The 121,992-nt window shown below is 43.8% G+C and overlaps 2 protein-coding genes across 3 annotated transcripts; one reads left to right on the top strand and one right to left on the bottom strand.

Annotated features, from left to right (window-relative positions):
* Positions 1 to 42,154: 42,154 nt before the first annotated feature.
* On the bottom strand, positions 42,155 to 46,537 carry NDUFC1 (NADH:ubiquinone oxidoreductase subunit C1). The gene is made up of 4 exons (XM_084244795.1): positions 46,470 to 46,537; positions 45,972 to 46,075; positions 43,491 to 43,570; positions 42,155 to 42,248 (listed from the first exon to the last, which is right to left on the bottom strand). Exons 1-3 carry the CDS (start codon positions 46,534 to 46,536, stop codon positions 43,511 to 43,513), a joined length of 231 nt encoding a protein of 76 aa, XP_084100921.1. The 5' UTR covers position 46,537; the 3' UTR covers positions 42,155 to 42,248; positions 43,491 to 43,510.
* Positions 46,538 to 51,419: 4,882 nt separating this feature from the next.
* On the top strand, positions 51,420 to 116,509 carry NAA15 (N-alpha-acetyltransferase 15, NatA auxiliary subunit; the record flags this gene model as incomplete). 2 transcript variants are annotated; one of them, XM_084245315.1, is made up of 20 exons in its annotated part: positions 51,420 to 51,473; positions 76,980 to 77,064; positions 79,001 to 79,105; positions 83,093 to 83,250; positions 84,326 to 84,460; positions 85,733 to 85,886; positions 89,386 to 89,505; positions 90,990 to 91,085; positions 91,486 to 91,592; positions 93,041 to 93,113; positions 95,591 to 95,760; positions 97,884 to 98,036; positions 98,583 to 98,711; positions 99,590 to 99,803; positions 105,723 to 105,916; positions 111,543 to 111,651; positions 112,449 to 112,547; positions 113,735 to 113,878; positions 115,076 to 115,173; positions 116,309 to 116,509. In XM_084245315.1, 20 exons carry the CDS (start codon positions 51,420 to 51,422, stop codon positions 116,507 to 116,509), a joined length of 2,598 nt encoding a protein of 865 aa, XP_084101441.1. The 2 variants fall into 2 exon arrangements, with proteins under 2 accessions (XP_084101441.1, XP_084101440.1); XM_084245314.1 differs by having other exon boundaries at positions 113,732 to 113,878.
* Positions 116,510 to 121,992: the final 5,483 nt, after the last annotated feature.

Genomic DNA, 121,992 nt, shown 5'->3' with positions numbered 1-121,992 from the left:
GGAGAGGTGAGAAGATTCACCAGAGACAGAGCAGGAAACAGAACAGGCAGACTGACTGAAGTACACTGCTGAGGGGAGCAGCAGGCAAGACAGGAGAAGTCTGCCTCGACATTTGGGTTGCTCCCTGGTCGGCCGGGGGATCGAACTCGTGCTGCAGAGGCTTCAGACTGCTTCATAGGTTGCATCTTAATCCCTTGTGCCACCAGGGAGGTCCTGAAGTTTTCGGATTTCTTTTTTTTTTTTTTTTTTAAGATTTATTTATTTTTACATACATACAAGCACTGGGTACAGTCAGAAGCAAGGGAGGGTGAGAGAATTCACCAGAGCCAGAGAGGGGAACAGAACAGGCAGATTGACGAAACACACTGCTGAGGGGAGCAGCGGGCGCGGGCCGGGGATCCAACCAGCGCTGCAGAGGCTGCGGGCAGCTTCACAGCCCAGCAGTCAACCGCTGCACCACCAGGGGAGGCCCTAAAGTTTTCAGATTTCTAACAGGACTTTTCATACAAAAAAAAGAGAATGTAGAAAAATTAAGCATATTTAAAGAGGAATGAATATACATTTGTAATAAATCATTCCATTTAGTATTATAGCCTGTAGTAGTGTGACTACTGGTAGTACACAGATATATAAATTAAAAATGAAGAATTTCCATAAACGTGTACAATAAAAAGAAAAACCTCACCTAAATACTATTAATACCCTTGCAGTTTTAACAACAGAAAATGGGGTAGGAAGTATTTTAAGAATAAAAATTAGGAAAAACCCACAATGGCATCACACTAAAGCTCATTAGCATCATATAATGTATTTTCAAATTTTGTTTTCTAAACAAAGCTAATGATAACAGAAATGATTTTTACTTACAATTTGAATGTTAAGTACTCTAAGCATCCTTCATTATTTTCACAAGTTGGCAAGAGCTAAAGTATAAACCAGCAGTTCTCTGGAACTACTAGTGGGGAGGCGGCGGGAGGGAAGAAAGTATTAATATAATTCTACTGAAAAAGCATTTTGCCCAAAATAGGTGTGACTCACTATGTTCTCTTTTTTTTAATATTTATTTATTTATGCATACAAGAACTGGGGCACAGGCCAGAGGTGTGGAGGGCGAGAGGATTCACCAGAGACAGAGTGGGGAACAGAGCAGGCCGACTGACTGAAATACTCTGCTGAGGGGAGCAGCGGGTGAGACAGGAGAGGTCTGCTGCACTACGCGGGTTCTCCCGGGCCGGGGATGGAACTCAGGCTGCAGAGGCTGCGGACAGCTTCACAGGCTGCATCTTAACCCCTTGCACCACCAGGGAGGCCCAGACTCAGTATGTTCTTATTATGACAAAAAACTACCTCCAAAGCCTGACACACCCTATGTAGTAAATGTAAGAAATTATGTCTAGGCTATTGAGTAATCCAAAAGTTTTTCTCAAACTTAACATTTTAAGTCACCTAAAAATGAACAATGATGTAAATAAAAAATAAAAATATATATAAAATAAAATGTAATCTGAACATATAAAAAGAAAAAAAAATTTTAACTAACACTTACTGAATAATGGCAGACCCATGATTCACAAGCTCTGCCCCATATTGTGAGGTGTACTTCAATCAACCAACAGGTTTTTAGTAAGTAGCTGACCCCCAGGAGTATAAAATCTAGTCAAAAAACACCCGCAAAACCCACTATGAAACAAAGTTCTCCCACTCTGTCTCCGGTGAATCCTCTCACCCCCCACACCTCTGGCCTACAACCCAGCTCTTGTATGCATAAATAAATAAATCTTTATAAAAAGTAGTAAAACAATGTTAATGATACACTTCTGCCGATTACCAACTTAGCACCCACACACATCCAAACGTCTCAAGTCTCCTCAAATATCCTCCACCGTTGGGAGGCTCAGCTACTGACTACACGTGAGATCTTATCAGGCCTCGCTCAATTATTCTCTTTTTCCTTGGTTTTCTCTTAACATTGGCTTCTTTCCCTCAACACCGACACAGCTACGAGACTATCCTCTCACACTGGAGGAGTCCTCCTCCACCATCACTGCAGCCACTACAGTTCCCTCCTTTCTCAGATAAGGTTCTAGGGGAAAAAACCTGTACTGTCTCCACTTCATCTCTCAGGTATGCCTTCTTTGATAGTTTGATCCATCACCACTCAGCTGTTTTACTAAATTCTGGGTGTCAAATCCAATGGACATTCTGTCTCCACAGGACTTAATGTCGATGAAGCATTAGACAATGTTGATCATTTCCTTCCTTGAAACGATCTCAAATCTATCTTTCCTCTCTAGTTACTCCTTTTCTACTCCTTCTTGCAGGCCCATTCCTAATTTTCAAGGGACCTAGGGAAGCCATACACCAAAGGTCTAAATGAAGTTATAAATCACACTAACAGGATATTAAAATTATTACTCTACTCTCCTATCTTGACTTACACACACTTTTAAAACAATCTTAGGGCCTCCCCGGTGGCGCAGCGGTTGAGCGCTGGGTTGTGAAGCTGCCCACAGCCTCTGCAGCGCCAGTTCGATCCCCGGCTGCTCCCCGGCCACCGGAGGAAGGTCCCACATGGCGCGCAGACCTCTCCTGCCGCCCGCTGCTCCCCTCAGCAGTGTGCTTCGGTCCTTCTCCCTGCTCTGCTCCCCGCTCTGGCTCTGGTGAATTCTCTCACCCTCGAGCTTCTGACTGTACCCAGAGCTTGTATAAATAAATCTTAAAAAAAAAAAAAAAAAACAAAAAAAAAACCTTAAAGGCTAAGTTCTAACTTGGAATCTTCCAATATCCTCAAGTTCTATAGGCTACAGGAGGACAACTCCCTTCCCCTGGCCTTAATTAAGCCTGTCCCTTTTTCTCTTTCCACCTTTGGCTACACTTCATATTACAAGGAGTCTCATGTATATACTGTCAACACCCCAACCCACATGTCCAGGTCCTGGCTGCAGGCCTGCAAACAGCTACCGTTGGCCATCCCTATGTGAATTAAACTAAAATATATTTGACTTTTTAAAGGGGATGGGCATTGTTGACAATTAGAATTTTAATATAGGAGGCGATTCTAATTCAAAACTGACACTATTATAATACTAAGAACTGTGGCTGGTAATCTGTACTCAGATACAGTTTGGTTTCTTTCTATAAGACCAGCTATTTTGTTGGCAAAATTAAGCCTTTTAATATGGAACTCAATTCCTGAAGTACTTCTGTTTTTTATTTTCATTGTTCCTGTTTATTTTTCTGAAATTACCTACCTAGTTTGACAGGATCTATAGTTTGTAGGTAGTTTATAATGCTAATATAATGACAGACTCAATAGTAAGTCTCAACCATGTATTTTTCTAGTTACTGAGCCAGGCATTTTTATGCACTTTTCTTCCCTTACAAAAGTCCTGTGAAACAAGTGTAATTATCCCACTTATCACATGAAGACTATTCTGACACTATGTAAGAGCTAGTATGATTTAACAGTTAAAAGCCTGCTGGCCATTGTATTCTCAGAACACAGTAGATGCTCAATAAGCATTTGTTGAATTTTGGCTTTACATATAATTTACTTATAATAAGTGTAATGTTATAAATATATTAAGAACTTATGTAACTCTAAGTAAGCTTAAGCACTTATCTCTTTAAAAGTCAGCATTAGGGTTCTCCCTGGTGGCTTACAGGTTAAGTCAGTCTCAGCTCTATCACTGCTATGGCCTGAATTCCATTACAGGACAGGCACAGCAGACCTCTCCAGGCTCGCCCGCTGCAGTGTATTTCAGTGGATACACCTGTTCTGCTCCCCACTCTGTCTCTGGCAAATACACACACACACACACACCCGCACCTCTGGCCTACACCCCAGTTCTTGTATGCATAAATAAAATCTAAAAAAAAAAAAGTATATTAAAATTCCTTATATACTGCCCTGCCAGTTATCCAACTAAGATCAAGTTCTATGTTCTTAATCTTATACACATGTTCTTAATGTGACAAAAAATAATCATTACATCCATAGGACACATAGGTAAGAAGTAAACTTTAATAATTCAGATGATTTATGACATCACTAAATTCTGTTTAAGATACTTTGATTCTCTCACTGCCAGGAGTGTCTTGGTTGATTTCTTTATCAATCAAAGAAAAATGCCCGGGTTCCTGGGTATAACCTAATCAATGCGGATTTGTACAATCTATTTTGTGATGGTAAAATTGTAAAAAGGATCTAAAAACACTGAATAATCAAATTTTACAGTGACTTAAAGAATTGATGAGCACAGAGACAGCAAGACAAAAATCAACCTGAAGCAAAAGCTGCTAATGCCTCTTAGCTGTGCTCTTTTTGTATTTTTAACCCTACTGATCTCTGCCACCATTTCACCTATGTTCAAGTTCTGGGGCAACAACAATAACAGTCAAAGTAAATGATTACATTAAAGTGATCACATTAAACATGTCTCAGAACCCAAGCACCTTGGGGTGGAACACAAGGATCACAGGCCTGACTATTGATCGATGACCCTATACTTTATGATACTCATCCATAAACTTACTCCATGACTTTTTATAAGAAATATTAAGCTGTGGAAATAATGTAGTTAGTTCTATGTATATTCGTGAATAAGCAAGCATATTTCCAATCAAGTAAGAACCTCCCTTGTACTGGGAGGCCTGGTCAAGAAAAAGTAACTGTTGGGTCCTCCCTGGTGGCGCAAGGGGTTAAAACACAGCACGATAAAGCTATCCACATGCAGCCACTGCAGCAGGAGTTCATCCCTGGCCAGGGAGCTGACCCACATGGTGCAGCAGACCTCTCCTGCCTCACCCGCTGCTCCCCTCAGCAGTGTATTTCAGTAGATCCACCTGTTCTGCTCCCCACTCTGTCTCTGGTGAAACCTCTCACCTCTGCACCTCTAGCCTGTACCCCAGCTCTTGTATGTATAAATAAATCTTTAAAAAAAAAAAAAAAGTAACTATCAAAAGTCAAGGCTGATACCCTGACCATAGCTCAGATGTTTGGAAAGTGGCAAGTTTGGTTACAGTAACCTCTTACACATCTAAAAAGAAACAAAAAAGGGCCTTCCCGGTGGCACAGCAGGTGAGCGCTGGGTTGCGAAGCTGCCCACAGCCTCTGCAATGCTGGTTCGATCCCCGGCTGCTCTCCCCGGCCACCACTGGAGAAGGGTCCCACATGGCGGCGCCGCAGACCTCTCCTGCCGCCCGCTGCTCCCCTCAGCAGTGTCCTTCGGTCCTTCTGCCTGCTCTGCTCCCCGCTCTGGCTCTGGTGAATTCTCTCACCCTCCCGCGCTTCTGACTGTACCCAGTGCTTGTATAAATAAATAAATAAATAAATAAACAAACAAACAAACAAACAAATAAATAAATAAATAAATAAATAAATAAATAAATAAATAAATACAAAAAAGATTTTATTAAGGCAGTGAAGCTGAGAGAGAGGCATTCAAGACTTATGCCATGCCCAGCCATTAAGAAAACCTAGAATCTAGTTAGGTTCTGGTTCAACAAAGCAAATTGGGAGAATTTGTCTTTTACAAGCAAGGATAATTTGCCGGTGCGTCACCTGGTGTCCTAGAGACCCTAGTGCAGATAATTCTAAAACCTCATCCAGTGTCTTCACTTTCACGATTTAAAAATAAAAAGGAAGAAGGGGCCTTCTTACCCTTTAAGAACTGCCTGTTTGTGACTATACAAATACCCCCTTTTCTCCTTTTCTCGTTCCTTAATAAACCTGCCCTTTCAAAATGCAAAAAATAAATAAATAAATAAAAAAGTAAAGAATTGCATTTTACAAGAATGTTTTTAATATTCTGGCTTGATAGGAGATGATTAGGAGTTCATTAAAATGAACTTCTGGAAACGATAAAGGGATAGTAACAGCTAATACTTATAGAGCATCTGTTCCACGCCAGGCAATGTTGTAAACCCATGTATGTATTAATTCATTTAATCCACACAGCCTACAAACACAAAACAGGTATGCCAGCATTCTCAGTCCACATGTGAGGAAAGTGAACATGGAGAAGCTCTAGTCGAACGACAGGCAAGTGACAGAATGTTAACCTCAGGCGTCTGTCACATGTCTCTTCTCTTCAACTGAAAGTGTTTTGCCTTCACAACTGCAAGTTTTTAAAATTGAAGCTGTGGGGGCCTCCCTGGGGGTGCAGGGGTCAAGTCTCGGCGCTGTGAAGCTGTGGCCATCACTGCAGCGTGAGTTCGATCCCCAGCCGGGGAGCTACCCCGGGGCGCAGCCCTCCCCTGCCGCCGCGCTCCCCGGGCAGGGCGCCGGGCCGTCTGTCCGCTCTGCTCCCCGCTGCTCTGCTCCCCGCTGTCCGCTGTCCGCGGCGACTGTCCTCGCGCCCACACCCCTGCCCCACACCTCGGCTCTTCCGCGCATAGGGAAATTAAAAAGTAAATCTGAAATCAGCAAGGGGCAGTCTCCCACCTATCGGGGAGGCTTTTTCCAACCCGCCTCCTCCTTGGCTGTGACCTCCGCGGCCAGAAGCGTGAGTGCTCGTGGAGGGGCATCTCCTGCCTCGTATCTAAAGAGCTGTCCCCCTTCCAAAACCAGGGCGGCCGGGCGGGGGCAGAGGGCGCGAGTGTCCTGCGCACCGCCTGGGGAAGAGCCCGCCGGGCCCCGGGCCGGGCGCTCACCCACAGCTCAAAGACGCCTCCGCGGGCGGGGAGGGCAGGGCGCCGGGGAGGGGCTCCCGGCCCGCGGTGGGGGTGTGGGGGGGGCGTGGGGGCGCCGGAGCTTCTCTCTCGGGACGCGGCCCCGCGCACACGGGCCCTCCCCGGCGGCGGGGGGGGGGGGGGCGCAGACGCGTGGGGTGCAGCCGCCCGGCCGTGGTGGGGGGCCGGCCATCGTGGGGGCTCCGCGCAGCTCGACCCGCCCCAGGCGCAGCGCGCGCCCACCCGCAGGCACGCGACCCCGGGCGGCCCCTCGGCCACCCCGGCAACACGTGCACCCCAAGCCCGGACCCCAGAGAAAAGGAGAAGCGCAACTCCCGGCACCCCGCTCGCCGAGCAGCCCCCGCCGCGGGGACGGGGACCCCAGGGCCGGCCGCCGCTGCTCCCCACGACACCCCAGCACGAGCGGCGCTCCGGGCGGCGGGCAGGCAGAGCAGGCCCGGCCCGGCCCGGGCCGGCGCTTCCAGAATGGGCGCCCAGGACCGGCCGGATCCCCCCCCCACACACACACACACAAAGCTTCCGCCCAGCCCGCAGGCACTCTCAGGAGCCGAACCCCAGAAGGCTCCGGAAGGACGGGGCACCCGGCCGGCGGGAGGCTGCGCGCCCCGCCAGCGCCCGGCCCGGGCTCAGCAGGTGATGAAGCAACGCACGCCCTGAGCGGGGCTCTGGGGGCTCCTCCCCATCAGCGCCCTGGAGAGCACGCTGGGGAGCAAGCCCATCACCCACGCTTTTTTATACTTTCCAGGCTCCCTGGCGACGCCAGGAGTTGCCTCTGCACTGTGAAGCGATCCGCAGCCTCTGCAACGACGAAAGTTCAATGCCCAGCCAGGGAGCTACCCACATGGCGCAGCAGACCTCTCCTGTCTCCCGGCTGCCCCCTCAGCAGTGTGTTTCAGTTAATTCCACCTGTTCTCCCCACTCCGACTCTGGCTCTGGTGAATCCTCTCTCTCCGGCACCCACCCACCCACCCACACACACACACAGAGCCCACCTCTGGCCTACACCCCAGTTCTTGTATGCATAAATAAATAAAATCCTTAAAATAAACTACCCACAGAAAGGTTATAAATAAAATTAGTAAAAATGGGGTTCACTTAAGAAAATATTATAACCCCGACATTTAGTGTAAGAGCCTAACTATTCTGAGTTTTAATTCTGCGATCACTAGGTTACTTGCCTGTGATCCTCCCAATGCATGAATTGGTTTTCCTGCATCGTTTCTGAAGCCCAGCCCTATATTCTATCCCAATTGCCCCTCTAGGTTTCTTCATTTTCATTGATTTTGGACGAGTAGAGGCCTATGGACCATATAAACTACCAGATTAGAGAGGATTTTGGTTTTATTCTTTGGTCAACTTTATAATCCAAAAATGCAAATGAACATGCAAGTTTGGGAACCAAAACAAATTACCTTCACCCCATTTTAAATGAATCATGTCAAGGATACTAAAGATGTCAACAGATTATTTTTAACTGTCTGCAATTTATCCTGCCCCAAATCAGCTTTTCTGTCATTTCTTTGTGAGGTTTTATTTACATGCTTATTGCAAATCCTTCTTTCTAGCCACATCCACCACTGTCTAGAAACCCAAGTCCCACTCAGGCTGGGCAACAGCTTTTAGAATCTGCGCTGCACAGTCATCCCCCAGAACAGACTGCACGAAACAGGCAACAACAACGATCTCAGCCCCTGGCTCAACCTTTTTTTGTTCCTGGTTTCCTTCTTCTACTTTAATGTCTCTAAAATATTTGTATCCTTTGTCAAGCCACTTTAAATTTTGTGGAAAATGTAAGCGCCTTTTAACCAACAATACAATACTGAACATAGCATTGGCTATGTTAGTGTTCACTGAATATAGTCAACGTTATGTCCTTGCTAGCACAAATGGAACATTCTTCAGACTACAGTACATATGAGGCCATAAAAACATCTCAATATATGTGAAATAAGAAAAATCATATGAATTTTGTTATCCTAGTAAAGAGGCATTAAAGTAGAAATCAACAACAGCATGAAATTTAGGGATTCCCAAATGACTGGAAATTTAACAACCCATTTTTTTTAAGATTAATTTACACATAGAAAAACTGGGGTGTAGGCCAGAGGTGCGGAGATAGGGGAGGTGAGAGGAGTCACCAGAGACAGAGTGGGGAGCAGAACAGACGGATCTACTGAAACACACTGCTAAGGGCAGCTGAGGGCCAGAGAGCTCCCTGGCCAGAGTTCAAACTCAGACCTCAGCAATAATAGCATGACAGTGCAGAGATTTAACCCCTAAGCCACCAACAAGGCCCTTAAACTACCCATTTCTAAATAATCTTTGGGTCAAAGAAGAAATAATCAAGGAAATTAGGAATTATTCTGAACTGAATGAAAAAATTTTTTAATTTTTTTTAAGATTTATTTATACAAGAACTAGGGTACAGGTCAGAGGTGCATGAAGGTGAAGAGGATTCACCAGAGACAGAGCGGGGAACAGAACAGGCAGATGGACCGAAGACACTGCTGACGGGAGCAGCGGGCGAGACAGGAAAGGTCTGCTATGCCCTGTGGGTAGCTCCCTGGCAGGGATCAAACCGGGCGCTGCAGAGGCTGCAACTTCATAGCACAGGGCTCAACCCACTGCGCCACAGGGGAGGCCCATGAAAATTTTTTAAAAGACATGTAAAAACGTATGAGATGCAGTTAATGGCACGTAAGTAAATTTCTCACTTTAAAATGCCAGTATCAGATGGGGCCTCCCTGGTGCCTAGAGGCTAAATCTCAGCACAATGAAACTATCTGCAGCCACTGCAGCACCAGTTGGATCCCCAGCCACAGAGGTGACCCACATGGCTCAGCAGACCTCTCCTGTCTCACCCGCTGCTCCCCTCAGCAGTGTACTTCGGTCCTTCTGCCTGTTCTGCTCCCCACTCTGGCTCTGGTGAATCCTCTCCCCCCTCCACACACACACACTCCTCTGGCCTACACCCCAGCCCTTGTACACATAAATAAATCTTTTAAAAAAAAAATAAAATAAAATGCTAATACCAGAAAAGAACAAAGATCTCAAATCAATAACCCAAGCTCCTACCTTAAGAAAACTAGGACAGTTGAGGTCTATTGGGATGGGGCTTTGCTATAGATGCACATCAATGCAAACACCTTGGAGAGTAAAATCATGATTTGCTTTACTCACAGAGCTTAGTTGTTAGAACTGAGGGAAAGAACTACAAGACCGCTGATTCAAAAGAAGAAACTAGAAAAGGAAATATGCACACTGAGCCCAAAGCAAGCAGAAGGAAGGGAATTTTGAAGATTCAACAGAAATCAATGAAACAGAAAACAGAAATTGGGGGAAAATTTTTTAAACAAAACCATTTCCTTGAGAAGAGCAACGGAAGGTGACTAGCCATTAGCTACAATGACCAAGTGAAAAAGAAAACAAGCACAAGCTACCAAAATTAGAAATGACAAGAGACAAATCACGGCTATGCTAGCGAAACTAAAAGCACATATAGAAGTAAGATGAACTGCTTGCCAAAAATATTAAATAGCCTCAACGAAACTGACAGGTCCCTAGAAACACAATTACTGAAGCTAACCCAGAAACCAGCAGAAAAACAGAATAGACATAACAAGAAATTGAATTAGCAATGTAAATTTTTCCCAAAGAGAAACATCCAGAGCTAGATGCTTTCACTAATGAATCCTATCAAATATACTCAAGTTCATAATAATACTAATCCATCATTAACATTTACAGAACATAGAAGAGAGAACATTTCTCAGTTTCTTCTAGGAGGCTAGTATTAGTATGACACAAAAGCCAAAGACATCAGAAGAAAACAACCAGTAGTGCCGAGACAGACACAAAAATACTCACCTTAGCTGAGCAAACCAAACCCAGCAATACATAATAAGAATTATATACCACAATCACATGGGGTTTACCCCAAGAACATAAAGCTGGTCCTCTCTGGTGGTGCATGGGGTTAAGATACAGCACTATGAAGCTATATGCAGCCACCGCCACACGAGTTCGATCCCAGGCCAGGGAGGTGATCGACATGGTGCAGCAGACCTCTCCTGTCTCCCTGGTGCTCCCCTCAGCAGTGGATTTCAGTAGATCTCCCTGTTCTGCTCCTCACACGGTCTCTGGGGAACCCTCTCACCACCCCCACATCTCTGGCCTGCACCCCAGCTCTTGTATGCATAAATAAATATTTATATATATATATAAAGCTGCTTTAATATTTGAAAATCATTAAATGCAATAATCTAAATTAATGGAATAAAAGACAAACCACCAGGGCCTCCCCGGTGGCGCAGCAGTTGAGCGCTGGGTTGCGAAGCTGCCCGCAGCCTCTGCGGCGCTGGTTCGATCCCCGGCTGCTCCCCGGCCACCGGAGGAGGGTCCCACATGGCGCGCAGACCTCTCCTGCCGCCCGCTGCTCCCCTCAGCAGTGTACTTCGGTCCTTCTGCCTGCTCTGCTCCCTGCTCTGGCTCTGGTGAATTCTCTCACCCTCCCGCGCTTCTGACTGTACCCAGTGCATGTAAAAACAAACAAATAAATAAATAAAAACATGCCTCTATATTTAAAAATAAATAAATAAATAAAAAATAAAAGACAAACCACCAGATCATCCCACACACTGGATGAGATAGCTTGCCAGGACTGACGGGTTTCCCCAGAGGCAAGACTTTCAGTACTAAAACCAGGACAGTCTCGGACAAACTGTGACAGTTGGTCATGCTAACAGACACAAAAAAAGCATTTGACAGAAATACAATACCCCATCATGATAAAAACTGAACTATACTCTTCCAAATATGCAATACCTATTAAAATATATACATATACACACACACATACATGCAGCATTATTATACTTAATGGTGAAAAGCTGAATTCATCCCCCTCGTAATACAAAGATGTGTGCTCTGGCTATTCCTAATCAACAACGTACTGCCAGTTCTGGCCAAAGAAGGAAGGAAGGGAAGGAAGCAAGCAGAGAAGGAGAAATAAATACATTCTTGTTAGAAAGGGAAAAGTAAGACCTGCTTTATTCAGACAACTCATTATTGTAAGGAGAAAATATTGTGAAATTCACAAAAATAACGTAAGAACTAATAAATGATTTTAGTAAGATTAAAGGCTGTAAGAGCAGGATGTAAAAATCAATTATTTGTATACATTAGCAACAAAAATTCAGTATGGAATTGTAAAGAAACTTCGTTCACAAGTTTCTTCTAGCATCAAAAAAGAACAAAATACTTAGAAATAAACCAAACATTAAGTATAAATTTTATGTGTAAACATAAAATGATACTTAGCCTTAAAAAGGAGATCCTGCACTACATTACCACACAGATGAACTTCGAGGACATATACTAAGTGAAATAAATCAGTCATAGAAGAACAAATATTGCAAAGTCCCACTTATATGCGGTATCAACAGTGCTCAAACTCAGAGAATGAGAGTGGAATGACAGCGCAGGAGCTGGTGAGGAGGGAAAATGGACTGCTGCTAATCTGGGCAAAAATTCCAAGGTTTCAGTTGTGCAAGATGATCAGGTTCTAGATACATGCTACACAACAGTGTGCCTATGGTTAACAATACTGTGTGTGTACACTGAAAAAGTCGAAAAGGGGGTAGAATCAAAATTTCAAGATGTTAACAAGTCAATTCTAAAATTTGTATATAGAACCCAGAATAACCACAATTTTTAAAAAGAAAAACAAAACAGGAAGGCTTACATTACCCAGTTTCTTAACATACCAAAAGCACAGCAGTCAAGACAGGGTGCAACTGGCATAAGGACAGACAGAGAATAAAACACACTGAGAGCCCAAAAATAAATATTTACATTACAGCCAATGGAGAAATGGATAGTCTCATCAACAAATGTTCGCAAATACATATGCAACAAATGAGTTTAGACCCTTATTTCACACAATACATAAAAATTAAGTCAAAATATGTAAGTTTAAGAACAAAAACAATAAAATACCTAGGAGAAGGTAGGGAGTTTTTACATGTGAGAACAGAAACATTATCTACAAATGATGAAAAGAAAAAAAAAAACCTGGAGAAATTCATCAAAATAAAAACTTTTGTGCTCCAAAAAAAAAAAAGAGACTAGACAAATCACAGACTAGGTGAAATTATTTGCCAATCAATGATCTAATAAAAGACCTGCAATCAGGGGCCTCCCTGGTGGCACAAGGGGTTAAGTCTCAGCACTAGGAAGCTCTGCAGCCTGAGTTCAATCCCAGGCTGGGCCTGGCCTGGCCAGGGAGGTGGCCCACATGGCACAGCAGACCTCTCCTGTCTCTGGTAAATCCTCTCACCACCACCAACAACAACCCCCCCACCCCATACACACACACACCTCTGGCCTACACCCCAGCTCTTGTATGCACAAATAAAAAAAAAAAAAAAAAGCAGCAGCCAGATGATAGGGACTACATACTGGATGATTCCACTTACAGGAACTACCCAGGAAAGCACTCCAGTCAGTGGTTGCCTGGGACTCGCACTGAAAACCAGGATTAACTGCAAATCAGCTAAAAGTAATTTTTGGAGGTGAAAGAAATGTTTAAAAACTAGCTTGTGGGGGCTTCCCTGCTGGCACAGGGGTTAAAGACAGCACAGTCAAGCTACTGCCAGCCACTACAGGAGTTCAATCCCTGGCAGGCCAGGGAGCAACCTACACGGTAAAGCAGACCTCTCCTGTCTTGCCTGCTGCTCCCTTCTGCAGTGTATTTCAGTACATCTGCCTGTTCTGTTCCCCGGCTCTCTCTGGTGAATCCTCTCACCTCCCACACCTCTGGCTTACACCACAGTTCTTGCGTGCATAAATAAAGAAAGCTTAAAAAAAAAAAAAAAAACAACTACCTGTGGTGACAGTTTAACAAGTCTACATTATATATTAAAAATTATTGAGGGGCTTCCCTGGTGGCACAAGGGGTTAAGACGCAGCACTATGATGCTAACTGCAGCCACTGCAGCACAAGTTCGATCCCCCTTCAGGGAGGTGGCCCACACTGCTCCCCTCAGCGTTGTATTTCGGTCAATCTGCCTGTGCTGTTCCCCACTCTGTCTCTGGTGACGTCTCACCCCCCACACCTCTGGCCTGTGCGCCAGTTCTTGTATGCATAAATAAATCTTTAAAAAATAATAAATAAAAAGTAAATAAAAATCACTGAATTGTGCACTCAAAATGGATGAGATGATGCTCTTAAGCAACCCCAAAAGATAATTTTTACAAGTGCACAGAGAAATGAAAATAGACCACACAAAAACTTCTAACAAATGTTCATAGCAACATATTCATAATAGCTAAAAAGTGGAAACTCAAATGTCCATCAACTAATTAATAAACAAATAATGTGATACAGTTCTATAATGGAATATCACTTGGCAATAAAAAGAAACACATAAGCTACAACATGAACTTTGAAAATGATGCTGAGAGAAACCAGTCACAGATCACATACTGCATGACTCCATGTTCAAAACAGGCAAATCTAGAGCCAGAAAGCAGGGTTAGGGGTGTTGGGGGAAATGTGGGGTGACTACTAATGGGTATAGGGTTCCTTTTGCAGAGTAATGGAAATGTTCCAAAATCTATTAGGGTAATAATTGCACAACTCTGTGAAGATATTAAAAACCACTAAACTTGAAGCTGATGAATGAACAGCATGTGAATTTTAGCTCAATAAAGTTGTTGTATAACAAAACTTGGTGTACAACCTGTGAGCCTATAAGGCCATCAACTCTTGCTGGCCCTATTTCCTTAGGGTAGAAAAAGCTCAATGTTACAAATTCTTTCCAACCACGCTTTGCTTCTCGTGTGAATGAGTACACACGTCTGAAATGAACAGCAGTGATCAGTCAATGAGCGGGGACCGTGCTTAAACACTAGGCTGGGGGCCTCCCTGGTGGCGCAGGGGTTAAAAGACACAGCGCTACCAAGCTACTGGCAGCCTCAGCCCCATCCCCGGCGGGCCAGCAGGGAGCTGACACGCGGGGCGCAGCAGCCCCTCCCGGCTCCCCGCTGCTCCCCTCAGCAGTGGATTTCAGTAGATCTGCCTGTTCTGCTCCCCCGCCTCTGGTGACTCCTCACCCCCCCCCCAGCTCTTGTGTGCATAAACAAATCTTTAAAAAATAAAAATTAGGTTGACAGTAAACAGTCAAAATTCAAAAGTCCAAGATCGTCCCATGTTCTACTTGTCGCGTGTAACGGCCAGGGGATAACCGCATTCATGGGAACGCGCCGCGCAAACGGCGCCGCACCGGAGAGAAACTCCAACGACTCCCAAGTTACTTTAAATGCAACTCAAATGGTTTCCAGGCTCGTCCGAGAGCGTTCCAGCTCCCGAAGGGCCCAACCCGGGCCTACCCCACGCGGCGAGCGCTCCCCGACGCCCGCCCGGGCGGCGCGCCCTCACCTGCGGGGCCTCACCTGCGGGGCCTCACCTGCGGGGCCTCACCTGCGGGGCCTCACCTGCGGCCGCGCGCGGTCCTCGCCTCGCCGGGGGCACCGCCAGCCCGCGCCCGCGCCCGCGCCCGGCCCCCGAGGCGGAGACGCCCGCTCTTCCCGCGAGGCGCCCCGTTTCCTCACGGGAGGGGGTGCCAAGAACGCGGAGAAAGGCCCCTCGAGCGGAGCGCCCGGGCGGCCCCGGGAGCCCCAGAAACCCGACGAGCCGGGGGGCCCGGCGCCGGGGCCGGTTCCCCGCCCTCCGCGGGCCGGGGCGAGCGCGCCCCCCGGTCCGGGCGCGCGGGGCCGCCGAGGCGGGCGGGCGGGCGGGCGGCTCCGGGGCGCGCGAGCGGCTGAGCCCGTTTTTGTTTCGTTTGAAAAAGGCAGAGCCGGCGGCGCGGGGCGCCCCCCGGGCGGGGGAGTGAGGGACCCGCAACCTGCCGCCGCCGGGGAGGCCCCGGGCCCGACGGGCAGGAAGCCGCCGCCGCGCCGCGCCCGGGACGCGCTTCCTCCGCCGCCGCCGCCCGCCGCGGCCCCCGCGGAGCAGCGCCCGCCGCCCGGCCGAGGCGCCGCCGCCGCGTAAACAGCCGCGCGCCCCTCCCCCGGCCCCGCGCCCGGCCCGCGCCCCGGCCCCGGCCCCGGCCCCGGCCCGCGCCGGCCGTTGCCCGGAGCCGCCGGCCGGCCCCGCCGCCGCCGCCCCCGGGAGCGCCGGGCCCGCGGCCCGCGCGGGGCGGGCGCCGGGCGGCGGCGGCGGCTCTCGGGACGGCCCCGGTCCCGCCGCCGCGCTCTTACCTGCTCGCCGCGCCGCCGGCCTCGCCCCCGGCCCCGCGCCGCCGCCGCCGAGGGCCGGGCGTCCGGGGGGAGCGGGCCCGCCGCCGCCGCCGCCCCGCGCGAGGAGGAGACAACGCGGCGCCCGCCGCCCGCCGCCCGCCCGCCCGCCCGCCCGCGCCCCCAACCGCCGCGGCGACGGCGGCGACGCTGAGCCCGGCGCGGGGAGCAATGGGGGCCCCCGCCCTCGGCCCTCGGCCCCCGCCCGCCGGCCGCGCCCGCTCGGCTCCGCCCCCGCCGCCCGCCGCGCCCCGACTCCCCGGCCGCCGCCCCGCCCCGCCCGCGCCGCGAGCGCCCCTCCCGCCGCGCGGGGGGGCCGGGCCTGTCAGCCGCGGGCGGCCCAACTTCCCGCGCCGCCCGGCCGCCGGCGCGCGCCGCTCCCCGCTGCGGGCGCCCCGGCGCGGCGGCCCCGGCCCCGGGGCGGGGGTGGCGGGGCCGCGCGTGCACCTGCAGCGCCCGCCGCCCGCCGCCCGCCCGCGCCCCCCGGCCCGGGCCCGCGCCCGCCCGGACGCCCGCCCGGCTGCCCCGGGGCCGGCGCCGCCCCCGCCAGGGTGACACGCTCGGGGCCCCGGGGCGGGGAAACTCCTGGCCGGGGTCCCCGCCGCGCCCGCCCCTCGGCCCCGCGCGGCCACCCGGCGGGGGGCGCCCGGCCCCGGCCCCGGCCCCGCCCCCGCGACGGCCCCGCCCCGTGACGCGCGCGCCCCGCCCCGCCCGGCCCCGCCCCGTTCCCAGAAGTGACCCCCGCCCAACGGCCGGGCGGCGCGGCGGTTGGCGCCCGCGGTGGCGGCGCGGCGCGGCGGGGCCCAGCGCGCAGCTGCGGCGCGAGGGCGCCCGGCCCGCGCCTTTGTCGCGCCCCCGACCGCCGCGGGAAGTAACTCCGCGCCCGCGGCCCGCGGACTCGAGCGCGGGCAGCCGCCCGGCCGCGCGCCGCCCCCCCCCCCCCGCCGCACAAAGGGGGCCCGGGCCGGGCCCGCTCCGCGCCCTCGAGCGCACAAAGGCCGGCGGCGCGGCGGGCGGCGCGCCCCGCGGGGCTCCCTCCGCGCGGACCCTCGGGCGGCCCCGGCCGCGCGGCTGACGAAGGGCCCCGCCCCGGGGCGCCCCGCTGCCCGCTGGGGTCGGGGCCCCGCCGGCCCCCGGCGCCGCCCCGCGACCGGCGAGGAGCGAAGGAGAAACCCCGAGGAACGGGAGCGGGAGCCGAGCTCGAAAGTAACGTGGGAGCCAAGAAAATGCCTCCAGAGTAGGGCCGAGGTGAGGGAAGCCCAGGGGGGCCCGCGGGAGGCCCCGAAGACGCGCCCCCTCTTTCTAAAGCGATGAGTGTCCGTTGGGGAGAGGCGGGCGTCGCCTCCCGCCTTGCCGAGGAACTGTGGGAACCCCGCGCTCAGGAAAGTGTGCTTCTCCATCGAGGGGAACCGGGCCCCGACAGGGTCGGGTCAGGGTCCCGGCAGCTCCGCTGAAGTTTTAGGGGCTCCGGACCGAATCCCGGCGACGCTGCACCCGCTACAGCTGCAGCCTCACGCCGTGCAGACCGGTAGCTGCTCTTTCCAAGGCCGTATTTTAAATCCCCTTTGTCGGCAAAATAATCTGCCAAGTAGGCGAATCCTTGTCCGCCCTGATCTTTGCAAGGAATTAAGGGGTGCGAGGAGACACCGCACCCCCTTGACAATAACCCCGCCGCCGAAGGGGCTTGCGCGGACAAAGCCTGGTTCCCGGCGTGAGGCACAGGTCTCTCCTGCTCCAAATCACTCCTGCTGTCGTGTCAGCCACCCGGAGAAGGGAAGTGTTTCCCCCCGCTGCTAACTGGAAATCGCAGGAAAGTCCCGGGTGCACCTCGGTGGGCGATAAGGAGCCTCGCTCCCACCCCTCTCTCCAGGCGGGCAAACCCCATCGGGGCTGGAATGTTTCTCCACCCCACTTAGGTTGGGGTTAGATCATTACACTTGCTTTTGGCCAAAGGAATATGGGCAGACAGACAGCAAGAGAGGATTCCCAGCCTGACCTGGAGAGGCACTGCTTGTTTCTGCTCCTTCCAGCACTCCTGCCTTCCCCCGGGGAAGCCCTTGCCTGGCGGCTCTGCTGCCCCAAGAACAATGAGAGACTCGGCTTGGAACCCTCTCTACGGCCTCCCTGGTGGTGAAGGGGTTAAACACAGCGCTTACCAAGCTATCACTAGCCACCGAGACACAGTTCAATCACCAGCCAGCCAGGGAGCTACCCACAGGGCATAGCAGACCTCTGCTGTCTCACCCACCGCTCCCCTCAGCAGTGTATTTCCGTAGATCTGCCTGTTCTGTTCCCTACTCTATTTTTTAAAAATGAAAAAAAAAAAAAAAAACAAAACATAAAACCCTCCCCAGCATGGAATAGGGACAGGCAGGGGAAAGGATTGTTGTGGTAAGCACTGTTTTGGGTGATTTGCTACCCAGAAGTAGTGTTGCAATCACTAACTGGTACAGTAGGAGATGGAGCAATCTGCTTCTTGGTATTGTCCTTAAAGATGCCAAACTACATGTCTCTGAGGCAGCTCTTAGATAGTGGGTCTTGGAACAGCATCCCTTGGGTAGACAGCCAAGTAAGAAACCCAGAAACTTTGCAGTGGAGCACCCTAAAGACCTCAGGTTGTTGTACAAGTGATTCACTAATACGTTATCAATTTCCAAATAAAAACTAATTTTAGGGGCCTCCCTGGTGGTGCAAGGGGTTAAGGCAGAGCACTATGAAGCTATCCTCAGCCACTGCAGCGTAAGGTAAATCCCTGGCCAGGGAGCTGACCCACATGGCACAGCAGACCTCTCCTGTCTCCCCACTGCTCCCCTTAGCAGTGTATTTCAGTCAGTCTGCCTGTTCTGCTCCCCACTCTGTCTCTGGTGAGTCCTCTCACCCCCACACTTCTGGCCTAAACCCCAGCTCTTGTGTGCATAAATAAATATTTAATTTTAAAAAGTTTAAATTTTGTGGGAATTTAAATCCTCATGAGTTACACCTGTAATCTTACCATGTAATGTTTCTAATAAACAGTCGTTTCATAATTTGAGTCTTTGATGTATTTCTAGGTCTGCCTTCTTTTGAAAGAGTACCATGGTTGAAAGCATCTTATTACTGCTATCAGCAAATAGGTCACTTTTAAAAACATTGTATTGCTTTACTAAAATATTTGAAGTGTTTAAGATGGATTACACTTTAGTTAGAATTTCTAGTATTTTCAATGATAAAACCCATTTTATAAGCAGATTTTGCTTCCTTACCTTTACTCTTACACTGAAAAGTTCAAATGAAATGTATATGAAGGTCCTCCCTGGTGGCACAAGGGCTTAATCACAGCACTGTGAAGCTATCTGCAGCCTCTGCAGACAAGTTCGATACCAGGACAGGGAGCTGACCCACATGGCACAGCAGACCTCTCCTGACGCCCGCTGCTCCCCTCAGCTATGTACTTCATTCTATCTGCCTGTTCTGTTCCCCACCCTGTCTCTGGTGAATCCTCTCTCCTCCCTGTATCTCTGACCTGTATCCCAGTTCTTGTATGCATAAATAAATAAATATTTTTTTTAAAAGATAAACGTTTAGCATCATCTTAATATTGTCAATTGAATGCGTGCTTTCTTCTCGTCTTTTCTCTCAATCCTTATAACATTCCCCCCAGGATGCTGTTACTATAATTTTCAGATAGTGAAACCTTCAGCGGTAACTAAAGGAATAGGACAGCTTTCCCAAGACCAGTGGCAAGCGAGTAATGCAGCCAGGCCAAGCCTGAAGCAGGAGCACTCCAGACCCCGCTCTGTGTCCTCTGGGCCTTCTCCATGAGGTCCGCTCCGGGGTGGAAGGCCAGTTTCTCCTACAATGCTTCCCTGCTTGGACATCACTTATTGTGTCAGGCAACACCACACCGATAAAGAAACGGGTGTTGTGGAGCAGGCTGCACAATGCAGGATGCTGCGGATTAGCAAGAGCCTGGCCTTTTTTATTGATAGAATAACCATACAGCATCAGTTATGTGGGGTAGGAGGACAAGGAGAAATGGATGGGTGACACTAAAGAATGTCATCGAGGGCTTGGAGGGCATGAGTCTGCTGACCAGATAATTGTTATCAGCTTGACAACCAATGTTGTAATCAAAACCAGACCCCAGAACCCCGGCCATGGTTCTAATCTTATCAACCAGGCATTCTACTGGACAGCTTCTGGGGTCCCTTGCCATACATCGGTCCTCGACCCCCAAGGTGTCGAGGCATAGTCTCGGTCATACCTCCTGAGGCATAGCCTTCCCAGCATGATCAAGCTTTCTGCTCTTGATTGATTTGAGAGGCAACTTGTAAGGTTTGGCCCCCTATGACTGATTGATCGACTGGTTTCTGAAGGGCAGTTCTAACCTTGTATAGGAATGCAGAACTGCAGGTGACAATAACTGTGGCTGAACAGGCCAGGCCACTAAGTCTAGCGAGCCCACACTCCTACCATGCTCTTCTTATGAACAGGCTATACCTTTGACATGCAGCGGAAGGGCATGAAGTAGACCAGGTCACAGCTCAACAAGCCTAAACTTGATTATATTCTTCTCCTGGAGGATATCAAAGTCCATTCACAAAGGTGGCATTTTTATTTGGTTACCTGGGAGGGGAAAGAAAATTAAAATGTTAACAAGGATTAACTATCAGTTCTATTAGTCACCCAGTGTGAATGGGGAGAAAGTCCCTTTGTGATCAGTACAAAGCAGAAAAGCAAGCTTCCAGCACAGGAGAGGCGGAGAAAGGGGGTACATCCTTCCCCACACTCCAGCTTTAGTTAGGATTATTAAATGAAGTCACTTGTTTTTGTCACTAGGGCTAAATGAGTTGGAATTTGTATCCAGGCTTTCTGATTTTTATAAGTCCTCTTTCTGAGGCCATAGCAGTGGAAGCCAGAGAAGTAGGAAGCCAGGCATAGAATGACCAGTACTCAGCTATTGAGGCAGGACTAGAATAAGGAGCTAAGAGGAATCTCAAAAATATATATATTTATATTGCCTTTCAGCTTTTCATCAGGATGTCCTATATGTTCTTATAAGGTGCTTTACATTTATTTTAAGTCAGTTTTGGTGTTTTTCCAAGACTTATATGGTGGGGAAATTGTGTTATTTTTTTTTTTTTTTTAATTTTTTTTTTTCTTTTTTATAGAGGCATGTTTTTTATTTATTTATTTATTTGTTTGTTCGTCTGTTTCGTTTATACATGCACTGGGTACAGTCAGAAGCGCGGGAGGGTGAGAGAATTCACCAGAGCCAGAGCAGGGAGCAGAGCAGGCAGAAGGACCGAAGTACACTGCTGAGGGGAGCAGCGGGCGGCAGGAGAGGTCTGCGCACCATGTGGGACCCTCCTCTGGTGGCCGGGGAGCAGCCGGGAATTGAACCGGCGCTGCAGAGGCTGCGGGCAGCTTCGCAACCCAGCGCTCAACCGCTGCGCCACCGGGGAGGCCCAAATTGTGTTATTTTTATTAATTGCTTTTATATTGTTCTGTTGAATTTTCAGTCTTTTTTTTTTTTAATTATTTATTTATTTATACAAGCACTGGGTACAGTCAGAAGCGCGGGAGGGCGAGAGAATTCACCAGAGCCAGAGCAGGGAGCAGAGCAGGCAGAAGGACCGAAGTACACTGCTGAGGGGAGCAGCGGGCAGCAGGAGAGGTCTGCGCGCCATGTGGGACCCTCGCCCGGCGGCCGGGGATCGAACCGGAGCTGCAGAGTCTGCGGGCAGCTTCGCAGCCCAGCGCTCAACCGCTGCGCCAGCAGAGAGGCCCCTGAATTTTCAGTCTTTAATATTGATTTGCCATTGACCCATAGTTTATTATTGATGTGATACCTATTAAATGGCAGGAACTAGATACCAGCGCAAGGGCACCCCATCTTCTTTCTCATACCTTCAAGTATGTACTGAACTCCCAATGACAGTGGCTCAGAAGAGCCAGGGACAAAGCTGTGCTGAAATCTTTAAATGGCTAAAGTAAAGCTTCCCCCTCCATGGCCTGCCTGCTGCAAAAGGAGATTGGTGACACCAAGCGTGGTGCGTGTGCTTGACTTTGTGGGGCCACTCCCCACAAACACAACTTAGTCGGGCTCCCAGGACCCACTAATAACAAGAAACAAGAACGCAGGGCCTTCATGTACCCTAGGCAATGCCAACTGTTTGCATTCTTTTTTTAAAAAAGACTTATTTTGTCTATACAAGAACCGGGGGTACAGGCCAAATGTGAGAGAGGGTGAGAGGATTCACCAGAGACAGAGTGGGGAACAGAACCGGCAGATGGACTGAAATACACTGCTGAGGGGAGCAGCAGGCGAGTCAGGAGAGGTCTGCTGTGCCATGTGGGCCAGCTGTTGGAGTGGCTGGTGATAACTTGATAGCGCTGAGACTTAACGCCTGTGCCACCAGGAAGGCCCCTAGAGGATGGATCTATAGGTGGGGCCTAACTACTGCAGTCTCCAGGCGGTGATTGTCTAAGCCCAAAATTTGGCAGAGAGTGCTTAGACATTACAGAAGCCAGCGGCATTTAAATTAAATGGCGCAGCAGACCTCTCCTCACTCACCCGCTGCTCCCCTCAACAGTGTATTTCAGTAGATCTGCCTGTTCTGCTCCCCACTGGGTCTCTGGTGAATCCTCTCATGCCCCCCCCCCACCTCTGGCCTGTACCCCAGCTCTTGTTTGCATAAGTAAATAAATCTTTTTTTTTTTTTTTTAAAGAAAAAGACAAAGAATACAGTTTCCAAATCAAACACCCAAAGTTACCCATCACTCACGGGTGGGTAAATGCCCAAACAGGGTAGGCCCAAAGCAGGGCCCCTGAGGCTGGAGAGCCTGCCTCAGGTCTAAGGCACCTCCTGGTGGGAGCCCATAGAAAAGCGGCAGAAGGGGCCCAGCATGTCTGCGACAGAAGGAGCCTAAAGCAATGTCGAGATAAAAGCTGCCATCGCTAACCTCCCCACGGGTCTCACCCGGTCTGAGTCCGCCGGCCCAGGACCAAGCAGCACGCGCCTCTGCTCCAGCCCCCCCACCCCAAGCCTCCTGCCTCCCTCTTGCTTCTTCTCCTCTCCGGCTGCTGCGCCTCCTCCCTGCTCAGCTCCACCCCCCTTGGGTGCGGCAGGGAGTCTGGAACCTCCCCTTTCCTGGGGGACCCCCTGTTACCATAATAACTCCCTTGGCCAGTCTTCAGCTTGGTTATTGCCAGTTTGGGATGCGGCCTTGCTGGTCTTGCACGCCTCGCAGAAAAATGTAAACGCGCATCTCTAACGGCGTTGGGAGTAACAGTGCGTTGCAGATCAGGCCTCCCACCGCTTTGCTTTGTGAAAGACCTCCAGATAAACCAAACTGACACTTCTCTACTGAAATCCCCAAACGCAAGGTCTCTCCCGGGAGGCCGAACTGCACACGGGCCTTGTTGCATTTTGACCACCAGGGGGAGGCGCGGAACAGCAGAACCCTGAGCCGGGGACATCCCTGGTCTTCCTCCGACGCTAGCCGTCCGTAAAGCTTCTTCTATATTTTCTCTTTTCAGGTAAACTCATTAAGCATCCATAAGCATTTTTCTCCAGTTTCCAAAAATAAATGAATGATGAGAAGTGAAAGAACGGAGACTGGAGAGGCCACATGTTCTGCAATTCCACTTGCATGACAAGGCTGCCAAGGCCAAGCTCTGGAGGCAGAGAGTAGTTGGTAGTGGCTGGGGACAGAGGAATGCACTCTAGGGAGGGACTGTCTGAAGAAAACAGCCCCTTTGAAGGCCCTGGACCGCAGGAGGTAGCGGATGACTGGTCCTGGCGTGTGCTCGTGCAACTGCTCTCTTCTCAGGTACTAGGGGATTCCGTGAAAAAAACATCTGCCTGCGACAGTGGGGAAGACTGCACGGAGAAGGCCACTTCTAAGAGGACACTAAGAGCCCCAGGCAGTGGGCAGAGGCCTGTGTCAGTAGTCAGAGGGGGACACTGGGGCTAACAGAAATGTAGCTCAGACTTCAAGACTCTCAGACCCAAGTTCATTGCAGCATTATTCACATGCTCAAATGTGGAAATAGTCAGTGTCCGGGTTTGCACGAGTAGATAAAGAAGCTGTGAGATATATATTTGCTTTAAAATTAAGGAGATCTTGTGTTTTTTTTTTTTTAGATTTATTTATTTATGCATACAAGAAAGTGGTACAGGCCAGAGATGCAGGTGGTGAGAGGATTCACCAGAGACTGAGTGGGGAACAAAACAGGCAATCTACTGAAATACACTGAGTCGAGCAGAGGGCAAGACATGAGAGGTCTGCTGTGCCCTGTGGGTCACTCACTGGCCGGGGGATTGAACCTGTGCTGCAGAGTCTGCGGAGAGCTCCATAGGCTGCATCCCAATCACTTGGGCCACCAGGGAAGCCCCTTAACTATATATGTTTTTAACCACACACTTAATATTAGTCTACAGACTATGGGGGCATGATGAGACACACTCATCCACACGACGCTGCTCCACAGGGTCCGACTTCAGGCCACTGAGAGGCTGATGGGACACGAGAGAGTCTACTTCCAGTTGATGCTGAGTTAGGAGGAACTGGAAATGGACTTTTGGGGAGAAAGAGGAAATATTACTGGAACCAAAACAGCCCACAGGTCAGAAAGTCCTAAGAGGGTACTGGGAACCCTACTTCACCGCCTGTGTCCATGGACATATCATCTGCAGTGAGTTATCGCTGGGCAAAGTCCTCGCAGGCACTTACTGCTCTCCTGCCAACTTTATCATGTTGACTTGATTTCTGAGTGGGTTTTAAGGAATAATAGGAAGATATTGGGCATGTCTGGTCAACTTTTGGCTGAGGACAACTCGGTCACCCTTCTGAAGAGTCATGTCTAGGGCCTCCCCTGGTGGCGCAGCGGTTGAGCACTGGGTTGCGAAGCAGAGCAGGTTTGATCCCCGGCCACCAGCGAGGGTCCCTCATGGCGCGCAGACCTCTCCTGCCACCCGCTGCTCCCCTCAGCAGTGTACTTCAGTCCTTCTGCCTGTTCTTCTCCCCGCTCTGGCTCTGGTGAATTCTCTCGCCCTCCCATGCTTCTGACTGTACCCAGTGCTTGTATAAATAAATAAATAAATAAATAAATAAATCTTTAAAACAAAAACAAAAACAAAAAAAAGTCATGTCTAAACACAGCCAACAGGGAGCTACCCACATGGTGCAGCAGACCTCTCCTGCCCCACCCGCTGCTCCACTCAGCAGTGCATTTCGTCGGTCTGCCTTCTCTGCTCCCCACTCTGGCTCTGGTGAATTCTCTCACCCTCCCGCGCTTCTGACTGCACCCAGTGCTTGTATAAATAAATCTTTAATAAAAAAAAAAGAAAGAATCTCAGAAAATAAACATTTTTATGTTCATTATTAATTGGGGCAAAGATTTCTTAACATCCTATATCCATGTGAAAAACTCAAATATTAATATTTAACTTTCCAAATACCTCTAACATGTCCACTGAAAACTTAACCCCAAAGTTTTAAACAAAATACATATTTTTCTAGAAATTTCTTTAGAGTTGTTTTTAAATGAAGAAACATTATACACTGTGCTTTATTATAATGGGGAGCATTGCTTCTGGTTAACAGATGTTATCTGACAGGCCAAATACTTGGCACAGAAATTACCTGCACACTCAGATACTAATCTTCCCTAAATCCAGCTTCAATTCTCAAAAGCTGGCTTTAGAACACAATGAACTTCATAATAGAAAGTTCACATTTTTAAAAAGTGAGAAAACTATAAAACTTAGTTAAAAGAAAAAAAATAGAGTAGTTATCTCAGCTCCATTGTTCAGGACTGCAGTATATACCCCTCTCAACAATTCAAGGGAAAGTTGAATTGACATTGACATTTTTTTTTTTTTTAGAACTACGAAATGCCAAAATGTGACTGCATACAGAAGGATTTTCTTTGAAAATTTAGTCGTTATTTAAAACAAACTTTTGAAGCAACAGCTACCAAGTCCAGTACCCATGGCATTAGCCATGGGTATGTGGCTGATGTGTTGCATTTTCTAAACTCAATCCTCCTTTATATCCTTGTCTACATCAAAGAAAAATAACTTGCTTGTCTGATACTGCTGCCAATTTTTATCTTTTATAGTGACTTGCACATTCTAGACCTCACATTCCATTTATCCCATTTAGGCTTTTTATATGTAAATTTTTATTATATTAAAATCAGTCAGTAAAAACAAAGCAAACATTGTAAAAAGTAAATTTAAAAATCATATAAATTTAGGGCCTCCCCGTGGCGCAGCGGTTGAGCGCTGGGTTGCAAAGCTGCCCGCAGCCTCTGAAGCGCAGGTTCGATCCCCGGCTGCTCCCCGGCCACCGGAGGAGGGTCCCACATGGCGCACAGACTTCTCTTGCCGCCCGCTGCTCCCCTCAGCAGTGTACTTCGGTCCTTCTGCCTGCTCTGCTCCCCGCTCTGGCTCTGGTGAATTCTCTCACCCTCCCGTGCTTCTGACTGTACCCAGTGCTTGTATAAATAAATAAAAATAAATCTTTAAAAAAAAATCATATAAATTTAAATTTAAAAAATTATATAAATTTTAAAAAATTATATAAAATGGAATGATACTCAGCTATAAAAAAAAAAGATGAAATCTTGCCATTTGTGGCAACAGGGATGGAAATGGAGGGGATGATGCTAAGTGGAAATAAGTCTGGAGGAGAAAGACAAATACAGGATAATTTCACTCATTTGTGGAATATGAATAAACAGTGCAAAGGAACAGACAAAACCAAACCAAAACAAACTTTTGGATCTGACTATAGAATTGTGGCTACCAGAGTAGGATTGGGGAGCATGGGGGGAGGGGCCCAAGAGACTGGTGGAGAAATTTTTTTTTAAGATTTATTTATTTATGCATTCAAGAGTTGGGGTATAGGACAGAGGTGCAGGGGGGTAAGAGGAGTCACCAGAGACAGTGTGGGAAACAGAACAGGCAGAATGACTGAAATACACTGCTGAGGGGAGCAGTGGGCAAGATAGCAGAGGTCTGCTGCACTACGTGTGTAGCTCCCTGGCCAGCCAGGGATCATCGACCTCTGGCTGCAGGGGTTGTGGATAGCTTCATAGTGCTGAGACTTAATCCTTTGCACCACCAAGGAGGCCCCTGTGGTGGAGGATTATGGGTGCTTGGGTGATGGGTATGGGGAGGTGACATACATTTGAAGAAGTGTGAATCTGCATCTCTAAAACATACAATATTGAAACTATTGCCTCGGGCCTCCCCGGTGGTGCAGTGGTTGAGCGCTGGGCTGCGAAGCTGCCCGCGGCCTCTGCGGCGCCGGTTCGATCCCCGGCTGCTCCCCGGCTACCGGAGGAGGGTCCCACATGGCGCGCAGACCTCTCCTGCCGCCCGCTGCTCCCCTCAGCAGTGTACTTCGGTGCTTCTGTCTGCTCTGCTCCCCGCTCTGGCTCTGGTGAATTCTCTCACCCTCCCGCGCTTCTGACTCTACCCAGTGCTTGTATAAATAAATAAATAAATCTTTAAAAAATTTTATTAAAAAAAAAAAGAAACTATTGCCTCAATAAAAAGTAAATAAATACATAAATAAATATAATCACTCAGCGGTCTGATAAAAAACTTTCTGCGTGTGGAATACTGTTCTTATACTTTCATTACATTGTTTTGTTTTTTTTTACAGGGTTTTGTTTTTGTTTTTGTTTTTGTTTTTAAGATTTATTTATTTATACAAGCACTGGGTACAGTCAGAAGCGCGGGAGGGTGAGAGAATTCACCAGAGCCAGAGCGGGGAGCAGAGCAGGCAGAAGGACCGAAGTACACTGCTGAGGGGAGCAGCGGGCGGCAGGAGAGGTCTGCGCGCCATGAGGGACCCTCCTCTGGTGGCCGGGGAGCAGCCGGGGATCGAACCAGCACCACCGGGGAGGCCCCATTACATTGGTTCTTAAAACCAAAAAGTTTAAAAATAGGTACTGGACTTGGTAGCTGTTGCTTCAAAAGTTTGTTTTAAATAACGACTAAATTTTCAAAGGAAATTTTCAAAGAAAATCCTTCTGTATGCAGTCACGTTTTGGCATTTCGTAGTCCTAAAAAAAAAAAAAAAAAATGTCAGGAAATGCAACAATTGGCCGGGAGTTTAAGCCAGACACATTCCGGATCTGCCAAGACAACTCATTCTCTCCTCATACTGTGGAGGAACACGAAGTGCAGCCACACTGAAGCCTCATCTGCACCCAGTTCAAACCTCGGTGCTCTATCCAGGCTGTCTCACCCAGAGGTCTCTGCCCACACAACTGTGTAGGAGACTTAGCACACAACCAAATTATTTGCTCACAATTTTGTGGCTCAGCAGTTTGGTTTGTGTTCAGGTGGAGGGCTTGTTTCTGGTTGCCTGTAGTCACTTGTATGACAACGGTCGTCTGGACAGAGGCTGGAGCTGGTTCTCAGACAGACAGACAGACACACACATACACACCACACAAACCTACTCACAGGTACGTTCTTAGTAAGGTCTTCTCTGGCCACTCCAGTTAAAACACTGCTTTCCCCCAATCAGCACTTACAGTCCCTTTACTTCCGTGGCTTCTTTTTTAAGCATGTATCTAATACATCATGTTGTTTTCTTACTTATCTTGTTGATTATTTGGTTACACTCTAAAACATAAAAATGGGGAAGGCAGGAATTTTTCTTTTTTTTTAATTTCAGCACTTAAAACAAGGCTTGATAATTTACAGGTACTCAGTTAATATTTGTTGAATACATGAATCAATGAAGAATGAGTAAATGAGTTATTCCTGACCCTAAGTATAAATTCTCAATATTGTTTCAACTGAGCTGAATTGAACTGGAAAATAAGGGCACAGTCCCCTACCTACTAATAATATATTGTTATATGCAGAGTTCACCATTATATGCAAAATTCTCCATAGATTATATGTTTTCTGGATAATAATGCAGTATTCATATGATGTTATATGTGTTAGTATATAATATATTATTTAAACATACAAATATTCATGAACAAAAGTAGAAGCAACACTTTAACTTTCCCATTTTATTGAAATGAGATCAAGTCAAAACTCAAGATGTAGATTTACACACATTAAAGGTAAAGGAATAGCAAAATTAACGTGAACACTGGTGGCACAGATAGCTCAATTTGTAGGATGTAAAATTTCAAAGATGAAATTTTCAAGCTCTTCCCTGCTGATTTCAGAGAGTAGAAAACTCTTCAGATGTGAAATCTCAAATCTTAAATCCTGAAGTCTAGCAGTAGATACCAAAGCCCTCAAGGTCCATGAAAGTTTTCTAGAAAAGAAGCCTTTTTGGAAAGCTAAGATTACTAGCAATACGAAAGCACCTAGCAGACTCTCAGCCGGCTGAGGTCAGCCTTCCTCTGAGGAGGCCTCCGCAGCAGTGCCAGCTTCTCCCCGGGCACCCTCCCTGACAGAGGACTCTGTCTGCATGGCACAACACTCTTCCTTTAGCTTAGCTGGTTCACCAGAGCTTTCCTTCTGGGCTGTGCTTTTATCATCATGGATGGCAGCCGCTTCCCCAGGAGCTGCTTCCACAGCCTCTGAGGCGGGGTCAGGCCTGACGTCCTTGGTTTCCCTGGCTGCTGCCTTGGGAGCCTCAGGTCCAGGGAGTGACTCCATCTGCGCAACCTCGACCTGCCCCGGGCAGGCTGCAGTCTCTTCTGGGACAGCGACCGTCACCATCGTAGCCTCTGGAATTTCTCGAGCATCTACCACCTCTGCTTCCAGGAACGAGACCACAGGGGCAGCCAGACTGGCCTTCTCAGCTCCAGCCAGGCTCTCTTTTTCGCCTTTAAGATTTAATCAATTAAGCAAATTATTAATTTTTTTAAAGATTTATTTGTTTATGCATATAATAAAAACTGGGGTGTAAGCCAGAGGTGTGGGAGGTGAGAGGATTCACCAGAGACAGAGTGGGGAACAGAACAGGCAGACTGACTGAAATCCACTGCTGAGGGGAGCAGCGGGCGAGGCAGAAGAGGTCTGCTGCACCACATAGGTTGCTCCCAGGCTGGTTGGGAATTCGAACTCATGCTTCAGTGGCTGGTGATAGCTTGATAGTGCTGTCTTTAACCCCTGCGCCACCAGGGAGTTCCCAAGTTATTAATTTAAAGATCATGGGAATGCAGTGGACAGAGCTGTGTGTACTATTAAGTAGTGGTCTTCGTGGTGGACTGTTAAGTGAGAAGAGCAAGGAAAAGACCAAGTACAGAGTGCACACGGCTGGTGTTAGGACAAAAGGAAAGTAGTAATTGTTACCAATGTGAACTGGAGCAGCTATTCCAGAATGTGATCTGCATTTACCTTAAAAAACTAAAAATAGGGCCTCCCCGGTGGCGCAGCGGTTAAGCGCTGGGTTGCAAAGCTGCCCGAAGCCTCCGAGGCGCCGGTTCGATCCCCGGCTCCTCCCCGGCCACCGGAGGAGGGTCCCACATGGCGCGCAGACCTCTCCTGCCGCCTGCTGCTCCCCTCAGCAGTGTACTTCGGTCCTTCTGCCTGCTCTGCTCCCCGCTCTGGCTCTGGTGGGTTCTCTCACCCTCCCGCGCTGCTGACTGTACCCAGTGCATGTATAAACAAGACAAACAAACAAACAAACAAATAAATAAATAAAACATGCCTCTATTTAAAAAAAAAAAAAAGAGAGGACTGGATCAAGAAGAGTTGGTCTGTCCACACTGTGGAATACTATTCAGCCATGAAGAAAGATAACAAGCAGCCATTTTGAACAAAATGGAGAGTGTCTGAGAGAATTAAGTGTAGTAAAGCACGTCAGAATGATAAAAGCAAATACCGGACATTTACAGAGCAGATGACTAAGTAAAGTGCAAAAATTAGTGTATGTCAGTAAACACTGTGAGGGAGGGTGGGGGGAAAGAGGGTAAGTTATAGACCTGCGTAGTTATATTACAAAAGACTTTCAGAAGAATTGAAAGAAACTGGTGTTATCGGTTGTCTCTGGAGAAGGAAAGTGAGAAATTGGCTTTGAAACTGTTGATTTTTTTAAAAGTCATTTAAGGGACCTTGCTGGTGGCGCAAAGGGTTAAGCACAGAACTGTGATGCTATCCACAGCCTCGCAGCACAAGTTTAATCCCCAGCCAGCCAGGGGGCTACCCACACGGCGCAGTAGACCTCTCCTGTCTCACCTGCTGCTCCCCTCAGCAGTGGATTTCAGTAGATCTGCCTGTTCTGTTCCCCACTCTGTCTCTGGTGAATCCTCCACCCCCCACCCCATACGTCTGGCCTGTACCCCAGTCCTTGTATACATAAATAAGTAAATCTTAAAGAAGCCCAAAGCAAATAATGTTTCTTACTAGACTAAGATGACAAAAATTAGTACCTGGAGGAAAAATAATCAACTCACTTTACCTTGAGGAGGATGTAACTCTGCTCTAGTTTTATCTCTGAAATTGGCCACATGTTCGATGTGTTTGGCTTGGTCTGATGGGACTATTCTCCTGTAAGCCTGAAAGGAAATGTGTACTTGAGTTTATTGCTTGAGCTCCAAAGTTCATCATGCCAAGTTAAAAAGTATAGACAATTCAAAGATAGACCGGTGAGCTCTGTGCATACTTTTGCTTCCCCTTTGGAAGCCTTTGCCATTAGGTAGAACGTTTCAGGAAAGGAAAGAAACAGCTGCTATAAAAGGGATCAAGAAAACTGAAAATATGCCTGATGCGACAAAGACAAAGGGGAAAACTTAAACTGCTAGAATCAAAACATTCTGCCAGGCATTTACAGATACCCTGCAGGATTTACTCCAGAGAGATGGAATTTTGCAGGCTCACAAAAACCTGGACACAATGTGTAAGGTAGCTTTATTTGAACAACCAAAGCTAGAACTGGACTTGATGTCCTATAACAGGTGCATGGTTGGAAAACTGGTTCATTCATAATGTGGACACCACTCAACATGCCTGTCCACAGCATGGAACTCCACTAGACAATCTAAATTAGCTCATGTTGTCACAAAAAATGTGCCAACCTAATACAAGATAGTCCACAGGTGAAAGGGGGCTGAGAAGGACAAGGAACACATGGGAATTCTCTGTACTTGGTTCTGACCTTGTCATTGCTTTGAGTTTTATCACAGGTAATGTGTGAATTCCTAGCCCTGTTTCAAACACTTACATAATATCCACCAGCACTGACTGTGATCCCTACAGCCAGGTAATAAATCACGTTTGATCCTGATGATCTAGGGAATTTGTTAAATGATATCCAACGAAGAGATGCTAGGAAAATAAGTTGAAACAGTTAGTGCCATCACTAAGCAAAACTGCTTTAAATAATTATAGTTTAAAAAAATGCTTTTGGGGCCTCCCCTGGTGGCACAGGCAGTTGAGTGCAGCGCTGTGAAGCTGTCTGCAGCCTCTGCAGTGCAGGTTTGATCCCAGCCGGCCGGCAAGATACCCACATGGCATGGCAGACCTCTCCTGTCTCACCCGCTGCTCCCCTCAGCAGTGCTTTAAGTCTGTCTGCCTGTTCTGCTCCCCACTCTGTCTCTGGTGAATCCTCTTACCCCCGAAACCTCTGGCCTGTACCCTGGTTCTTGTATAAATAAATAAAAAAATCTTAAAAAAAATGTTTTTGCCCTTATTGAACCTAGACTCTATTAACATCAAGTGATTTTAGCTTGATGCAGAATTATAAGGGCAATAATTCAACTTGACAGTCTCCCTATCTAAGGCGATAAGTCTGTAGGAAACCTGTCATCGGATGAAACCTTGAAGACCGTCCTTTCCTTGGAAAGGGTGCACTTGGGGGATGGGGAAATGAAAGGATATGAGGCAATTTGGATAGTCACATGAGACGCAGATCAGGGAAAGAAATCTATTTACTATGCACACTCTACCACGAGATTCAATGGAAAACATGACTTTTTCCCCAAAAGTGGATTAAATATATTTGTACTTAAAATTTATGTTAAATCAGTCACACTTCTATTAATTTATAATACAAAAGTAGGTATAGGTAGACACTTTGATTTTTCTAATATGAAACCTTTAGAGGAGATATAAACTTTATAAAGATAAATATTGCAACAAGTTTATATCTGAAATATAATTGTGTACAAACTAATGGGATTAGCTAAAGGGACTATATTGTTATATCAACTATGTTTACTCTAGTGCTAGAATTTTTATATACCATATAAAATTTTTACAATAGCCTTAAAGCTAGAAGCATCTTAAAGTTCATATAGCTCACATTTTCTATTTTAATTAATTAATTAATTAAAATATTTATTTTATTTATTTATGCATACAAGAACTGAGGTGTAGGTCAGAGGTTTGGGGGGTGAGAGGATTCACCAGAGACAGAGTGGGGAGCGGAACAGTCGGATCTACTGAAATGCACTGCTGAGGGGAGCAGCAGGTGAGACAGGAGGGGTCTGTTGTGCCATGTGGGTAGCTCCCTGGCCGGGGATTGCTGCAGTGACTGGTGACAGCTAACTAGTGCTGAGACTTAACCTCTTGTGCCACCAGGGAGGCTCCCCATTTTCCATTGTCCACTTTAAAGATAAAAAAGCACAGACATTTATTTAATTATTCAACAAATACAGTTGAGCACCAATCTCTGTTTGGCATTGTCAGAAGTACTGAGGACAGAACTCAAACAAGACACAAAAGGTCCCTGGCCTCAAGTAGCTCACAGTCTAAAAGGAGACAGCTGTACAGACAAATATTTGTTGACAAATAATTGCCATGCATTATAATAAATGCTATGTTAGATCTAAGCCAAGTTGCGAGAATAGCATGAAATGCAGTGAAAAAACTCAGCTCTTTGGCTCAACGTAGCTGTCACAATTGAAGAGCTGTGAGCTGAGTTTGGAAGGAAAATAGGAGTTTGTCAGATAAAGAAGGGGTCGTGGAAATGGCACTGGAAACAGGAAACACTCCAGGTGCAAGGGCTCACGCCTGTGTGTCTGGAAAGCCGGGTGGCTGGACATCCAGAGTGTGGGAAGGAACTGGGAAGAGGTTCTGATGCAATGGGCAAGGCTGCAGGCATTTGCAGTGACCACTAATCTCAGCAGGCGTAATATTGGGAAGATTGCATATTTACATTCTTAGTTTGGATGTAAATGCCCATCTCTTAGAAAAAAATTTTTTTTTCATAAAAATGTGCCCAAAGAGGTTATAAGGGTTTAAGGCTGTGTCTTGCAGTGGGAGCATCTATTGGTTTAAAAATACACCCAGGGGCCTCCCTGGTGGTGCAAGGGTTAAGCAAGGCACTATGAGGCTATCCACAGCCTCTGCAGCACAAGTTCTATGCCCACCGGGCCAGGGAGTTACCCAAATGGTGCAGCAGACCTCTCCTGACTCTCCCGCTGCTCCCCTCAGCAGTGGATTTCAGTAGATCTGCCTATTCTTTTCCCCACTCTGTCTCTGGTGAATCCTCTTACCCCCTGCACCTCTGGTCTGTACCCCAGTTATATGTATAAATAAATAAATCTTAAAAAAATACATCCATCGTTAAATAGGGAATCTATAGTTTTTATAGGTCTCAACCAGATGTAAATATCAAAAAGAAGGCAATAAAATAAACATATTTAGTTAAGCAATTACATACAATTATGGCAAAGTTATCTAAAAGAGTGGTGAAATGACAAATATTCAATAATTAAAGAATTTTAGCATGTTCCTAAAATAAATATAATGTGAAACAATTAGACACAATTTTTGTAGAATATTTGCTTATGTGAGAAAATACTCATAATACATTAAGTGAAAAGTTAAAGCACAGTAATCTATATCAAACTATCTCAGATTTGTGAAAGTAACGTGCAAACAGAAAAAAATACGGGAAAGGCAAAAAGGTTTGGAATACTGTATATATAAAAATATAGTGTATTATTGAATAGTAGGATTACAAATGAGTTCTGTCTTGTTTTTCTGTACTGTCCCCGATGATCTATTACAAACATAAATTATTTACTCATTAAAAGCTGTATTTTTAAAAGCAAAAACGAGGAGAACAAAATTAGACGAAGCACAGTGAAAATTTTATCCTTCAAAAAAAAATGGAAACAACCTTATTTTTCATCAAAGTAGAAAATACCAAGATAAGGCTAACTAATGTCCATGAATGAAGCCAAATTTCCAGTCAATGACAGTTCTGAAAATACATAAATCAGGGCTGCAGAAATAGTAGCTAAGTGAAATTAGAGAAAGTCAAATACTACCACAGCCGGTACTGCTAACTACTTATTTAGAATTTCAAAACGGCTTCTTAGGAAGGTTGGGAAGGAAAAATCTTTGAAACGTGCAGCTACAAAAAAAAAAGAAAGAAAGAAAGAAAAAAAAGTGGGTGTATTTGTGGGTGAAGACGCTGGGAGTGGGGTGCGGAGCGATAAGGTCATTTTCAGGGCCTCCTCCTGCTCCCCACCGCGCCCCAGCCACGACGGCCCAACAGTTGCAGAAGTCTAAAATAAATGGGTTCTCCCTAGTTCCTCGTGGGAGGGGCATTTGCTCTGTCTTGGTTGGCATAAAGATCAAGGAAAACGAAGACGTCCGATTTCTGTGACTTGCAACAGAACCTCTCCCTCCAGCACGGGTGAGCAAGCCGGCGGGCTCGCTGGACAGCCCCCCCTCGCTGGACAGCCCCCCCTCGCTGGACAGCCCCCCCTCGCTGGACAGCCCCCCCTCGCTGGACAGCCCCCTCCCCTCGCGGGACAGCCCCTCCCCTCGCCGGACAGCCCTTCCCCTCGCCGGACAGCCCTTCCCCTCGCTGGACAGCCCCTCCCCTTGCTGGATAGCCCCTCCCCTCGCTGGACAGCCCCCTCCCCTCGCGGGACAGCCCCTCCCCTCGCTGGACAGCCCCTCCCCTCGCTGGACAGCCCCTCCCCTCGCGGGACAGCCCCTCCCCTCGCCGGACAGCCCTTCCCCTCGCCGGACAGCCCTTCCTCTCGCTGGACAGCCCCTCCCCTTGCTGGACAGCCCCTCCCCTCGCGGGACAGCCCCTCCCCTCGCTGGACAGCCCCTCCCCTCGCGGGACAGCCCTTCCCCTCGCTGGACAGCCCCCACCTCGCTGGACAGCCCCTCCCCTCGCGGGACAGCCCCTCCCCTCGCTGGACAGCCCCTCCCCTCGCGGGACAGCCCTTCCCCTCGCTGGACAGCCCCCACCTCGCTGGACAGCCCCTCCCCTCGCGGGACAGCCCCTCCCCTCGCTGGACAGCCCCTCCCCTCGCGGGACAGCCCTTCCCCTCGCTGGACAGCCCCTCCCCTCGCCGGACAGCCCCTCCCCTCACTGGACAGCCCCTCCCCTCGCCGGACAGCCCCTCCCCTCGCTGGACAGCCCCTCCCCTTGCTGGACAGCCCCCCTCTCCTCGCTGGACAGCCCCTCCCCTCGCCGGACAGCCCCCCTCCCTCCATCACACGTGCTCATCAAACTGGGGGCCTCGGCCGTCGAACTTTCCGCGGGAGTCTTTTCTCTCTCCTGCCGGCTGGAAGGCGCGCGGGCGGCTAAAGCTCGCTCGCAAGCCTAGAAAGTAAGTGACGAGCAGGGAGAACCGAGGACTTTCCGGGGGGCTGCCCTGGTCGCGCCCCTCGCCGGCTTGGAAGCAGGGGGGCGCCCCGGCCCGCGGCTGCAGGAGTGGAAAAGACCTCGTGGAATGTTCCAGGCTGTGCCGGGCGCTTCGTGTCCGTCCTTTGAGAGTCTGTCCACGGCCCTCTCTCGCAGCGACCTCCCTTTTGGGGCGCTCCCAACGCCTCCCCTGCCCGACGCAGCCCCCAGTCCGGAGGTGACGGACACGGGACGGCCGCGCCCGCGAGCCCCAGGGCGACCGCGGCGCCCAGAGGGGGGCTTTCTCCTCGGGGTGCGGGGCCCGGCCGCGGGGTCCGGCCGAGGCGGGCGCATGGGGCGCCGGCCCCTCTGCCCCCGCCGCCCGTGCGCCCCTGGCCGCGCCGCGTCCCCCCGGCTCCCGCGGGGAGGGGCGCCCTGGCCCTGGAGCCCGGGCTCTCCAGCGCCTTCGGCTCCGCGTTCATTCGTTTAAACGCGCGCTCCTGCTCGCCCCCATCTCACAGCAGAGAGGCGAGGGGCCCGCCGCTGCCGAGGACGGGCTCCGGCCCGCAGCCGCGCGGCGAGCCCCCTGCTTCTTGGTCTCCCCAAACTGCGGGGCGTCTACCTGCGACCTCCCCCCACTTGCCCCACCTCCGGCCCCCAACTTCTGGCCTCCACTGCTTCGGGTCGCGCTCGCTCCCCGGGGCCCACCCGTCCAGGGGCCCCCAGGCGCGGGTCCTGCTCGGGCCTGGCCGTCTGGGCACCCACCGTGCTTCCGAGGCGGCGCCGGCCCGCGGGGCGCCAGGGCCCGGGAGAGCGCGCGGAGGAGGGACATCTCGCCGGGTCTCGGCTCCCGCAGCCAGACGCCGGGAGGCCGGGGGGCCCCGCCCCCGGGAGGGGCGCGGACCCCAGTCCAGCCCGCGAGGACGGCCCCGGGAGGGAGCGAGGATGGGCGGGCGCGGGGCTCCGCCCCCCCACCCCACCTCCCGGATCTCCAGCACCAGCTGCTTCTCCCCAGGGCGAGGCTCTGAGGAGCGGCCGCACCTCAGGAAAGATTTGGGGACCCCAGTTCGCGTCCCAGCCGGCCCGTGGGGCGCGCGGGTGCCCCTCCTCGGAGCAGACTGGCGAGGGCCCGGGTCGCACCCCGAGTAAGACAGGGACAGGGCTGAGCACTCCTGGGGCGTTCCCAGGGCGAGAAGCTTCCCAGGATGGGAAGTGTCCGGGGGAGGAGGTGAGGACAGAGACGGCCTCGGCGCGGCGCGGAAGGGAAGCTCTCAGGCCAGGGGATGAAAGCCGAGGCTGGGCTTTAAGCATAAACTGCCCAGTGCTATGGATACCTCTTTGGGGTGGAAAATGAGTATTTCCACATCGATTTAAAAATGCAACATTATTGGGCCTCCCCGGTGGCGCAGCGGTTGAGCGCTGGGTTGCGAAGTTGCCCGCAGCCTCTGTAGCGCCGGTTCGATCCCCGGCTGCTCCCCGGCCACCGGAGGAGGGTCCCGCATGGCGCGCAGGCCTCTCCTGCCGCCCGCTGCTCCCCTCAGCAGTGTCCTTCGGTCCTTCTGCTCCCTGCTCTGGCTCTGGTGAATTCTCTCACCCTCCCGTGCCTCTGACTCTACCCAGTGCTTGTATAAATAAATAAACAAATAGATAGATAAATAAATAAATCTTTAAAAAAATAAAAAAAATTGCAACATTATTAGTTCTCCCCCCAGATTTCAATTACTTGTCTCATCGTGGCTACACGAATTCATCATGGTTTGAATATGGAAACCAGTCATTTATGCTTTAACATTTTCTGAATGGTTCATGTGGAAGGATCGTCTGCCACTTCAGTGATCCCTGTGTTTGCCTCTTGACTGCTTAGACAACACTTGACATGTTAAAAAGGCTCTATGGCTTTGTGAATGACTAAACATTGATCAGAGGTTCTAGTGCTGAACCCGATTCTAATGTTTAACAGATACCCACCCGAAGAGTACAAATCCGTGGTCAGAGCTGGTTTTTGATACTTGGCGTGGTTTGCTGTCCCTAGTGCTTAATCAAATGCTGAACAAGAGCTCTGGGTCCTGAGTCGAGTCAGAGTTAGACTTCTCAGAAGCACAGGAGGGGCAAGACTCACCCTCCTCCCCCAAGCCAGTGCTCCTGAGAGGAGATCAGTAAGCTGGCTGCCTTTGATCAGCATCAAGCCCACATCCTCTGGCAACTAGCGATTAGCTTTCTCACTCCCTGTGCAGAACGTGTAATGAACCGCTGCAGTTGGACCAGATTGACAACTAAACCCAATCGGTCTACCACTCCTGCCCGTTCTTTTCTTGGTGTACTCAGTTCTGAATTTTAACAGGGAAATACATGATCAAGGGCAGTAAATGCATTTCAGTGAATTAACACATGCATGATACTGTTATTTAATACATTGGAGGCTCCCCTACAAGGATTCTTTCTAGTAAAGCTTTGAAAATGACAATGGCTTGCAGGACACTGGGGTCAGTCATTTCTTTCACAAGCGTGCGTTAGGCACTGTTCCAGGGCATGAGAGGTTATGGTTGCAGGTTAAACAGACAGCATCCTCTCTGAGATACCCTGGGCTGTAAGGTCACATGGAAACCTCTGACCAGATATTGATAATAAAAGTAAGCTAAGACTTAGGTTTAAACAATGTGCAAATGACATACATATAGCTTTCAAAAGCTTTTCTCAAAGTATTAGCACATCTGTGTACTTCTTAACAATTCTAAGGAGGGGGAGCAAGGGGGTACTGATGATGCCCATAATACCTAAAAGCTATGCTAGTTTAACAGTGTGGTTAAGAGTGGGTGTCTAGAAGCCAGAAACCTGACTTGCATAAGGACATGTCTTTATTCCTAGGGTTGAGGTGAGCCCTGAGCTGCATTAAGTATGGAATGTGCTCCGATAATTGGAGCAGGCAGTCCGGATGCTGACTCCCAGCTGAAGCAGAAGCTGAGGCTCCCTTACCGCTCTCCTTGTGGGAGCCTGTGACAGGCCCACGTACTTCTCAGGAGATGGAGGCTCAGCTAGTGGTGTCCTCCAGGTCAGAGGTGGCCATCCCAGCTGGGACAGGTTACAACTGTGAGATAAATAGTGCACTTCTCCAGAGCCCTTTACATTTTACTAAAAGCTGAATGTCTCCTGGATGGAAAGGAATTTTTTTTGGTAAGATTTATTTTTATTTTCTTTATGCATACAAGGACTGGGGTGTAGGCCAGAAGTTGGAGGGGAGAGGATTCACCAGAGACACAGTGGGAAGCAAAAGAGGTGAAAAGAAATTTTCTATCCTTCTGACAGCTCTGGTAGGAAATGTGGTTTTCTATTTGTCACTTCTTGACTAAACATTTCCCAAGACTGGGCAGGTTTACCTTTTTCTCCCAAACCTGAGAGAATTTAACATTGGGTCTTTGCTAAAGAAGCCTCTCTGGCTCAGACAAGTCTCTGGCTGTTGGTCACGTTGTTCAGCGTTACCTTGGGCACAGCCTTGACATTTTCCTAGGTCCGGTAGGGAAAACATGTGTCGAGGGGCGGAGATAGCCTGGCTCATCCAGGATGACCTCAACCTAATTGTGACTGTTGACAAGGATTTCAGTCTTGAAAGCATATTACAAGGGTCCTCCGGGGGAACATTCATCACTTATTCCAGCTTAAGTGCTGTGTAGTTGAAAGTCGTTTTCAAAGACTGAGGGATTTGCCAGGCTCCACAGAAATCTAGCAACAGCTTTGTTTTCCTTAACACTGAATTCTCAGGCCGTAACCTGTATTTTCAATAGATCAGTATGGATACAGAGTGAAACCATTTAGAAGAATCTAGGAAGACGAATCCATAGCAATTAAAGTCCTTGTGAGAATGCTTTTGATGGCCTAAAATATTTACGCTAAAATGAAGGGGAAAAGGTAATCAAGGTGGTAAATTTTCAAACTTGAAGGTCACTCAGTACGCTCCTCTGTAGTAAAATAAAGAACATTTCTGTGTTGTTTCCTAAGACTACTGTAACAAATGGCAAACAGCAGCAATTGCTTCTCATTGTTCTGGAGGCCAGACATCTCAAATCCAGGGGTAGGCAGGGTTGGCCTCCTCTGAAAGCTGCTGCTTTTTGCTGGGAATTGTTGGCTAGTGGATGCTTCCCTCCAAACTCTGCCTGTCTTTTCCATGTCTCTTCTTACAAATCTACTAGTTACATGGAATCAAGAGCCACCCACTTCAGTATCGATACATAACTTTAACTGACATCTGCAACCACCCTATTTCCAAGTCCCATTCTGAGATACTTGTGGTAATGACTTGCACATCTTTTGGGAAGACACAATTTAATCCTTAAGTTTCTTATACCTACAACTGAGTTTATAGCCCGTTTTTCCCATGGCAATTTAAGAAAATAATTTAAGTGACTCAGGAAATAAATCTGGGAAGAGGTTTATTTGATTTTAATTGAATGAAAAACTTGATCCCATTTCACAGGTTTACTAAAGGATCCACCATCGTACCACAGTTCTTCTTGAGAAATTAATTCTTGTTCAGTCCAGCTACTCTTGAACTGAGGCTTTGTGAAGCCAGGAACTGCTGACTATGGTCTTTCCTTTACAGTGTGGCCTGGGGGGAGGTCTGTGTGCGAGGGAGATAAAGCAGAGCAGAGAGGAGCCAAGAGCAAGGGTTTTGACAAATGAGTTCCAGGACCCAATTAATTTAGGGCCCACTGCTGTTCCTGGGGTCTGGGTTTTTCTATGTCCTCTTAACTTATTAGCTTAGCAGTTTGTTAGGTTTCAGTAATTTCGAAAGCATTATCAATGTTACTATGTAGCTCAATGCTAGGTGTTATTTACTAGTCCACAGCTAGGCCCATTTAAATTTAAGTACTATTAAAAATTCAGGTCCAGGGCCTCCTGTCTGCAGCTGTTGCAGCATGAGTTTGATCTCCAGCCAGGGAAACAGGCCACATGGCGCAGACCTCTCCTGTCTCGCACTCTGCTCCCCTCAGCAGTGTATTTCATTCTGCTTGTTCTGCCCCTGACTCTGTCTCTGGTGAATCCTCTCAACCCCCACCCCTGCACCTCTGGCCTGTACCCCAACTCTTGTATGCATTAATAAACCTTTAAAAAATTAAAAAAATAAAAATTCAGGTTCAGGGGCCTCCCTGTGGTGCAGGGTTAAAGTCTCACCACTGTCAAGCTATTGCCAGCCACTGTAACCAAGTTCAACCCCCCACCAGCCAGGAGCAACCCAAATGGTGCAGCAGACCTCTCCTATTTCACCCGCTGCTCCCCTCAGCAGTATATTTCAGTAGATCTGCCTGTTCTGTTCCCTACTCTGTCTCTGATGGATCCTCTCATCCCCTGCCTCCTGTGCACCTCTGCCTACAACCCAGCTCTCATAAAGATTTTAAATAAAACTTTAAAAAAAAAGGAAAAAAAGAAATTAAAAGTTGACATAGGTGTAAATCCTTCAGCTGTATTTCTGAAACTATCTCCTTAACAAACTTTCTTATCAGATTTCTTTGCTGCTGACCCTCGTAGCAGATGGCACCATCCACAGTGAAATACTTCTTACAATGGACCTTAGAGTCACACATGTTGTCACAATATACAGAGTCTGAATACAGGAGGATTTTTATTTTTTCATGTAATGATGTAAAACACAAATGCTGGCTTGACAAATATTCACATATAACATCTCACATTAAAAACTCAACAGACTGGGATCCAGAGGAACTGTTTTATCACTCTACGGAGCATACCTACAATAAGAGAAAAAGAATGAAAAAATTAGCAGTAACTAGCAGAAATACTAAAATTAGACCACACGGAATAATTCACCTTAGGATAATCTAGATAACAAATCTAAAGAGTTTATCAACCCATCCTTTTACCATGTTTTAGAAAAAAATACCACCTGAGCCACAAAAATGGCAAAAGCATCTGTTGCTTTTGTTGTTAGCATCTGGTTTTGATTTAAATATCTATTTCATCTTTATTTACCTCTTGATTGGGTAATTAAGGTAGTGAAATGGGCAAGGTGATATTAATAGAAAGAGTGAAAATGTGGATCATCAAACCCTACAAAGCTGAGTCTGACAGTTAATATGGAAAAAAGTGCACGCGGGAGCACTATGCTGTTTATTACCCAGCAGACAGATATGCTGTGACCAACCTAATCCAGGAGATAATCAGGTTGATTTTTCATTTTACAAAATGATTAACACTAAGATTTTCAGAAATATATATATAGAACCCACAAAAATATGTATGCATAAATAAAATAAATAAAATAAACTCTCTCTTTTAAATCACAGATCATACACAGTAGGCTATCTTGTTAATAGCTTGAGTTTTACCAGAAATTGTCAGCTGTAGTGACAATCATGAAAAAAAACTTGGACAACCTACCATGCTTCTCCATGAATCTGTTCTGCCAACACTAAACTGCCAGCACCTGGCAAGTTGTCCAGTACATGATGATTAATAAAATAGATGGTTCCTGTTGTCATGGCATTTGTACTCAAGCATGCTATGTGTCAAAAAAACATTTATTATGTGTGATAACTAGTTTTAAATGCTGTGAAGGTACTCTGTAAAGCACCATTAGATTTAAGAAACTAGGGGCCTCCCTGGCAGCCTATGGGTAAAGTCGCAGCACTATCACTTCTATGACCAGAATTTAATTCCTGGCCAGGGAGATGACCCACATATGGTGTAGCAAATCTCTCCTGTCTTCTCACCTGCTGCTCCCCTAAGCAGTGTATTTCAATCTGCCTATTTTGCTCCCCGCTGTCTCTGGTGAACGCTCTCAACCCCCACACCTGTGCCCTGCACCCCAGTTCTTGTATGCACAAATAAATCTTTAAAAAAAATATTGTCACAGATAGGAATATAGGTGCTAAAAGTAAAAATTGAAAAAAAAAAACAACAACAAAATACATTATTTAAAGAGGTCAAATTAACTTGCATAATCTTTTCCGCCTATAAAACTGTACACTTACTGTGTTAGTATTCCAAAAGTTTATTCCAATCCATTCCTTCTTTTATACTCTAAAACATCTTCATTATGCTGCTTGATGAGCTAGAATTAAATAACAGTTAAAATCAGAAATGTAATCTTTCTGGCAACTTATAGAGGAGGTGGCTAACTACGAGTACTTTTATTTTGCCAGAGGATTGATGATAGATTAAAAAGAATTACAACTATTCTATTCTAGTTAGAAATAAAAAGTAAGGAGACTCAAAAGTCCAAAACTATGAATGATATATACTTGTTCACCCCAATCCAACAATGTTAAACTTGAGAAGGCAATCCTTAAGTTTCAACTGAAATTCTGCCAAATATAGTAGTCCCACCTTTTCCTCAGGGGATACATTTCAAGACCCTAGTGGATGCCTGAAACTCTGGGCAGTACTAAGAGGCATATATACTGCATACATGTCTAGAATAAAGCATAATGTGTAGATCAGGCATGGTATGAGATCACCAGTAATACCTGATAATAAATAGAACAATTACAACAATATACTGTCATGAAAATTATGTGACTGTATGCTCTCAAGATATTTTTGGACCAGGGTAATTGAAATCACGGAAAGTGAAACCAGGATAATGGAGGACTGCTCTATAGCACTTCATTCTATGGGTAACCAATGGAATGGATGCCTTAGCACAGAAGGACTAAATTAACAGGACACAGCAGAACTTGGCTATTAAGGGGTCAATTGGTATGTGTGTGTGTTAAACAGCTAGCCTTAAACATCTAATATGCTGAATGACTCCCTGAACTAGAAGTACATGAATTAGGGCCTCCCCGGTGGCGCAGCGGTGGAGCGCCGGGTTGCAAAGCTGCCCGCAGCCTCTGCTGCACCGGTTCGATCCCCAGCTGCTCACTGGCCACCGGAGGAGGGTCCCACATGGCGCGCAGACCTCTCCTGCCGCCCGCTGCTCCCCTCAGCAGTGTACTTCGGTCCTTCTGCCTGCTCTGCTCCCCGCTCTGGCTCTGGTGAATTCTCTCACCCTCCCGTGCTTCTGACTGTACCCAGTGCTTGTATAAATAAATAAATAAAAATAAATCTTTAAAAAGAAGTACATGAATTAGATGTCATGGAAGGCAGTCACTTCTAGACCCACTGTGACAGAACATGCAAGTGGAACAATGGTTGACATGGGGTTATGGTGGCTGCAGTAAACCATCCAACTTCAATCAGCTTCTGAGTGAACTTTAAGGTCAACTTTAAACTGGGAACTCCATTATAACAAACATTATTGAAAAAGATTAGTTACTTTTAAGTTGTGACTTTCAACATCTCTTATTCCTTTCCTATGTCAAACAGTTAACTACTTCAATGAGAAAATCCAATTTAGGCGATTTAGAGAGCTGGAGATGGGGGCAGTGGAAGAAGGCCCAAAGCCACTGGACACAAACAAAAACTTTAAATATAGCATAAATACTTCAATCAACTTTAAAAAAGGTAGCAAAAAAGGCAGTGTTTCACAGTGACTTATAACATAGCTCTGAAGTCAGAGTGAACTGGATTCAGCAAACTAATTTCTCTAAGTGTTTTTTTCCACCAGAGAAAGGTCAACAACAGCAGCACCGAGGAATAGTGCTGCTGAAGATGTTAAATGAATGCTTACATGGAAGGACAAAAAAAAAAAAAAAAAAGTATGTCGCACACCCCAAGTACAATTTCCAACAATGGATTTAATACACTGGTTAAAATCTAACGTCTTGAGGTTTCATGGGATTTCATTTGTACACGGCACCTGAAAAAAGTCTCTTAGGACACCGCAACCAGACTCAATCCATTCTAAGAAACAAAATTTTATTTGGTGAAACTGCTATTCCCCGCAAACCCTGCTTAAGCAAAGAAAAAACCTTCAGGCTCATCATCCTTTCTCCACTCCAGTGAAATCTTAGTGTTACAGGGCAGCCCCGATACAAAACGGGTTGCCTGACTGTGGGTCCTCACCCGGGCGCTTAAAAGGACTTATCAATGCTCTACTGCAGGCACACAGGAAAGGTTAATAAAAGGTTTATTTACAAGGAAAGGGGAAATGAGGAAATGTACAACTCGGAGAAAAGTGGGAGACAAAATTTTAAATGCGTCCTACCAGATCCGCCGATCTGGAATCCCAAATGGCACTCTGAGAGCTGGCCGCGAGCCAGGCGAGTGACAGAGCGAGCCCCCCAAGGCCCACGTGTCTGGTTTTATACCCCACCTGGCTGCTTAACTCCAACCTCAGGTCCCAGCCACCTTCCCTTTGGTGGTGACAGGATTTGTCTTTCCCAATGTCCTGATGGCTTTGGTCTGGCGTGGGGGTGGCGTCCACAAAGCCTGCATGGGATTAGCTCAGGACATCCTTTCCCCCTAACATCAGCATTTCTCCTTCGTCCCTGGCCACACCGCCACGGCCCCACTCCAGCCCCCACGACCCCCGCGTGCCGGGGTTCGGCCAGCGGGGAGTCGAGACTTACATAGAACCACAGAAAGGCCGAGGTGCCCAAGGTCAGGCCAACTTTCAGCCAGTCGGGCTGGGCGTGAGGCGGGTCCCGCACGTAGAACTTGGCCCGCGCGGCGGCTGCGGGGGACAGCGGGCGGTCAGGGCGCGCCCGGAGGGGAGGCCGCCCGCGCCCGCCCGCCGTGCTCCCCCTCCAGCGCCCCGTTAAGCGGCCAAACACTCGGGGCCCGGACGTCAGTTTCCGGCCGCCAGTCCCCGCGCGCCCCCAAAGCCGGGTGGGCGGGCTGGGGCTCCCCGGGGCCCCCCGCACGCGCCGGCGGCAGGAGGCGGCAGGGCGAGGCGAGGCGAGGAGGCGGCCGCGGGGACGGCGGGGCCCGGAGCGCGGCGCAGGGATGAGGGCGCGCGAAGGTCACGGCCGACGAGGTCGGGCCGCCCCCGCCCCCCCGACCCCTCAGTCCGCCCCGGGGGGCCGCGGCTGGGAGGCCCGGTCGGCCGGCGCCAGTGGGACACTCACAAACGCTCGGGAGCCTGGCCGGGGCCAGCAGCCGGGAGCAGCGGCGCAGCCACGCGGGCGCCGCCATGTTGCCGGGTCGGCGGCCGGAAGCGCGGGCGCGCCCACTGCGCAGGCGCGGGCCTGCGGGCGCGCCCACTGCGCAGGCGCGGGCCTGCGGGCGTGCCCTCTGGGCGTCGCAGCTCTGGGCCGAGAGTAGAGAGGTTGGGGAGGAAGCGATTAAAGGTGATACGGGGGAAAATGGTGGTTTTCTACGTCTCTGTTCTCTGAGTGTATTTCAGACCCCTCCGCGGGAATCCTCATCAAGAGGGCTGCGGCAATCTTCCTGAGCCAGAAAACTGAAAATGAAATGTGGTGTTGAATAATAACTATTATTTTGATTGAATTCTGTGTGCCAGGCACTGGGCATTAATGCATCAAATACCTTATAAGCCTGTTTCATTTCATCTTCACAATGACCGCCTGACGTCCCGAGATCATCACCCGCAAATTATAGATGATGCTCAAAGCGTGCTAGCTGTCATCCCAGGTGACGTTATACCCTCTCTTTGAAAAGACCAGTGACAGGTGTAAAGGCCGGTTGCATGCACTATTGTGGTAAAGTCTCGCAACCCTGCGAGGAAGAGAATTATTCTGGTGGTTTACAAGTGCCCTGACCGACTCAAGATCACACAGCTGGGGGAGGTGGGATTCAGTCTCAAGTCTCCAGACCCCAGATACAGTGATCCCCCTTAGCTCACCTCTCAGGCTGTGGACAGTCCCCTGAGACCGTGCACTGTAGAGTAGGATTCAAAGTGCCAAGTACAAAGCCCCGTTGCTACTAGCCACTTTTAACTGTAACATTTTAGGCAAATTACTTAACTTCTCTATTACCCAGTTCACCTTTACATCTGTGACATACAACCTATCCCATAGATTCGTGGGAAAGCTTAGAAAGTGTATGTTAGTTGTAAATTAACTTGGTTTTGACGATCAAAGACAAGTACTGACCAATAGGTTTGCTCTTTCACAAGTGATCCAGATTTCCGTGCATTCCATTTTCAATACAATCTGTTGCCTGAAGACCATGGAAAAACATGCATAGGTAAAAAAGATAAAACATTTTAATCCTTTAAACCTAGTGCCAGTTAGGCCCATTGTAAAATGGAAATGTATGTTAGCAAGTATCTTTTTCCTTCTATATTTACTTTAGCAATATATTAAAATTTTTAAACCAAAAATTACTGACCAAAGTAAAATACTATATTGTGCTTTCTGATTCACTTTTTATCTGCAAACAATAGTTAAATGGATTGCTAAACTGAGTCACTTTATGGCTTGTAACCTAGTTTGATGCTCCTGGGCTTTGCTCAAGGAAGCAAACCACCTAGGTAATGTGCTGAGTCAGTTGTGGCTTCTCAACTTCTTTGTTTCTTGTCCACTCAGCAACCTGTCAGTTGTATATCCTTTCTACACCATCCCTTGTAAACTTGTTCTGACATAGTGTTTGCCAGTATCCAACAAGTTAGAACAGAAGCCACTTAGTCAGAGTATACAGAGCCAGTGACCAAATTACTGACTTCAGTACTGCTGTTGGAAAAGGCTGTTTCATTCTTTGGGTTTCAGTATCCTTTTACTAGTGTATATTTTGGGAAACTGATGAAGTATAAGCACATTTCTCTCAGTATGTTGGAACTGATGGAATCCTATATTTGGAGTAGGCAGTCTTAGGTGAAATACCATATTGAAAAGAATCCTGATAAAGCAACTCCAGCCAGGAGCTAAGAACTATGATACTTTGGTAAAAGTTGTTATATGACATTCATTTAAATGTCTGCCAGAATTTGAATGCCTGCCAGAATTTGAATGCTAAAAGCTTATTTATGACCTAAGCAAAGGGAGGGGGGACTTGAATTAGCAGATAGCAAGTGAGTTTTCACCCCAAATTTTCCCACTGGGAAACACCCCTTACTCATCTCCCAAGGAGTTAAGGAAAAGATGTGAAAACAGCATAAAATGTAAAACACTATGTATGTTTATTGATTCATGATGCATGAGAATATTATGCTATTATCAAACTCAGCATCTGGAGAGGGAAGGGGTTCCTGCTGAATTTGCCAGTTTTTATTAAAAAACAAAACAGAAGCAATCACAAAATATAAATATTTTCAACTTGGGTGGCAAATATATAGATTTTTTTATGCTGTATTTCTTTAAAATTTAAGTTCTGAATAAGATGTAAAAATTCAATAATCTCATATAAATGAAGATGGAGAATTTTTAAGATTTATTTTTATTTATTTATGCATACAAGAACTGGGGTGTAGGCCAGAGGGGTGTGTGTTGGGGGGAGTGGTGAGAGGATATACCAGAGACAGAATGGGAAGCAAAACAGGGAGATCTGCTGAAATACACTATTGTGGGGAGCAGTAGGCGAGGCAGAGAGTTCTGTTGAGCTGTGTGGGTTGGCTCCCTGGCCTGGGATCAAACTCTTGCTGCAATGGCTGCCTAGCAATAGCTTGACAGCCTTGAGACTTTAACCCCTGTGCCACCAGGGAGGCCCGAAGATGGAGATTTTTCACTTTACAAGTCCCTTTTGTAGAATTAAAGTTTGCAAGGTAGTAAGCTGAGCTAACATTATTAATCGTCTGGCTAGACAATTTTCTTATCTTTTAATAATAGTGCAGACAGTTGAAAAAATTTTTGGGGGCAGTGAAGCTTGAAGGTTATCACTAAGTAACCAGTATTGTGAATTCTAAGTTTGTTCTTAGTTTTACTTGAAAAAAAAGTTATAATTTGGGCCTCCCTGGTGGCCAAGAGGTTAGGTCTCAGCATTGTGAAGCTATTGGCAGCCACTGCAGCACAAGTTCCATCCCCAGCCAGGGAGCTAACCCACATGGCTACTACACCCCAGCTCTTATATGCATAAATAATTTTTTTTTAAAAACTTATGGTTAAAAAAACTGGCCATATTCCAAATCTCAAATGTGATGCCCTGTAGATAGTTTCCTTAATAGAATCTTTCGAAGAGAGATTACAGAATTTGAGGAAATGCCAGGATTTGACTGATTAAACCTTATGTATAACCCAGGCTAAAAAGGAGGGTATTTAAGATAGCAGCTAGAAAACTTGTTTTAGTGTCAGATTTTTTTACTGGGAAACACTTTACTCAGCCTAACCCCTCCCAGGTAGGGTTAAAGAACAAGTTGAAAAGGTAAAATATCTGTGTAAATTCAAACAAGCAAAGCCATTACATGTATTTAAGATACAGGATACAAAGAATGCTTGGTGGACTTCAGGGCAGGGAGAGGGATGGTTAAAAATAGGCAAAGGTGGGGCCTCCCTGGTGGCACAAGGGGTTAAGACGCAACCTGTGAAGCAATCTGCAGCCACTGCAGCATGAGTTCTATCCCTGGCCAGGGAGGTGACCCACATGGTGCCGCAGACCTCTCCTGACTCACCTGCTCTGTTCCCCACTCTGTCTCTGGTGAATCCTCTTATCACCCCACATCTCTGGCCTGTGCCCCAGCTCTTGTATGAATAAATATTAAAAAAAAAAATAGGCAAAGGTAAAAATGGCTCGTATGAATTGAAAAATTGTAACTCCTTGGGCCTCCCTGGTGGCGCAAGGGGTTAAGACGCAACCTATGAAGCTGTTTGCAGTCTCTTCTGCATAAGTTGATCCCTGGCCAGGGAGCTACCCACATGGTGCAGCAGACCTCTCCTGACTCACCCCCTGCTCCCCTCAGTAGTGTACTTCCGTCAATTTGTCAATTTGTGTATTCTGCTCCCCACTCTGGTGAATCCTCTCACCCCCCACACCCATGGCCTGTGCCCCAGCTCTTGTATGCATAAATAAATAAATCTTTAAAAAAAATAGTAACTCCTCAATGAAAGGTCACTTTAAAAAACAGTTTTATTGTCGATTGTTTACAAAGCGCCTTGTATTTGTGGAAGTGGCCCTATTTCGTGGCATCCAGTTTGACCTTGCCTGCTGCATCAGTTCTCTCTAGTATCCTTCTGGGCAGCTCCTCTGCAGCTTCTAAGATCTGAAGACGTCTGGCTATGGGGTTCCTTGAGAGTCGAAGTCTGCGGCACCAGCGTGAAGCCAGCTCCGGGGCAGGCAGGTGCCCCGAGCGCTCCCGTCCCAAGGTCACGCAGGCACCACCCTGCACTGTCTGGGCTCCACCGTGAAGGCACAGCGCGCGCTTTCACCTTCAGCCACAGCTTCGGCAGCGCCACGGCGCCGCGGGCCTCGTTAATAACCCTGCAGGCGCGTCTCCGGCGATGCCGCTCGGCCACGCAGGCCCCGCCGGGCCCACTTAGCGGTCAGGCGCTTTCACGCTCTCCGCCTCGGCGAAGCCCGGTTCCCTGCAGACCTGCGCACCGGCCCCGCCGGGGCGCCGCCGTTCCTCTCCCCTGCGCCTCCACCGCAGACGGGACCCCGCGACCGCGGGCGGCCCCGGTGCGCCGGCACTGAGCCTCCGGCTGCGACCCCGCCAGCCCCCCGGGGAGCCCCGGGACCCCCTGCCCGGACCCCGGCGCTCGGCGCGGCCGCCCGACCCCCGCGCCCGGGGTCACCGGCCGCCCGCGCCCGCCGCCTCTCCGCTACCCGGCAGGCGCCTGGGCCGAGGAGGCGGGGCCAGGGGTCACCGCGCCTGCGCGCTGCGAGGCGTGACCCGGGTGGGAAAGCGCTGCGCGGCCGCCATTTTGGCTGCCTCTGTCGGTCTGTTCAGTTACCACGTGAACCGCCGACGGAGACCCGTGGGGGGAGGCGCGGCGGCGAGAAGTGAGAAAGGAAAAAAGACCACGAGGGGCCGGGGGCGTCGGGGCGCGGCGGCGCGGTGACCCCCGAGGCCCGGGGCGGCGGCGGCGCGGGCATCAAGGCTGAGGCGGCCCGCGAGCGGCGGCGGCGGCCGGACACACAGCCTGACCGAGCCGGGCGGCGGCGCGGCCGCGGGAGCAGCCGGAGCGATGCCGGCCGTGAGCCTCCCGCCCAAGGAGAACGCGCTCTTCAAGCGGATCTTGGTGAGTGCGCGGCCGCGGCCGGCGGCGGGCAGGATGGAGCCGGGACCCGGGCCTGTCACCCTGCCCCGGGCCCGCGGGCGCCGCGCCGCGCCGCCCTCGCCGGACCCCGCCTTCGCCGCCGGGCCGGGCCGCGCTCGCCCGCGGCCCGCTCGGAGCCGGGCGCGCGCCGGGCCGGGCCCGGGTCCCCGCGCCCGAGGCCGCGGCTCCGGACTAGGCCTCGATCGCCGCGCTCGGCCGCCCGGCCGCGGCGGCGGAGGCCCGGCCTCGAGCGGGGGGCGCGCGCCCGGGCGGCGGCGGCGGCGGCGGCGCGGGCACCCCGCGGGCGGGCCGGGCGGGCCCGGGGAGGAACAGGTGGTGCGGCCGCGGCTCGGCTCATTCATTGCCCCGCGCGGGGCTCCCTCCCTCTCGCTCTCCTCGGGGAGTCACCTGTCCCCGCCCGGCCGGGGTCACGGACTGACCTGGAGGCGGGCGGGGAGCCTGCGGGGGGGGGGCGCCTCTCCACCCCGGCGCCCCGGAGGTCGTTCCACGCTCGCGCCGGCAGCTCCTCGGCCTTTCCCCCGCCTCGCCGGAGTCGGGAAGAGGCATTTATTTCTTAGTTTCCGAGCGGGAAGCAGCCCCACCCCATCGCCCTCCTCGGAGGTGGGGCCCGTGGCGGGGGGCGGGCCGGGGGGAAGTGAAAAGTTGGGAGCTTTCAGCGGAGACGCGCCGGTCGCGAAGGTTCTCGTGGACTGAAGTGTGTGAACACCGAGACCCGCGTCGGCAGCAGAGAAATAGAAGAAAGAACTTTTGCGATGCATCCTTTTTGACGCAGGCCCAGGCTCCCCCGATGCCTGCGTGTCTAACGCCTGCGCTCCGCAGTCGTCTTTAACATGGCAAGGGCAGGGGTGTTGGGGGACCGTGAACGTCGTAGAATGTGTCTTGTGGCCTTGGCGCTGTCAGGCACACCGTGTAGCGCCGTTTTTGTTTGGCATTTGGTGTGGGGTCTGTGCCTTCCATGCAGACGTTTCTTTGTGAGAGGATCCGCTGTATTTACCAAATTTGAGACTTTAGACGTTTGTGGTGTCTGCAGTGCCAGCTTTTGCCTTTCCAATTTTAATTTATTTTACCCATTTGAAAGTAGAACAGCGCTGGAGACCCAGGATTACTAGACATAAGGAAAATTCGTGTTCCGCTAACTTCGATTTTTACAAAACTGTCCGTTAGCCCCACAGATTTAGTGAACTTAAGTTGAAGAACATATCAAAGTCACAGCCAATGTCATGTAACTCTTAGTTACCTTGAAATCTTTTAATAGCAATTTTTGTTTTGTTTTAAGACTCACTGGAGTGCAGGTGGGACTAGGGTGTAGTTTCAGGATAGCAATTTTTCCTTAATCTCCCCCACTCTCTATTTTGAAGAAATTTAAAGCTGAAAAATTGAGAGGTGTACAAGAGGCACTCCCCTTCACCTAGATTTAATATTCAAAATTTTGCCAAATTTACTTTGCCTGTCTCTCCCCATACATGTATAAAAGAGTTTTAAAAAGTAAGTTGCAGACAGAGCTTGCAGAAGGACGCTGTCCCGTATCACCACTGTCCCGTTGACAATCACTCCCCAGTATTCTCTCCTCGCCGGGTCATATTAAAATTCCCCTATTTGCTAGGGGAATGCTTCTTAAATCAGACTGCGAATTTTGAGATAAATGTGGATTCACATGTAGCTTTAGCAAAAAATAGATCCTGTGTACCCTTTACTCAGTTTCTCAAATGCTTAATAGTGCCTTCAAAACTTCAGTATCCTGACATTGGTACTTAACCTCTACCAGTATTAAGTATAGAAATGTCCCTCTTACTTGTACTAATGTGTTTCTGTAGCTCAGTGCAGTGTTACCCCCTCACGAGTGTGGCCCAGGTAGCCACCTCTACAGTCGGTGTACTGTGCCCAGTGTACTGTACCCAGGCTCAAGGGCCCTCAGTTGCCCTTCTATAGCCGACCCCCTCACCCCCATGCCCTCTCCCATCAGCATTACTGGCCTGTTCTCTTTCTTCGGGAATGTTTACTGGAAAGAGTCACACAGTATTTAATTTTCTTAGGATTGTCCTTTTGTAATCAACACAGTTGCCTTGACATTCACCCAAGTTTTGGAGGTGTATCAGTAGTTTCTCTTTGTACTGAGTAGAATTCTCTGATATGGATATACCACAGTTTGTTTAATGGTTGATAGAATGGCAATTTTTGATTAAATATTGTAAACAATTATTTTGGTGGCCCTAGTGGGGCTAAAATCAAAGTGCTAAACTATTGTGATAAAGGTGTGTGCCAAAGAAATGTGAAAATGACTAAAATGAAGAAAAAGATACTACTTACCAAAAGTATATTTAATATCTAGTTCTTTAAAATTGCTTCTTCTCCATTGTAATAGCAAGTTTGCAAGTTTGCTCTTTTGATTTTTTTTTTTAAAAGATTTTTTTTCATTCATGCATACAAGAACCGGGTACAGGCCAGATGTGGGGGAGGGGGAGGGGATTCAGCAGAGACATAGTGGGGAGCAGAACAGGCATATTGATGGAAATACATTGCTGAGGAGAGCAGCCAGCGAAACAGGAGAGGTCTGCCGCCCCATGCAGGTATCTCCCCCCGCCTGCCTGGAATTGAAGCGGTGCTGCAGAGGCTGCGGACAGCTTCACAGCCCAGCTTCACAGCCCATCGCTCAACTGCCTGCACCACCAGGGGAGGCCCTGCTCTTTGATTTTTAAGCTCTCCCCGCCACCCCCCTTCAGTAAAGAAAGGAACTGGACATACCCAAGAGACTTCTAGTGAATGTTGGGGGTGCAAACTGTTAGTTCATTTCAGATACATTCAGTTTTTGAGCTGATACTTTGTTACTTGTACCATGAAGTTAGTTTGTATTTTAAAAAAAATAAGAGGCCTTAAGTTTTCAAGTGAAGCCTAGTTTACATGTTTGTTGGCAAGAAAATTCAGATTTTCTGCAGTGGAATTTCTTGACTTCTAGTCTCCTTACTATCTGAGATTAAATTTTGTTGGATATTTAGCCCATCTTTTCCATATTATTGTATCTTCTGACTAAATTTGGTCCAAGGACTACAAAATGTGTCTATAATTGTCTAGAGAAAGGGTGGGGGATGAATTTAATGTGATACTAGGTAGTTTAGTTTGAGGAATTTGTGTTTGCCAGAAGCCATCTTTCATAATTTTTTGTTGTTGCAGTTAACCTCTGTTGTAACAGTTTTGGACACTAAGTCCCTTGCCTGGTGGTGGGAGTCTGGTGGTGGCTGCAGCTGAGGGGGATTCCTGTATCATCAAAGTGCTGTCAAGGGCGTAGAACAGTGGTACTTCAGTAACAGTAAAGACATTTGATAATGAAAAAGAAATGTTAGGCTTATCGTTTAAAAATGTCCAAAAAAGGGAAAATTGTGGCACTAGTTTGTGGGACATTGCCAGATCTTCATACCTCTTTGTTTTTTAAGATTTATTTATTTATGCATACATACAGGAGCTGGGGTGTAGGCCAGAGATGGGGGAAGGTGATGGTGAGAGGATTCACCAGACAGAGTGGGGAGCAGAACAGGAGGATTGACTGAAACACACTGCTGAGGGAAGCAGCTGGCGAGACAGGAGAGGTCTGCTGCGCCATGTGGGTAGCTCCCTGGCTGGGGATCAAACTCGTGACACTGTGGCTGGCAATAGCTTTATAGTGCTGAGACTTAACCCCTTGCGCCATTAGGGAAGTTCCCTACCTCTTTCTTAGAACCTAGGGCGAAGGTAGGGAAAATGAAGCTGCCAGGGTAGAGAGAAACCCATGCTTTTTCAGATTTAGCCCACTTTTGGAAAAGTTGGACATACACCGATGCCTTGTGGTGAAGTGTTGTTAGGTTGGTGACTGTTGGTGCTTTGCTTTCTTCAGACGTGAATGTGAGCTATGAGGAAAACGTTTAAGTTGGGAGTACTTAAAATAATGTACATTAATCTATTTTTGGATTTTTGCCAGAATGATTGAAGTTAGTTAAAAGTCTAAAGGACAGGTTTTTCCTTTTTTTAGAAAAGGCGTAAATGAAGTTGGCATACTATGGTAACAATATTTGTGATTTAGTGAAAATGCAACCATTTTTACTGCACAGTAGAACTTTTAGTAATGATGGAAAAAAGTTTTATAACAGCTTTCTCTAATGCAGTGTTGCCATTAGCTATGGGCAGTTATTATACATTTGAAATATGGATAGCGATTGAGGAGCAAAATTTTAAACTTAAGTTTGTTTATTTATTTAAAGATTTATTTATGCATGCAAGAACTGGGGTACAGGCCAGAGGTGTGTGTGTGTGGGGGGGGTAGGAGGATTCACCAGAGACAGAACGGGGAACAGAGCAGGCAGGTTGACTGAAATACACTGCTGAGGGGAGCAGCAGGCGAGGGAGGAGAGGTCTGCTGCACCATGTGGGTTGCTCCCTGGCTGGGGCTTGAACTCCTGCTGCAGAGGCTGCAGATAGCTTCATAGGCTACCAGGGAGGCCCTAAACTTCAGTTTAGATTCAAATAGCCATGTGTGAATGGTTAACATTTTGGATAGTAGACTTTTAGAAATTTTTATTCTCAAAATGTGTTAAGGCACAGACAGTTTTATTAGGGTAACAGACTGATATTTAGTGGTTTTGTTTTTGTTTTCTCCCAGGCCACTTACACCACACATTTGCTAGTGTTTTATCTGTTTTAGGGAGAGGCAGTTCTTTGTAAGTAAAAGAGTTGTAGTAATTGTTAGGTGGCTAACCATTGGAGATATCAACATCTATTGTAGGTCAATTATTTCACAGGACTTAATGCTTTCTACAGAAAAAGTGCTGTTTTTACAGTTAAAAGATGCTTAGGTTGGGATTAGTTGCAGGTGAAATTAAGATTAGGAATTGTTAAGTAGACTTCCATATGTACATGGAAAATCATCTGATTTAGTAACAATTGTAGTTTTGTAACTGGGTATGGATGGTAACCTTGAAATGGCTCTAATATAGTTTGCTTGTTAGAAAATGTTAGAATATAACAAAAAAAAAATGGAAACAAAGTTTTAGCTGTTGTGAGGTCCCATTCTTTATAGAGTAGCTAATTAAATGTTTAAACTAGAACAAGTTTCTGCTTTAAAGTATGATAGACAATGGGGGCTCCCGGGTGGCACAGCAGGTTGAGCGCCTGCTAGGAAGCAGTCCGCAGCCTCCGCAGCACGGGCTTGGTTCCCGGCGGGCCAGGGAGCTGCCCACATGGCGCGGCAGACCTCACCTGACTCGCCCGCTGCTCCCCTCAGCAGTGTCTTTGGTCTCTCTGCCTGTTCTTCTCCCCTCTCTGTCTCTGGTGAATTCTCTCACCCTCCCATGCCTCTGGCCTGTACCCCAGTTCTTGTATAAATAAATCTTTTAAAAAAAAACTTCAAAAAAAATAAAGTATGCTAGAAAATGAAATGCAGTTTTGCTATAACATACATATTGCACATTCTTATGAAACTTACAAAGTATATGTCAAAAATTTGATGTGAAGAAAACTTCATAAAATGGGGGTAAAAAAGGGCCTCCCCGGTGGCGCAGTGGCTGAGCGCTGGGTTGCAAAGCTGCCCGCAGCCTCTGCGGCGCTGGTTCGATCCCCGGCTGCTCCCCGGCCACCGGAGGAGGGTCCAGCATGGCGCGCAGACCTCTCCTGCCGCCCGCTGCTCCCCTCAGCAGTGTCCTTCGGTCCTTCTGCCTGCTCTGCTCCCCGCTCTGGCTCTGGTGGGTTCTCTCACCCTCCCGCGCTTCTGACTGTACCCAGTGCTTGTATAAATAAATTAAAGAAAGAAAGAAAGAAAGAAAGATAAATCTTTTTTAAAAAATGGGGAGAAAAAACTGATAATGTAGCAAGTTTATTATTTTGTTTTTCTTTTAAATTTCTGCCCTATATTCTTTTTTAAAAATTTTCTATTTTTTCCTGCCCTAAATTCTTTTTGGAATGAAGTGTAATATGGACAAATATATATGTATATATAGGTATCTATGTATAATGTTTTTATTTAAATTAACAAAGCATGTATTTTTTCCCCCCATGACTTATTGTGTTAGAAACCAGCAATGTTTCAAAAGTGATTCTTTGGGTTAAGAGAGTCAGTTAAAATACTTGTTTGTGGATTATTTGGAGACTATACAGTACTCTGGTTTAAAAAAAAAAAAAAGAATGACCACAGCTTAATTTTTAATAGAGTAGACAACACTATTTTCAGAAAAGCAGACAAAAGCTTAATCAAGGAACTGAGTTTAATAGTCACTTCTGTGGGCAGTTCAAAGTCTTACAGGCGTGGGTGGTTATTGGGGATTACCCAGACTGCAGTATTTGATGGTAACGGAGCTGCCGTTCCAACTATCGCTTTGCAGGGTGGGTTGAGAGACAGCTTCCACAGAGAGGGTCATAGTGCCCTGTGTGATTGGGGCATCTCATAGCTTAGGGTGCGGCTCCTTTAGTATTCCTGCTTTGGACAGTGCCGTTCTCACAGAGCGTTGATTCACACGTCTCCTTCGTTCATGAAAGTGTTTTTGAATATAAAAAGCTAGGTCATGTAAGTGATCATGTGCACAGGACTGTTGAGAATTGTCTATCCCAGATATCTGCATGGCTCATTTCTTCTCTTACTTCCTGTGGAATTCTGCTTCGATGTCCTCTAAATGTTAGCGGCCTACTTGACCGGAAGTCCTTTTTCAACTCAGTCTTATTTTCTTTTTCTAAAGATTTATTTTATTGGCTTATGCATACAAGTGCTGGGGTATAGGCCAGAGGTTGGGGGTGGGGGTGACAGGATTCACCAGAGACAGAGTGTGGAGCAGAACAGGAGGATCTACTGAAATACACTGCTGAGGGGAGCAGACCAGAACGGAGAGGTCTGCTGCGCTCTGTGGGGCAGCTCCTGGCCCTCTGTGGGGCAGCTCCTGGCCGGGCTGCAAATAGCTTGATAGTGCTGAGACTTAACCCTTTGCGCCAACAGGGAGGCCCCTCAGTTTTTTTATTTTCTTCTTTAATTTCTTTCCCTATGTGTGTGTATGTAATTTATCCTACCTTCCACAATTGAAATGTAGTTTTATGAGTATAGAAACTTACTCTGTTAGTTGCTGTATCTCCGTTGGTTATAGTAATGCACTATAGTCACTATTTAATTTAATATTTTAATATGAAATGAGTTTCATAACAGTGAATTTAGGGCAAGAGATCATGTTCGGATTGTGTGCTTGTGTAAAAATTTTTGGAGAAGGGAGTTAAGCTGGGCCTTGGCATGGTAGAGTACATTATTATATGAGGTAATTGTGGGATGGCAGGCAGAACCTGTATTCCTCAGTAAGACCTTGAAGTTTCATTTCTGAATGAATCATAGTATTGGTTTGTTTACCGTGGCCTTTCTGCCATTGCAGAAACATAAGAAGAGGAAAACTTCATTGTTTCTTTTTTGGTGGTTTTAGCATTGGAGGAAAAATGGCATCTGGATTAAATGAGAATGTCGTGAGGAGGCTGCTGAATCAGATAGTAGCATAGCACTCAGTCATCTGTGGTTTCATAAAGCTCTGCAACTGATTCTGACTCAAAGTCGGGGTGAGGACCATGTATATGATATTATCAAACCGGAAAACAAACTAGAAGGGACCCTTTTTGTAGTTTAGAGTTGCTTTGTGATTTTGAGAAAATGTTAAAATCTATTTGAATTCTTTTTTTTCTAAGATTTATTTATTTATGCATACAAGAACTGGGGTACAGGCCAGAGGTGTGGGGGTGTGAGAAGATTCACGAGAGACAGAGCTGGGAGCAGAACAGGCAGACTGACCGAAATACACTGCTGAGAGGAGCAGGGCGCTAGTCAGGAGAGGTCTGCTGCGCCGTGGGGATGGAAGTCGTGCTGCAGAGGCTGCGGATAGCTTCATAGATTGCGTCTTAACCCCTTGCGCCACCAGGGAGGCCCTAATTGAAGTCTTAAAATTTGGAAAGGCAAAACTGGTGTGGCAGAGTAAGTCACTCAGACTAATAAGTGAGTCTTGCCAAAAAATCAGCATTCACATCTAAGCACAACTTTGCTCTCTATTTATAGACAGTAATCCTGTTGAAGAGAGAAAAAACAAAATTCTTTTTAAAAAATGTTATTTATTTTTGCACAGAAGAACTGGGGTGTATGCCAGAGGGGGTGTGGGGGTGTGTGAGTGTGAGTATCCACCAGAGACAGTGGGGAGCAGTACAGGCGGATCTACTGGAATACGCTGCTGAAGGGAGCAGCAGGCGAGACGGGAGAAGTCTGCTGCGCCATGTGGGTCGCCTCCCTGGCTGGGGATTGAACTTGCGCCACATTGGCTGGCAATAGCTTCATTGTGCTAAGCCTTAACCCCTTGTGCCACCAGGGAGGGCCTCCAGTGATATTTTTGATCTTGATGGCTTCATTTGATTTTATTATAGAGGAGAACATTTAAACATTTTTGTATGGCATCTGTAAGAGTTTTAATGATTGTATATTTAAAAAGAAATGAAAGTTTACTTTTAAAAAGAGGCCTGGGCAAAAGAAAACCCTTACGGTTGACTCTCTAGTTCCACAAATGATTGTTCCGGTTAATTATTTTTTCCCTCTCATGATAATGGTTTATACTTAATATGGTACTCTTTATTTTTCAGAGAGGTCTCATTGGAGATTACACGATCGCCTTTGATACCAGTGCATGAAAATTGAGTCAGAATCTCTAGATTTGGAAATGAAGTAAACTAGCTGTGATGAAGCTTTTATTTTGAGTCAGATTTTGTTAGTTTTTTTTTTTTTTAATACATTGGTGGATATAAACCTTGCATCATTTCTCTGAGGAAATTATAAGTATAGCCAATATTTTTTATTACTTTGTTAAAGCGTGTGTATAATTGTTTTACATGCTGTCAGTGGTGCTGCATCAGACATGGATCCTCAAAGTCACTACACTGTGCAACAGCATGCAGTAAAAGCCACAGGACTTGTGGGAAAAGTGTAGTTGGGCATTCCGATTTCATTAGTGAAAGATAAAAGGCAAAGATAAGAAGCTACTAAACATGATAGCACATTTTTACTTAAGTTAAATGGATAGCAAATACATACTACAGTGTAGAAACTGCACTTTATCTCCGACAAGACCTGGAATTTGTGGAGTGATGGAAGGAAGCTTTTCTGAACTCTGAGGGAAAGTTGTACATCAGATAGGATGGGTGTGACTCATGAACCAAAGTAACTGGTAGATGTTGGGGGCCAGTGTTTGTGCTGTGCCTATCTGTGTAGCTTGTTTTAGTTGGGTGCGGTTTTTATGTGTTTACCCTAGTATTTTTGGTTGACAAAATCCCTTAGAAGCAAATGTGAAATGTGACATTTATTTTTTTAAAAGATTTATTTATTTATGCATACAAGAGCTGGGGTACAGGCTAGAGGTGTTGGGAGTGAGAGGACTCACCAGAGACAGAGTGGGGAGCAGAACAGGTGGAATGACTGAAATACACTGCTGAGGGGAGCAGCGGGTGAGTCAGGAGAGGTCTGCTGCACCATGTGGGTAGCTCCCTGGCCAGGGTTAGAACTCATACTGCAGAGGCTGCGAATAGCTTCATAGGTTGTGTCTTAACCCCTTGCGCCACCAAGGAGGCCGAAATTAATATTTTAAAAAAACATTTCAAACATTAATGTGTTACTTAAACAAGGAAATAAAATATTACTTTATTATGTGTTTTCAAGCAATTTTAGTGCTAAGTATAGGGGAGTTCTTAGTGGAAATAACAACAGAAGAGTTCTGGGTTCTAATCCTGACTCTTTCACTTTATCTATTATTTTTAATCAATTATTTTAAAGACTCAGTTTGTAAATCTGAGAGAAAGAGAAAAACATTGCTTTTCTAATCAGTCTCACTGGTCAGGTAGTGAGATGTGTCTGAAAGTACCTGGCAAGTGGTAAAGCAATGTGTTTTAGTATTTATAGTCTGTTGTGTCGTGTACAGTTTATTAAGAACTTTAGCTTTTTCATTGACTTGACTTCATTGTCATTTTATATTATCCTTTCCCAGTGTCTGTTATTTAGTTTGATATTTTATTCATTTATTTTAAAAGATTTATTCTGTCTATCCATGCATATAAGAGCTGGGGTGTAGGCCAGAGCTGCAGGGGAGGTGGGGTGTGAGGGATGAGAGGATTCATCAGAGACAGTGGGGAACAGAACAGGCAGAGTTACTGAAATACACTGCTGAGGGAATACCTGGCAAGTCAGGAGAGGTCTGCTGCGCCATGTGGTTAGCTCCCTGGCTGGCCAGCGATCGAACTCATGCTGCAGAGGCTGTGGATAGCTCCATAGTGCTGTGCTTAACCCGTTGCGTCACCAGGGAAGCCCATCTCAAGTTCTTACATGTAAAAATTGTTTTTCTGGTTTTGATATTTGAGAGACGGTTTGCCTGGATATAAAATTCTTGACTGGCATCTTATGAAGTTTCTTGAAAATACTGCCCTGCAGTTGCAGTTGTCCTGCTTGCATATTGCTGATGCCAACCTGATTTTTTTTTCCCCTTGTAGATGAATTGGTCTTTCTTTTGGGGGGGGGGGGGCTTTTCTTTTTTTCTGATATTGAATTGGTTTACCAGGACATGTTTCCATGTCAACTCTTCTGGATAAAATTTTCCTAGTGTGTAGTTTATTTTTTTAAGAGTTATTTATGCATACAAGAGCTGTGGTACAGGCCAGAGTGCGGGAGGGGGTGGTGAGAGGATTTACCAGAGGTGGGGTGGGGAACAGAACATGCAGACTGACCTTTGAGGGGAGCAGTGGGCGAGGCAGGAGAGCTCTGCTGAGCATGTGGGTAGCTCCCTGGCCTGCAGGGGATAGAACTTGTGCTGCAGAGGCTTTGGATAGCTTCAGTGCTGTGCTTAACCCCTTGCACCACCGGGAGGCCCCTGTGTAGTTTCTGTATGTAAGTATTGTTTTTTTTTTTTTTTTTTTAATTTGAGACTTACTGTTCTAAATACTCTAACTTTGTTTCCATTGTTAGTGATCTTTGCTTGTTGGATATTCTTTTATATCTACAATTTTTCCTTCCATTCTTTTCACCTCTGTTTTTTTCATTTACTTGAGAAGCATTCCTGTCTCTCTAAGTCATATAGCTTCTAATTTAGTCTTCATTTCTGAGATTATTTTTCTTTGTTAAAATCAGTTCCTGTTTTACATCTTTCTGTTTTTTTGTCCACTGTTTTAAATTTTGAATATCTGGTATGAGGTGTTCTTTTATGTCTGCATCTGTTATTTTTATTTTGGGATGAAGTGTTGTGTGATATTCTTCCTCTCTTGCTAGGGTTTTTGGTGTGTTTTCATCTGCCAATTTTTATTTTATTCTATAAGTAACTTGCTATGGATGGTGGGTTCTTTCTTCAGTTCAAGTTTTTTTTTTTTTTTTAAGATTTATTTATTTATGCATACAAGAGCTGGGGTACAGGCCAGAGGTGTGTGGGGAGGTGGAGGATTCACCAGAGACAGAGTGGGGAACAGAACAGGCAGATTGACCAAAGTACACTGCTGAGGGGAGCAGCGGGGTAAGTCAGGAGAGGTCTCCTGCACCATGTGGGCTGCTCCCTGGCCGGCTGGGAATCGATCTTGTGCTGCAGTGGCTATGGATTGCTTCATAGGTTGCGTCTTAACCTTTGTGCCTCCAGGGAGGCCCTCAAATTACTTGTGATGTATTTTACTGGATCATCAGTAGAGACAGTTTTATTTTTGGAATGAGGTTTGGGTAACTTCCTTAGACTATCAGTCCTTTTTTTTTGCTACAGTGAAATGCACTATATTAAATAGACCTTCCTCTTACCTTCTAGTCCTGTCTTGTTTTTGTGGGGCCTTTATCTTCATGGCTTCCTTCTCTCCATCAGACCTCCCTGGGACACTTCCTCCTCCTTAGTTGCTTCCAGAACTGTGCTGAAATTGCCTTCTTTGGTCTCGAGACTTTATTAAGCCTTTTCTTTTTGACTCTCTGATGGTTGTTGCTTTTATCCATCATGTCTCAGTACATTGTCTTGGTGGGACCCTCTCCTGAGCGTGAATCCCACCCAGTTAACACTGCATGTGTTCAGTTCTACTGGAGCCCTGTGTAATTGCTCTTTTGGATAGTCCTCATTGAAACTCATTGGGTATTTGTTTTTTTTTTTTTTTTTAAAGATTTATTTATGCATGCAAGAGCTGGGTACAGGCTAGAGACACCAGGGGTCGCGGGGTGAGAGGATTCATCAGAGTCAGTGGGGAACAGAACAGGCAGAAGCACTGAAATACACTGCTGAGGGGAGCAGCAAGGCAGGAGAGGTCTGCTGCGCCATGTGGGAATCTCCCTGGCCGGCCGGGAATCGAGCCCACACTGCAGAGGCTGCAGACAGCCTCACAGCTCTGTGCTCAACCCGCTGTGCCACCGGGGAGGCCCTCATTGGATATTTGTGTTCTTGCATGTGAAAGGGAGTTTTTAGTTGTCTCCCCTTATAATGCTGACTACGGGTGATGTCATTTACCCTCTTTGGTGGTCTGTGTGGTTCCTATGAGGATTTGTGAAGCGTTCAGAAAGAGACAGCCATTGTCTTACAGAGTTCATCTTTATTTAATTGATTAAGTTGGCTGTATGTCTGGTCCTGCATCCTCAGGGCCATTCCCTGGCTCTGTTCACATTCTTCTAGAAGTGCTTATCCTTCATATAATTATAAGGTTCTGTTATAGAGCTGCCACGCCATCATAGATACACACTTTGGTTTTATTGAATTTTGTCTTATCCCTAGCAGCAGAGTTCATAGCTCCTAACATTCCTTTAATAGAATGATTATGTTAAGTGTGAATCTTTTTTTTCTTTTTTTTTTTAAGATTTATTTATTTAAGCACTGGGTACAGTCAGAAGCGCGGGAGGATGAGAGAATCCACCAGAGCCAGAGCGGGGAGCAGAACAGGCAGAAGGACCGAAGTACACTGCTGAGGGGAGCAGCTGGGCGGCAGGAGAGGTCTGCGTGCCATGTAGGACCCTCTCCCGGCGGCCGGGGATTGAACCAGCGCTGCAGAGGCTGCGGGGCAGCTTTGCCGCCCAGCGCTCAACCACTGTGCCACCAGGGGAGGCCCTTAAGCGTGAATCTTAAATCCTTCTTCAGCCTTTTTTTCTTCCCCTCAAGTAATACAATTCAGTGCTGGGGGGTGGGGGTGGAGGGCGGGTGTAGGTAAGATTGAAATCTGTCACAGTTTACAGTGTACTAGCAGGTTATAGTATCAAGAATGCCAATGGTGATTGTCACATATGTCATAGTCTATGCCTGTAATCTTAACTTCTGGGTCCAAAACTTCTTGAGATATGGACCATTGTTTCCCTAGTGCTGATAATACCCCGAAAGTACTGGTGTAAAATTCTCGTGTTTTTTTATTTTTAGACTGTATACTTGATACTATTGAAATATTGAAATGCCTTGTGTGAATTGTGATAGAAGTATTAAAAATTTTAAAAAAATTAGAAACCTTGTTTAAAGTATCCAGTTTATTGTTTGAAATTCGACTAGTGGGCCTCCCCCGGGTGGTACAGTGGTTGAGCACTGGGCGGCAAAACTGCCCCGCAGTCTCTGCAGTGCCGGTTCGATCCCGTGCCGCCGGGCGAGGGTCCCACATGGCGCTCAGACCTCTCCTACTGCGCCCGCTGCTCCTCTCAGCAGTGTATTTCGTCAGTCTGCCTGTTCTGCTCCCCGCTCTGGCTCTGGTGAATTCTCTCACCCTCCTGTGCTTCTGACTGTACCCAGTGCTTGCATAAATAAATAAATAAATAAATAAATAAATAAATAAATAAATAAATCTATCTTTAAAAAAAAAAGAAAAAGAAATTTGACTAGTTCTAAAAAATATAAAAATATGGGAACAATAGTGACAATCTCAAGAGGAACACCCAGAGTGTCTAAGGATTTAAAACTTCTTAGAAGGAGCAGCTAAAAGAATAAATGCATTTAACCTGATTGATAGAAAATGAAACTCTTACTCGAAACAGTAAAGAAGTTATCAGGACATTGTGTGACTCAGTATGTCTAAAAGTGTTTTAGTTAAGAATGAACTTGCCCTGAATATGTACTGTTTGACCACTCACAACAGATGATGCTTAAATTCTCTTCTAAAAGATCCAATAAAATAGCCTGATTAATCCCAGTGGGTCTTATTTTGTCTTTCTGTTATAGCAGTGAGACAAACATATTTTAAAATTCTGGAAGAAGGGCCTTCCTGGTGGCACAGCACCATGAGGCAATCCGTAGCCTCTGCAGCACGAGTTCGATCCCTGGCCGGCCAGGGAGCTACTCACATGGCACAGCAGACCTCTCCTGTCTCGCCTGCTGCTCCCCTCAGCAGTGTACTTCGGTCAATCTGCCTGTTCTGTTCCCCACTCTGTCTCTCGTGAATCCTCTCCGCCCCCCTCCCCCACTGCATCTCTGGCCTATACTCCAGCTCTTGTATGCATAAATAAATAAATTTTAAAAAATCTAGAAGGAGTAAAAGTATTGTTAGCATTGTTTTCATAGTAGTTTACCAGAAATTTCATGATATGAAAATGATAACCTAATTGTGTGCAAACAGAACCAACTAAAATAGTTTTAGGAAAGGGAGGATAAAAGTAGTTTTCCAGAGATCCCTTGTTTTCTTTTAATTTAAGATTTTATTATATTTAGAAGAACTGGGGTGTAGGCCAGAGGTGCAGGGAGTGAGAGGATTCACCAGAGACAGAGTGGGGAGCAAAGCAGGCTGATCTGCTGAATACACTGCTGAGGGGAGCAGTGGGTGAGTCAGGAGAGGTCTGCTGCACCACATATTGGGTCAGCTCCCTGGCTGGGGTTCCAACTCAGGCTATGAAGGTGGGCAGTCGCAGTGATAGCAGAGACTTAATCCCTGATTGTGTATTTTATTTCAGTTTCTGCTTTCAGGTTTTTCTCTAATCATTGAAACTGATTGGGTCTAAATATTGTAACTAACTGATATTGTAGTGCTTTATTTAAACCCTTTTATCAAGTGCTTCCCCTTGTGCTTTCTATGTGTTTACATTTAATTCTTACCTACACTCTTCAAGGTCATTAATGGTCACTTTCTGGAGGCGACACAGTTGAGGCTCCAATGAGTCTAGTTAGGCAGTGACACGGAACTGTTGGAACTCTAAATTAGTGTTGTCCTGTAGTATTTTTTGTGATGATGCAATTGTTCTGTTTTTTAACTGTCCAGTAAAGCAGGCAGTAGTGAGAGGTCGCTATGGAACATCTGAGAAGTGGGTGATGATACTGAGGATCTTTACTGAAGAAATTTAACTTTTATTTAATATTAGTTAATTAAAATGTTAAATAGCTGCAGCTCTAGACTCTGGCTCTTCAGGCTGTGTGTGTCCATTTTCTATAGCTCTCTGCTCTACAGCAAGTACCATGACGAAAATAGTTCTAATCCACTGGTGCTACTGAGGGCCATCCACTCTCCTAACAAGTTAGTTAGTGCTCCTTGATTTCATTTTGGCAAACCTATGATTTTTTAGCTTTTTAATCATGAAACTTTTTTTTTTTTTTTTTTTTGGTGTGGGACCTGGGGATGAAACCAGCGCTGCAGAGGCTGCGGGCAGCCTCGCAACTCAGCGCTCAACCACTGCGCCACCAGGGGAGGCCCAATCATGAAACATTTTAAACATATAAAAATAATAAAGAGAACTGTATAGGGCCTCCCTGGTGGCCTAGGGGTTAAGTCTCAGTGCTACCATTGCTATGACCTGAGTTAGATCCCAGCCAGGGCACTAATCCACACATGGCGCAGCAGACCTCTCCTGTCTCACCTGCTGCTCCCCTCAGCAGTGGATTTCCGTAAATCTGGCTGTTCTGCGCCCCACTCTGTCTCTGGTGAATCCTCTCATTCCACCCACACCTCTGGTCTGTACCACAGTTCTTCTATGCAAAAGACCCCCCCCCCAAAAAAAAAAAAAAAAAACCCAGACAAACAAAAAAACCACTGTATGATGAACCTGTATCCCAGGTTTGACAGTTACCTTTGGTTCATTCTTTTTCATCTGTATGTGTACTCCTGGGTTATTTTGAAGAAATCCCCAGACAGGGCCTCCCTGGTGGTGCAGGGGTTAAAGACACAGCACTGTCAATCTACTGCCAGCCACAGCAGCAAGAGTTCTAGTTCCAGTTCAATCGCAGCAGACCTCCCCTCTCCCTGCTGCTCCCCTCAGCAGTATATTTCGGTAGATCCGCCTGTTCTGCTCCCCACTTTGTCTGTTGAATCCGCTCAATGTCCTTCCATCCCCGCCTCCCTGCACCTCTGGCCTGTACCCCAGTTCTTGTATGCATAAATGAATCTCTTTTTTTCTAATTAAAAAAAAATTTTTTTTAAAGATCTATCCATGCATACAAAAGCTGGGGGTACAGGCCAGAGGTGCATGTGGTGAGAGGATTCACCAGAGACAGAGCGGGGAACAGAACAGGCAGACTGACTGAAACAGTCAGTCTGAGGGGAGCAGCGGGCGAGGCAGGAGAGGTCTGCTTCCCCATGTGGGTTGCTCCCTGGCCAGCCAGGGATCGAACCCACACCGCAGAGGCTGCGGACTGCCCCATAGTGCTGTGCTTAACCCCTTGCGCCACAAGGGAGGCCACTAAATAAATCTTAAAAGAAAAGAAAAGAAAAAAAAGAAATCCCCAGCATGGCTGACTCTTAAAGCCAACTTTGGCTTTTCCTATTGAGCTGGATTTGAGGCTGCAGTACAATGCATCAGTTTAGAAGAATAAAAATGTTTTTTGCATTAGCTGGGGGAAAGGATGGGAAAGTATATTTAATACTAAAGAAAACCATGTCATCCTAATGCCAAATCCAAAACATATATATTAAATTTAAATATTTTGTGTTACTATCTTTTATTGATGTGATTACCTCATTTCGCCATGTCACAGTTCCTACTTCCAGGAGATGTTTTTACTATAACAAGGATTTGGAGGATAATGAACTCTCTGCAGTTGATAACCTTATGTATTTTTTTTTTTTCACAGCTTGTCTAACTGTTCTATTTATATAAGCAGTCAAGCATTTTGGAGGGTTTTTTTTAACCTTTTTTTTGGGGGGGGGGAGGATTCATAGTCTTATCAGTGAAACTAGAGGGTATTCTAGGAAGATAAGTGGAATTATTTTCAGCATTATAATGCTGTTCTTAACATTGGGGGTCTCAGACATAGTGTCCCACCTCAGCCTCAGTGCTGGTGAGACTGGGTCTGGCCACCTAGAGGGTCCCCTTCCCAAGGTCACAGCTGCGTAAGACTTTTTTTTAATCTGTTTATTTACTCAGTCTCTTGTTTTCAGGTTGGATACATTTCATTCATCTATTTTACAGTACACCATTCTTCTTCTTCTTTTTTTTAAAGACTTATTTATTTATGCGAACAAGAGCTGGGGCACAGGCCAGAGATGTGGGGGAGGTGAGAGGATTCACCAGAGACAGAGTGGGGAACAGAACAGGCAGATCGACCAAAGTATACTGTTGAGGGGAGCAGTGGGTGAGCCAGGAGAGGTCTGCTGTGCCATGTGGGCTGCTCCCTGGCCGGCCAGGGACTGAACTCATGCAGCAGTTCCTGCGAACCGCCCCATAGGCCGCTTTGCACCACCAGGAAGGCCCCTGATTCTTTCTTCTTAACTCCATTCTACTAATGAGGCCATAGTAGGCTTTTTACCTCTCCTCTCCTCAAAAAGTGTTTTAGAGTGTTTACTAATTGCTTTCACCAGGATTTTTATGATGGCTAATTTAAAGTTTTTTTTAAAAAAGATTTATTTATTTATGCATACAAGAACTAGGTACAGGCCAGAGGCGTGGGAAGTGAGAGGTTTCACCAGAGACAGTGGGAAACAACAGAACAGGCAGATTGACTGAAATACACTGCTGAGGGGAGCAGAGGGCAAGACGAGAGAGGTCTGCTGCACCATGTGGGCTGCTTCATAGTGCGGTGCTTAACCCCTTGCGCCACCAGGGAGGTCCTATTCTGGATATTTTGAATATCAGTTTATCAGACTCTGGATCTTGTTTAAATCCTGTGGAGAATATTGTTGCAGTACATTGGGCTAGGTTCAAGCTATATGTCCCAAATCCTCATGTGGTTTGTGGTTCTGATGTATCAGTTATCAAAATCCTGTTTAGTAACCAGTCCGGGGTCTGGACATTTTGTGTCTGTTAGGTGGGGTTCTCAAAGCCTTTGGTTGTTGTGAATAGGATCAGATCTGTGTACTTGCAGTTTGGGGGGGTGGACTGTGGAAGTCCTAAGCATCTTTGTAGTTTCCTTTCCCTGGCTTCTCCTCTGTCATCTTCCTGCTGCGTGTTTTTTTGGGACTATTGTCACCATCTGACTAGAAAGTGGGGTTCTAACTACTGTTTTGGGTACTTTTGTGATTACTGCTCTCTCTGGCTAGAGGTTTATCAATTTGATTGATCATCCTAAAGAACCAGATTTTTGTTTACTGATTTCCTCTGTTTTTCTTCTATTTCATTTCATTGATTCTGGTCTTACCTCCTTCTTGCTTAAATTGCTCTTGTTTTCCTAATTCCTTTTTTTTTAAAGACTTATTCATTCATTCATTCATTCATTCATTCATTCATTCATTCATTCATTTATGCGAGCACTGGGTACAGTCAGAAGTGTGGGAGGGTAAGAGAATTCACCAGAGCCAGAGCAGGGAGCAGAACAGGCAGATTGACGAAATACACTGCTGAGGGGAGCAGCGGGCGGCAGGAGAGGTCTGCGCGTCATGTGGGACCCTTGTCCGGAGGTCGGGGATTGAACCGGCGCTGCCAGAGGCTGCAGGCAGCTTCGCAACCCAGCGCCGCTCAACCGCTGCGCCCCCCAGGGAGGTCCTCTAATTCCTTTTTTTTATATGATTTTTCTTTTAAAGATTTATTTATTTATGCATGCATGCATACAAGGGTTGGGGTACAGGCCAGAGATGCAGAGGGTGAGAGGATTCACCAGAGACAGAGTGGGGAGCAGAACAGGCAGACTGAAATACACTGCTGAGGGGCGCAGCAGGCGAGTCAGGAGAGGTCTGCTTTGCCATGTGGGTTGTTCCCTGGCCTGCGGGGAATTGAACGCGTGCTGCAGAAGGTGCGGTTTGCTTCAGAGTCCGGTGCTTAACCCCTTGCACCACCAGGGAGGCTCCTCCTTTTTTATTTTTATTTATTTATGCATGCAAGAACTGGGTTGTAGGCCAGAGGTGCTGCCAGGGGGGGGGAGAGCCAGAGTGGGGAGCAGAAGAGAGGTATATCTACTGAAATCCACTGCTGAGGGGAGCAGCAGGGAGGGAGGAGAGGTCTGCTGTACCATGTGGGTCAGCTCCCTGGCTGGTGATTGAATTGGTGCTGCAGTGGCAGGTGATGCTGAGACCTAACCCCCACGCCACCAGGGAAGCCCCCAATTCCTTTTTTTCTGACTGATTTTAAAATTTTTTATTGTTATTTTCCAGCATTTGGGCTGTGATGTTTTTAGTTTTTCCAGATAGGTTTTGTTGGAATTCTTAGATTTGTGAGTTTAGGGTTTTTATCAAATTTGCACAATTTCCATACTTTCAACTTCCTGAACTCCCGTGCCTTACATATGTAAGACCATTTAGTCCACTTGGTATTGTTCCTTTCCGTGTTGGATAATGTCTGTTATAGGTTTCCAGGTGTACTGCAACCTCTGTGCAGTGGTTTATGTTTGCTGCATTGTCTCTAAGTTTGCTGCATTGTAATATTTTGAGCCAGTATTGTTAACTTTTCTTTTTTGATATCGTATTTTGTTGCTCGGAAATTTCCATTTTTTAATAATTTCTGTTTCTCTGTTGGGATTTATGTTTGTTTCTTCATTGTCTCCATATTTTCCTTAAAATTTTTACCATTACATAATAGTGACTTTTAAAAGTCTTTGTTCCTTCCATCTTGTTTCTGTTGCTTTTGATTTTTTTATCCCCTTTGGTTGTATATGGCAATTTCCTGTTTCACATTTCTTATAATTATCTTTTTTCATAATACTGGGTGTTGTGGACACTAGGACTTTGAATATCTGGATCCTGTCGCCTTTGAGGTTTGTTTTGGCAGATAAGTTGTTTGTTCTTTTCCTGTTAATTGTTCTGGGTTTACTTTTATGGTTATTTATTTGGCTTGATCTTTTCAGGATTTGTTTTTAAGTGTGAATGAAAGTGGGCCTTGATTAGCCTACCCTGAAGGTGTGGCCTCTATCTGCTGAATCCTGGCATGTTTAACTAAATCCTGGGTGTTTGGAACTCAGAGGTCGCCCAGCCACGTGTGAGCACCAGTAGTTCAGCTTGTGCTAGTTGGTGTTTGAACCTTACCCAGCTTCAGTAGACGCTTGCATCGGACTTGTTCAGCCTTATATTTGATTTTTTTACTTTATATTTGACTAGTGATTCTGGCACAGATTTCTGAAGCCTCATCTTGAACAGTCTCACTGATTTTCTGCTCCGAAATATTCCAGCCATCAGAGCAGTTACTAGCCCTGTCTGCTTAGATCCACGAAGATGCCATGCTCTGTTTGGCTCCCCCTCCTTACTCTACTGTCTGAAAAATGCCTCTAGGCAGAAAAAAGGATTTTCTTGGGAATTACCTTGTTTCTCTTCTAAGATCACACAGTCCTGTGTTAGCTCTCTGTCTAATGGCTGAAAATAGTTCTTTAATATTTACTTGCCAGGTTTATGCTTGACAGGATGTCAGTTATTTCTATGCATTTGGAGGCAGGGCTAAGCTTGTAGCACATGGGCATTTTTTTTTTTAATCTAGTAGAACAGTTTATTCTGTTTTAATTATGTCCTGTTTTGCTTTATTATAGTACAGTATTAATGTTAAAATTTAACTGCTGATCAAAGATAATACTCTTGTTTCTACTATTATTGTATTTAATTTTGATTTAACATATGCCCACAAGAACAAAGAGAGTACTACAACAGTCATTCCTTACCAAGGGAAACCTTTACTCACAAGTTCTAATATTTTAAAAATTTTCCCAAATAGGGCCACCCTGGTGGCTCAGGGGTTAAAGTGTCAGCACTATTAAGCTATTACCAGCCATTGCAGCATGAGTTTGATCCCCAGCCAGGGAGCTAACCCACATATGGCAAGGCAGACGTCTCCTGTCTCTCCTGTCTCGCCTGCTGCTCCCCTCAGCAGTGTATTTAAGTACATCCACCTGTTCTGTTCCCCACTCTGTCTCTGGTGAATCCTCTCACGCCTTCACTGCCTGCTGGCCTACACCCCAGTTCTTGTATGCATACATAAATAAAAATAAATCTTCCAAAAATAAAAGATTTTTTCCCCAAATACAGAGTTTCAGAAATGGAATTGTAGTCTTGCATTTTTTAAAATTTATTTATGCATACAAGAGCTGGGGTATAGGCCAGAGGTGTCGGGGGTGAGAGGATTCACCAGAGACAGAGTGGGGAGCAGAACAGGCAGACTGACTGGAATACACTGCTGAGGGGAGCAGCAGGCGAGTCAGGAGAGGTCTGCTGTGCCAGTGGGTAGCTCCCTGGCTGGGGATTGAATTCATGCTGCAGAGGCTTCAGATAGCTTCACAGTGCTGTGCTTTACCCCCTTGCGCTGCCAGGGAGGCCCATCCAATTATTTTAATATGGGCCATTCTCATTGTGATTTGTATTCTGTGTCAATCCTGTCGGTAATTTGCATTTCTTCTTTGAAAAAGTTGTAGACCTGTATTTTTACTTAATTTTACTGTGGAGAATTCAACAGATCTGTTTGTCACATTGTTTTACAAAACCTGTTTTAAATGAATTAAATATGAAATCTGTTCTCAATGTTATGTGTAGTATTTTGCATTTACTTAAGTAAACTTAAGTTACAAAAAATTATGCTTGTTTTGGGTAAGAATCTTGTAATATATTCCCTCCACACAGTCCTGTAGAATCAACTTTAGTGATGGTGTTACATGTGATTTTAAAACACACACAGGTAAACCTAGTATTTTGTATACACTTTTTGGGTGGTTCAAAGGCTCCTCATGACTGTATCTTCTATTTTAAGACTGCTTTTTAAAACTTTTATTTTAATTAGACAAAAACTTTTGTTAAAAGTAGATAGATCTGGTCTTATAATATGTTGGGTCCGGGATAGAAAGTTGTGGAAGGATGATACACTAGTTCCTATTTTTCTTGTTAACCCTGTTTGCTAATATAGATTATCCTTCCCCAAAAGCAGAAATTTGAAGGAAAATGTATGAGATACGTTAGACTTATGTTGTGACCTTCAATCAAACTGGAAATAATACTCTCCTTTGTAATGAATGAATAACCAGTTGTAGAAGGTGGTACCTTTAGGAAAAAAGAAGTTGAGATCCATTTCCTTAAATGCATGACTATTCTTGATTTGGCAGGAGACTGAATTTTTAGTAGTCTGCGGGTTTGAATTATTTTTACATGTCAGGTTGAGGGAGATAATTGGGTTAATGACATTGAATATAATTTCAATAAGAAAGACAGCTAAATTTCATTAATTGGAAACATAATAATTAGCAACTGAAATGTAATTACTGTTCTGAAGTGTGATAATATAAAGCAAGTGCTATAGTATGCCTCATTCAAAGAAAGTGGAATTTGGTTTTTAATTTTTACTTGGTGAGCTATTTTTTGGGGGAAATTACTCAGTTTGTAATTCTGGATGTGTGCTCATTTTTTTCACCTTATTTTTGGAGTTTTTTGTCTGTAATTTAAGTAATTAAGAAAAAGTTGAACAGTTGAATTTGTTAGATCTGATAAAGGATTAAAACTCTTAGTTGCAGTCACATTTAGGCTAATTAAAATTTAATAAAATTAGAAAGAATTCTAAACTGGCACTCAGAGGGTCTAGACTCTAATGTAAATCTCACTCTCTCCGTACATGGCTTCTGGTAATGGCTTGTTTTCTGAATCCTTCCTGTACAACAAGAGTAGAACTTTTTGTGCTTAGTTTCTAGAAGTATCATGATGAACAAATGAGATGTTAGTATAAAATTTCTTTGAAAGCTGTAGTGCTGTAAACAATGTAAGATGTATCTAGTAAGACCATGAAAAAAACAATTAGAATCCTGAATATTTTAACTCGAATTATATGAAAGTTTTTTCATATACTAATCTGAATTATATATATATGTATACATACACTTTTTTTTCACTGTGACTTGTGTCAGCATTTGCATTAACTATTCCTCCTAGATATTGAATATAGTGGTTCAAAAGTTGTGAATCAAACTTGTTTAAACTTGAGACATTGAATTCTGGCATAGGCTATCATCTTTCTTTCTGTAACATACATTTCTTTAAAAAATTATAATGAGGGCCTCCCTGGTGGCTCAAGGGGTTAACATGTAACCTATGAAGCAATCCCCAGCCACTGCAGCACGAGTTTGATCCCCTGCCAGGGAGCTACCCACATGGCGCAGCAAACTTCTCCTGACTTGCCTGCTGCTCCCCTCAGCAGTGTATTTCAGTCAGTCTGCTTGCTCTGCTCCCCACTCTGTCTCTGGTGAATCCTCTCACACCCCACACCTCTGGCCTGTACCCCAGTTCGTGTCTGCATAAATAAATAGATCTTTAAAAAAATTATAATGAGGGCCTCCCTGGTGGTGCAGGCGGTTGAGCGCAGCGCTGTGAAGCTGTCCGCAGCCTCTGCAGTGCCTTGGGGGTACAGCCTTGCCTGTACCCCGGCTCTTGTATAAATAAATAAATCTTTAAAAAAAAAAATCTTGAAAAAGGGCCTCCCCGGTGGCACAGCGGTTGAGCGCTGGGTTGTGAAGCTGCCCGCAGCCTCAGCGGCGCCGGTTCGATCCCTGGATGCTCCCCGGCCACGGGAGGAGGGTCCCGCATGGTGCGCAGACCTCTCCTGCCACCCGCTGCTCCCCTCAGCAGTGCACTTCGGTCCTTCTGCCTGCTCTGCTCCCCGCTCTGGCTCTGGTGAATTCTCTCACCCTCCCCGCGCTTCTGACTGTACCCAGTGCATGTATAAACAAAAAACAAACAAACAAATAAATAAAACATGCCTCTATTTAAAAAAAATAAGTCTTGAAAAAAAATCTTGAAAAAAATTATAATGAAAGCACATGTTGATACTTAAATGTCAAATAGCTCTTAAAGGTTTTCGGTGGAAAGAATATATCCTATTTCCACTCCAGAGTCAAGGATCCTCGGGTTTGCTAGCCACTTTCATTGGTGTTTGCTTTCTTGCTGTTTACATATATCACTGTTTATTGATAAATGACTTTTAGATATTTGTTGACTTCTGTTTATGGAAAATGAAAACTTAAAAACCTCATCATTCACATATTTGCCCACTTTCTTTTTACGCATTACTCCACCATGGTTGTATCACAATGTTTGTAAACTAGTATTGAATTGAATACTTAAAATTATGTTATTATGCATATAATGTTCACTGTTAAGTCAAATATGTCACTAAGACCATTCTTTTCTTAAACATGCTTTTATTTTTCCTGGATTCAGTAGCTGTCTTAGTTATTCAGCTGCCTAGTTCTTGGTAGATCTATTGCTCATTTTCTTCAAATGTACTTACAATTCTGCCATGTGCTTATAAATACTATTTTCCATATTGTGAAGTACACCAATTGGTGGAAATTTATCCCTTAGTAATGTTTGGCTTCCTGCTTCATTTTGTAGTTGTTGTTCTGGAATCTTTTTTTTTTTTTTTTTTTTTACATTAAATTCCTTATTTACTAAGGTCCATGTTGTTTTTGATTATTTTTAATAGCTTTTTAAGTGCACAAAGATAAAACTTTAGCTTTCTCAGAAATTTTACAGTGCTATTTTACTTGTATTCTTGATTGATAATTTGACTGACTATAGAATTCTGGGTTGAAACTTACTTTTGCTTTGAGTTTTGAAGGCTATATATAGTTTTCAGTCTTTCAGCAGCATTCCATTATTATTTGGAATAAAAGTTCTGTGTCCTTCTGAATGTAGATATTTGTTGTGTGACTTTCTTTTCTTTTGTGATGTTTTGAAGAAGCTTTCTTTATTTCCAGGCTTTGAAATTTCACTGTGATGTAACTGGTGTGGGTCTTTCCTCCTTCCCGCCACCCATTGGTTCACATGCACTTGTCCCATTGGACCTGAGAGACTTGCCTTTAGTAAAAAAATAGTATTTTAAAATGCAGTTTGTACACCTTTACTTTTTATCAGTTTTTATTTATCTAACACATATTAGATCTTTTGGATGAGCTCATGATTTTATTTTTCCTGTATTTATATTCTGTTTCTTTGTTTTACTTTGTGTATTTGAACTAGACAGATCAATAGATTGATATGCAATATCATATATTACATGTTATTGCTAAGTGTGCATATTAGATACGCATATACATACTAACTGGCATTTTAGTGGGAGTTAGGAGAGTATGGTTCTTTTTGTTGCCTTTAACATAGTCCAGAACTTAGCATTGAATTTCAAATTGCTTGCATTTCTTCCTAAACGCAAATTTTTCTTTTTTGTTTTAACAGAGATGTTATGAGCATAAACAGTATAGAAATGGATTGAAATTCTGTAAACAAATCCTCTCTAATCCCAAATTTGCAGAGCATGGAGGTAAGTGTAAATAGCATACACTTACTTGTAAGTATAAGTAGATTAAGTTTTGTTTACTTGTCTGTCTTCAGTTTTTTTGGGTGCTGTTACTCTCATCCTTGACTCCTGTGAAAAGATGCTTAAAACAGTATTTTGAATTGTCAAAACAGCGACACATTCTACATGAATTATCACTTAACTTCTGTATTGAATATATTAGCAGGTGATCCTAGGATGACCAATGTGCTGATTTTAGTAAATAAGTTTATTTAAGATGTTACAAGAAAATTTGCTTTAGATCTTCAGTTGAGCTGAAGACGTTTTATTCTTTACAGCAAGCTTATTCCCTAAGTGTCTGGTCTTTTGCTCTGAACCAACATCTTTCTATTGAACATTGTATCTTAATTCATATTTAAGATATAATTTTTATTTTGTAATGTACTGAAAATTTATGTAGCTTTTGCCTAGGTGAGGATAGACTATTGGGTGGTGAAATGTCTGTAAAGCAAGGGGAGAATATGTAGCTACACTTGAGAAGAGGCAAAGGGAAAAGAAGCTTTTGGCCATCTGACCTGGATGCACTTAGGCTGCCCGGAGGTTTCGATTGGCTACTGTTCTCTAGGTATCGCCAAGTGGAGCCAGGAGTGGTGCTGAAGCACTCTTCTAGTTCTTTCACGAGAATACAATTGTTTGGCTATGGAAAGCAGTGGGAATAAAAGTGTCTAGGGTTCTCTCTCCCCTTTTCATTGTTAAAACGTACTTCTTTTTGCTGGCCAGCTGGATGTTAGGTTTTTCTCTATTCATTTCTGAAGTACGCCTGGCAGTCCCTAACTCTTGCTAAGGTAATCATGATAGCGTTCAGTGCGGTGGAGCTCCTGCTTCCATTCTTTATAAAATGTGGTGTTTCCTCTATTTTAGTGGATCTGTATAGCAAGTGTCATAAATAATGAAAGTTTTTTTTTTTTTAACAGTACTTAAGGTTATGGTTTTCTTTAAACTTAAGGGGAACCCTGAATGAAATTAAGACACTTAAAAGTGACCGATAAACTTGTAAGAAATAGATTTTTACCTCTTTGACAACAAAGATATTTTCTGCAGTAGCTTGCTAATTTGCCTACTTGGCAAATATTTTGTTTGCTACCTTTTCCTTTAAATTTACACATGAAAAAAATAAATTTATACATAGTTTTGCCCCCTTTCCCTTCCACTTCCTTGTGTGAATTTTCCAATTAATGTTGATTTTTTCAGGATCATACCACTAATCTTTATCTTCTAATTCTTTTGTAAATTCTAAGTTTTAGTCATAGACGGCAGATAAAATCATGAGTTCTTTTTATTCTTTTATGCTTTATAAGATACATATGAGAAATTCTTTTTCCTTTTCTGAAAACTTAATGGTTTATGCAACTATTTCAGTCTGTTGATTGCAGATGCTATGTCTCTGATATCTTTTACTTGTATATTCAGTAGTAATCCCAATGAATTTATTTTAAAAGTTTGAAAATCAGAAATGTAGAAAATTGATGTCTTATCTTTTAATCATTGACTAGTACATTTAATCTTCATGTAACTTGGGTTCACAGAAACAGTCTTTTTAAGATAAAGTTTTTCATACTTTAAAGGAGCTTTATTTTATAAGTTCCTCCATGGAATTCCTCTGAAGAACAGTAACAGAGTCACTGCATCTTGTTGACATATGAGTTAAACAGATTTTCTTTCCAGTGTGCAATTTTGTGCTCATTTTCTGAAACACACATTTCAGAAATGTGTGTGTGCTCAGTTTGTCAGTTTTTAAATATTTTAATTCTGTACAAATTTGGAAAATTTCCCAGTAATCTCCTTTAAATTTTTAAATACTTACGATAATTGGACCTTTGTTTTTGAGATTATGATTACAGTTTTAGTTTATTTTTTCAGATGTTAATTTCTTTTCTTTTTCTTCCTTCCTTTTTAATAGAAACCCTGGCTATGAAAGGATTAACATTGAACTGTTTGGGAAAAAAGGAAGAGGCTTACGAATTGGTTCGTAGAGGATTGAGGAATGACTTGAAGAGTCATGTGTGTATCCTTTTTGGAAGATTGGGGTGTCTTAAGCTAAGGTTGTAATTTTGAGTGTTAGATGTGTTAGAGTCTTCTAACCCTGTAACTCCAGAGATGATTCTTTCTTAAATTGGATAACAGCAACTTCCTTCATTCAGGGAACATTTTTATATAGTTACACATTCTAGTATTATATATAGTCATAGATAATTGGGACCTTCTTTTTAAAATGTCTATGGAAATTCTTTCTATACATTATGCAGATTCACCCTTTTCATAAATTTTTTTTTAAAGATTTATTTATTTATGCATACAACAACTGGGGTACAGGCCAGAAGTGTGGTGGGTGAGAGGATTCACCAGAGACAGAGCTAGGAGCAGAACAAGTGGATTGACTGAAATACCCTGCTGAGGGGAGTAGCGGGCGAGTCAGGAGAGATCTGCTGCGCCATGTGGGTAGCTCCCCGGCCAGGGATCGAACTCTTGCTGCAGTGGCTATGGACAGCTTCATAGGTTGTGTCTTAAACCCCTTGAACCACCAGGGAGGCCCACCCTCCTCATAAATTTATTTATTTATTTATTACATTTATTTATTTATTCATACAAGCACTGGGTACAGTCAGAAGCGCGGGAGGGTGAAAGAATTCACCAGAGCCAGAGCAGGGAGCAGAGCAGGCAGAAGGACCGAAGTACACTGCTGAGGGGAGCAGGGAGCGGCAGGAGAGGTCTGGGCACCATGTGGGACCCTCCTCCAGTGGCCGGGGAGCAGCCGGGGATCGAACCAGCGCTGCAGAGGCTGCGGGCAGTTTCACAACCAAGTGCTCAACTGCTGCACCACCGGGGAGGCCCCCTCTTCATAAATTTAGAGGCAATACAATATGGACCATTAGAGAGGCAATATAGTGCTGGTTGATATTGAGAGCGCAGTTTCCTCCTGTGATTTTAGGGTGTAGTTACCTCATTTGTAAAACGACAGTAATTATATCCACATCACTGTGGGGGTGTAGAGGGTTAATGATGAGATGCTTAACATTAGTGCCTGAAAGATGCTTAACATTAGTGCCTGAAAAAGCTAAGTACACCTATACCTCATAAATTTTATTTTGTTCGGGCAGTGTGAGGGTTATGAACAAGTACAAATGCCTAGGGAACATAGAAAAAAAATTGTGGGTTGTTATTTTTTAGATAGTTTTTAAACAAGTATTTCTTTATCTGTTTTGTGTACTAAAGCAATTTTAAGTGCTGAAACAGTATATTTTCAAGTGTTAGCAGGCCCCTGGCATAGTGAGGCAAAGATGGATTTTGTTCTCAAAGAACTTAGCCTTTTGAGGAAGGATACTTATTAGACGCATCCACAGAACACTTTCCAGTGCTACATAAAATGTTACAGCTTATTGAAAAATTATACCTAATCTAGTAAAGCAGAAGTGAGTTGGGAGTAACAGAAACTAAAAAAGTAAGCAAAGAATAATTAATACGGCTGTTGTTGCTATCTTTTCATTGATTTTAATGATTGTATATTACCATGATTTGTTTAACTGGGTTCCTCCTGATGGATAGGTTTCTTTAAATTTTCAGTAACATTAAACACTCCGGGGATAATTTTTTGGGAGGTAGAGATCAGAGGCAGTTCAAAGGTTGTTATAGCTCTTGTGCACTCTGATAGGAATGTAAACTGGTATGGCTGATGAGAAAATATGTACATGGCCACCGTGGAAAACAGTGTGGCGGGTCCTCAAAAAATGAAAAAGAAAACCACCATGTGACCCTGTACTTCCACTTCTGGGTATCTATTTCAAGAAAGTGAAAACACTAACTTGAAAAGGTATATGCACCCCCAGGTTCATTGCAGCTGTTACTTACAGTTGCTAAGTCATAGAAACAAGCTAAGTGTCTGTTGATAGACAATTTTGTAAAGAAAATGTGTGTGCACATACAGACACACAAGGATCTAATCAGTCATACATAACATAAAGGGTGAAGTCTTACTCTTTGTGACAGCATATGGACCATGAGTGCATCATGCTAAGTGAAATAAAGTCAGAAAGACAGAATTTGGTATGACCTTACTTAAATGTGGAATAAAGACAAAACAATAGAACAACCCCAAAGATTCTGAGTTCATAAGTCCAGAGAACAAATTGGTGGTTGCCAGAGGGAGCTTGGGTAGTGGAGCATAAAGCACATATCCCAGTTATAAAATAAATGAGTCCTGGAGATGTGCTGTATTGCGTGGTGCCTGTGGCTAACACAGGATTGCATATTTTAAAGTTACTGATGGTAGACCTCTTAAAAGTTCTCAATCAGGGCCTCCCCAGTGGCACAGCGGTTGAGCGCTGGGTTGCGAAACTGCCCGCAGTCTCTGCAGCGCAGGTTCGATCCCCGACTGCTCCCTGGCCACCGGAGGAGGATCCCTCATGGCACGCAGACCTCTCCTGCCGCCCACTGCTCCCCTCAGTAGTGTACTTCGGTCCTTCTGCCTGTTCTGCTCCCTGCTCTGGCTCTGATGAAATCTCTCATCCTCCCGCGCTTCTGACTGTATAAATTAAAAAAAAAAAGTTCTCAATCACAAGAAAAATAATTTTTTGCTAACTATGTATGGTGATGGGTGTTAACTAGACTTATTGTGGTGACCATTTTGCAGTATATGCAAATATCAAATCAAATTGTACACCTGAAGTAATGTTACAGGGCAACTACCCTTTAGCTTAATAAAACAAAAAGCAAGTGATCTATGAAGTCCCCTGGACTTCTTCTCTTGCAGTAGTGCCGGTGGTGGTCACGTAGTCCAGACAGCATGAAGTTGAAGAAGAGTTGCCCAACCTCACTGGATGTGCAGGAGAGAGCAGTAAACTTTCATTGCCACTGTAGGAGGCGGGGACCAGAGGATTGGTGCCCATGCTTGAGAGAGGTGATCAAGTCTTTGAAGTTGCAGGGCACTGGTGACAAATAAGGAGCAGTGGGATCAGATTATGGAGGCTGGTGTGTCTTATGTTAGGCTTTTAAAATCATATTCCAACCAAATGAAAAGATTTTGCTAAACTGCACTTTGTCATTTATATTAAGCAATTATGTTAAATAAAGGTTACTTTTCAGTAAAATTTATATTAAATGTGTCTTCAGTCATACATGCTGCCCTAGGCAGTCTGTATTTTACTGACTGTGTTGAGGATCCCTGGCATGAAAGTTGTTAGATTGAGAAGTTTGAAACTGATCTACAAGAAAAATAAGTTTTTGGAATGTGAAGATTTTCTTTTGATTATGTGTGTTTTAGAAAAGTTACTCTGGCAGGAGAAAAAAGTAGAGAGACTGAGGGTGGAAGCTGGGTAGTATTGTAGTAGTTAAGCGCTAACGTAGACAGACCTTACATATGTTAGGGGGGCCAGCTTTTACGAGTTTCCACTCTTCATAATGTTTTGTATGACCTACTATGATTTTGCTTATGTATTTGTGTCATTTACGCAGACTTTGAATGCAGGAGACTATCCATTTTGATCATTTACACATCCTGACTATTAAGAAATTTTAATGATTTGTTAAGTGAATGAATGTTGTTTTATGTGCAGTTGTGTACTTCTAACTAGAGAAAGGAAAATCTATGATTTAATTATATTACGGATACTTCTTTTTCTTTTTAATAATTAAGGTCGTGCCTAGCATTTATTTCTGCCAGCCAGTAAGCATTTTATATATGGTATTCCACCTAGTCACCAAACCATTGTATTTTGCTGTATAGACTATTTCTGTTTATACTTTATAACTGAAGATACATAATTAGACTAAATAACGTGTTGAAGGTCACAGATCTAATAAGGCAGGCAAGACCTAATTTTCTCTGGCTCAAGAAGCTGTGCTGTTTTCCATTGTATATTAAACCGCCTTCTAGCTTTATATTGCTTCCCTTTTTAAGCTCATAGTTTGTAAATAGCTATAGTTCTCCAAGTTTCCTGGGAAATATTGGAATATTATTTCTTGACTTGTAGGTTGTGTCCTTAACAAAATTGTTTAGGTTGGCACGTTTATGGCCTTCTTCAGAGGTCAGACAAGAAATATGATGAAGCTATTAAGTGTTACAGAAACGCGCTAAAATGGGATAAAGACAATCTTCAAATCTTAAGGGACCTTTCCTTACTACAGATACAAATGCGAGATCTTGAAGGTTATAGGGTAAGTAAAATAGAGGCTTTTTTATCCTAAAGGGAAACTGGTGTTAAGATCTTTAAAAATTTTTTTGAATACGTCTTTTATAATAAAACCTTCTATTTTAAAAAATTGAATTATCTCCTCTTCCCAATTGAATCATCTCTTTCTTCCAATGGTGATTATATGTATGTCTAGAATAACAACTTTAAAGAATGTGATTTTACTGTGAATGAGATTTGGGTTTTATGTAGACTTGAGTTAATTCAGTGAAAATTATCATGTATGTATAAAACTTTTATTGCAAACGTGAATAGTACCTTTATTTCTCACATTTTCCAGGGAAACACATATTTTTTGCCTTCTGCTCACCTGCATTGAGAATAGTCTCTTGGTAGCTACGTTTTATCTTTGAAATCATTTGGCTCTCCTTAGACTTATTTTATCTTCTTCTGCATGTACTACCCACTGAGTTGTTTCTGTGGATGTTAACTTAGAGGTTGGGCACTCACTGTAGTTTTTAAATAAATTTTGAATAATTTTTTTCTTTTGTGCTGTCTTTTCCATTCTGTCTCTTTTGTTAGAGTTAGTAGATGCACAAATAAAAAAGGATTTTTGAAAGAGTTTAAATAGGGGCCTCCCTGGTGGCACAGGGGTTAAAGTCTCTCTCAAGCTATCTGCAGCCACTGTGTCCTGAGTTCCATCTCCGGCCAGGGAGCTGACCCACGTGGCATAGGAGACCTCCCCTGGCTCACCTGCTGCTCCCCTCAATAGTGTATTTCAGTAGATCTGCCTGCTCAGCTCCCTACTCTGTCTCTGGTGAATCGTCTTTCCCGCATCTCTGGCCTACACCCCAGTATAAATAAATAAAATAAATCTTAAAAAAAAAAAAAAAGATTTTAGACAGTTATCTTGGAGGCGTGGCATCATTTGTGTCTTTTCACAAATACCTCTTTGCCTCTGTTTGAAACTGTTTTCTATTATTGTTCTAAGCTCTGTGCTGCATATTCCTCACTGTTGTGGGGTAAATATGATCTTTTAAGGAAAAATTTGCTTTAACTGTAAATCTAAGAAAAAGTGTTGTTTTCTTCCCCCCTTAAAGGAAACGAGGTATCAGTTACTCCAGCTTCGACCTGCACAGAGAGCATCATGGATCGGCTATGCTATTGCTTACCATTTATTAGAAGATTATGAAATGGCAGCAAAGATTTTAGAAGAATTTAGGAAAACACAACAGGTAAATTAGTCTGAGTCTAAGAATAATGAAAAAGAAGATCATATGAACTTGATAGCTTTATTTTGAAATAGTCTCAGACTTGACAAAGAACTTACAAACTTACAGAGAAGAATAATGAAAAAGAACTCCATATAGGAGTCCACACACTCACTAATTGCTAATATTTTACACATTTATTCGACAATATCTACTCCTCTGTTTAATTTTGTTCCCAAAACATTTGGAAATGGAGACATCGTACTTTTGTTCGTAAGTGTTTCAGTGTATGGTATAAGAATAACTCTAGTTGCATCTTTACAGATAGTATGTACAAATTATCAGGCATTAGGAAATTTAACATTGATAGATTATTTTCTAATCCACAGGCCATATTTAAGACTTACTAATTGTCCTACTTATATCTTTTCTAGCAATTTCTTTTTCACTTCAGGATTCAATTTAGAACCATACCTTGCATTCGCTTGTTATTTTCCTTGAGTCTCTTTTTAATTTGGAATAGTTTCAAAGATTTCTTTGTGTTTCATGACAATTGATAGTTTTGAAGAATCCAGGGATGGCGCCTTTTGGAATGTCCATCAATTTGGATTTGTTTGCTATTTCTCACTATTAGGTATAGTTGTGCATTTTTTGCAGGAAATCACAGACGCACTGTTCTCTCACCTTGAGAGGCACAGTGGTAACATGATGTCTACATATGAAACACATGATGTCTGTTGTATCTGATTATTTGTAAAGTGATTTCTGTCATTTTTCTTCACTATAAACTTGGTATTTTTTTCCTCTTTGTTTTTAATAAGTAACTTGAGACTTAATGAGTAGCCTGTTGTTCCTTATCAGGTTTTTGCCTCTAATTTTGGTATCACTGATTATGATTCTTGCCGTTAATCAGTGATTCCTGTGACAGCTGCAAAATGGTGATTCGTGAGTTCCTTCTAGATTTATTTAATATTCTACCATTAAGTAAGCACTTTTCTTCCTTGCCTTTTTATTTACTATTTGCTTACCATTTATTAGAAGGATTTTTATTTACTAATTGCTTACCATTTATTAGAAGATTATGAAATGGTAAGGATTTATTGGATACTTATTCAATGGATTGTAAGTATTATTGTCATTGCTTGCTAAGTTGCTCCCTAAACAGGTATTTGGGAATTTTTAAAAAGTTTCATCAATAAGCTAATATCTATTTACCTCTTATATGCATTTGTATGTAAAAAATTTCCTAATATGAAAACAATCCTTACTATTAGTATTCCTTCTATCCACTTATAGACATCACCTGATAAAGTGGATTATGAATATAGTGAACTACTTTTATATCAAAATCAAGTTCTTCGGGAAGCAGGTCTCTATAGAGAAGCCCTGGAACATCTTTGTACCTATGAAAAGCAGATTTGTGATAAACTTGCTGTAGAAGAAACCAAAGGTATTTTTTTTTTAAGAATGTCGTTTACTGTTTTATGTAACTATGCCAAAGAGCAAGTCTGAAAAATCTAGTTGCTGCAGATAAATTGTGTATAATACACATTTTTGAATACAGAAAACCTATTTGTAATTCATGCGCTTTGAATAATTTGGGAAAAATGTAAACAATGGATATTATTGATAAAGAAAAAATAATTGCAAATAATAAAAAAATTGAATGAAGTGATTCAATATATTAATTTCTTTAAAGTATATTTGATCAGAAAATACAGGGTTTGCTCACAACATTGGAGACAATTACTTAATTTCCTAAGACAGAAGATTAAATTTCTTAGAAACTGCTTGTTAGCTTCTTTATTACTAGTAGCATATATTGATAAACCAGAGATTACTACAGGACATTCCTAGGGTTTTTATAATTATATCATTGTCTCTCTGGACATGGCTTGAAACCAGAGATTTGGTTTCATATGTGTGGATTGTAATAGATGGCTTATATCCCTCAATAAGGTTCTTCAATGTTGCCATTTATTAGAAAGCTGAGAAAAAGAAATCTTATAGTTCTCAAAGTTGAGGAAGTGATTATGGAAAGTGAAAGAAGAATTAACAAAAAATTGAAAATACAAGTAATTTCTAAGAATTACAATCTTAAATTTTTTTCTTTTTTGCCCTTGCTAGTACAAGAAACTGAAGTTTGCTGGGTTTAAATTCCTTTGGTTCCCTTAAATTTCAATACTAGAAAAGTGTGCTGTGTGTGTACACAGTGAATATACCCATTATATAGATGAAATAACAGTAGAGGCAATGCTACAGGCAAGAAAAACTTCACGTCCAAAGATCCTGGAGTTCAGTAGTCGAGGCTGAGTGGTCAGTTAGTTATGAAGAGATTTCTGATAGAATGGAAAGGTCAGGGTCCGAAAAATACCAGTCGATGGTCCTTCATGGGCTACTTCCTAGCTGTCTGACGTGGGGGAAACCTTAGGCTTCGGTTTCTTTATGAAAATACGCAATGATTTTTCAGAGTGCTCTTAAGTACTTTGTTTCACTTGATCTGTTGATTACCTGATTAGTGAGGAAGAATGGCAGCTATGCTCATTTAGATGAGGACTCACTGACCAGTGGGTATTATCAGTTTGGAGGTCATAGGCGATCTTGTCAAAGGTACTTCCATCATTTGGAAGTAGGGTGGTAAAAGCGCAAACAAATCAAGTAGATTTAAATGTGATCGGAAGTAGAAGAATTGAAAATAGTATGCATTAGTGACTCAAGGAGTTTTGCTGTTGAAGGGAAACAGATGCAGACAGGGTGGTGGTAGGTGAAATGGTCCACAGGATGAAAGGAAGGTACTTGACAGCACATGCTTCTGCTCACCGGAGGAGAATGATTCAGTCAAGACAGAACATTTGATACAGAGGAAAGGATTAATCTAGTACGTTGAAGGATTAATTTTAGATAAGAACATAGTTTACTCATAGTAAACGAGATGCTGCGTCTGTGGGCAAGTATGTGTGTAGATGTATTGTGGGGTTTTGGATGTTCTCTTTTAGTTGCTTCCACTTTGTAAGCGAATAGGAAACATCCATTGGTTCATTCTACAAAATATGCATTGAATGCCTACAGTGAGAGAGATACTGGGGACAGGATACATAAAGAGAATAGAAGGGAACCAAGAGTAGAATCCATCTTTGGAATTGCCAGCAATAAAGACATTGTTGAGAGTGGTGAGCTGGAGGAGAGGATGAGTTGATCAAGATAACTTAGAGAACTTCCTAGATTGGGTGAGTGGACAGTGACAGTTTCATTGTTAATTCTTAATCATACCAGTTCTTTACATAAAGAAAAGTTGGGGAAAGATTAAGGGCATTAAATGAGGAATGGTGTAGTGTAGGGGAGAAAAGTTGCTTGCTGAAGTAGGCTTTGGCTTAGCATAGAGCAGGCTGTCTGTCCGCCTTGGCACTGTTAGCTTCCCTCCAGCAGATACCAGTAGCACCTCCTCTTCACTGTGACATCCAGAAAGGTCTCTAGATTTTGCCAAATATCCCTTGGGTGGCTAAAGTAACTTCAGTTGAGAATGACTGATTAGACGTTGAGAATATGGGCTATTTTAATCTAATTGCTTGGACTCAAATCCTGACTCCTCCGGTTAACCCCCAAAAAGTTTGCTTAAGTTCTGTCAGCTTTAAAATGAAATAGTAGTGGCCTCTCTCGTAGAACTTTGACAACCGCATTAGATAATCAGGTGAAACAGCTAAATCACTGGCACGTAGTAAACACTCAGTGTTTATTTTTTATTTTTTTTTTTTAAGATTTATTTTTATTTATTTATTTATACAAGCACTGGGTACAGTCAGAAGCGCGGGAGGGTGAGAGAATTCACCAGAGCCAGAGCGGGGAGCAGAGCAGGCAGAAGGACCGAAGTACACTGCTGAGGGGAGCAGCGGGCGGCAGGAGAGGTCTGCGCGCCACGCGGGACCCTCCTCCGGTGGCCGGGGAGCAGCCGGGGATCGAACCGGGCGCTGCAGAGGCTGCGGGCAGATTCACAACCCAGCGCTCAACCGCTGCGCCACCGGGGAGGCCCTCAGTGTTTATTTTTATTATCTGATGAGAACAACAGATCCAAGGGTGAAGTCATTGTTTGAAAATACCTTTGGTAGAATGGAAGCCATTTAAGAATAAGGAAAAAGACCCCAAGCATTGTTTGAGACTAAATAGGAGTTTGGAGCTCATATATTTCTGGTGAAACCATTGCCTCTGTCCATTCAACTCATGGCTTGCTTCCTTTTGTAGAAAGATATGGAGCAAACAGTTGGGGTGATCCAGGCCTTAACACTGGTAAACAAGGGAGCCAGATTTCAAGGTTGATTTTGGTATTTGAGGCTGCTAATGTCATTCAGGGCTGGGATTGGCCACGCTGTAGCACTCTATATGTGTTGAAAGGTCTGAAGAAAAGGGAATGGTTTTTCTCTAAGGTTGAAGAGTAGGATTAGTGAGATAAGAAAGTCAAGACAGCTGAGCATAAAGCAAGATGCCTGCTCGGTGGTTGGAAGAAAGAAAAGGGAAGTTTTGGATGTGGCCGTGATTATGGGCTGCCACAGCAGTTACTGTTTTATGGTTGATTCAGGGACATAAGGTTAGGGTACTGGATTAGATCAGTTAGTTTGCATGTTGAAATTGTTTCTGTGATGCCAGCAATAGTTGATCAGTGGATGATGGCTTAGTGTCAGTGTGTTCAGTGAATTTGGGAAAATGACCTGGAGTTAGATGAGTAACCGAATTGAGGTGGTGAAGAGGGCGGCATTTCTAAATAATTTCATCCTCAAAAATAGTCTAAATAATTTCCTAACCTGATACAAAGTCTGTTGAAGGGAATTGGAAACTTGGGAGGATCGCAAATCCTCCATCTACTTCCTGACACTGAACAGATCTTAAGAGAAACTTTGAGGAAAAGTTAAAGTTCTAATTGGAAGATTTATTTAGTTAAATTCATTTGTTTTTATCAGGGGAACTTCTGTTGCAATTATGTCGTTTGGAAGATGCAGCTGATGTTTATAGGGGATTACAAGAGAGGAATCCTGAAAACTGGGCCTACTACAAAGGCTTGGAAAAGGCACTGAAGCCAGGTAGTATTTCAGCACTCTCTAAATGTTAAGTGCTTTCTTTGCTGATATATATTTTATTAACTTATTGAAAAGCATAACTGGAAAAATAGTGGTTAAGAATTGTTTCAAAATATGAATACAGAACTATCTTTGCAAACTTCTATTTAATATGAAAGAGCATTTTTTTTTTAAAGATTTATTTATTTATGCATACAAGTGCTGGGGTACAGACCAGAGATATGGAGGGGGGCCGGTGAGAGGATTCACCAGAGACAGGGTGGGGAGAAGAACAGGCAGACTGACTGAAGCACACTGCTGAGGGGAGCAGCAGGTGAGACAGGAGAGGTCTGCTGTGCCATGTGGGTTTCTCCCTGGCCAGCCGGGGATCGAACTTATGCTGCAGAGGCTGTGGATTGCTTCATAGTGCGGTGCTTAACCCCTTGCGCTACCAGGGAGGCCCTGAAAGACAGCATTTTCTGAAACCTCTCATCTACTACTAAAATTCTTAGAAATAGTTGAGAAGAGTGTTTTAGAAACGACTTAAAAGGTTCGCAAATGCATAGTAACATAAAAAACATGAAAGGGATATTTCCTCGGAAAGAAAGAGATGTCTCCCTAAAGGAAAGAAGCAAGCAGAACTTCTGTGGCCACCTGGACTCTAGCAGGTAAACTCAAGTCCTATCCCAGGTATGGGACCTACTTGTGAGGGCAGACCCGGAAACATGTCTACAAACAGGCCGGCTCATTAGCCAGGATGACTTGATTTGAAATTATATTCCCTCAAGGCTGGTAGGTAGCCTTCGTGATACACTGATAGTGACACAGTCAGCGTGTGCCCTTGGAACCCACAGGGGGTCATCACCAGTGCCAGCGCAAGGGAGTGTGGAGACAGTGGAGGAGTCTTAAGATGAAGGAAGGAACTTGTAACCATGAAATAAGGAAAATGAGAAGGTACCAGTGAGGAACGGGGGCAATAAATGCCTACTTGCTGACATAAAAAACTTAATAGATTAAGTAGAAGAGAGGTCACAAGTGAGGAAAAATAGTGAAGAGGAAGATTCAACTGAGGGGAGCTCTCACTGAGAGTAAAAGAAAATACAAAGGAAATGTGGAGAAATAGAGCATAGTGGGTAGATCCAGAAGCTCCGAGATAAATCAAAGGGGAGACTAAAGAGAATAGTGAAGAAGCAATATATAGAGAAATAATGCCCAGAATTTTCTCAGAATGAAAGTAAAAGAATCCTCAGATTTTCAGTCTTCTTAAAGCAGAACAAGATAAAGGAAAATTACATATTTTACATGATTAAAGATATCTAAATATGAGCACATTAGAAAGAAATGGTCTAAAACTACTGTTGATACATTTGGGTGATTAGATTACAAATATTTTCTTCCATCTTAAATTTTCCATTTAATATAATTTTTATAGACTGAGAAATTTGTAATTTGCTAGAAAAATGTACAATTTATAACATCATATTAAGAGAAGTTGTTTTTGTCTGCAGCTAATATGTTAGAGCGACTAAAAATTTATGAAGAAGCCTGGACTAAATATCCCAGGGGACTGGTGCCAAGAAGACTGCCATTAAACTTTTTATCTGGTAAATGAGAATAATTGCTAAGGAACGGAAATGATGTTAGGATTTAATTTCTTCCCTTGTTTTTTTTTTTTTTTTAAGATTATATTTATGCATATAAGAGCTGGGGTGTAGGCCAGAGGTGCGGGGGTGGGAGGATTCACCAGAGACAGTGGGGAGCAGAACAGGCTGATTGAAATACACTGCAGGAGAGGTCTGCTGTGCCATGTGGGTCACCTCACTGGGCGGGATCGAACTCATGCAGCAATGACTGGCAATAGCTTGCTAGCATTATGTCTTTAACCCCTGCGCCACCAGGGAGACCTTCTTTCCTTGGTTTTAAATATATAGTATGCAGATTAAATAAAGTGTCTGTTAGAGTTGCTTGGGTAAATGTAAGCTGACAGGATTTTTTTATTCCAAGGTGAGAAGTTTAAAGAATGTTTGGATAAGTTCCTAAGGATGAATTTCAGCAAGGGTTGCCCACCAGTCTTCAATACTTTGAGGTCATTATACAAAGATAAAGAAAAGGTAAAGTAAACCACATTTTTTAAATTATGATTTCTCTGCTCAGGATGTGGAACCATAGGCTCGCAGCTCTGTCACACTGTGTACTCTCTGTGAGTCAGGCCTCAGGCTTCCTGGGGTGCAGTTTCAATACTTCTACTTGTCTCAGCTCCTTTTCATCCTCTTCTCTCATTAGCTAAATAACTTACTGATTATTTGCTTTTTTTTTTGTCTTAGATTTCTGCTATATCCTTTAATGAGTCAGTTGTAGGTATGAGAGGTTGGCAAGGTTGTGGTTTCTGTAGCATTTAATTTCTGCTCATGGTGAAAGTCAGAAGTGATTCTTTTTATTAAACTAAGTTTTAGCTTCATAATCTTTGTCCTTTTTTGTTTGGTAGAAAAAGTTGCATCAGAAGAGTTTGCTGTCCCAGTATGTTAACTTACTGTTTCAACGATGTATTGTCAGTTCCAAATGCTTGCTAAGAGGATATTTTAATCTTAATTTGAATTTTTTTGCTTGCGCCAAGACATGTTGATTGGATTTAAAATGATTGAGTTTAAAGGGAAGAATCACAGAGATGGGACAAACTAACACTTATTTATCAGTCTTCTGTTGAGAGGCCCAAGGTATGGGCTTTATTGACGACTCTTTTCTCTTTATTTATTGCATAAATCACATTCATAAAATTGTGTTAATCCAGTTTGGGTAGAGTAAGACTTTGATGCTTGTGAAGCAGTCTGGAGTAAATTCTATATGTTGCGACCATTCAGTCCTCACAGTTTTTTGAGGTAATGGAGAGAGCTGGTGTTAATCTGCTGAGTTGGTTAAGTTGAAGTCATTTAAGTGGTTTGTGTTATAACAGAGTCATTATAGATGGCTTAAGCAAAGAAAAGAATTAAAAATTAAAAATACTCACAGATCTCTTAGGAAACCTGGAACAAGTAGTGTGGTCATGATTCAGGAGACAGACGCTGGGCCGGTCCCTCTTTCTTGTGGACCTCAGAAACCCACCTGCTGTTTGCTGTTTCTGATGTGCTAGAGCTTGCCCCGGACTGAAATTACACTTGATGCTGTCATCTACTTGGGTCATTTCTCTTTCCACATAGCATTTAATTCTTGATTCCCAAAGAGCAAATGTTATCTGTGGGTGCAATTTATGAGAATTGAAATAAAAATGCCCACAAAGTCACCTCCTTCTGTCCATCCTTTTCCTGATTTCTAGTTCAGCTTGATGCTTTATTTCCTAGCAGGAAAAGAAGTTGCCAGTAATTTTTTAAAGAAAGTTTTGCTCCAATACACACCTGGAAAAATGGGAAAATGAGCATTTAAATCTTCATCTATGGGTCCAGGGTGTGTGGTAATGTTTATTTAGCCCTTTAATAGTAAATAGCACCATTTGCGCAAATATCTGTTATTGTAACTGCATACATGTGAGTTTTTAATTCAGCGTGTGTGTATGTTTGCATTGCAGGTGGCAATCATAGAAGAGCTGGTAGTGGGCTATGAAACCTCCCTGAAGAGTTGCCGGTTATTTAACCCCAATGGTAAGTGCTGAGTTATTCCCAAGCATATCCCAAATGTTGCGTCGTGTCATCCTCGGGTTCCCAGTGTGCTAAAGCTCATAACTGTCATTCGCCGGCACACCTGACTATTCATAAAGAAAAAGGTTCACATTTGCGTTTATTTCCAGCTTTTAGAAATGTCACTTTGTTTTTGAAGTTACTTTTGAGTGGAGATCAAGATGAGTATTTCTAGTGTAGTTGGTATGTCTTTTAACTCTCTTTTAACCTAGAGTTTTTTCCTCCATCTACTCTTCCTGGGACTTATTGTTGAAGAAATCTGTGTTTTTCCTTCAGTCTCTAGATGTTGCTGACTGCACCTCTACCTCACCCCCCACCCCGACCCCCCCCCCCCATCCCATGGTGTTCTATTCTCTGAATTTTTCATAAATTGGTGGTTGGCTGTAAAGCTATGCCGGCAACTAAGAAAGCCATTAGCTGGCTGACTTAAAATTTTTAAAGTTAAACTAAAATTCACTTCTTCAGTTGCAGTAGGTCCTTCAGGTGCTGCTCAGCATCCATGTAAAGCTAATGACTTGCTGGAAGAACAGATACAAAGCAGCATCAGCATTGCAGACTTCTGAGGCCTGACTAAGGACTCAAAGAGGTTCAAATGATTCTTTTTTTAAAAAAAATTTATTTATGCATACAAGAGCTGGGGTATAGCCAGAGTTGCATGGGTGAGAGGATTCACCAGAGACAGTGGGGCGCAGAACAAGCAGACCGACTGAAATACAGTGCTGAGGTGAGCAGTGGGCGAGAGAGGAGAGGTCTGCTGCACCATGTGGGTACTCCCTGGACAGCAGGGGATCAAACTTGTGCTGCAGAGGCTTCAGATAGCTGCGCAGTGCTGTGCTTAACCCCTTGTGCCACCAGGGATGCACTGATTTTGTTCTAAATATAAGAGGGGTGATTTTTTTTTTTACCTGTGGTGATGTCTTCTTCCATCAGGAGTCATATAGTGTTTGTTTTTATATATGTTAGCAACTTTCGGGAACTTAGTCATTCACTTTTTATTATCTTAAAAGAGAAGTTATCTTTCGTTATATCCAGTATTTCAGTTTGTATATAGGAAAGCAAGATAAATGCTATCCTTTCTTCCCTGCACCTGCTTTTTTATTGTGGTTGTTTTTTATCTGTTTTCAATATAATGATTTGATCTAGTAGTATTCTTCAAGGATAAGATGCCCAAGCATGTTTTAAAGGTATAATTATAAATTCATGGATGTAAACATACTTGATACTTTCAGTCATTGTGTTTTAAGATGGCCCCAGACTTCACACACCATGGTGGTAGTTGATAGCTTCCTTACAGTTTGCTATGGCAAGATATTCCAGTTCATCTTGTACACTGCCCACAGCCAACCTGGAAGCAGTTGTTTTTCCAAAGAGCCCTCCTGGTTCCTGCAATGGGGAGCCCAGTATGGGACCTGGGGTGCTTGTTGCTATTGGGTTGATCGTTGTATCTAGGTTCTCAGATTATTTGAATAATACATTTTAGAAGGCGTTATTACCATGGCTTCATTGGTTAATCATCATGATGTTCCTTTGATTATCAGCATTTTCCTACATATTTTACAAATGTGGAAGAGGTTCAATGACATGCCCAAGAATATGCAGCACTTTTGTTGCAGATCTTTCAGATCGGGAGTTGGTGAGTTCCACTCCTATTGTTTGTCCACTGAGCCATCCTACTTTTACTAGGATAAAGATGAACACTCTTTGCTTTCTTTGAAAGCAGATATCAGATTTTAGAAATTTGTATTAAAAAAGCATTTTTAAATGTGTGGGTTGTGTACTTACACATTTTGTTGTGAGTGTATTAAATTATGAAATATAGAGTAATCATTTTTATTTATCTTATTTTTTGGTATGGTTTTTATTCCACTTAAATTATACATCTTTGCATAGTCAGTTTAATATTAAAATATGTTAAGGATTGCTAATTAACCACATTATAAATATACTTATGTATGGTTTAATACATTATCTAGAAACCCAATCAAGAAAACTGAGCTCTGCGGCCCCCTCCCCCCCACACACACACCATTTTTAAAGTCACATTAGTGGAAAGTTTCTTACATGCCTCAGGCTTCCCCTTCATAAATAACATCCTGATCAAGACACTCTCATAATCTGAGTGTACAGCTTGCCACAGCCACCCTTTTCCGTTTCCTTGGTAGGTAATTAGTTGTAACTTTGATCTCACTTACTTGGTTTATTATATGAAATTCTTACTGAATGCAAGGGATTATCCTAGCGACTGTAATGATACAAGAAAGTTTGGTCATTTTCAAAGATCTTATAAATTTAACAGTAGTTTTATAGCTAGATAAAAAAGATCTCAACATGTCTCAAACTACTTTCCTTATTAATAAAGAGCCATTTTGAGGTAGGTGTTCTCTTGATATATGTAACGGCTAATCTTGGTTTCTTTCCTTTGCCGCCCCTGCTTTTTAAAGATGATGGGAAAGAGGAACCACCAACCACATTGCTTTGGGTCCAGTACTACTTGGCGCAACATTATGACAAAATCGGCCAGCCTTCCATTGCCCTGGAGTACATCAATACCGCTATTGAGAGCACGCCCACGCTGATAGAACTCTTTCTCGTGAAAGCTAAAATCTACAAGGTAAAAATCTTTTCCTTTTTTCTTATAAGGTAATGAGACAAATTTTTTCTGTATTTTCTATTCTAAATGCAATGAGAAATGGCATATTCTGATCGTTCATGAACCATGGAATAACAATGGTACAACAAGTGTTTTATTTTCCTCTCAAATGTTATTGATGCCAGTCATTTACATAACCATAATTTGGGTAGTACAACTTCACACCTCTGTATTTGCTCTGGGCTCACTCCTCCATCAGCTCTCCAGTGCCAGCACGTTGCCACCTTCCCTCCCCATCTCCCGGGCTCCTCATCCCCTCCACCTCCATCCTCCCTCTGGTATTTTCCACAGCACCTAAGAATTGTTTTTGCTGTGCTTTGCCAGTTTTTCTTTGGTTGTTTCTATTCCGTGAATGAGTGAAACCATCTGATAACTGTCTTTAACTTTCTCATTTGTCCGCTTCGTGTAATTAGTTTCAGATCCATCTATTTTGTCCTAGTAGGCACTGTCATCTTTGAGAACAGCTGAGCAGTATTCTATTGTGCATGTATTCCACAGTTTAGTTGTCTGTCATTAGGCATTTTGGCCTGTTCCATGGCCTGACTATTGTCAGGGATACCGCTGGGAACACAGGTGTGCATAGCTCTTCCTATTAGCGCTTTCCTGTTCTGTGGGTAAGTCTGTAGCAGTGGTATTGCTGGATCAGATGAGGTTTTCACTTTTAATTTTTTGAGGACTCCTCATACTGTTTCCCATAGAGGCTGCACCAAATTACATCCCTTCCCCTGTGGGCACATGTTCTTTTTTCTCCACGTCCTCACCAGCTTTTGTTTCTGGTGTTTTTGATACAGGCCATTCTCACAGGAGTGAGGTGATAACTCATTGTGGTCTTGATTTGCATTTTTCTTATAGTCAGTGATGATGAGTTTTTCCTGCACCTGTAGGCCGTCTAGGTGTTCACATGGTCTTTGGTCAGTTTTTTTGATTTGGTTGATTTTTTTTGTTGTGGGGCTGTATGGATTCTTTATATATTTTGGAAATTAGTCCCTTGTTGGATGTGTGATGTGTAAGTATCTTTTCCCAGCCTACAGGTTGCCTTTTGTTTTAGTGGTAATTTCTTTCGCAGTCCAAAAGCTTTTTAGTTTGATGTAGTCCTGTTTGTTGATATTTTGCTTTTATTTCCCTTGATATTGGAGTGTCCCATTATCTTTAGATTTGTCATGGTGAGGCTAACTTCGTCTGTTTGACTGCCTATAGACATATGATGGTTATTCATAGTATAAATTCTGATGTATTCACATATATGCTTGTGAGGTATTAATATAATCAAAAGTAATTATTTGCTGTGTAATGTTTGTTTCTATTAGCATTCAAGTATGATGTTGAATCAGTTTCTGGTAATCTTAATGAAATGAAACTGAAGATTCTGTTATGAATTTTACTTATTCTTTCTTTTGCCTACTCAATTCCTGGGTCCTGCTTGAGAATCTCCAGTCATATGTTCCAAGAAAGATCTTCTTAGATAAAGTTGGGTTTTTCCTGTTAATACAAATAGTTTATTAATAAGTGGTTTTGGGGGAAGGTAGAAACCAATAATTTATTTACCAAGATACATTGAAATTAATAATTTAAAAGCACCTTTCAAAGTAAGTTTATGTTCACTAGCTTTGTGGCTTTGATAAGCAAATTAGACAGGAGAATGATAATGAGGGTCATTGTGGAATGTCTACCAGTGCTCATAATGAGTAATGTTTTTGTGGTTCCTTTGGAGTTTAAATTTGACCATCTGTTTCTCATTTATGACTTCTGCATTGAATTACATTGTGTTGTCTTAAAGATTGCAATTATTTTCTTTGATTCAATCATTAGAGTAGTCAGTATGTGTCAGGTGCTGTTGTAGGCAGTGACATTATAGGAGTAGATAAAATTCTCAAAACAAATCTTTACTGTCAGAGAACCTACATTCTACATGACTAGAAAGGTATCAAAACGTCTGTTATGGCAGAGTGGATGCACCTACACTTATTTAGGATCTTAAGATTCAGAAGAACACCTTGTCTTTTGTGTTATTAATCAGCAGGGAACAAATTACCTGTGTAATACAATTATATTGATTAGTTTATTTTGCTTTTGTATCCTGTAAGCATGCTGGGAATATTAAAGAAGCTGCGAGGTGGATGGACGAAGCCCAGGCCTTGGACACCGCAGACAGATTTATCAACTCCAAGTGTGCAAAATACATGCTAAAAGCCAATCTGATAAAAGAGGCTGAAGAAATGTGCTCAAAGTTTACAAGGGTTTGTACAACTGATGTTCTTATTTAGGACTAAGCCCATTTGTAGGAATATACTTTGCTGTTTTTCACTGTTTCTAATATTTTTAACAGCGAAATAGTTACTTAATGAAGAAACATTAGAAATCAGTATTAATATAAAGCTGTTTTTCTTTTTTTAGATGATTTTTTTCTTTTTGGATGATTGTACATTGAACTTCAAAACCGATTTATATTGGTGTGTGTTCAGATGAAATTTTTATGGGGGAAGCTGATACCCAGTATCCTGTTTGTTATGTTAATTTTCAACCCCAATTATGTTGATTTTTTGATTAATCATTTACAAAGTATAAATAATAATAATAATAATAATGAACATTTTTAATAATTACAAATGTTATTTTAAATTTCACATCAACTCTTCCCTCTTACTCTGAGATGGGGTAAAGTAATAGAAAATGATTTTGAAAAAATTTAAATCAGTTGATTATTTGTTCCTTCATAAATAATTCCTATGTTGGAATAATTTATTTGGTAAGAAATGTCTTGAATATATGTGACTTTCATGTAGGAAGGAACATCAGCGGTGGAGAATTTAAACGAAATGCAATGTATGTGGTTCCAGACAGAATGTGCCCAGGCTTATAAGGCGATGAATAAATTTGGTGAAGCACTTAAGAAGTGTCATGAGATTGAGAGAGTAAGTACTGTGTACGATGAGTTTTATCTTGGCTATGTTTCTATTTTTTTTATTTTTCTTTCCAAATGGTACTGCTGCTTCACATACAAAAGCTCATTAAGTCATCCTAGAGAACTCTTTGTCATGGGATTGAGTGCTGATACACGTATAGGTAAAAGCTTTGAAATGCCACAGTATTTCTGTACCCTATGTAATTCCACATTTTCTGATAAGTTCACTATTTTCTTAGTCCTCTACTTTGATTCATTTCTAGCACTAGTAGTTTACTTACTTTTATGTGTTTTTCACAGGAAAAAGTTTATGTAATTTCGCATTTGACCTTTTAGGAGGTAAACAACCCCAGAGCTTAATTATGTGTTTTGTTGCTTGATTTACTTGCTAGTTGACTTCTTTCCCACATACCAGCATTTTATTAGTTTTATTATATAGGATTCAGGTGTGTCCTCAGAAAAATTACCAATTACTACATATAATCATTTGCCAACCATTCTAAACATAAAAGCTGAATGTTTAACATAATGTGTAGGTCTACTGTACTGTACCATTATGTATATTAATTATGTTTGATATATCACGGCTTTATTTAAGTGTGATTAAGAAAGAAATGTATATATTTTAAAGCACTGTATTTCATTTTTATAAGGGAAATACAATTTAGTGCCTGCTATATTCCATATACCATGCTAGATGATTGCCAGTTACATTTGCTTATTTGATACACAAAACATTTATGTTGAATCATAATTTTATATGACTATAATTTTATATATTTTACTAATTTTTTCATGCCAAGAGAAGAAGTAATTCTAATGCTTTGATTTTTGTAGTATTTTTTTGACATCGCTATACTCCAATATAATAAAAGGTAATTTTATTAGCATTTCATAGAAATCACTGATGACCAGTTTGACTTTCATACATACTGTATGAGGAAGATTACCCTTAGATCATATGTGGACTTATTAAAACTAGAAGATGTACTTCGACAACATCCATTTTACTTCAAGGCAGCGAGAATTGCTATAGAGATCTATTTAAAGCTTCACGACAACCCTCTCACCGATGAGAATAAAGAGCATGAAGCTGATACAGGTATACTTTTCAGAGGTTTCTTGTTGGTGTGGTGTTTGTGTGAATTAATGTCCTTGTGTAATGCAGATTTTTCCTGAACTTTTTATTTCAGCACCTTCTGAGATGCCTCCATGCTTACCAATGATGGTCATTTTAAGTTAAGCAACAATAACAAAAAATATGATTTATATTTTAAAAGTAGAGTAAGAATTTACTTTGTAAGTGACCATTAGCTTTTAAGAAGTTGAATTTCATGAGTTTTAAATTTAATATCTGGTTTACCCACTATTGTAAATTGTTAGCTATACATTTTATGGTATGTTGACTGTCAGTATATCTAGTTATGCTTTTTAATTGTAATCTCTCATTAACCTGCTAAAAGATGGATATTGCTTGAACATTAAAAGTCAGCTTGGAATTGTGGTGGTAAAATTGCTCAGTAGCTTACATTTTTACAGGTTTTTTTACGTTCCATTTTTATAACAGCAGGTCAGGACATGTAAGGAAGAGTCTTCCTCGTGATAATTTGGAAGCAGTATCATATAATTGAAAGTAATCTAGGCATGGAAAAGGATAGAAACCAGCTGTGCTTCCAAATATGTAGTGTCTGATTCACGGCAAAATTGTTACAGGAGTTGAGAATAAAAGTGTCTGGATTTTTTGTCTTAGGTTTTGAGTTAATCCTCTTCTGAGGTTATGGTTGGTTATTTTTTTTGTATCCTTCCTCCTTTTGCATAGTTTTGTTAATTTATTAAACTTTACTTCCCATTGCCTAAGCACAGTTTAGAACTTTCTGAGAAGCTCTGCACTTTTGAACCTCTCTTTGCCCCTCGTTCATTGCCTCTTCCACGGAAAGAAAATGCCAGTGAGAAGCTACGGGACAGTTTATAGTTAAAGCCGGGAGCTTCCGTGGGCCCCTGGCATCTGTCCTCTCTGTTCACTTCTCGGCCCTCACTCCTCTTCACATTACACAAATAACACACACATTACTCAAATTATGTGAAGTTGAGATAATTCAGAAACATACCTAACAAATGTGAAAATTGCTTTTCCTTTTTTCCTACCTACATCCACTTCCAACAGGCTGTCCCTGGGAGAGGTGTCTTTCCTTTGTGCACAGTTACAGTTGCCAGAGCTCATCTGTCCATTACTCTACACACATTTCAGTGTGACTCATTGTAATTGCTTGGTTTCACTTTTTACTTTTTAAGTAAAATTGGATGCTAATGGGATGCTAAATACCCAGTGTTGTACAACTTACAATTTTTTCCTTCCGTTTTCAAAAGTTTTGCACCATGTTTGGATACTGTGTATCATCATCTGTTGTACACATTTGTTCAGCGGGGATTGTTAGAGGTGAAAATTGCAGGGTCACAAAGTATGAGAATTTGAAATAGTTTCAAATTGCCTTCCATGAAAGGTTCATCAGTGTTTACTGCCACTGCCACTCTACTGAGATCACCTTTTATTTTACTATATTATCTGCATTGAAAATTATCTATCCTTTACATTCTTGGTTTATTTTTTTTTTGGGGGGGTGCCTAATTTACAGTTCTTAGATTTCGAGGCATGGGGCATCTGCATGTTTTCATGTGGCCTTTGGGTTTTTTCTGTGAGTTGCCCATTAATACCTTTTGTCTATTTTATCTTTAAACTTTTTAATTTATAGTGCTATGTCCATTTGGGACTTTTTTGTTTGTGGACTGTAAATAATTTCTTTCATTATGTTAGTCTTATCTGTATAGTGCATGCCTTTCATTATGTAAAAGCTTAAGTTTTTAGAGATAAAAATTTTTTATGGTGTTTGGGTTCTTTTTCGCTTCAGAATTAATATGTTTATAAATATTTGTTTTCTTATTTTTTTATTATTTAGTTTTTAGATAGTTTTTGTATGTAATGTGAGAGGTGTATGGTGGCTTTCTTTAGACCTCCAGATAGACTGCTGACTCTTCAACCGTATTGAGCAGATCGGCATACTCCCCACTGATTAAAACACTTCTTTAATTGTGCACTAAACTCTGAGAAGGCAGTTTGTGTCTCGTGCTAACATAGCAAAGCCTGCGGTAAAGACACAGGGCAACCATGGTACTGACATCTGTACACAGATGATTCTGCTCTTACAATCTGCTTTTCTCTTAATCTGATTCTGTTTGCAGATTTTTCTTGATTTTGTATGCAAATTTTTGGTTATGCATGTACTATAAAATTAGCTTGTTTTCTGGAAAATTTTTTTTGGAGTTTTATCTCAAATTATATTTAATGTACAGGTTACTATTTGGGTGGGGAAACTAAATGTTTAAATCTTTGATACTGTATATAACCTCTTATTTTTTAAAAAAAAAAAAGATTTATTTATTTATACAAGCACGGGGATACAGGCTAGAGGTGCGGGAGAGAGAATTCTCTCTCTGGTGAGAGAATTCACCAGAGACAGAGCAGGGAGCAGAACAGGCAGAAAGGACCGAAATACACTGCTGAGGGGAGCAGCGGGCGAGACAGGAGAGGTCTGTCTCTGCACCATGTGGGACTCTCCCTGGCCGGCTGGGAATCGAACAGGTGCCACGGAGGCTGAGGACAGCCTCACAGCGCTGTGTACCACTGGGGAGGCCCAACCTCTACTTATTTTTGATGTAATTGTCATTGCTGGCAAATTTAATATATAGTTTTTATATATTCTTGTTGAATTCTGATATTAGGTGTAGTAGTTTTCTCAGTTGGTTTTAAAAAATGCTCTATGTAGGCTATTAAGTCAGTCTGTAAAGAGTACTTATCTTCTTTCCGTATTTATGCCTCTTTTTCTTCTCTGTGCCTAATGCATCGGTTAGGGTTCCTAAAACAGTGCTGATTAATAGGAACAATGGTGTCCTTGCAACCTCTTAATCTTTATTAGAGTGCTTCTGATGTTTCACCATAAACATCAGTATTTATAGTGAAGATTTGTTCCCTTTCATTGGTTGACAAGTTATTTTTCAAGTCTTCTGTCTGTGTCTTTTCAGTGAACTTGAGAGTCATTATATAGCCACATTTGTTTTTATTTTGCCTTCATATGTGGATGTAGTTTGGCTGGATCATGTGTCTAGGCACAGATGCTGCTTTCTATGTATACACATATGTACCTGCACATACTCACACTTTAAAACGTATTAAATTGTCTTCTAGCATAGTAGAAATTTCCTTGGGCTTCTCTTAAGCTAAAATTCAGAACCTTTACTATCACCACTGAAGAAACAGCTAATTGATGTAAAGTCAAGACAGTGCTTATCCAGATAACCAGTGCTGACTTAAGCGAGAAAGGATTTGCACTTTTATTTTTTTGTATTAATTTTCTATGTGGGTGTTCCTGTCTCTGTTTTGCAGGGCAACTCTATTTTAATGAAGTCCTTTTTGAAGCAGCGGCAGACGTAGAATAGACAGGGTCAAACTATAGTAGATAGGGTCAAACTGTAGCCTCTGAACCAAATCCATACTGTTCCTTGTTTTGGTAAATGAAGTTTAATTTGGTTGGGTTTAGCCCTCTGCTTACATAGTATGTAGACTGCTTCAGCGATTCAGCAGTTTGATTTGCAGCAAAATTCTGTGACTTGCAGAACTGAAAGTATTTAGTATTTGTCCTGTTACTGAACAAGTTGCTGCTACCTGGCGTGGAATAGTGGAAAGAATGAGCCCAGACTTCGGAGTCAGATTGAAACGGACTTAAATTCCCGCTCTGCCTGTTACTGTCACTCTAAGGTTTTTTTTTTCTTTTGACAGCTCAGTTTTCTCATACATAAAATATTCTTTGACCTATGAAGTTGTTGATAATATTAAGTAAAATAATGTCTGTATTATATCATGTGTAGATGAGGTTGCAAGTTATTTCACAGACCATTACAAGGTCTGTATGTTACTACTCTTTCATAATCTTGTGTTTCCAGGATTTAATTTTTGGTCCTACTAAAATGCCATATTTTAGTGCCAGTGGCAGCCTCAGAAGCTCACATTTATTGCATCTCAAGAGCATTTTTTCCACTTGAGCTTGATGCAGTCACATGCTGTTTTGTTCATCATAGCCTCTAAAAGTAAGAAGGCTACTGTTAATGCTGCTGGTAAGAGGTCATGACCAGTGATTGATCTGGAAATGAAGTTAAAAGTGACAAAGGACTAAGGGGAAACCCAGGGCTGGCTGTAGCTCACCGGTCAGGTGTGCCCATGCCACCGCGGCTGCCATCTTGAAGAGAAACAAAGAGATGGAAGCTGTTAAAGGATCTTCTTCATTGGAAGCAAGGAGAGCCTAACAAAAATTTGAGAAGGGCCTAGAACAGATATAGAGACACTTCTAATGACCTGGATTAAAGACCAGACACAGAAGTGTTCCCCCTCCAGCAGGTACCCCTGGCTGAGAATGCAAGTCACCCTGCAAGGTATCCCTGACTCAAGTCAATCCTTCAGAGACTCTCAGTTTTTCGAAATCACCCTACTAAGTGACTTCTGAATTTCTGGCCACAGTAACTCTGAGGTAATAAATATCCTGCTAAATATGGGCAATTTGTTACATAGCAAGTGTCAGTTCTGGTGCCTGAAAGTAGGGTGCAGCTGCAACAAAAACCTAAAACGTTGGAGTGACTTTGGAAGCAGAGAGGCAAACATGGACAGACTTGCAGAAGAGCATTGATGGAAGCTCGAAGAGTCTTAGACTATTAAGAGAAGTCTGGATTTTGAAGAGGCTGCAAGTGAGGGCTTACAGTGAAGATGTTATAGTCATTTAGAGGTAGAAAGTTAGCAACACATTTTATAAAATGCATCAAATGAATTGGCCTATTGAGTGAGAGTGATTTCCAGGTACACAAGCACTTCAGTTGGGGATACCTTGCAGGGTGACTTACATTCTCAGCCAGGGGTACCTGCACTGGCCATGGGGATCTGTCCATGGAGGGTTTGCATTTCCCTGGAACATTGCCACAGGCTTCCTCTGAGTGACTCAAAAAAAAGCAAGGAGGAAGCCACAGTGTTTTTAGTGACCTAACCTTCTATATCATATACTTAATATCTCTAATGACATTCTATTCCCTAGAAGTGAGTCAGTAGTATAGCTCACATTTAAGGGATGGGGGAATTGACCTTTGAAGGGAAGATCTGTGGGCATAATTTAAACCAACACAATAATGGTATATTTTGCATGACTTCTTGGTTATTAATAGTTGTCATTCAAATAAATGCTGACTGAACATAAAGCTTTCAGATTTATTGCTTAAAGTCTAATCAATATAGAGTTTCACTTTTATTATAGCATTCTTTTCTTGAAGCAATCATTCTTTAAGGCACTGCAGAGCTTGCATCTTAAGGGATAGCATCCATTTTCATTGTCAAATTTAAAACTTAGCGTGTAGTTATTCATTATTCCATCAATAGATATTTGCATTTTCTGTGTGTTGGTATGCTATTAGGCCCTGGGGAAACAAAGATTGCAAGTAAGACAAGGTCTCCACTGCCAAGGAGCTCACTGAAAAAGTATTGTGACAGAACAGGATAAGCAAGGGACAGTGGCAGCGTAGAGGAGAGCAGGAGTGACCGGGGAGATGGAGAAGCCATGTCTGAGAGAGCGAGCAAGGGCTGAGCCATCGAGATAAGAGACAGCTTGTTATGGTCCTGGAATTGCAAGTAGTTTAATATGCTGGAGGATTCTGGATGCATTTCTGCCTGGCTATGGTTACAGCACCAGGTCTCCACCTGACTTCAAAAACACACGTGTGGAGAGGGGGCAGTGCTGGCCCGCAGCTGTGGCGCCACTGCAAGGCACACGCATGTGCATGGGACGCAGCATTCTTTACAGAAGCTCTGTGGGGATGTTAAATAGCACTTGATCATTACAAATCAGATTAGCATGCTTATGATTTCTTTTTTATTTTTTATTAATGAGGTACCAAGCATGCTTATAATGTCATTAACACTTACTGCCTACAGCAAACATGTCTGACAAAGAGTTAAAGAAACTACGTAATAAACAAAGAAGAGCTCAAAAGAAAGCCCAGCTAGAAGAAGAGAAAAAAAATGCAGAAAAAGAAAAGCAGCAGAGAAATCAGAAAAAGAAGAAGGATGATGATGATGAGGAAATTGGAGGTCCAAAAGAAGAACTTATCCCCGAGAAATTGGCCAAGGTACTTACTTAATCACAGCATTTAGTACAATTGAGGAAAATCTCACAGCTGGTTATTGTCATTTGTTGTTGCTTAGACAAACGATACATGTTGTTGACGGGTAATGTGAGCTGGTATTAGGCAACCTGGTATCATTCTCCCCCCCACCCCCCAACCTGGTATCTTAAACATGACTCTTTTGATTGTGATTCCTGATTTCTGCTTTTGAGTCATCGTGACTAAAGATTTAGTTGTGGAAATGCCCCAGAGGTGGCTAATGTGACTAATGTCTTGCAATTTGAAACCAAAACACAAATCAGTCAGCCCAGGTGACTGTTACTTCAGCTTCTTGTCTGGCCCCACTGAGCTGCTGATTTGGGTTGTATTTTTCCTTCCCAACCCCTCAATGTTTTTCATTCAGTACTAAAGACTGCTTTTTAAAAATAATTTAAATATAAAATTTATTTCTGCATGTTAAAATATATATGGTGCAAAAATCACAATTATATACAAAATTTTATTTAAACACCCTTCTATTCCTGCTTTACCCAGTTCTTAGCAGATCCTTATAGGTATGACTTTTTACTAAATTTGTCTTTATTAAGTTCTCTTCATCTCTTTTTGCACAAATGCAATTATATATTCTTACTCCTCTTGTCTAAGTCTTTTGCACCTTAACATTATATCCTCTCTTCACCTGACAACAAATTCTGGAAATCCTATCACATCAATCTTTCCCCCACTAGCACCATCCCTCCTATTGTCATTTTATATTACTTTCTTTTATTTTTTAAAGATTTATTTATGTGTACAAGAGCTGGGGTGTAAGCCAGAGGGGCAAGGTGGGGGGGAGGGTGAGAGGATTCACCAGAGACAGAGCGAGGACAGAACAGGCGGAGACTGACTGAAATGCACTGCTGAGGGGAGCAGCAGGCAAGACAGGAGAGGTCTGTTGCGCCATGTGGGTAGCTCCCTGGCCAGCCAGGGATTGAACTTGTGCTTCAGAGGCTGGCGGTAGCTTCATAGTGCTAAGACCTAACCCTTTGCGCCACCTGGGGGGCCCATTTTATACTATTTTCTAAAACCAATTTGATTAAAGATTTTAAAGCAAAATATGCTTTTAATTTTTATTCTTCCTAATTTTTTTTTTCCTCATTGTATTTCACATTTAAAACTTGAAAGAATGATTCTCATCCAGAGTAATAGCGTATGGGCTAGTGGAGTGTTTGGGCTTTTGTCTTCGTGATCTAGGTTCTCACATTAGCTCTTATATTTCACTGTGTGTCTTAGACAGTGTGACCTCTCTGATGGTTTTCCCATCTATTAATGGAACTAGGGAAAAGTCCCTGCTGGATGAAGATGTTAGGACTAGAGAAAGCGTGTAAGAATGTAGTGTTTAAGTGGTAACATGCAAATGCTTATCAGCAGGCTAACTCATGCTTGTCAGTGAGACCTGGATGTGTCGCGTACCCAGACAGTCAGTTTACTTTTTTTTTTTAATTGGACTTTGCTATTTGAGCCTATATCTTAAAAATCCCTAAATATTTTTCCCCAAGCCAAAATCTTATTTGTCATTTTTAACCATTATCTGAGACCAAGGTATTCATTTCCACATGAATTTTTTTTAAAGATTTATTTATTTATTTATTTATTTATTTTTAAATAGAGGCATGTTTTTTATTTGTTTGTTTGTTTGTTTATACATGCACTGGGTACAGTCAGAAGCGCGGGAGGGTGAGAGAATTCACCAGAGCCAGAGCGGGGAGCAGAGCAGGCAGAAGGACCAAAGTACACTGCTGAGGGGAGCAGCGGGCGGCAGGAGAGGTCTGCACGCCATGCGGGACCCCCCTCCGGTGGCCGGGGAGCAGCCGGGGATCGAACTGGCGCGGCAGAGGCCGCGGGCAGCTTCGCAACCCAGCGCTCAACCGCTGTGCCACCGGGGAAGCCCAAGATTTATTTATTTATGCATACAAGAGCTGGGGTACAGGTCAGATATGTGGGGGGTGGTGATAGGACTCACCAGAGACAGAGTGGGGAACAGAACTGGTGGAGCTACTGAAGTACACTGCTGAGGGAAGCAGCGGGGAGACAGGAGAGGTCTGCTGTGCCATGTGGGTAGCTCCCTGGCAGGCGGGAAGATCAAACTTGTGCTGCAGAGGCTGCGGATTGCTTCATAATACAGTGCTTAACCCCTTGCACCACCAGGGAGGCCCCAGGTGAACCTTCTTGATTAATAACATACCGTGCACTTCTGGCCCCTGAAATCCTCCCACTCTTCGTGAAAATAATTGCTTGGTTTACTGTGCTTAGGCAATTTCATAATTGGTGGCATTGCCCTCGGATTTAGTTTTAGTAACTAAGAATTTAAAGTCATTGACTGCTCTACAACTAGGAAAATATTGATACATACGTGACGATAGATTGGGAAATGTTTTAGAATTGTACCACAGCAGATGGACAGTAGTGCCTCACAGCGGCATTACTGTTTAGGAACCACAGAGATTAGACTCCACAAGAATGTTTGACACCTTTTCACAAATAATCACATACCTTCTAGGAAAAAAGGTCCTATCTTTTCACTGTTATTGGTAGCTCATTGGGGAAATACATCCTGAAGTAAGGAAGCATAGGAGATTGACCTTTCAGGCTTCTTGGAGAAGTGTGATCTTCAGGAATAAGGTGGACTGCAAGGGCCGGTCTGGCCGGCCTGTTAGCGCTAGAGCACTGTCGCCCCACGGCCGCTGCCCCACCATTCTGAGTGCTTGCTTTCTCTGTGTCGGGATTTTTTTTGGGATTCCCTCATGCGCCCTCCATGCCGCGTTCCCCTGGCTTTCTGCCAGCATTCAACTCAGAGGGTTGGTTTTCCTGTTAGGACCACTTATGTTTCTTACCAGGGAACACGTCCTTTGTGTTCTGTCTGTATAGGACTGAAAGTTTGAACTCTGTTGCTGTGCGCCTATGCAGTGTATCTTAGCAACCGGATTAAATTTTATAATTTAGGTCAGTTTATAAATTTCAAAATGGCACCTGACAAAAGGCAGGTGACACTGCAGGCCCTTGCAGTGTCTTAAATCAGACCCATTCCACATCTTTTAACTTAGGTAAATTCAAGCCTGCAGGAATGGAATGTACTTTGTTCTACCCATAGAAGAGTGGGTGATGCTGGAGTTCAGTTTAGCCCTCTGCTCAGTGAGCCCAGGACCCCAGCCAAGTGTGTGGGGAGGGGCTGGGGGGCCTCACTACGACTTCATTACCAGTGTGCTTCGCCCATCTGAGGTTTGTGTGTCTCTTAGACTGTGATAGTGATTTTATTTCTCAAATACTTGGTTTTAATGGACATAATGCAAGCTAATGATGTTACAGATTCTTATCTCTCTGCCTGTCTTTTTTTTTTTTTTTTTTAAAGATTTATTTATTTATTTTTATACAAGTACTGGGTACATTCAGAAGCGCAGGAGGGTGAGAGGATTCACCAGAGCCAGAGCGGGGAACAGAGCAGGCAGATGGACCAAAATACACTGCTGAGGGAAGCAGTGGGCGCAGCAGGAGAGGTCTGTCGCGCATGTGGGACCCTCGCCGGCAGCCAGGGATTGAACCTGCGCTGCAGAGGCTGCGGGCAGCTTCGCAGCCCAGCGCTCAACCATTGCGCCACCAGGGGAGGCCCATCTCTGTGCTTGTCTTAAGGGACTCTCCAGGGTAGTTCTGACTTTTTCCCATTTAAGCACTGATTTTAGAACCTCAACCCTAATTTATAGGCTTTTGTGTATATGTATAAAATCTTACCATGCTTTATATATGCAAACGTAGACTGTAGTTACCTTTATTGTGGCTCTCTGGGTAGATTTAAATGCTGACATTTCACCTGACAGTGTTAGATGAGAGGGGCACAGAAAGATGTGGGGTCACATCCAGATTGCCTCTGGGGACATTGTTCTCATTTATTAGAATTACAGGCAGAATTGATTTCTATTTTCTCTCTCCAAGTTCCAATAGTTGGTATCAGTGGTGAGTATAGTGCTTATATTGATTCTGCTTCCCTGTATTCCTTGTTCCCATTTTGTAAGAGCCAAATCTCCTGGGTGTGATTGACCCAGCTTAGTATAGAGACCCTCATTTCAGGCAGGAGAAGCTGGACATACCTGGGTGGCAGTTTCGATGTCTTGCTCTTTGTCTTTCCCTGGTAGGCATCGCTCCCCTTTGTGCCACCAATTCCAACTGGGTGGAACACAGAGTCGTGGGAATAAAAAGCAAAATATTTACATATGTGTGAGAAAGGCTTTTACCCCTCATCTCTTGGTATCTAATGTGGCTGATACGGCGGCAGCACCATCTTAAGTTATTTTCTGTAAGGGCTCCATCCATCCTTCAGAATAATACCAACTGCTTTATACACTAGAGCGGAGTCAACCCAGTAGCCATTGCTGCATTGCTTACCTTGTTTTTTAATGCTGTAAAATAATTTCCTTGCTTGGAATTTGTGCTGATGAAACCACGGTTATTATATTGTCAGAGGCATGTTGGGTAGATAATGCAAATCCAAATTCCATGAGGGTAAATAATTATTGCCTCTGCAAGGAGAGAAGGCGGTACAGAATCCAGCTGTTCAGTGCCCCAATAAATACAGTAGTAGTCCCCACGCCCACCCGGGCCTACGGAGAACAGTCTTGTCTCCATCCTCAGTCAGAGTATAACGACAGCACAGATATGTTCTAACATTGCCCATGCCCAGTAGTGTGTGACATTTAGGATTAATAAAGGGTGTGGAGACAGGTCTCTACATGCAAATCTTTTCAAATGTCATCTTACCATTAGTGTGGCATCTGAAGACGTGAGGATATTTAATCTAAATAAATATGAAGGAAGACAATGCCTACTGTAACTTTTTCAATAGCTTGATTATATTTACTCTGTTAGAATTTAAAAACATTCGTTATGTCATGGTCTCTCTGGTGACCTCCTTACCCTCCACATCCTATTCCACATCCATCTTCTCTCTTTTTTCTCCTTTCCTTGCCTATCTTATCTGTTTCTCCTATAGCCTTTCCCTGGTTCTGTTTTATCTTCTTAATTTTTGCATAATTACTATCCACAGCAATGAAATGTACATGATTAAGAACCAGTGACAAATCCCTGAGTTTCAAACCCCCCTTCCTACTTCAGGTATAGCCATCAGACTCATAGGGAGAGATGCCTACAAATAGTAGTGTTTCTTGGGTCAAACCATAGTTATGTGAAATAGTTATAATTACAATGGTTTATTAGCTTAATAATTGAAGTATATTATTAATGAATACAATGAGCTATAATTATAAATATTTCTCTGTTCACGTGGTTCACTTGTTTAAATGAATTTAGAGTCTGCGTAGATCCAAAACTTACAGAGTACTTGCATGCTCAGCTCTGTGCTCCGTGTGAAAGAGAAGATCAAAGTCAGAGTTTCTGCGTTAGGGTGCCCATTCTGCGGGCTTAGGTGGGGATTGTTACTTAGGCAGCAACAACGAGACCATCTTCCTTTAGATAATAGGAGGTTAAACATGACACTGTATTTCTGGATGACTGATAAGTGATTTTTTTTTTTTAAAAGGTAATTTTAATAGAGAAAAATCACATCTCCCCTAAATTGTGTAATATCTTTTATTTTTGTTAGGTTGAAACTCCATTGGAAGAAGCTATTAAGTTTTTAACCCCGTTGAAGAACTTGGTGAAGAACAAGATAGAAACTCATCTTTTTGCCTTTGAGATTTACTTTAGGAAAGGTAGGCAATGAGGGTATATTCACCCTGACAAAGCTGATCACTGTATTTTTACATAATCCAACTAATGTCCTCAGCGCTGTTGGCGTCTGCATTATCAAATACCAGTGCAGTTTCCTATGGAAATGCCTGCTACAGACTTAGCCCACAGGAGACAGGCTCTGTTATCTTTTGATCTCTTTCTTCCTCACCACTTTGCTATTCTGCATACCCATGTGATTAGTTTTGGTAATTCGTGTAGTTTTGTTAGTGTTACACAATATGTAGGGTGGTACAGTGACACAATTATTTCTTCTAGGACATTAAAATCAATAGATGTTATGTTCAAATATCAAGTACATATGTAGATAAAATTAGTACATACAGAGTTTAGAATAGCACCTGGTACACAATAAACATTAGATAAATGTAAGCTGCTATTCTCTGAAAGATGTGGTATTTGTGGTGTTTCCGGAAGGATGGATCATATTTCTAAAAGAAAAGGTCCATGGGAAGGATGCATATCCAGTAAGAAAACACAAGCGTGTGTGAATAAATGATAAAAGAAGGGTCTTTGTTTATGTGGCATTATTTCAAATACTGGTGAATGCTAGCTAAGTTTGTTATACTTCATAAAACTTTCTCAACGAATGCCATGAAAAAATAATGACTTGTTGTTAATCTGAGGAAATCACTGCTTCAGTGATGTGTTCTGTGCAAAGCAATTGACTCTAAACTAGCTTTTCCACTTGTGAGGCCTTAGTCCAAAGAAGGCATCTAATGTTACGAAATGATGAAAATATATTTTTTTCTTTTTGTAGAAAAGTTTCTTTTGATGCTACAGTCAGTAAAGAGGGCATTTGCTATTGATTCTAGTCACCCCTGGCTTCACGAGTGTATGATCCGACTCTTCAACACTGGTATGCTTTTGGTTTTCATTACTTGATGCTGTAGTCGATAGCATTAACTATGTCCACTGTTGTATGTGTTCAGCTGAGATCATTGTCAGGAGGAGATTTGCAAAGTGATCCTTATTTTGACTAAACTTAGAGGAAACGGTGATGATATGCAGTGATAAAAATGCACTGTCTCTTTAGAAAGCCTGTGGGAACCTGGTGGACTGCTTATCTTTGTTAGATGGGTGTGTGCTGCAGAGGTATCTGGGACACTGCAGAGATACAAAATAGGGGCGTCTTTGCTGTGTCTCACAGAGTTCCTTAACTGTATTTGGTACTTTCAGAGAATGCTTAGTTTTGAAGTAATAGTTTAGGAACATAGGCATCATGTTTAGTTAGCACTTTTATATGTAGCTTTTCCTTATTGTGATCCTTTGCAGTTAGATATCACTTCAGCTTTACAGATCAAGAAATAAGATCAGAGAGATTGAGATTTGTCCAAGTGTGAATCCATTCCCAAATCACAGTGGCTCCAAGTTCTAGACTGTTTCTCTATAACAAAATAATAACAACACAGGTGTCCCTGGGACTCATTTCATAGATGCCAGGGTTGACTTTTCCGTTTCCAAGTCCCGAGGCTTGCATGTAGGATAACTACAATGTACTCATTACCGAACAATACATAGGTGCGCCCTTGGAGCTAATTATATAGTGGTAGCTCTGTTCACATAGCCCCTGAAAACTAAGGTCAATAAAGTCAACCATGTTTTCCGTTAAAATGGTTAAATTGGAATGCTTACTTGTGTGTAGAAAAAGATGAGAAGGTGAGGACCATTGTGCTGTTGTCAGCACTACCTGTTTGTTATGTTATTTACCAGGTAGGTTCCTTCAAGCCCCTGCTTTACAGACACCCTTTCAAGTTGAGGAGAGCAGCCCCTAGGGGCTCACGGTGGAACTACATCTGTTGTCATCTTGCTTTCTGAAGTTTTTTTGAAATGAACCATCTGTGAGTGCCTTTAGAAAATCATTAGATATTTTCCTGATACTCATACTTTAAACTTATATCGGGAAACTCTAGTTGTTGAATTATCAGTAGGATTTTCAGTCTTTCTGTATAATTGTCTTCATAAGTGATTTTTCAACTGCACACTATCAGAATATAGAACTAATGGCTATAGTGCTAATAGAATTTGTTTTTAATTCGTTAGCAGTGTCTGAAAGTAAAGATTTACCTGATACAGTTAGAACAGTATTAAAACAAGAAATGAGTCGTCTTTTTGGAGCAACGAATCCAAAGAATTTTAATGAAACTTTTCTGAAAAGGAATTCTGATTCATTGCCACACAGATTATCAGGTAATCACTTTATTTTTGTTCTTATCTTAGACTTCTAAAACAATGTGTTTTTATTTTAATGGATCATTGAGAAGGTTACACATTTTTAGCATGGAAAGGGAATATTTATGTGTGTCACTTTTTTTTTTCTCCCCCTAAGATTTATTTATTTATTTATTTATTTATTTATTTATTTATGCAAGCACTGGGTACAGTCAGCAGCACGGGAGGGTGAGAGAATTCACCAGAGCCAGAGCAGGGAACAGAACAGGCAGACTGACGAAACACACTGCTGAGGGGAGCAGTGGGCGCAGCAGGAGAGATCTGTCGCGCCATGTGGGGACCCTCACTGGCAGCCGGGGATCGAACCGGCTCTGCAGAGGCTGCGGGCAGCTTCGCAGCCCAGTGCTCAACCGCTGCGGCACCAGGGAGGCTTTGTATGTGTCACATTTTAATCCCATGAAAACAGACAGCTTAAATATGCTTCCTATATTTCTTAGACAAACTTACTGCTATGACTGAAAATCAGTAGTTTTTCCTGGTTCAGCATGGACATTACAGTGAAGCAAGCACAACTGGATTTAGCTTTCTGTTATATATCATGAAGGAGGAACATTTAACTTTTCTATCAATATGTTCTTAAAATTCATTTGGATGTGTCCACTACCTTCCATTTCTCCTGCTCTGTAAAATACCAACTTGAAAATACTGTGCATCTGGAACCATCTCCTAGACAAGGAAGGGTCTGTGCGCTGAGCCCAGGTCTGGCTCCATGGCCCTGTTGTGCTGGTGGTGTGTGTTGTTAGAGTGCCCGCTGAGGAGGAAGCCCAGCAACTTGGAGTGCTTTTGTGGAATTCTGAATTCTGGTTTTTGGCTTATCCCATCAAGTTGGGTTATTTTTCAGCCCCTCCCATGCACATCGCTGATTGTCTCCTTTACTCCAAATTATGCTCATTCTAGAAAGAGGAATACTATTCCTGGTTTCAACACCACCACCGACAGATATTTGTATTTCTTCATAGTCTCTTACCTTAATCGCTTTCCTAGTTTGGACAGTTAAGCTCTCTAGGATTATTTCTAAAATAACATTGTTTCAGATGTTGTTTTTTCTAATAGTGCCACACTGCATGCACACGGAACTTTCATTTAACGTTTATGGTTGAAGATTCTGGTTTTACTGTGGCAGAAAAACAAATTTCCTTTTTCCTTCTCATTTAGCTGCCAAAATGGTATATTATTTAGATACTTCTAGTCAGAAGCGAGCTATAGAGTTGGCAACAACACTCGATGAATCCCTCACCAACAGAAACCTCCAGGTAAAGAGCTCTTCGTCATCTTTCTGTAGTGGTACCGGCTGTTTTTTCACGTTGTTGTTTTAGTTACTTACACATTCTTCAAACCATTATGAATCTGTATCAGAAACTTATCTGAACTCTCTTTAGGACTGTATATGCACAGCATGCCACTTGGCATTCAATAACTCGTTTCACATCTCTTAGAATAGTATTTTTTAGATGTATGTTTCAGTACAATGATGTGTACATTCCGCAGTTTGTTTTGTATTTCGATTCATGTCTGCATTTCCGAGCCAGCAGTGGCCTCAGTGACATTTACAGTGTATTTACCTGAGGTTAAATGAAAGTACTCAGTGTCAAATAGAGGAGAGAATAATGGGTGTGTCACTGGATACAGTTTTCTAGTTTAGACTAAAAACAATGACTTCATGTGATGACTGACAGATAAAAAAGCACTTGCACAGAGACTGTTAAGTATATTCCTTTAAAAACAAATGAAGGAAAAATGTCTTCAAGAAAGAAAAGCTTATATTTATTGGTTGCTAATAAGTGATCATGAGTTTAGACAGACAAGTCTGTCAGGTATTTATTATATATCTGGAACGTTTATTTCCAAGTAAAAAGGTGGAAAAATTAAAAACATGATAAATACAAGTCAAGATGGATTATTTTAAAATCAATGCAGCAGACCTACTTAGGTTGAAAAAATGATCAATTTTCACGAACCCGTTTGTCTTGCATACATGCACTTTGTATTTGAAACTCTTTCCTGATCACTTAGCGAATATACCTTAAACTTTAATTTGAATACAAGGTTGAGAAGCAGTACTTAATTGACATTGGCGTGTACATCTTTACAGTCATTTATTCATAGGGGCAGGCTAGACTGAGGTGAGGTTTCCCCCTACCCCTTTACTAGCTTCTCTTGAGTCCTGACCCCATACATACATGGGTGCTTTTGAATAAACGATGCAGTTCTGGAAAGTTTCTGATGGAATGTATATGTGGGACTAAATGTTTTTGGCTGTCGTAAATATGTACATTTGACTATTATTTTGGAAATCTTGTATTTGTACTTGTATTTATCTGTCTGATAAATTCACCATAACAATTATTTTTGACAAGTTATATAACCTGACCTTTTCTCTTTGTTTAGACATGTATGGAGGTATTAGAAGCCTTGTGTGATGGTAGCCTAGGAGACTGTAAAGAAGCTGCTGAAGTTTATAGAGCAAATTGTCATAAGCTTTTCCCTTATGCTTTGGCTTTCATGCCTCCTGGATATGAAGAGGATATGAAGATCACAGTTAACGGAGATAGTTCTGCAGAACCTGAAGAACTGGCCAATGAAATTTGAACACCATTAAACAAGCAAATGGAATGACTTTGGACCATATCTAGTGTATAATATTTTTGTCACGCACCTGCTGCATTGCTCTAACTTACACAGAATGAGAAGAGTAAATGTTCTTGCCTTCAAATAGTGTTTTACGTTTTTTATCCTGCTGAAAAAGTATATATAAAATATCTAACATATTACAGGATATAGGTTCAGTTTCTTAAAAAAATTAAAAGCTGCTAAAATTGAGGGGTTAAAAAAAGATACCTTATCCTATTCCTACCTACCCACCCATGTTTTTAAACTAATTTATATAAAATCTGGAGGCTGTTACAGCTAACAAAGCAGGTGTGTGGCAGAAATATTACTTTAAATTTGTCTTGTGAGATTTTACTATATCTCAGACAGCATAAATGCTGTTTTAGCACTGGATTCTTTCACTGAGCACAAAGTTGTTGGGGCTTTAGCATCTGACTGATTTTGTTACGGGGTTGGTTCTGACCATAGGAAGTACGCAATGTGAATCACTATACAGAGAAACCTACAACAGACACTTGATGTTGTAGAAGCTGGGACATTTAGATACCAAGCAGAATTATAAGAAACCTAGAGGGTATTCGATACGCTTGTTGTGTTTCCAAAATTCACTGTACATGATCAGTTCGGTGTTCTTGTACCACAGTTTTTAACCGAAGGAACCAGTTGGAACAATCTCAATTTTAACTAAAACTTGAAGAACTAAAATAACAATGCAAACATTTCAGCATTGTTTCAGCCAAACTTGTTAAAACTGTAATGCAAGAACCAAATGCACTGTGATGTGGCACCAACTAATTAGCAAGCATGATTTTTTTTCACCAAAAAGTGAAAAAAGAAAATCTACCATGGCTTGAAGTTAAAGAGCAGAACTCCTGACTCCCATTCTATGACTGATCAAGAGACTAATAGTTAAAACCTCAGCAGGCCTTGTTCACGATATGCAGAAAAAAAAGTGCTGCAGTTTAGATACCTCTGGAATTTTTCCACAGTGTCACAGGTTTGTAATACTTGAAGCCCTACATTTCTAAGAATATATTTCTTGCTCAGTTGTTTCAGGCAAGCCCAAGACTTTGTAATTTTTAAAGGGCCCAAGATTTTTTTTTTCAATAACAGACCAGCTTCTTTTTCCTGCAGTTACAGATGTAATTTCCTTTTTGTTGTCAAACATAAGGTACCAAATATGACGCAATAAATTGTTTTGAAAAACAGTGGTGTGAATATTTCAACTAATCTGTGTTGGGCTTCTGTGAAAAAACACAGGTAGATACAGAGGTGTGAGCCAGAGGCAGTGTGATGGCTGTGAGGCTAGGACAGGCGGGCATCTCTGCACTACCAGGGCCCGGTGGCAGGGATTCTGTGGTGCCAGCGTGGAGCTGGTCCCACAGGAAGATGTCACTGAAGGCAAGGGTGGCAGCAGGTGCTTTAATTCATATTTAAAAGGAAAATGGAAAACTGCTATTTTAATCAAGAAAACGGGCCTTAAGACGTTAACCTTATACTGACAACTAGCTCCATATTCTCACGCTCCATATTCTTGTTGCATTTGCAAGATCTGATTAAGTAAAATCAATCAGTTGTATTTATAATTGGCCTTTCTGTGGTCCTTTTAGTTTATGGAAAGTGTATTTCAAGGGAATTTTCAGGAGACCTGGTTCTGTTACTGACTGAACAGTCGTGCTAAGCTCAACCTTCCATCGTACGTGAGCTGCGTTCCACTTCCCAGTCTCAGTGTTTTGTGAGGTAAAGAGAAGTTCAGGTAGAACTCCAGTGCTTCGCTGTGTTCTGTTAACTGGCCCTGTCTCAGGAACATCTTAACAGATGGCAAAAAAAAAAAAAACAAAAAAAACAACCAAACCCCAACCTTTTAAAAACTTCAACGGAAGTTCTCATTGTTGGAAAGAACACTAGTGCCGTCTCTGCCACTAACTCGTGTGCAGGAGGCACCAGCCATATACTAGGGGTGTATGTGTGAATTATGTTTAAACTCTACTGTATATTGAAATGCAATTCATATATTTGTCTTGACAATGTTCAAATGATGTAGATTGTCTTAGATGGATATCCGTAAGGACTCGGGATTCTCGATGCAGATGCCACCCACGAGGAGCTAAGTTCCTGACATGTATATTGTATTCCAACCCAATTTTCTGGAACTATTGAATAAATATTTTATTTTCTTTCAGGTTCACTTGATAGTGGATACATTGTCTGGCGTCAGAGGACCTTGACAGGGTTCATTTTCTGTCCAGACCTCACCCTACCGCACTGTACTGTACTAGATTGCTCTGAGTAGCATCAACGGATCATCTCACATTTGCCTCATTCACCCTATTAATTCCAAATCAAACGCTTCTGTGTGTTGGGGGTGGGGTGGGAGGGAACAGGGTTAGGAAGAAGAGTGGGGAGACGATGCAGTGACGTTGTACTCGAAACAAGTGCCTTATGTTTATTACCAAGAACTGGTGTTACCAACCCTTTCGAGAAGAAAAGGGTCCCTTAACCTGTATTATCATAGGAAAGTAAAGTTCTCTTTGTTTTTCTTTATATTTACTACTCTTGTCATTTCTCATTTAAAAACTAAAATCTGACGAGGTTAGTTCACTCAGGCTTACTTAGCGAGTCCTACATCGTCCACACTGCGCTGCCTGCCCGGCCCGGAGCGTGGCCGGGAGCGTGGCCGGGGCGCTTTTCTGGGGCTTACCGGGCTCCTCCTCGCGGGGCGGGCGCTCCCTGGCGCACCTGTCGCCAGAGCAGTGAAATGAAGCTGTGGAGGTCAGAGAGGCCGGAGGAGCGCGCTTAGACTCAGGTAGGCTGTGGGAGCCCGAGGGGAGCCCCTTCCGCACAGCCTGGGAGCGTCTGGGCTGCCGCCCGGGGCGTGTTGACGTGGTAGCGGCTGAAGCGGTGGATTTTCTTACCAGACGCCGCAGACGCGGTAGGTGCTGCCCGCGCCCGTGGAGATCGCTTGCTCCCGAGATGCCGGGCAGGTGCGCCCTCAGGCGGGGCCCGACCCGACCCCCGCGCGGCCGAGGCCCGAGGCCCGAGGCCCGGCCCTGCGCCCGGAGCCCGCCCCGAGCGGCCGCGGGGAGCCCGCCGCGAGCGCGCAGTGTGATGGCCGAGACCTGCCGGCGAGCGCACCGGGACGCTGCGGGAAAGTTCGCGCTTTGCTTTGTAGAATCGCACCTGGACCTTCCGGCCCGCGACCCGGGAGAGGGCGCGGAGAGCCGCGGGGGTGCGGGAGGCCCTGCGGGGGTGCTGCTGCCGCGGAGCCCAGGGGCGCCCCCAGGTTCTGCGGGCTGTGGGGCGCCGCGACCTGGGGGCCAGCCCTGCCCGCGGGGACGTGAAGAGCAGAAGGAAAGGGCCCCGCCTGCGTCCACCCGGCTGCAGCTGCGGCAGTGCCAGCTTGGGACTGAGCCCGAGGAGGGAGAGAGGCGCGAGGAGCTGCTTAGGGCTTCCCCGAGCCGGCCACCCGGGACGCGCGTGGAGTCGCCAGGGGCCCGGGGGCGCTGCCCAGGCTGCCGCGGCTGTTGACGGCGGGCAGTCCAACGAGACCACTGGTTTTTTGTCTTTTTTTTTAAACGGACCTCTGCGTCTATTTTAAAGGTCTCTGTCATGCCATGCAAGTGGCACAGCTTCCTAACCGGACAAAAACAAAGCTGATGGTGACAAGTTGATGGAAATTTTTCTTACCTGTGATACAAAGATTTTTTTTCCTGTTTCTGAATCCAGCTCCACCTCAATAAGTGCAGGTTTCCTTCTCATTTAGAAGCAACATAAGAGCGAAGATTGCTGCACCGTGTTCTGGATCCCACAGCTTGCTTTCCGCTAATGCTATTTGCCTTCTCTGTCTAGTTACTTGTTCCTTGTCCAGCAAACAAGAAGCCCCCCACCCCCCATGCCACGCTGGCGGTCTTTCCAATCACTGGTTTCCTAACGTTTGGCCTTTTATAGACTGGCCACTTGTTAACTTTCATCTGACAATTTATCAGGTCCACTGTCTAGCGCTTGATGTCTCACCATAACTGAGCTAGGAGCTGGGTTTTCTAAAGTTCTTCCAGAACCGGTGTTTCTTCATTGTGAACAACTAAGTGAGCTACCTACCACCTCTCGTCTTTTGAACTACTTACTTGCCTTCGAATGGCCATATTGCTGGCTGAGATCTTCAATAATGGAAAGGCCTGTTTCCCAGATGCTTGCCTTTTCTTCCTTAAGTTCTGAACGGTGGAATACTAAATGCTAATTCTTCCCTTTGTGGACTTAGTACGAAGACGTACTGCGTGTTAACAGCAGCAGAAGTGCTCAGAAGTGTGTGTTGTGTTGTATTTGCTCAGATGTTCATTGATTGGAAAGAAACTAAGAATAAGCCAACTGCTTTCCACTTGTATTTTTTTAATAATTTAAAAAGTTTTATTTCCAGAGCCTACTTGTTATTTCACACATACCATTTCACACGGCATTTTCCATTTACCTAGTAGGATTTTTTTTTTTTTTCAATTAAGAACTGTCTAATTACAATATAAAGTTAAATGATCAATGCTTTGGTTTGGGCTCATGTAAATCCATTTCTATTGTGATGTATGAAATCTTAAGGATTTACACTGGGTACATTTTAGTATAAAGGTATAGTGACTAGGACAGTACATAGTAGATGCTCAAATCCTTGTTAAAATTGCTGTGAATATTAATATTGCCCTACAGATTGTAGAAAATAGCAATAAAGTACTATTAACTTTCAGGTAACTTATAAAGACTCACAAATTTTTTATCTCTTACCTGTTTAGAGTACCCTATCCATCCTCCCCTTATCCCTCTCTCTTGGTCTTGGGGGAATTTTGCAAAATACCACAGGTCCATTCATATCTCATTTACATGGAGCAGATCCCTCACATCTAATTTTGGCTCTTCCTCAGCTCCCCCCCCCACACACACACACACACTTGGTGAGAGGAATGGCTGTGACTGGAGAACAACCTTAACTTCCTCAGTTGCCTGCCATCGGGGCACTAGTGGGCAGTGACTAGTCCTCGTGTCTTAGCAGCCAGCCACCCCGCTAACGTCCTGTGCAGGGGAACTAAATTACTACAAACTGGTCACTCACTAGTTGTTTTCATCTTTCTTTTTTTTTTTAAGATTTATTTATTTTTTTAAAGATTTATTTTTATTTATACAAGCACTGGGTACAGTCAGAAGCGCGGGAGGGTGAGAGAATTCACCAGAGCCAGAGCGGGGAGCAGAACAGGCAGAAGGACCGAAGTACACTGCTGAGGGGAGCAGCGGGCGGCAGAACGCACCATGCTGGACCCTCCTCCGGTGGCCGGGGAGCAGCCGGGGATCGAACCAGCGCTGCAGAGGCTGCGGGCAGCTTCGCAACCCAGCGCTCAACCGCTGCGCCACCCGGGAGGCCCTGTTTTCATCTCTCAAACCGCTTGAGGGGGCTGGTAGCACACTCCACTTCCTAGAAGGTG

This window comes from Talpa europaea (genome assembly GCF_964194135.1).
Source record: "Talpa europaea genome assembly, chromosome: 10".
Lineage (NCBI taxonomy): Eukaryota > Metazoa > Chordata > Mammalia > Eulipotyphla > Talpidae > Talpa > Talpa europaea.
This window is presented reverse-complemented; position numbering and strand designations above follow the sequence as displayed.

Coding starts and splice junctions, on each gene's coding strand:
- NDUFC1 (XM_084244795.1), bottom strand. CDS start 46,536: ATGGCGGCGCCCGCGTGGCTGCGCCGCTGCTCCCGGCTGCTGGCCCCG. Junction 46,076..46,469: donor GGCCAGGCTCCCGAGCGTTT/GTGAGTGTCCCA, acceptor TGTCCCCCGCAG/CCGCCGCGCGGGCCAAGTTC. Junction 43,571..45,971: donor CGGCCTTTCTGTGGTTCTAT/GTAAGTCTCGAC, acceptor ATTTAATTCTAG/CTCATCAAGCAGCATAATGA.